Source organism: Grampus griseus, assembly GCF_964374135.1.
Source record: "Grampus griseus genome assembly, chromosome: 6".
NCBI lineage: Eukaryota > Metazoa > Chordata > Mammalia > Artiodactyla > Delphinidae > Grampus > Grampus griseus.
In genome coordinates, this window is record NC_139000.1 from 55,463,169 (window position 1) to 55,585,064 (window position 121,896).

At 40.2% G+C, this 121,896-nt stretch overlaps 1 protein-coding gene and 1 pseudogene across 2 annotated transcripts; one reads left to right on the top strand and one right to left on the bottom strand.

The window, feature by feature from the left end:
• Window positions 1–2,608: 2,608 nt before the first annotated feature.
• LOC309824425 (thyroid transcription factor 1-associated protein 26-like) lies at window positions 2,609–3,736 on the bottom strand (annotated as a pseudogene). Its single transcript has 2 exons — window positions 3,200–3,736; window positions 2,609–2,811 (listed from the first exon to the last, which is right to left on the bottom strand). The product of its transcript is annotated as a thyroid transcription factor 1-associated protein 26-like (transcript).
• A 19,888-nt stretch (window positions 3,737–23,624) lies between these two features.
• Window positions 23,625–102,305, top strand: PDCD1LG2 (programmed cell death 1 ligand 2; the record flags this gene model as incomplete). The annotated part of the gene is made up of 6 exons (XM_082656684.1): window positions 23,625–23,700; window positions 32,496–32,801; window positions 48,772–49,038; window positions 56,583–56,720; window positions 61,318–61,367; window positions 102,165–102,305. The coding sequence occupies exons 1-6, from the start codon at window positions 23,646–23,648 to the stop codon at window positions 102,303–102,305; spliced, it is 957 nt and encodes a 318-aa protein (XP_082512810.1). The 5' UTR covers window positions 23,625–23,645.
• Between the last annotated feature and the right edge of the window lie 19,591 nt (window positions 102,306–121,896).

The window sequence follows — 121,896 nt, forward strand, 5'->3', positions numbered from 1 at the left end:
CCCCCGCCACTTTCACCCCTTGGTGTCCACACGTCATGTATACATCTTGTGTAGACATATATTTTCATCCTCTTGGGTATATACCTAGGAGTAGAATGCTGGGTCATACAGTAAATCTATGTTTAACTTTTGGGGGAACTGCTAGAATCCAGTCCCACTTGAAATTCCAATCATATGTGCTTTTCAAATATCCCCCCCTTCTCCCAGAACAGGCTAAACTGTGGCTCTGTTATCTTGGAGTGGGGGAGGGAAATATTCCCAGGCTCACCCTGGTCAGTCTAATGTCAGTGGTCCTGATAAGGGCCCAGGACTCCTGTGCCCCTGATTTCCCTCCCTCTGTGTCGCCTGAAACCACAATAACTTTTGGGGTGTTCAGAGGTCACTAAAGGCTCAGGGTCCTGGAATGAGGGGTGCCTGAATTTTCTTCATCCCTGAAAACAGCCCTACAGCCCTTCACACCCTCACCCCCCTAAACTCCAGTGAACCTCTCCCTTCAGAAATTTCAGGCAAGAAGCAGGTATTAATCTCTACATAAGGGCACTCTCAAATGTCAAGGATGTGTGTCCCGCATCTCCTTCTTCTCCCCAAGAATGAGAGAAGAAGAGGACAGGACACATTCCTTCCAGGCCTTCCAGAACCTCCTCCTTGTCTTGAATCCCTCTCTTTTATTTTTCATTGTTAAAGGCCAGTGGAGCAGTTCAACTTCTCCCATACCCCTCTCTTCTCCACCCTCATTTCCTGCCCCCACTCCTGCACTTGGGAGATTTACCTGAGGAATTTGACCTTAATGAAACTTGACCTTTGTGACTTTAGTAACTTTTTTCTCAACAAGGAGCCATCTCCCCAGTTATTTCTTCTCCATTCAGTAACATGGGGGTTGCTAGGGCAGGAAAAGTACTTAATCATCAGTTTACATCAAACCATAAAACTCTCTTTTATATGAGTGCCTTTCAGAAAGTGAGCCAAACCTGGACCTCCTTCCTTCTAAAAACAGCCACCTCAGTTGCTCTGGCCAGAATATCCATCCACACTTTCCCTTCCCACACTTTGAGCAAAGGCCTTCTTTGGCAGGTGGAGACCACATGGGATTCCAAGCCAAGTATGTGACTTCTGGTATGATGGCAAGAGACCAACCTCCAGCCCCTGGGTTGACCACAACTCAAGGAAAGCCAGTGTTCAGGGTGGCCCACATGTGGACTCCTCCCTCCTCTATCTGATCCCCTCTGCCCTGACTTTCTCCCCACCTCTGAATCCCCTATCCCCATTTTCAAGACAGGGGGCTAGCCATCATTCCTTTTTGTCACATTCCAGGTAAACTCGTATCAAGAGTTTGTTCCTGACTTTAGGAGGGTTGCTAAGGCTGGTTCTAGGTAAATTGCTGGCTTCTTGTAGTTCTCACCCCTTCCTGAGCTCTTCCTCTTTGCCCATGTCCCAAAAACCCTGGGTTCATTTCTTTCTCACACTTAGGCTGTGTTCTTTTTTTTCTTCCCTGTAAGGCCTAGCAGAGTGGGAAACACTGGACTTTTTTTTTGGACCTGAAATAGCTAACACTGATTTAGCACCTGCTATGTGGCAAACACTGTTCTAGGTACTTTATGTGAGCATTTTTTTTTACTTCCAGTTTTATTGAGACATAATTAACATACCACACTGGATAAGTTTAAGGTGTACAGCATCATGATTTGACTTACATACATCATGAAATGATGACCACAGTAAGTTAGTGATTATTTATCTCTCATATAAATACAAAATTAAAGAAATTTAAAAAAATTTTCCCTTTCTTAGGATTTACCCTGTTAACAACTTTCATATGTAACATACAGCACTGCTCATTATGTTTATCATGTTGTACGTTACATCCCTGGTACTTATTTACCTTATAACTGAAAGCTTGTACATTTTGACTGCCTTCATCCAATTCCCCCTCCACCCACCCCTAACTCTGGTAACCATAAAGCTGATCTTTTTTTTCTATGAGTTTGTTTGCTTTTGAAGGTTAATTGATCTACAACACTATGTTAGTTCCTCGTATACAACATAGTAACTCCATTTTTTTTAACATTTTATTTCATCTGAATTTCATATGGTGCAAAAGTATTATATGCTTGAACCTGTCACTCAAATAGGAGGTTCTTTCAGTTCTCCAGGCCAACCTTCCTTCAGATGCCAATAAATTTTTTTTTTTTTTTTTTTTTTTGCCGTACACGGGCCTCTCACTGTTGTGGCCTCTCCCTTTGCGGAGCACAGGCTCCGGACACGCAGGCTCAGCGGCCATGGCTCAGGGGCCAGCTGCTCCGCGGCATGTGGGATCTTCCCAGACTGGGGCACGAACCCATGTCCCCTGCATCGGCAGGCGGACTCTCAACCACTGCGCCACCAGGGAAGCCCCGCAAATAAATTTTTAAAACAAGAATATTATGTAGAACATACATAGAAAATTTTATCTTACAAAAACAAAAATATTTGGACATTTTAAATTTAGTATAGCTTAGCAGCCCAGTTTCTGCCGATAAATTTAGTTAATTGTTAGGAGGTTTAGTACGTATACAGAGAACTCAGTAAACAGCAGATATTTTAACCCTTGATTAAGGATAACATGTCTGACTTAATTTTGTTCTTGTATTTTTTTAAGAAGCTACTCCATTTGTAAATTCAAGTTTGGTTGGCCTTTTATAGTCTTTTTGCTCAATATTTTGAACACTTTTTCTTCTTATTGTAGAGACTTTGAGCTTCTTCTCTCTCTTGTTTTCTACTCTCAAATTCTTGTTTCTTAGCAACACACTTAGCTTGTACCTGTTCATATTCTTCCTGTGCTTTTTTAAAAATATTTTTAAAATAAATTTATTTATTTTATTTATTTATTTTTGGCTGCATTGGGTCTTCATTGCAGCATGCGGGCTTTCCCCAGTTCCGGCAAGCGAGGGCCACTCTTCGTTGTGGTGTGCGGGCTTCTCATTGCAGTGGCCCCTCTCGTTGTGGAGCACGGGCTCTAGGCATGCAGGCTTCAGTAGTTGTGACATGCGGGCTCAGCATCTGTGGCTCACGGGCTCCAGAGCGCAGACTCGGTAGTTGTGGTGCGTGGGCTTAGCCACTCTGCAGCATGTGGGATCTTAGTTCCCTGACCAGGGATCAAACCCGTGTCCCCTGCATTGGCAGGCAGTTTCCTAACCACCGTGCCACCAGGGAAGTCCCCTTCCTGTGCTTTTTGATTTGATGTTTTCTTTTATTTTTCTTTGGCATAGTAATGAAGTTTACTCTTATGCTACATTATTTCTGGCTGAGGTTGTTCATTGCTACAGTGTTCTTCAGACAATGCCTGGTCAATGTTACATTGCTCTTCTGACAAAGGCTGATTAACTTGTTCTTCTGACAAAGGCCAGTCAACTTGTTCTAACAAAGACTGGTCAACTTTTCTAAGTTGATTCTTGAGTCTTTCCTCTTCATCTAAATAGAGATGTTTCAGATGATCAGGGTACCAATCTGTGAATTGGGACTCCTGTGTGGTTTGAGCCTTTTTTACCTTCCATAGTAATTTCTTGTAATTTTGCTGAATCTTTCGTTTCAAAATGCAGACTTGTCCCTCAAGAACACTCCCCATGAAGGCTTGCAGATGGTTAGATTGCAATATCATCTGTTTCACATTCTTATTCTTGAATCCTACCTGTGAAGCTCCTTCACCACGTGTCCCAAAATTCCCTGTCTGCCACCTTGCTGCCAGCCTCACCAGTGCCATGGCACACCAACCATGTCACCAGAAAACCACGAAGGACCCACTCAATAGTTCTATACATTTTAAAATAATCACCATGATAAGGTCTAGTTACCATCTGTCGCTGCACAAAGATATTTCATAATTATTGACTATATTCCCCATACTGTACATTTTATGTCTGGGACTCATTTATTTTGCAGCTGGAAGTTTGTACCTCTTAATCTCCCTCACATATTTATAATGCATCGCATCATATCACATTGCATTGTATCGCATTACTTTTGGAGGAAAATATTTGGGAGGAAAAACCAGAAATGAACCCTGCCCTGCACTCACAAGGTGATCAGTCCTTGGTTAAGCCACGTAATCTCTCTTCACCTCAACCTTCCCTTCTAGAAAATGAAAAGAGCTTTGTAGACTGATTGTGCACACTAGTGAGATCATTATTATGCAATATTTATGACCTAAATTCCAATTTCCCATTACTAAGTATCAGTGCAACTATGCCAAGTTCTAAAAATGTTTTCTTGTTGCTGTTGTTTAGCAATTTAACTATACTCTCCATTACTGATTTTTAAAAAATTATTTCTGTTTAAAAAGCAATGTGTGTCCATGGCAAGTTATTTAGAAAATAAAATAGAAGGGGAAAAGGAGAAAGTAAAAAAACCTGTGCAAGTCCTCCACCCAGAAACGCCCCTGTTAACACCTTGGTATCTACTGCTCCAGTATTTTTTTGAGGCATATAGATTTATGAGGCAGGAAAATGTACTGAGATATTAGTTTGAGTTTTATTTGGGCCCTGTTGTGAAAACCCCAGGGCTTTCCTTTGTGCTGAGATGAGTCTGTTTTCCCAAGCCTAGGTGTGGAGGAAAAACTGAGCTGCCCAGAGGGAAGGGTGGAGAGACGTAGACTGAGACAGGAGGGAGCCCAGATGAGGTGGAGGAAGGGAAACAATGGGCAAGTGTATCTCCCTTCTAAAGAGGAGCAGGAGCTCTGGTCGGTGGTGTATGGACCCTATAGACACTAAGCTCTTAGAGTCTTGCAGAGGACATATGCCCATTCCTCAGCCAATCACGGTAGCTGAGGAAGGGAGGTCAAGTAAGAGCAGGCAACGCTTATTGAAACCACATGCCTGGAGTTATGGGTGGAGAAGCAGTTCCCCACACAGCCCCATTCTTGGGGCCTAGGCAGCCACTCCCATTTGTAGCTACTACAAATTTCACCCCTTCTTCTTTAAGGTATAAAGTAAAAAGAATGAGAAGGAGGAAACGAGAATGCTGCTTTTTCAGAATAAAAACAATTAGGTTGGGGGAGGATTTAGAGGCAAGGCATGTTAAGAGGACTAGAACACATTAGAGAAATATGGCTTAGAAAACCTACCCTGTCTCTTCTGACCCCACTCTTATGAGCCCAAGAGAAATGAGGAGGTTGGAATTGGATTGATAATCAGGACTGCATGCAAGTTGGCCTTTTCTTGCCATCAGGTTTGAGTCTCACTATTGAAAATATTGAAAAGCCTCGTGGTGTAATGGGGCCGCAGAGGGCTTAGTTCAAGTACAACCATGCAAATGAAGAAAGGCTTCTCGATGTCAACTGTTTCCTCATATGTAAAATGGGTCTAACAGTATCTAGACCACAAGTTGCTCCAAGAATGAAATGAAGTACTGTAGCAGCTTGCATAATGTTTCCTCCAAATTCCATGTCCACCTGGAGCCTCCAAATATGACCTTATTAGGAAGTATTGTGTTTGCAGATGTAATTAGTTAAGATGAGGTCATACTGGAATAGGGTGGGCACTAACCCAATGGCTGGTGTCCTAATAAGAAGAGGAAAGACATGCAATGATATGCACAACGAATAAGATCATGAAAAGATGAAGGCAGAGATTGGAATGACCTGCTGCAGCCAAGATATGCCAAGGATTGAAAGGAGCCCCCGGAAGCTAGGAATAGACAAGGAAGCATTCTTTCCTGGAGCCTTCAGCAGGAGTATGGCCATGTGACACCTTGATCTCAGACTTCTCGTCTCCAGAATTGGGAGAGAACTGTAAGTACAGTGTCTACTGTTTTAAGCCACCCAGTTTGTGCTGAATTGTTATGGCAGCCCCAGAAAACAAATAATGATACCTGTGTAAAGTTCTTGGTACGTAGCTAGAACATGCTGGTATTCTTCTTTCCCTTCCCTTCTCCTACTCCTAAATGTGCACATGTGTGCTTACTTTGGCAGCACGTATACTAAAACTGGAACGATACAGAGAAGATCAGCCTGGCCCCTGCACAAGGATGACATGCAAATTTGTGAAGCGTTCCATATTTTTTCAATCAAGTCCAGGAAATGCAGAGTCCCATACAGGATAAATATAAGGAGAAACATGCCAAAACACGTATAAATCAAGCTATCAAAAATTAAATACAAAGAAAAAGAGAAGGAAAAGACGTACAATAACAAACCCAAAACAATTAAGAAAATGGTGATAGGAACATACATATTGATAACTACCTTAAATGTAAATGGATTAAATGCTTCCACCAAAAGACATAGACTGCCTGAATGGATACAAAAACAAGACCCATATATATGCTGTCTACAAGAGACCCACTTCATACCTAGGTACACATGCAGCCTGAAAGTGAGGGGATGGAAAAAGATATTCCATATAAATGGAAATCAAAAGAAAGATGGAGTAGCAATTCTCATATCAGACAAAATAGACTTTAAAATAAAGACTATTACAAGAGACAAAGAAGAACACTACACAATGATCAAGGGATCAGTCCAAGAAGAAGATATAACAATTGGAAATATTTATGGACCCAACATAGGAGCACCTCAATATATAAGGCAAATGCTAACAGCCATAAAAAGGGAAATTGACAGTACCACAATCATAGTAAGGGACTTTAACACCCCACTTTCGCCAACGGACAGATCAACCAAAATGAAAATAAATAATGAAACATAAGCTTAAATGATACAATAAACAACATGGACTTAAGATACTTATAGGACATTCCATCCAAAAACAACAGAGTACACTTTCTTCTCAAGTGCTCTCCAGGATAGATCATATCTTGAGTCACAAATCAAGCCTTGGTAAATTTAAGAAAATTGAAATCATATCAAGTATCTTTTCTGACCACAACGGTATGAGACTAGATATCAATTACAGGAAAAAATCTGTAAAAACTACAACCACATGGAGGCTAAACAATACACTACTAAATAACCAAGAGATCACTGAAGAAATCAAAGAGGAAATCAAAAAATACCTAGAAACAAATGACAATGAAAACACGATGACCCAAAACCTATGGGATGCAGCAAAAGCAGTTCTAAGAGGGAAGTTTATAGCAATACAGTCCTACCTCAAGAAACAAGAAACATCTCAAATAAACAACCTAACCTTATACCTAAAGCAATTAGAGAAAGAAGAACAAGAAAACCCCAAAGTTGGCAGAAGGAAAGAAATCATAAATTTCAGATCAGAAATAAATGAAAAAGCAATGAAGGAAACAATAGCAAAGATCAATAAAACTAAAAGCTGGTTCTTTGAGAAGATAAACAAAATTGATAAACCATTAGCCAGACTCATCAAGAAAAAAAGGGAGAAGACTCAAATCAAAAGAATTAGAAATGAAAAAGGAGAAGTAACAACTGACACTGCAGAAATACAAAGGATCATGAGAGATTACTACAAGCAACTCTATGCCAATAAAATGGACAACATGGAAGAAATGAACAAATTCTTAGAAATGCACAACCTTCTGAGACTGAATCAGGAAGAAATAGAAAATATAAACAGACCAATCAAAGCATTGAAATTGAGACTGTGATTAAAAATCTTCCAACAAACAAAAGCCCAGGACCAGATGGCTTCACAGGTGAATTCTATCAAACATTTAGAGACGAGCTAACACCTATCCTTCTCAAACTCTTCCAAAATATAGCAGAGAGAGGAACACTCCCAAATTCATTCTACAAGGCCACCATCACCTTGATACCAAAACCAGACAAGGATGTCACAAAGAAAGAAAACTACAGGCCAATATCACTGATGAACATAGACGCAAAAATTCTCAACAAAATACTAGCAAGCAGAATCCAACAGCACGTTAAAAGGATCATACACCATGATCAAGTGGGGTTTATTCCAAGAATGCAAGGATTCTTCAATATACGCAAATCAATCAATGTGATAAACCATATTAACAAATTGAAGGAGAAAAACCATATGATCATCTCAATAGATGCAGAGAAAGCTTTTGACAAAATTCAACACCCTTTTATGATAAAAACCCTGCAGAAAGTAGGCATAGAGGGAACTTTCCTCAACATAATAAAGGCCATATATGACATACCCACAGCCAACATCCTTCTCAATGGTGAAAAACTGAAACCATTTCTTCTGAGATCAGGAACAAGACAAGGTTCTCCACTCTCACCACTATTATTCAACATAGTTGGGGAAGTTTTAGCCACATCAATCAGAGAAGAAAAAAAATAAATGGAATCCAAATCGGTAAAGAAGAAGTAAAGCTTTCACTCTTTGCAGATGACATGATACTATACAAAGAGAATCCCAAGGATGTTGCCAGAAAACTACTAGAACTAATCAATGAATTTGGTAAAGTAGCAGGATACAGAATTAATGCACAGAAATCTCTTGCATTCCTATACACTAATGATGAAAAATCTGAAAGAGAAATTAAGGAAACACTCCCATTTACCATTGCCACATAAAGAATAAAATACCTAGGAATAAACTTACCCAAGGAGATAAAAGACCTGTATGCAGAAACCTATAAGACACTGATGAAAGAAATTAAAGGTGATACAAACAGATGGAAAGATATACCATGTTCTTGGATTGGAAGAATCAACATTGTGAAAATGACTCTACTACCCAAAGCAATCTACAGATTCAGTGCAATCCCTATCAAACTACCAATGGCATTTTTCACAGAACTAGAACAGAAAATTTCACAATTTGTATGGAAACACAAAAGACCCCGAATAGCCAAAGCAATCTTGAGAAAGAGAAACGGAGCTGGAGGAATCAGGCTCCCTGACTTCAGACTATACTACAAAGAAGCTACAGTAATCAAGACAGTATGGTACTGGTACAAAAACATAAATATAGATCAATGGAACAGGATAGAAAGCCCAGAGATAAATCCACTCACATATGGTCACCTTATTTTTGATAAAGGAGGCAAGAATATACAATGGAGAAAAGACAGACTCTTTAATAAGTGGTTCTGGGAACACTGGACAGCTACATGTAAACTAATGAAATTAGAACACTCCCTAACACCATACACAAAGATAAACTCAAAATGGATTGAAGACCCACATGTAAGGCCAGAAACTATCAAACTCTTAGTGGAGAACATAGGCAGAACACTCTGTGACATAAATCACAGCAAAATCCTTTTTGACCCACCTCCTAGAGGAATGGAAATAAAAATAAAAATAAACAAATGGGACCTAATGAAACTTAAAAGCTTTTGCACGGCAAAGGAAACCATAAACAAAACAAATTGGAGAAAATATTTGCCAATGAAGCAACTGAAAAAGATTGATCTCCAAAATTTACAAGCAGCTCATGCAGCTCAATCTCAAAAAAACAAACAACCCAATCCAAAAATGGGCTGAAGACCTAAATAGACATTTCTCCAAAGAAGATATACAGATTGCCAACAAACACATGAAAGGATGCTCAACATCACTAATCATTAGAGAAATGCAAATCAAAATTACCATGAGGTATCCCCTCACGTTAGTCAGAATGGCCATCATCAAAAAATCTACAAACAATAAACGCTGGAGAGGGTGTGGAGAAAAGGGAACCGTCTTGCACTGTTGGTGGGAATGTAAATTGATATAGCCACTATGGAGAACAGTATGGAGGTTCCCTAAAAAACTAAAAATAGAACTACCATATGACCCAGCAATGCCACTGCTGGGTATACACCCTGAGAAAACCATAATTCAATGAGAGTCATGTACTACAATGTTCACTGCAGCTCTATTTACAATAGCCAGGATATGGAAGCAACCTAAGTGTCCATCGACTGATGAATGGATAAAGAAGACGTGGCACATATATACAATGGAATATTACTCAGCCATAAAAAGAAATGAAATTGAGTTATTTGTAGTGAGGTGGATGGACCTAGAGTCTGTCATACAGAGTGAAGTAAGTCAGAAAGAGAAAAACAAATACCGTATGCTAACACGTATACATGGAATCTAAGAAAAAAAAAAAGTCATGAAGAACCTAGGGGTAAGACAGGAATAAAGACACAGACCTACTAGAGAATGGACTTGAGGATATGGGGAGGGGGAAGGGTAAGCTGTGACAAAGCTAGAGAGAGACAGGGACATATATACACTACCAAACGTAAAATAGATAGCTAGTGGGAAGCAGCCACATAGCACAGGGAGATCAGCTCAGTGCTTTGTGACCACCTAGAGGGGTGGGATAGGGAGGGTGGGAGGGAGCCGCAAGAGGGAGGGGATATGAGGATATATGTATATGTACAGCTGATTCAGTTTGTTATAAAGCAAAAACTAACACACCTTTGTGAAGCAATTATACTCCAATAAAGATGTTAAAAAAAATTTTTTTAACCAATAATAAAAGAAAAAAAAAGACACATGCACCCCAGTGTTCATTGCAGCACTATTTACGATAGCCAGACATGGAAACAACCTAAAACAAGTAAATACATAAATAAATACATAAATAAATAAATATGCACACACAGGTCAATGGGTACTTGCATGCAGAGACGTGCCACTGAAAGTAAAACCAAAACTTGCCAGTAGGTTGGGCTTCAGTCAGTTCCTTAGCATCAGTTTTGGTTTGAATTGTACTCATATTAAGAGAAAGCCTGAGTTGGATGGGGATGATATCTTTTCTTGTCTTGCTCAGTGTACCTTATCCCCACAGTTTTCTGTCATCCATCCTCGTGCGTCCCTCTGCCAGCTAAAAAGAACCCTGGGTTGGAGCTACTACTTGTTGCATTGGTCTCAGCAGCAACCTAGGTTTTGTTTTTGTTTTGGCTGTTTGTTTTGTTGGCTTCTATGAGGGAATCTGACAAAGAGCAACTGTTTGTTGTTTTATTTTCTTTTGCGTCTTTGCCTGAGGAGCCGTGCCAAGGCCTGATGTGAGTATCGAGTGGGTTGAGATTTTCTCATACTTTGAGTTGGTGTTGTAGACCATGATGAGCATGCCATAGTTGGGTAAGCATGGGCACATTTTCTCTCCACACCATTGGAGGCAGGGGAAACTGCCTCAGAAATTGTGCTCAGGTACACAAACAAGCTAATTTCCTCCTGTCCTCAAAATAGTAGGATTTCTCTTGCTGGTCCTATGCTTATTATTCTTCTTGAGCAGTTTTATGAGGTGGGTTATTTTGTTTTCTGCACAAAATAAATCTGCACCAAAAAAAATTTACTCCTAAAGTTGTCTCTCTGCTTAGAATTTTGAAGGGTTAATGGAACTTAAAAATTTGGATTTTTACATCTAACACGTGTTTGTGATTATCCCTTTGGCAGGCAGTCAACATTCCAGGCTAGCCTAGCCTGTGTTTACAAGCTATATTCAAGTGTAAGCTGTTAAAAAAAAAAAAAAAAACTATAATTACATTAACTTATAATATAGGCAACCATTATTTAACAAAAGCGTGATTTGGGCCTACTAAATGCTTAATATTCTACATAAAATGATGAAAGAATGTTTAGCAAAATGAAGGAAAACTGCAACTATTGCTATTTATTGGTCACTATCCAGGTGCACATAGTAGAAAAGTGATGACGATGGATTTATGTGAGAAAGGGTTGAAGTGAGGAGGTGAAACTTGAATGAAATTACCTACAAATAAGGTCTTGTGACCCTGAAGTTCTGTGGTTCTGTGGAAGGGAGTGATTAACATACATTGACAAAAATGTACAGTAAGAATATTCAGCGTGAGCAGTAATCAGACAGTTGTAGCAGGAGTCAAATGCCAATTGATCTGGATGTTTTTTAAGCTCCCTTTGAAGCCTAAGATTCTATGAATAGATGAAATCTTATCTCTTGCCACTTGGAACTGGTCTATTTGCCTTTATTACCTGAACTCTCACCATCAGCAGGATGTTCCTTTCCCACTCTTCAAGGTGTCTTCTCAGATTTCTTCTGTGAGCCTTTCCATTAAACTGTAGCTCCTCATAGGCAAAGACCACACCTTTTAGGATCTCTGAATCCCAAGTACCCCTCACAGTGCCTCACAATATGCATGGGTGCTCATTGGGTGCTTGTTGAGTTGTTGAATTAATTGATTTGATGAAGTGGCTGGTGAATCACCAGATGTGGGATATTTGCATAATATACAGCGGACATTGGGGCTGATGGAGGTGATGCAGATTTCTCAGGGACAGTATTAGGGATCATGCTTCAGAGCTGACTTTCTTTAAGATGCATCGGACAGTGATCCATAGGTTGTCGTGTGTAATTTTTATTCCACATGGCAACGTTCAAATATACCACATGACTTAACTGTAGCATACTTGGGTTACCCTGTAATGAGGCAACTGCAGCCTGACCTCCTCATGTCCCACACTGCTCTACTGCTGTGGGGCTCTCTCATGTTGTGTTCCCCTAATCTTCAAATCGACTAACAGAATTCCAGGATAGATAAAGGAATCTGAAAGGTTATCCAGCCCCAATCACCTCAATACCCTCCAGCCCTCCCTAATAACCCTGGGGCTGATTCCCAGTTCCTAGTCTCCCGACCTCTCTATTGTCAACCACTTCTGCTTCTTGGGATTTCCTCCCTCGGCTCTGAGATATTGTGATGGGGAAGCTTTTCACTCTTAGGATCATTTCTTCTCTGCTTTTGTCTCTGATCTCTTACTCCCACTCTCCAAATTCTGGGGCATTCCTCAGAGTTCAGATCTTTTCTTTCTAACCTCTCTTTTTATACTCTCCCCCTCAGAGAGTTAATTCATTCCCCAAAGTCAACTAACATTTTATTACAAATAACTTCTTTATCTTTATCTCTAGTCCCAAATTGTGTTCCACACTCCAGACCTACATTTTTCTTGACTGCCTTGCATTACTTCATGACTCAAACCTAGCTCATCATCTTCCCTTTAAAAATCAGCTCTTGGGCTTCCCTGGTGGCGCAGTGATTGAGAGTCCGCCTGCCGATGCAGGGGACACGGGTTCGTGCCCCGGTCCGGGAATATCCCACATGCCGTGGAGCAGCTGGCCCATGAGCCATGGCTGCTGAGCCTGCGCGCCTGGAGCCTGCGTGCCTGGAGCCTGTGCTCCGCAACAGGAGAGGCCACAACAGTGAGAGGCCCGCGTACCGCAAAAAAAAAAAAAAATCAGCTCTTGATCTTATATTTCCTCCCCCCCACCCCCACCCAATGACATCAATATTGTTTTGATAGTCTGACCTCAAAACCACAGTCAACTTGTTGCTTCTGTTTCTTTCCCATGTGACTAATCACTTGTCAATTGTTTTGTCAGTTGTCCTGTCAATTATCTTATTGACAGGAAGTTTCTCCTTCCTCTCCCTTTCTTCCCTCTTCTGATCCTAAATCAGATGCTTTACCAAACATCTGGATGAACACTGTGACCCCCTAATCAAGTAGCTGGCCTCCAATTCCACTCTCCCTCTATTACATACTGAAAAAAACAAACTCAGATTTAATCTTTTCAAACTTCTTTGTTATTGTCACTCAGTTTTTGAGTGACTGTCACTGTTTTTTATTGGCAGCTCTACCTGGCACTAAGCTCTCAATATTCTTGTCCCAAACTTATTTCCAGCCAGGTTATGCTGTTCATTGTCTTCCTTAACATGCCCTGTGTGTTTGCACCTCTAAAACTTTGCTCCTGACTCATCTGCAGTGCCCTCAAGAGTTGTTCCAACTCTCCAATTTCTACCAGTGCTTCAAAGACTCATTTCAAATCCCATCCGAGAAGTCTCCCTTCTTCCAGTCAGCTTCCAGGGTTTTTGCATCGTCATGCAAAATATTTTACACCACTTCTTAGTATTTTTCATGTGTATGAGTTTTAAACTTCTGACTATGTTATAATGTCTTTAAGGGCAGGAATCCTTTCTTAGATGAATCCTTCTATAGATTCTCCACAGTCTAATGCAAAGACTTGCAAAAAATGGCAGCTCAGTGTTTATTGACTAAAAAGTTGAGATTCAATTTGAATTTAAGTTAAATTGAAGGCTACAGATTGTCTACCTATGTCTAGATGGTTTAGATATTGAATACTGAAAGATTTCTGATCCACCTCTAAAAACAGAGCCACTGTTGTTAAGATTCCCTAAAATCTCAAATGCCTGTAGGAACTGGTAGACAGTAAAATGTGTGATCATACAATAGGGAGTAGCACGGCCTGGGGCAAACTCTGCATTACTTGCCAAAGGCACTCAGATCCAAATTATTTTAAAACATTGCTACTTACAATTCTTGCTTTAGACACTTGGCTTCAAAAACAGTTATTAAGTCAGGTATTTCAGTTCAGTTTGTTGTGTGTTTATCTAGGTCTTCACAGATATCCAGGGCTGTGCTAGACACTTGGGAAGAGGGAGAAGCAAAATGAGTTAAGACTGGCAATGTTCAGCAGAGAATAAAGTGTTATACAAGCATGATCCTTTATGCTGGTTATTATTACACAAAGAAATTATTTGCTAGGATTCTTGAGATATTTCCATAAAGTACCTGTGCCTTGGTTGTTCTAGAGACCAGAGAATTCTGAAAGCTTTGTTTCTGTCTTATTTACCTCTGCATACCAGAGCTTGCCACACAGAAAATATAGAGTAAATGTCTTGAATAAAAGAAAGAAAGAATTAAAACCTCTGTACATAATTTCAGCACCATAAATTTCATTTCATCTATAAATTCACAAATAGCTTTCAGTAGATAGGTGAAATGGCAAGAAACTGGGCCTGAAGCAACCAGAAAGTGAACCTTCTAGCACCTATAGTAATTTTTGGTTCTCTTGCAAATTTTGCTTGGAAAAGTTTTCCTGCTTACATTTTCTGCTTACAAACTTCTCCTCAGAATTTACAGAAATTTTCTTGATTTTTCTGGAAAGATACGACTTCTTAATACAATTGAATAAATTGCTGTTAGTATCTTTTATGGAGAAATAAGCAGAATAAGATCTAAACATCTACTAAGCAGAAAGTTAGACGTAACCTATTAAATACAAGATAGACAAGAAGTACTCTGAAAGGTACAACAGTTCTGTGAACATTTACTTAGGAGGTACAGGGGAGTAGTCGTGAAAGAGGTGGTGCTGAGTGAGTCTTAAAGACTAGCTAGATTTTACCAGGCGAAACCTTCGTGGGTTAGTGAAAGGAGTGGCCATATTAGGAATTCATGGGAATTTTAGACCAAAGATCATCAGTCACCATCCTAAGTAATAATGACAATGAATGTAAAGAACGCTTTGCCATTTACCAAGTATTTTTCACGTACCTTGTCCACAGTCATTTCTGTTTATTGACTGTGGTGTGGTCAAGAGCTTCAGATATTAGAGAACTCGATGATTTCCGATTTCCACCCCTCGCAATCTCACCATGTTAGAAGGACCATTTATGGCTCTTGGACCACAGGAGCATGATCTAATCATTCAGTGAATATTAATGAGGACCCACCATGTATTAGGAGCTGTTTGGGGTGCCAGAGATATAATAAGGAACAAAAACAGACAGAAATTTCTGCCCTTGGGGAGCTTAATCTTCTTGAGCAGGATAGAGAAACAGAGGAAAAAGAGAAGCAGCAGCAGCAGAAGCAAAAGGAGAAGCAGAAGAAGCAGAAGGAGCAGAAGGAGCAGAAGGAGGAAGAAGAAGAGGAGGGGGAGGGAGGAGAATGTCCACTGAAGCAGGAACCTTCCACTTGACGGTATCCATAAACTCTTGAAGATTTCTCCAGGTCCACGTCTCCCTAGATGAGGACACAACTGACCAACCAAACTTTGCATTACTGGTCACTAGCTCTGCCACAACCTAGGCAACAAAGGTTATGCAACTCCCCACATTACTTTATGTTCCTAATAACAAAGTGCCTAAATTATCAAAAGTTTAACTTTATGTCTATGTACACATTCATATATATACACATTTATAAGTTGAAGTTTTTTACTTATCTCCATGATATCATGTTAACTCACTTTGTTAAATGCCTTTTAGAGGGGAGGAATAAAAGACTTCAGCTGGAATAAGGCCATTCTTACATATCTTAACTTTATCTTAAACACTAGTGATCAACTGTTAGTGATAGGCCAATAATACTTGTGGTAGTTAGAAATGAAATCACACTTTAATATCAAAAATATTAAAATGTTCACGGTTCATCAAAAATCTTGATATGTTACACACTTGAGTATTACCTAACATGGCGAAACAAAATGGTAGAGATTGGTTGTTAGTTGCATAGATGGTACGTGGAAGGGACCTTGGAAGTCACCTAGTTCACACCTTCTTTTGTAGAGAGTGGAGAGTGAGTTCCTAAGGCAGCAGGGATAGAGCAAAGACTGGAACTCCTGTCTCCTGATGCCTAGCTCAGAACTGCTGCTTCCACCACACCACCAGAGAAGCAGCTTTTCTAGTGGCCTGGGTGAGAGCCAAGGGGGCAGCAATTTGAGCAGGACTTTGCACAAATCTAAAAAGAGTAGCTTTTGCTTCTTCTCACTCTCAAGCTTGATTATCTCCTTACTGAGGGGGCCCTTCTTGACTCCTGGAGCCACCAGAAAAAGTTCTTGAAGCTTATCCTATGCCATTCTGTTCCATTTTAGATAATGACTTGCCCTCAACTGCAATACTACGACATGTTCATAGGCAGAATTATCAAGAATTACCCATAACTTCATTAAGAATTATCCAGAAATTAAGAAATTCAGCTAAACTGATCATTTGATTAAAAACTACTTTTTTCCATTCACATTCCAAAGTATTCATTAGAGCCCAGCCTGACTGATATAAAGATAGCTACAATGAGCACCCTCTGCTTGATGGAAAAGCTAGCAAAACCAAACATGTACATAAGGAATATACAATTAAGATGAAAATGAACAGCTGACTAGGCATAGACAATAAGATATTTATATCCAAAACAAAGGTGAATTTTAAAAGGGGAGGCTAGAGAGAGATGTGGTTGTTTGAACATGTTCATTGTATCGTGGAGAAGAGTCATCACAATGCTCATTTGGCCAAAGGAGTGCCTTACACATGGATACTCTTTAAATGATGCATTGAGTTAATTAATTTTGGCAATGCACTCCGTAAGTTCTCTAAGTAAATTCTTTCAGGCCTTGCCTGTCTGAGTATGAAAGAGTTCATACTTCCCCAACATTAACGCCTTCAAGAACCTGCTCTTTCAGAAAACGTGGTTCTCCTAAAGAACCCAGAGGGTAGAGGTCTTATCCGGATAGCCTAGTCTTTTGAGAGAGGTTGGTGAGGGGCTTGAGATACCTGTGGAAACATTCTTCTGGGAGATAATCTTGTAAATAATCTTGCTGTTAAAAAGGGATCACCTTCCACCTCTTGTGGAAACTCTTGCTTCAACATGCACCTTTTGCTTAAACAATACCAGGGATGATGCCTCCCCACCCCATTAGTGGCCCATTGTGTTGTGAGTGGCTCCATTCGATGGAAAGTTCTTATTTGTGGCAAAAATAAACAACCAAATTAAGGTTTCTGTTTCTCCGATAGAGTGGAGTCAAGTGGGAGCCAGTGATCTCAGATTCCTGAGTATGATGCTAAATTGTCATGCATGCAAGCACTCATTCACTTGTCCATTCAGCACACAGTTATAAGGACCTAATCAAGTGCAGTCCGCTCTCCGTATCTAAAGGGTTCTGCAACCCTACATATACGGCCGACTATATTATGCCATTTTACATGAGGGACTTGAGCATCTGTGGATTTTGGTATCCACAGAGGATCCTGGAACCAATATCCTGCAGATACCAAGGGATGACTGTACAAAGAGCTCCTATTCTAGCCTAGAAAACAGAAGTGTAATAAATCAGCATACCAGTAATGAGTTAAGTACTTACACTAGAGGTGAGTAGCAGATACAATTGAGGCAGAAGAAATAGACTAAGACAGTTAGGAAAGACTTATCCACTTCTGTTGAATGCATGAAATGTAAGGCCACTTAAGGAGTTATTTATGATGCAATACAATTTTTTAAGCTCATGAAGAAATTGAGATAGAAGAAAAATAAGATTAGAAAAAATAAGATGAGATTAGATGAGAGATTAGACTTCTCAAAGCACCTGTGAGGTCCTAGTCATGGAAAGCACATGTGTTTCTCTGTGGCCAAGGCAGGAGGTGCCAGATCAGGAAAGGTTTTGTAGGCCACACTAAAGGAGAACTTCACCTTGTAAATAGTGGGAGTTGTTGAAGTCTTTTAAGCAGGAGTGACATGGTCAGATTTGATTATTCAGTATTCAAGAGATTGTTCTCCCTGCTAGGTAAAGAGATAGTTCATCCAACAAGTATTAACCAAGTACCTACTTATTGCCAGACTCTGTTCTGGGGCTGAAGGCATAGTAGTAAATAAACAGACAACGATCCCTGTCCTTTGAGTGATTATATTCTAATGGAAGATGACAGGTAATAATATAATAAACAAGTACACTATATGGTAAGTTAGATGGTAATGAAAGTTTTGGAAAAGAAAGACGACAAGGAGAATTGGGAATGCTGGAGGAGTGGTGCTGTTGCAGTTTTTTGCATAAGGCAGACTCACCAGAAAGAGCGAAAAAAGCATCCAGGTGTAGGGACAGGCACACTGGCAGCAGAATCCACACTTGAAGGGATGGATTTGGTGAAGACACTACACAGGCCTGGAAGTGGGCTTAGGGCCATTTGGGCAGTGAATTCCAGCATCCCAAGGACCTAGATTATAATGGGTAGTAGGGGGAGGTCCAGAGGTCCAGATGACACCTCTCAACCCAGCAAACAGCCACACTGCAGGGAGGGGCATGGCTACAGTGCACTCATCTAAAGCATGGCAGGGTGACTCAAGACAGAGGCCCCTATTACCTGGTTATTGGAGAGACTTAGGAGTTTATTCTCAGTGAAATACTGAGCCATCAAAAGGTTTTGAGCAGACCTGCTTTGACTTACATTTTTAAAGAATCACTCTGGCTCCTGTGTTGAGAGTCAACTGTAGGAAGGCAAGGTTAGAATAGCCACAAGACACGATAATGGCTTAGGTTGATATGGAAGCAGTGAGACATGGTCAGATTCTAGATATATTTGAAAGAAGGGCCTATAGGATGTGTTAATGAATCAGATGCTGGTGATAGAAGACAGGAGCCAAGGATGACGTCAAGGTTTGTGACGACAAGAGAAGGATGGAGCAGAAGGAAACAAGACTAGGCGGTAAAAATGGCAGTGAGGAGGCTCTGCTATGGTGTATCCAGGAAGTAGAATTAATAGGACTGGGGGCTGGACTGAATGTGCAAGATAAGCGATGTGTAGATTTAAGATGACACCCCCAGGATTCCGGCTTGAAGTAGGAGTTATTATTATTGGCACTTTAGGGAAATGGGACACAAAACGTTTTCATAAACTGTCTAAGTTCTTAGAGGCTAATACTTTGTAGACTCAGAATCTGAACTCAGATGTGTCTGACGTTAGAACCTGAGCTCTTAACCATTCCATGGGGCACTTTATCCCTAGGAGAAAGAAGCCTGCTAGTTGGAAAGTACCTTTACGACAGTGTCTGTCTCTCAGTTGACTCAAGGAGACAGTGTGCAAGGAAAGTCCCCTTCGATGAGCAGGGAAGAAGGGGAAGTTAAAACGAGTGATGCGTGAACCAGGAGTCCTTTCTGTTGCCAGAACTGCATGTTACATGCTATCCTTTTGTACTCTAGGAAAAAAAAATGCTAGGCAAGTGCTAGACTGTAGGTGCAGCTTAAAATGGTATATTTTCTAGATATATTTGTAGTTTCAGTAAGGAAGAGGGTTTTCAAGTCTAGCTAAGGTGTGTCTTGAGCATTTCCTGGTAGAAAGCACTAGATTCTGTTCCTAGTTGTTATCTGCTGTAATATTTCCCTCCCTAAACTAAAAACAAGAATACAGCCCACTGTGGACCTTGCATTCGCTTGTAGCTACTGCCTCATATCTCTGCGCCCTTTTATAGCACTATTCTCTAACAAGTTGCCTATATTCTGTTGTCTCCACTTCCTTATTTCCTATTTTTATCTGTACCAGATCTACTGATACTGTGTTTATCAGGGTCATCCATGACCTTCATACTCTGCTAAATCCTGTTCTCAGAAACATTTGGCTCAACTGATCACTCCCTCCTTCCAGCACTATGTTTTAAACTCTAGGTTTTATTATTATTTATTACTATTATTTTATTTATTATTATATCTATTATTTAGGCATGGTGAGGCCAACAGATCAGGAGGTGACTGCCTTTGAAAAAATAGTTCGTTATACTCACAGATCCCAAGAGAAAGGGGCATGCCACACCATAGTGCGCCATACAGGCAAATACCAGGATCACACAGGAGGCAGAGGGTGAGGGAGAAAAGTACGCAGGAGCCTCTACTGTGGGTTCCACAGGAAGGAATGGGGCTAGTTTGTATAATTTCAGCAGACTTTGGGGGCATAGGGGTATCTGGTAACTGACCCTAGGGTGATTAGGGCAGATAGATAGTGACCCAGAGAGTGAGAGCCCAATAAAAAGGTGATTGGAGGTAGGGCTCTGGACTGGTTGGTTTGCATATGAAAGGCACACTCAGGGGACAGTTGTTTACTGTCTCTAGGAATTGGCTAATCCTGAGGGGGCAGTCCCTCTAAAGTCAGCAAGATTCCAGATGTCAAAGCATCAGAATACAGAAAATAAAAGAGATGGTTAATTTACCTTTATATCCCTTCTCTCAATCTTCTTTGCTAGTACCTTCCCTCTCAAAGACCCCTAAGTGTTGGAATGCCCCATATCTCAGTCCTTTGACACCTTCTCTTCTCTATCTCTCTTTAGGTGGTACTATGCAGCACCATGGCTTTAAGTAACACTTATGCATTGATGACTCCCAAATTTATATCTCTGCCCCAAACTTTGGATCACCAGTTGTCCAACCACCTACTAAACATCTTTACTTGAGTGTCTAATAGACATCTCAAACCAAACATATTCCAAATACAATTTTTGATTTCTGCTCCCTAATCTGCTTCATTCTTAGTCTTCTCCTTTTTAATAAATAGTATCTCCATTGCCCTAGTGACTCAAACTCCGAACCTAGAAATTTTCCTGGATTTCTTTACTTTTGTCAAACTACATTTCCATCCTGTCAGCAATTCCCATCAAATCTTCTTGAGAATATAGAAGACTTAAATAAATGGAAAGACATGCCCCATTCATGGATTAAAAGACTTAAAATTATAAAGATGGTTATATTCCCCAATGGATCTACAGATTCAGTACAATCCCTTTCAAAATTCCAGCTGCTGCTTTTGTGTGGAAATAGACAAGCTGATCCTAAAATTCACATGGAAATGCAAGGGAGCAAGAATAGCCACACACACACACACACAAACACACACACACACACACACACACACACACACACACAAAGTCTTAAAAAAAAGAAAAGTTAGAAGATTCACATTTCCTGATTTCGAAACTTACCACAAAGCTTCCGTGTAATCAACAGTCTGTGATACTGACATAGGATAGACATATAGTTCAATGGAATAGAATTGAGATTCCAGAACTAAGCCCATACATTTAATGTCAATTGATTTTTGGTGAGGGTGCTATGACAATTCAATGGAGAAAGAATACTCCTTTAAACAAACTATGCAGAGTCAACTGGATGTCCATGTGCAAATCAATGAATCTGGAGCCTTACCTCACACCGTACACAAAAATTAACTCAAACTGGATCAAAGACCTAAATATAAGAACTAAAGCTATAAAATTCTCAAAAGAAAACATAGACGTAAATCTTTGTGACCTTGGATTAAGCAATATTTTCTTAGAGATGACACCTAAAGCACAAGCAATTAGAAGAGAAAACAGATAAACTGGCCTTCATCAAAATTAAATTAATTTGTACTTTACAATTAAAACATTTGTGCTTCAAAGAACACTACCAAGAAACTGAAAAGACAATCACAGAATAGGAGAAATTAATTACAAATCATATATTTGATAAACAGTTTGGCAGTTTATCAAAAAGTTAAATATAGAGTTACCATTTAACTGATCAATTCCACTCCTACATATATAATCAAGTGATTTGGAAACATGTCTACACAGAAACTTGTACATGAATGTCATAATAGCATTACTCATAATAGCCAACAAGTGGAAACAAATGTCCATCAACTGATGAATGGATAAGAAAGATGTGATGTGTTAATACAATGGAATATTATTCAGTCATAGAAAGGAACGAAGTATTGGTAATGTGTTACAGTACAGATGAGTCTTGAAAATAATATGCTCAGTGAAAGAAGCTATACACAAAAGACCACATATTGTATGATTCCATTTATATAAAATATCCAGAATAAGCAAATTGATAGAAACAGAACGGAGATGAGTGAATGCCAGGGACTGGTGGGAGAGGGAAGAAGAATTGGGGAGGTTCTGCTAATGGGTATTGGGTTCCTTTTTGCAGTGATGAAAATGATCCAAAATTAGACAGTGGTATGGGTTGCACAGTTCTGTAGAATATACTAAAAACCACTGAATCATACCACTAAATCATCTGTGTCTTAAATATATATGTATACACACACACACATAATCCTATATTGTATGTCAATTATACTCCAATAAAGATATTAAAAGTTTTAATAAATTTAAGGAACCAATTTTAAAATTTTAATACATTTTTAAAATGTGTAAATATAAAAAACCTTCAACAGACCCCTTCTCACCTCCACTAGCCCCACCACTCTGGTCCAAACTATTATCATCTCTGTGAAAACATTTCTTACTGATCTTTCTGCCTCCAATCTTGCCCATCCCACTCTCCTTCACAACAATAGTCTATTGTCTACACCAAAACTGAATCCTCTTTTAAAAATGTAAATGAGATCGTGTCATTCTCCTGATCCAAATCCTCCACTGGCTTTCCATTGTACTCAGAGCAGCTCTGCTTTTACCTGATTTAGATGTATGGCTTCCCTGGTGGCGCATGGCTAATAAAATTTTGAAAGCCGCTTTGAGGACAAAAAAAGCTGACAGTGGTATACCCTGTCCCTTTTGCCTTCAACCGTGAGAAGTCCTTGGGTGGGAAAGTTTGTGAGCAAAAGTGGAAGCACGAAAGGTGAAGCAGGACTAAGGTTTGGCACCCACTCAAATGGGTTTGCAGTTCTCTGCAATCCCTGTCTGCACCTCTTAGTAACAGGTAGTTCAAGTGATGGGCACACTGGATCACAGCACTTTAAAGAGCTTGACAACTTTACCTGCTCAGTCAACTAGCAAGTATTTATTGAGAATCCAGCTCTGTTCTATTGAGCACTGAGTGTCCAACTCACAGAGTTCCAGTCCAGCTGGAAAAGATGATGTACATTATTCATCTGATGAACAAGACTGGTTTTCAAGGGCCTACACTGAAACTATGGAAGAAACAGAAAGGTACAGATAACCAGCTGTGTGGGTAACTCATGAGCACTGGTTCATATGAGCTTCTAACTTGGATCGATAAAGGGTGCCTCGCTTCTTCTTACCCCATCTCTCCTCTCCTTTAGGCAGTCACCCTTTAACTTCTTTTCCCAGCTCTACTCCACCATGGTCCACTGCCTCCCCAAAAGATTTGTTTACCAGTCATTTCCCTGTTCTGTTTTCAGAAGTGAGCAAATGACCAAATCATGAGACCCAGAAAAACTGCAGAAGGCCCTGAGACTTTCAATTGTCTGTTTCAGATCCGGTACAGAAAATGTTCCTTCTCCTGCTAATTATGAGCCTGGGAATGCCGCTTCATCAGACAGCAGGTAAGAAAGGTCCAAGGGAGGAGCCTGAGAAAGAGGAACAGGTGATGACCCCTAGCTGAAGCCAAGGATGAGAATGTAGTCCTTGAGCTGAAGGCTTTCTTTGAGAGGAAGTGTGATTACCAGCTATTATAAGCACAGCCAAAAGAATGGTGCCCAGGGTGGCATGTGCATACCCATGTCCCTGTCTTACAGAAACAGGGACTAAGAATCCATCTATCCCCACTTTCCAATAAAGGTAGTAACAAGAAGACAGGACCATTCAGGCCATGCACCTCTGAACTGACACAAGAGGGCATGGGTTGAGTGTCCTGAAAGGTGAGCTGCCAAGAAGCTGTCCTTTTTTCTTCTGTCAGGGACAGTGAGGAGACAAAGGTCAGGGGGACACCTCCTCTTTTAAAAACCAACAGTAGGGCTTCCCTGGTGGCTCAGTGGTTGGGAGTCCGCCTGCCGATGCAGGGGACACGGGTTCGTGCCCCGATTCGGGAGGATCCCACGTGCTGCGGAGCGGCTGGGCCCGTGAGCCATGGGCGCTGAGCCTGCGCGTCGTCCGGAGCCTGTGCTCCGCAGCGGGAGGGGCCGCGACGGTGGGAGGCCCGCGTACTGGAAAAAAAAAAAAAAAAAAAAGCAACAGTAGCAGCCATGGGTCATTCACACATTAATGTGGATTACTTGAATTGGAAACTCAGAGTCTTCCTTGCACCTAAATGAATAATGAACCTTAAAGCTATGCCTTTGGATTTTGGAGAAAGATATTCTACTGGAGGGTGTGGGTAGCAAGGAGGAAAGCAGTTTCAGAGTTTTGCTTTCCTGGGGAAGGTAGTTTAGACTATTCACATATGCGGTCAGGACCATGAGTGCATTATAGTGGGTGAACACCATTTAGGTAACAGAGGAGGACAGAGGTGGACAAAGCGGGTTAGGTCCTCTATGATAACAGCCCTGATCCCATGGGAAGTCATCCAACATTCTGCCTTTCATTGAGAAAGAATGGCTTCTTTGGCACTGATAACTTTTTGAAGAGCTTTTCCCTCTATTCCAGGTGATCCCAGTCACGTTTCTCCCCCTCCCTTGGGCTGCTCAGCCTGGTCTGGCATTAGAGACACTGACTTGGGGCCATCCTTGGAGAACACCCCAATATTCTGCTTACTCCAGGCCTGCCCTTGCAGTGGCAGCTAAAGGAACACTTGATATTTCCTTTCTAAGAGACCCTGCCCTGCTGGGATTTTTAGAGACAGGCAAAATTAACTCTTTCCTTACTTGAGTGCTCTGTGGATGCTCTACCATTTTATCTATAAAATAATTTAAAGATTGAAGTGAAAAGCTATTGGAAAATATTTTCATTTCACTTTTTAAATATTTATTTTTAAATTGACATAAAGTAAAATTTTACTCTTTTTTATAAAAGCATCTATGAGTTTTGACAAACGCATAGTCATATAGCCACCACCACAATCAAGATCCCGAGCAGTTCCATCACCAAACAAAAACCCTCCTCCAACTTTTAAGCCCAGGTACTCACCGATCTATTCTCTATCCTGTCATTGTAACTTTTCCAGAATGTCATATAAATGGGATCACTTATTAGATATTCTTTTTGTCTGGCTTCTTTCGCTTAGCATAACGCATTTGAAATTTATCCATGTTGTTATATGAATCAATAGTTCATTCCTTTTTGTTGTTGAGTAGTATTACTCTGTAGGTACACACCACATTTTGTTTATTCATTTCCCACTTGAGGGACTTTTGGGTTGTTTCCTATTTTTGGCAATTATAAGTAAAGTTGCTATAAACATTTGTATATAGGTTTTTGTGGAAGCATAGGTTTTCATTTCACTTAGGTGAATACCTATGAGTGGGATTACTGAGTCATATGGTAAGTACATATTTAACTTTATAAGAAACCATCAAACCGTTCTTAGAATCTGTACTGTTTTTGCATTCCCTCCAGCAAAGTATGAGAGTTCCAATTGTTCCACATCCTTGACAGCCCTTGGTATTGACATTGTTATTTTTCTTTTTTAACTCATTCTAGTAGGTGTGTAGAAGTTTCTCACTGTGGTTTAATTTGTGTTTCCCCAGTACCTAGTGAGGATAAACATATTTTCATGTGCCTATTGCCCATTCATATATCTTCTTAGGTGAAGGGCATATCAAATCATTTGACTGTTTTTAATTGGGTTATTTTCTTATTGTTCAGTTTTGAGAGTTCTTTATATATTCTGGATACAAATTCTTTATCAGATATGTGATATACAAATATTTTCTCCCAGTCTGTAGCTCATCTTCTCATTCTCTTTTTTTTTTTGGCTGTGTTGGGTCTTAGTTGTGGCAGCAGGATCTTTGTTGAGTCATGTGGGATCTTTTGTTGCGGGGAGTGGGCTTCTCTCTAGCTGTGGTATGCGGGCTCTAGGGCGCGTGGGCTCTGTAGTTGGCAGCATGCAGGCTCTTTCATTGAGGCACGCGAGCTCAGTAGTTGTGGTGCGCAGGCTTAGTTGCCCCGAGGCATGTGGGATCTTAGTTTCCCAACCAGGGATCGAACCCTCGTCCCCTGCATTGGAAGATGGGTTCTTTACCACTGGATCACCAGGGAAGTCCCTCTCATTCTCTTAACAGTGTCTTTTGCAGAGGAAAGATTTTAATTTTGGAGATACCTAATTTATCAAATTTTTTCTTTGATGGATTGTCATATCTAAGAACTCTTTCCCTAACCCAAGACCTGAAAGATTTTCTTCTATGTTTTCTTCTAAATACTTTATAGTTGTACATTTTACATTTAGGTTGACCATCCATCTTGAGTTGATTTTAGTATAGTGTGAAGTATAGGTTGGGGCTTTTTTTTTTTTTTTTTTTTGCACGTGGACATCCGGTTGCTCCAGCCCCATTTGTTCATTTACTGAAAAGACTATCCTTTCTCCATTGATTGCCTTTGCACCTTTGTAAAAAATCAATTGTCCATATTTGTGTGGGTCTTTTTCTGGCCCTTCTGTTCTATTGATCTATGTATATATTCTTTCACTTATATCACTCACTCTTTTATTACTGTAGTGTTGTAGTTCAATTTTTTCCTTATATTTTCATTTCAAAACCTAAGGACATCTTGTTACCCAGACACATTTAAGGGGAAATATTTATTTTTGTACTTTGTCATGTCTTGAAGGAAAAAGTAACCCCAGTCTTATGTCTTTCATTGATGTCTCCTTCTTTCTTCATCCACCAGAGAAGAATAAAATCCAGGAAGCCCATGACCAGGGTGATGCTTGAGGTCACTCTAGGGCAGGGACCACACCCTGGGTCACTCCACTTAGCCTATAGCTGACCTCCAAAACTATATCTGCTGACCCCTGAGGTATAGAAAGTAGAAGGATCAGGTTGGGGAAGGGATTTCTAATAGACAAGATGTCTCATGCAGCATTCCTGCTAAGAGGAGTGCATGCGTCAAGTGATCAGAGCAGCATCTATTCTAAACCAGGAACTAGAGCTTTCTGAAGGCTGGCTGTGTAAAGCAGTCCCCCCTCCCCTCACTGCCTACACCCATCCTCACCTTTCAAAATACCTTAAGAAGTCTGTAAACACTTAAGCTTCTGTTGTTAATGGGGAAAAAAGGTATAAAATTAGCTTAAAGAGGAAGCTATCTTGGTAGGTAATGCAAATAAATTGTTTTGTGTTTCCTGGAGATGTGACAGGTCTGACTCCATCGGTGCCCCGACTGCAAATAAAAGGCGAACTTCCCCCAAGAACTTTCAGAAAGGCTCCAGCATTACTCAAGCCAGCTATTTTAATCTGTCTAAAGAACGTGCATTTATTAATTTTTCATGCTCTGGCCAAGTCCTTTGCCCTTTAATTTAGTCAAGATGACCAAATGAATGTTTTACTGGCTTAATTTTCAGTTGTGGAAACTTTCCAGTTTTCTCCTTTGTCTGATGACATCAGGAGTTCAATGCTAGGTTGGAGTTTAATTTAATAACCATGTGACATATGAAATAGAAAACAAATGTCTTTTCCTTATTATAAAGCTGGAAAGTATATCTATTTCATTCATGTATGTAGTATACACATGCCAGTAGATATATAGTCCTATCTGTTAGAAGTACAAGCTTTCAACACACAGAGATATGAATTTGAATTCCAACTCCATGAGCTCCCACTTTTTTACTTTGGGCAGGTTGTATCATTTCTTTAAGCCTCAGTTTCCCCATCTGTAAAATGAGGGTAGTGACTCCTACCTTGCAGAGTTTTGGGAACATGAAATGGTGATGTACAGTTTAGCCCAGTGTCTGCTTCATTGAGTTTAATAAATGTTATCTTTCACTCTACTTCCCAGTCACAGTCCAAATGCAAACCAGTGTTATAACTCTGTTTCTCAGATGTCAATGTGCATGTGAATCACCCCAACCTTGTTAAAATGCAGATTCTGCTTCTCTAGGTCCAGGGCATGGGCTGAGATTCTGCATTCCTAACTAGCTCCCAGGGAAAACTGAGGACAACACTTTGGATGGCAGGATGGTAAAAAATGTTTGCAAGTGCAGGTGTTTTATTTGTCCAGCCAATGGTTTCTCAATGCTCCCTGCACCTTAGAAACTCCTAGGGAATTTTTTTTTTTAATTGATGCTGGCCTCACAAAATAATTAGAATTTAATTTTAGAGGATCCAAAGTGGGGTTTGAGCATTAGTGTGTTTTAAAAGCTTCCCAGGTGATTCTTATGATGCAAGGTTGAGGCCCTCTCATTAGTGATTCTAATGTGCAGCCAAGCTTGAGAAAAACCTCTTCACAGAATTGCTTGCAAGAGTGTTTTGATTTCCTCTGTAGTTTATAATAAGTAAGAATATTTTAGTATTGCATTTCCTAAACTTGTCATTTTGTATCGAGTAATCAAGCTCAAAGCTTTGCATGTCTTACAAGCTTTAGTTGGGGCAAAATAGACCAACTAACAATTAATCTTCTAGTTATTCTGAGCGACTCAGATATGTGATTCATCTTTGCCAATTGCTCTTTCCTCTTGTGAACATTAGATGGAAAATGTCACCTGCCTGAGAGGTAGCATACTTTATGCTTCCAGCCTCTGTATATACACACACACGCTGCACAAGGCAGAGGGGAAAAGCAAGCAGAAAATGGATTTTTTTTTTCAAAGGCCCAGACAGTGAAGAGGGAAGTTCTGCTGAATGCTATGGGGAGTTCCAGAGGAAGTTAGAGGCGTTCCTTCTCTCATGAGAAGAAAGTATAAGTGTGGTAAATAAATCTACTAAATAAATTCAATAGAGACTATACCCAAAGTCCTCTGATTCTTGTTAAATCTCAGGCTCAGCAATTAACCTTCCCTGCAAGCCCCATTTCTCTTCCCTGTTTCTTGTTACATCATGTGTAATAAAATAAGAGAAGGAAGTACCATGAGGAGAGTAAAAGTAGTGTAAATTCCTGAACCTGGTGCATAGAATATGGTTAATACATATTAGATAATGAATAAATAAATATTATTCTCCAGGGTAGAGTGGATTTGGTATCAGGCAGCTCTGTTTTAATTATAAGGGGACTTAATAACTCAAGTATTTGGAGATGATTCTAATCATAAAGGAATCTACTTTAAAGAGTATCCTATTACGGAGACACCAGTGAGAGTTATTACAAGTGTTCAGGGAATTCCACAAAATGGAATCATGCGGGAAATTCAGAAGCATGGCATCTTTTCTCACATGTATCGTCCCAGAGTCTTCTCAACCTGGCCAAGCAAATGCTGAATTGGCATTGTTTTACACAGAAGAACTCACATTGTAGCCTGCCCCCACCCCCATCCTGCACAAAAGAATACCAGGCAGCTGTGAACTCCTTTTTGTATCATAGATCTCTGTCAGAAAGGCACGCTAATGTTCTAGTTGTGGTTAAAACAGGGGTTGGAGGCAATATATAAGCTCGTCATTAATTTTTGATAAAAACTCAAGTGTGTGCACTACACTCTAACCTGTGCTGTATGGTGATTAAGAATGCCAGTTTGGGGCTTCCCTGGTGGCACAGTGGTTGAGAGTGTGCCTGCCAGTGCAGGGCACACGGGTTTGTGCCCCGGTCCGGGAAGATCCCACATGCCGCGGAGCGGCTGGGCCCGGGAGCCATGGCCGCTGAGCCTGCGCGTCCGGAGCCTGTGCTCCGCAACGAGAGAGGCCACAACAGTGAGAGGCCCGCGTACCGCAAAAAAAAAAAAAAAGAATGTCAGTTTGTGCAATTTGGGGCAAGTTGCTGTTTGATGAGAGGAAAGCAAAAGTGAATATGGGGAGGCTCATCCTTTTGTTTCTCCCTCTCCCCGTTTTTGTCATTTTATGTTAAACCCTTAACTGGAATTTAGTATGTGTTAGGCACTGGAGACGCCAAAGCAAATTCAACCTGGTCACTGCCTTCAAAGATTTGCAGGATGGTAGGAGGAAAAACTCCAGTCAGAAGAGAATTATGATGTGAATCACTCAAGCAACAGAAAACCCCCGAACTATTTATACTGTGAAATCTGTTATCCAGGGTGGTCCGAATACCACTTTCTCAAGAATTAAAACATTGTACAAAAGAAAGTTTGCTGACTACCTGCCAAAATAAGGCACTTCATATGTGCCATTTTGTCTAGTTTTCCCCACAATGCTGACAGGTAGATGTTATCTTCGACCTTTACAGATAAAGAGGCTGAGACTCATAGAGTTTAAATGGCATGATCAAGATCAAAGGGCTCATAATCCTGATATAGTCAAAATTTGAACCCAGGTTCATCTGTCACTAAATCCCAAGCTCTTTCCATACCACGTTTTATGTGGAAACAACCACTCAAATAGCATATTCTTAGAAGCCATCCCCAGATATAAGTGGATGTTTTGACTGATTAAATGAATGGATTAATGAAGTAAGCTCTACTGAACATAATTTGATCTAATCTTCTGTCACAATTCAGAAGCTACTTCGAGATCTTACACTCAGTCTTAATGACTAACCACTCATTAATAATGGAAGCAGCATAATTTTGTACAATTTATCACAATTTATTCATGCATACACTACTTTCATTAGTTTTGCCATGTTTGACTACTCTTTGTGCTATTGTTTTTATAGAATTATCTAAATCAACTGAGCTTTTATTTTTTGAACAAAACAATCTACCCTTGTGGTAAATGGAAAACCAGTATCACTGGTACAGGTAAATAGAGGATATGAGCAAAAATAAATGCAATGAAAGTAAAGTGGTGCTATTAAATTCTACCCAGATAATAATATCTGCCTGAGAGCTTCTTGTTTTATTAAAAGGGAAAATAGGGCTTCCCTGGTGGCGCAGTGGTTAAGAATCCACCTGACAAGGCAGGGGACACTGGTTTGAGCCCTGGCCTGGGAAGATCACACATGCTGCGGAGCAACTAAGCCCGTGTGCCACAACTACTGAGCCTGCGCTCTAGAGCCTGCGAGCCACAACTACTGAAGCCCACGCACCTAGAGCCCATGCTCTGCAACTAGAGATGCCACCACAGTGAGCAGCCCATGCACCGCATCGAAGAGTAGCACCTGCTCGCCACAACTAGAGAAAGCCCACGCACAGCAACGAAGACCCAAAGCAGCCAAAAATAAATAAATAAAATAAAATAAAAAGAAAAATAACCATTGTTAGAGACGTGAGAGTCTAGTTGCAAATTATATGTAATTTGAAGGATTGGAATAGAATTGAAGAGGGAATAAATTCCTCTCCGAATAATCCAACTCCCTTTGGGCCTTGATTCTGCCGTATCTAAAATCATTTTGCATACTTCTAGAAGTATGTGCCTCACGTTTTGGGAAATACTGTTTCAAAGACTACAGATTTTGAAGTCAACCATCGGACTAGCTCAGAATTTTAACTTTACTAACTGTACATCCTGGAGCAAACCTCTTTGACCCAGTTTCCTCAACTATAAAACAGTAATGATAATACATGTTTCATGCTTGTATTTTCAGTATTAAATGACATAGGTTTTTTAAAAAACATTTATTTATTTAGCTGCTCCGGGTCTTAGTTGCGGCACTCGGGATCTTCGTTGCTGCATGCGGGATCTTAGTTGAGACATGCAGGGTCGAACCCAGGCCCCCTGCCTTGGGAACGTGGAGTCTTAACCACTGGACCACAAGGGAAGTCCCAATGATATAGTTATAAAGAGCCTAGAACAGTGGCTGGCACATAGTAGGTATACACTAAGTATTAGTTCCATTCTTTCCTCTTATTGACAGAAAAGACGCTTCTACAGTAGACTTGTATGATATGATGGTTAAGAGCGCTTGAACTTAACAATACCTGGGTCTGATCCTGGCTGTGCAATATTAGGCAAGTTGCTTAACCTTTCTGTGTCTCAGTTTCATTTTCTAAAAAGAAGATAGCTCTACGTCACTGGCTTCCTGGGGGGACTAAAAGAGATCATGTGTTAGCAGAGGCCTAACACCTAGTAAGAACTCAATGGGTGGTAGTTATTATTACTATCACTGGTGAGAGGAGGTAGAATTTGGCAGATAATGATGTAATTTGACCCATATGAAGAAAATGAGCCTGGATAATAGGGGGTAGGAAGGCAGTCAGCTGCACAGGTGAGGAGTGTTGAGAGGTGAGAACTACCTCAGAGCAGATCAAGAATTCTACTCTTTCCCAGAATGGATGGGGGCAAAGGAGAGAAAGGAACCTTCACAAATGCCCAGATAATGACAGGTATCTCTTGGGAAATGGGGGTGGGATAGGTCTCCTCAGGTCCCACTCTGTACAGAACTGAAATGTGAAGGCAGACAATCTGAGAATGTCTTATTTTCTGTTCAGCTTTATTCACAGTGACGGTCCCAAAGGAAATGTACACGGTAGACTACGGTGGCAATGTGACCTTGGAGTGTGATTTTGACACCGGAGGTCATGTGGAACTCGGAGATTTAAAAGCCAGTTTGCAAAAGGTGGAAAATGATACAACCTTGCTCAGTGAAAGAGCCATTTTGCTGGAGGAGCAGCTGCCCCTGGGGAAGGCCTTGTTCCACATCCCCCAAGTCCAAGTGAGAGATGCAGGGCAGTACCGCTGCCTGATCATCTATGGGATCGCCTGGGACTACAAGTACCTGACTCTGAAAGTCAAAGGTGAGTAGTTTCAGGGACTAGAATACATGGAGGCATCTCTCCAACACAGGACCTGCATTAGCTGCAAGTAACAAGCTCAAACCAAAACTAGGAGGATGGCTATAAAGAGACAGAGATACCTCAGAGAAAACAAAAGCACCTGCTCAGAAATATTTTTTGATATCTGAGTATAAAGCAGTGGAGGTTAGGGTAAATAGGGGTAGAGGGAATAAAACTGGTCTAGAGGAAGCCAGGAAAATGAGTCCCTGAAAGGTGGGAGAGTACCAAAGTTAAGTTTTGCCTAATTCACAGGAACAATACTGACTTGATATTAAACTACTCTTTCAGAGTCCAGAGTTTTTTAAACCATGATTTGCCACTCATTAACAGATTAAAAAATCAGTTTAATGAGTAGCAACCAGATGGGTGTTTTTTACCAATAAAATGAATGAACCGAATGAATAGAATAGAATATATCAGGGCATCACATAGTAGGGATTAGTGTTGTTTTGTGAAACACAAATTATTTCAGAGGGGTGTGTGTGTGTGTGTGTGCGTGCGCACACGCGTGTGTGTGCATCTTGGCTCATGGTGTGATAATTTTTTTCTCACTCTGGGTCATAGTCTAAAAAGTTTGGAAACTACTCTAGTCCCAGCCTAATCTATTGCACATGAAACAGCTGAAGTCCAGAGAATTGAAATGGGTAGCTTGAGGGAGCCAGTGAATCAATAGCTGTCCCCATTCCTCTGGGTTGAGGGCTCTCTCCACCACAACACGAGCCAAGAACCTAAATCTGAAGAGAATCTTCAAGTTCTTGTTTGTTCTGGGAAAGGTCATTTGAGGAAAGACATATAACAACTGTAGAAGAATAGATTTGGCTCTGTTCATTGGCTTATGTTTTTCAGCCTTCGCTGACTGGTCTGAGTTAAACTATGCCAGTTTTTCTCTGTCCCCTCCCTATTCCACACATTACACTCAGAGGATATGTTCTGTCTTCTGGAGGGTCTGTGGATTTTGGTACCTAAAGACCATTGACCTTGACAGCAGTGGGGTGACTTTATGATCTGGTATAAAGAAGGACAAACTAGAATAATTAGACACGAGGTTGAAGGTTGTTTTCACCTGACCTTGGGCAGGGTATTTCACCTCTCTTAATCTAGCATTTTTCTTATTTGTAAAAGAATAGCAATAGTAGCATCTACCACATAGGATTATTGTAAAAATTAAAAGAGATAATGAACATAAAGAGCTGAGTATGGTGCTTGGCATACGGTGAGTGCCCAGAGGTTTGGATCAAAGACCCTCAATTACTGCAGGGATGGTGCCCTCTTACTTCTCAACTAATAGTGAGTCATCAGGAAAGCCCTTAGCTGGATGTAACTGCCTTCTATCTTTATTGCATTTCCTACAAACAGGCATCAACTGGGAGGAACTTCAGAGCATTGAAGTTAGTCTGAGTTCAGTCAACTGGAAGAAAGAGGGCTCTACATCCTCACAATCCCCTAGTGTACTTGAGTATCTGCACCCCTAAATCACTGCCCCATGTTTGTTGATCTCTATTTGAGTGTTATAATGCACCTAGGGTCTTTGGGCAATTTGGTACCAGTCCCCCTCTTTCTCGCTCGGGCTGAGGGATGTCCCTCATCCATGGGAGGGCACTCTGCCTGCTTCCTCATCTAGACCAGGGATGAATCAGGTGAGGAACAGATTTATTCCTCAAACCTTAATTAATTAATTAGTTAATTAATTCCTTAAACCCTTAATGATCTTCCAGCTAGAGTATATGGGATCACAAAGACTTTCTATGAGATGCATAGCATAGGCGGTTTTAGGAAATTAGTTTCTAGATCTTCATCTTCCCCTAGTACTTGTTCCCCAAATTGAGTGTGCCTGAGAATATGCCTTCCAGGCAAGGCTCTTGGGGTTCTCCTAAAACGCTTCCTCTTTTATTTTTGCTTTACCCACTTCATAAAAAGCCTCCCTTTCACCCATCATGAATACAGTGCATTGCCCTGAGGTATAAAATCCTCCATAGTGATAAACAAAAGAATGATTGGAAATATTGATACCATACCAAATTGTAATGACTAACAAATCCTTCTGCAAACCAGGAGGTATCAAATTCTGTTTTCAACAAAATTGAAGGAGGCCCTAATAGAGTTAACAGCTGATAATAAAAAAATAAAGTAATTTTTTGTCATATAAATCATAAGGCTTTCAAAGAATGAAATGATATTACTATAACCGAACTTCTTCCATTCCCACCTATTTATTCATATGAGCAAGATTCCTTAGCCCTTATAGCTACAAAAAATGAAAAATAGAAATAGAATTGATACTGAACCTTGTCTCATTCCAACCATAAGTCATATGCATCCTCAGATTCATGAACAGATTGAAAAAGAGAGCCCCATCCATCCCATTAAAAGATACATTTCCAGTAAACTTTTTTATGTTTAATAATTATCAATATTCATAATATTTTATGTTTCGATTTTACATGTACTGATAATAATGGAAATTAGATTTCAATGCAGAAGAAAACTTTGAACACTTAAAGCCTCATGGTCACAAGAAAAAAAATTTAATTTCAATAGCTATACATGTTTTGTTGTTGCAAAGAAACAAAAGGATAATCACCAAAAGAGTGTTCAAACATGTTGCATTAGAATAAAATTCTGCAGAAGTGGAATGGGAACTGATATTCGAGGAATAAAAAGAAACAATGTAAAGTTCTGACCATTAGAGAAGAATTTTTATATGTATTTTTCAATGGATGGTGGTGTGTATGAAAGACACCTTCTTTGATTTCTAGGTGACATTGGATGCATTTGTAAAGAGTGAAATAATTGCCTTACTAAAAATATGTGTTTATAACGGTCTAAACATCGTATATTTTTCCAATATAGAAACCTATGATATATTCTAAGAATGAACTTAATAAATGTGTGAGAAGGAGCACACTGCATCACGATTGTTTTAGGAGAAATGCAAACAAACAAACAAAAAAAGATTGAAGACCAGCACATAAGGATATTCTACCCAGATGAGGGGTGTCTGAAGGAAGCAGGGGAGATCTAGGACTCCAGTTAGGGTGCGTTTACATAGAACAAGACTAGAGGAAGGATGTGCTTTGTCCTTAAAATGCCTAAGTTTTGGCATACACCTTGAAAATAGGTTTATAGCATTTTATTTGTTGTCTGGGCAACAGTTCATATTAAATATAGTGAAAAGAGAATTGATTTCATAAGGACAGGGAAAAAATTGCTAGGTAGCATGGCTAGAGAGTCTAGAAGAGACAATAACAGAAGGCTGCAGTTTTTCAAAGGCCAGGTTGCAACCCCAAGGCAATTAGAAATCTGTCGGAAGAAGGCCGGGGAGCACGACTGAAAAAAAGGGTACAGAGGCCCTGAGAAGCCAGGGATTGAGCCCACAGGTTGAGAACTGGCCTGAGCAAGGATCCCAGATAGACACAGAGCAGGTACTAAGAACAGAAGGGCCAAACCAGCCTGAAGGCGTGAGCAGGCTGAGGCTTATAGACGTACTTTAAATCAACAAAAAGGCCCAAGATAGATAGAGTACAACTTCAACAAGTGGAGGAAGGTGGCAGCATAGTTTCTGTTTCCGCAAGAGAAATGGCCTTCACCCTAAAAGGGGAAGTCAGATGGCAGAGGGCATAGGGAGGAGAACAGCCGGAGAGAAGCAACTCGGTAGTGAAATGATGTCTGTACATTTAGCCTCTAGGCCCAGAGAAAGCATTTGCTAAAAAAACTTACTAATGGGGCTAAATCTGCTCTCAGTGTCTTTTCTCCCTTGGGGAAACTGAAGGGAATAAGGAAACCCTGAGTTAAGAAAACAATATCCTGAATTTTGAAGGGAAGAAAGCTCCTGGGAATTACAAACTGTTTAACCTAATGTTCCTCCCCAGGCCATTTAACAGACCAATTGAGAGCCATCCTAAAAGATTTCTTTCAGTGACTACTAGAAACCTGTCAGGATTCTCTAAGATTAATGCATGTAAAACTACATTTTTTCACCTTAGTTAGGGTCATTATGATGATAAAGCAGATGATACTATGTGCAGTAGTAAAGATAATATAGTAGTAAAACATATAGTAAAGATAATAAAGCTTATCTTTATTTCAGAAATGCTAGAGTTGCCAGTAACATTTGAATTATAGAGACAACTGGGATAACAGAAACCATTTAAACCAATGGAAATTGAAACCAGAAAATAGTAATTCTTTTGATGGAACAGACTGAGAAGCCAAATGGGGACTAGGGAGGCAAATCACCAGTTAGCAAAAGCAGGAAGCTGCTACCACACTGCTGGGTTGGAGGAACAGGGGGAAGGCAGGGTTAATGGGCCCAGGGGTGGAACCCAAGTGGGCCTGTCCAGTGGTATCTGGAGCCAGGGAAGAGCTGTGGCTGCTGCTGGAGAGGCCTTATAGCATAGAGTATGGGGGAGAAACACTCATTCTCCTTCCTCCTGCTAACTCTCACATCTTCCCAAATGCCTGCTGTTGGCTGTCACGAGCCTGGGATACACAGCCTGCAGGAGTCAGCCTTCCCGCCGTATAGAGCAGAAACTGAGGGATTGATCTAAGGGCAAACAGGCCCAGGACCCACACAGCACACACCTTGTGCATAAAATGGTAAAACATGGGATGGATAATAGTGTAGTTGACTGGATCTATAACCGACTGAACAAGTAGTCGTTGTTGACTAAGGGGCAACAAAGGTCTTGGGTCAACCTGGAGACCATCTCCAAGTGATAAGGCGTCTGTTATAGCCAACCTAGCTGGGCAGTAGATCACTCAACAAAATCGATCTTATGACCTTAGGCTGCTTTAAAACCCTGTGTTGGGCCTGAAGTGTACTCAGCACATAGGAAATAATTAGTCACGCTACACTTTGTGCTGCTTAGATAATATCTGGAATATAGGTCATGTTACACTGGCAAAAACAAAGTGTATCCGAAGAGTGCTATCTGGAACTGGGGCTGAAAATTATGTCCTGTGAGATATGGTTGAAGGAAGTAGGCATGTTTTACCTAAGAGGTGGAAAGACTATACGGGGTCTTGCCAGTGATCTTCAGATATCTGAAGGGTTTTGTCACATAAAAGAGATAATAATAATTGACAGTACTAACTGACTATTTAATAAGTTCTAGGTACCTAACTCATTTAATCATCCTCACACCCCTGTTAAGGATAAGTATTATCATACCTATTTTACAAATGAGAAAACTGAGGCTTGACAGGTCACGTAACCACCACTTGGCTTAAGCCTAGTCAAACCTTTCCGACTCTGAAGCCCACGTTCTTAACTACTATGCTTACCATATGTTGTTTTGCTAAACGAGGCAAGTACCAATGGGTTGAAGCTACCATGAGGCAAAATTTGACTTGGCGTAAGGATGATCCTCCCAATGAAAGTTTAACTTTCTTATTGTCTAATTGTGGCAATGACTGCTTCTGGAAGTAAGAGTTTCCATTCACAGATGTGTTTAACCAAAAATTAGTTATCTAGCAGGTTACTAATATCAAGAAGAAAAGTATTATTAAAGATAAAAAGGGGCATTTCATAATGATAGAAAAAATCAGTTCAACAGGAAAATGTAACAATCCTAAACGTGTATACATCTAACCATATAGCTTCAAAATATATAAAACAAAAATTGACAGACATAAAAGGAGAAATAAACAAATCCATAATTATATTTGGAGATTTCAACTCATCTCTGTTATAACTGGTAGAACACACAAAAAAGAAAATAGAAGAGTAGAACAACACAATTAGCCATCTTGATCTAATTGACATATATAAAATTTATACCCAACAACTGCAGAATACACATTGTTTCCAAGTGCATGTGAAACATTCATCAAGATAGTTATCTAGCAAAGCTGCTGGAAAAGATACTTCTCGTTGAGCAGGAAGTTGGGCTAATCAAATTTTAAGATCACTTCCACCTCTGAAATTCCAAAATTTACTCATCTTTTCCTAAGAATGTCACCCTCAGTCCAGCTTCCCCACTGTGTATTGCTGATAATGATGTCTTTTCAGCCATTTCCCTAATAAGAAAGAGGCTGTGGAGACATCTTTAATATTACATAAATGTAGGGTGTGTGCTCCTGTCCCTCCCCCAAACCTTGCTCATTCTTTTTTAAAAATTTTATTTTTCAAACTGAAGTATAGTTGATTTACAATGTTGTGTTAGTGTGTACAACAAAGTGTTTCAGATATATATATATGTGTTCTTTTTCATATTCTTTTCCATTATAGGTTATTACAAGATATTGAATATAGTTCCCTGTGCTAAACAGTATATCTTTGTTGTTCATCTGTTTTATATACGGTAGTGTGTATCTGTTAATCCCAGACTCCTAAGTTATCCCTCTCCACCGTTCCCCTTTGGTAACCATAAGTTTGTTTTCTATGTCTATGAGTCTGTTTCTGTTTTGTAAATATGTTCATTTGTATCAGTTTTTTGGATTCCACATATTTGTCTTTCTCTGTCTGACTTACTTCACTTAGTATGATAATCTCTAGGTCCATCCATGTTGCTGCAAATGGTATTATTTCATTCTTTTTAATGGCTGAGTTATATTCCATTGTATGTATGTACCATACAATGGAATCTTCTTTACCAATTCATCTGTCAGTGGACATTTACGTTGCTTCCATGTCTTGGGTATTGTAAATAGTGCTGCTCTGAACATTGGGGTGCATGTATCTTTTCAAATTAGAGTTTTCATCTTTTCTGGATATATGTCCAGGAGTGGGATTGCAGGATCATATGGTAACTCTATTTTTAGTTTTTTAAGGAACCCCCATACTGTTCTCCATAGTGGCTGTACCAATTTACATTCATGCCAGCAGTGTAGGAGGGTTCCCTTTTCTCCACACCCTCTTCAGCATTTATTATTTACAGACTTTTTGATGATGGCCATTCTGACTGGTGTGAGGTGATAATCTCATTATAGTTTTGATTTGCATTTCTCTAATAATTAGCGATGTTGAGTGTATTTTCATGTGCCTGTTGGCCATCTGTATGTCTTCTTTGGAAAAATGTCTATTTAGGTCTTCTGCCCACTTTTTGATTGGGCTGTTTGTTTCTTTGATATTGAGCTCTATGAGCTGTTTGTATATTTTGGAAATCAGTCCCTGTCAGTCGCATTGTTTCTCGCCGATTCTTTTAGTTGAACATCTTTCCCATCTCTTCCCTTATTTATATATCCCAAGTCAAAACCTCAGCCCAGATCCTGATTCATGGCCCTCCTACCTCTGAAATCACCTACCAACTCAGCAACCAAGACCAGCATCTTGTCCTGAGCTACCTTGCTGGAGCAGGCCAAGCCCTCACCTGTAACACACTACTCCTATGAATCCATTTATTCTACTCTATGCCCCTCCAAAGCCCCAGAGCTTACAGAAATAATCTACAACAGAATAGGATTAAATGATTATAAGAGGATATCAAATGAAGGGACAATAAGTGTAGATAAAATAACATAAAATTAGATAAAGTGAGTACTCAAAATGCATGCTTCAGATACTGATGGATTGCTAGAGATAGACCAAAATTGGCTCCAAGGAGACTAATGAGTCTAACTACTTCAAGACCTTCAGTAGGCTGCTTCAGAACCTAATTCTTCTTATCTTCTTCTACTTCTGGGTACTTTGAAGTCCCCCTGGGAAACATATCTCTCTTCTCATGTATGTTGCTTCATCCCTAGACTTTTGTGATTACATAGAGAATCATCCTCTTGTGATGATCCCAGTGCAGAATTCAGAATACTGTACCCATGAAGGACATGAGTTCAAAGCTCCCCAACCACCCCATATTCCAGCTGTTTCCTTATTTATTACTGGAATATGAAATTTTCCTACCTCCTAAGGTCCTTGGGTGGTTTAAGCAAGATAAGGTATATTAAGAGGATGGAGTCAGTAGTTAGAGCTACTCACCCCTGCTCCTCTTTAAGTTCTTGACTAAGTGAGCTGTACCCAGAGGAATCAGTAGCCAAATGGAAATGAACTCCATTTTTTTAAATTAACAACTGGATGAGCACATAATCTTTCCCTTTCCCCTCTCCCCACTTTGGAGATTCTCTGATAATTTGCACTGGAGAACATGACTCAGAATAGGGAATTCTTGTTTCTTGCTCCCTTGTCTTAAACTGAGTCCAGGTTTGCACATCAGTCCCTGAAGTTATCCATCCAAACTCATAGATAAGAAAATCTGCCCCACCCACCCAGTCACAAGCAGAAGCTGTAATACTGTGGGTGGGGGAAGATGTGAGAGATTTTTGAGGCAGGCAGGCCAGCAGGCCAGGGCAACTACTCTTAATGGCATGGAAAGAACTTCAAGAGAAGGCCACAGGTTATAAGCAGCCCTTCAAGACACAGTCACCTTGCTCTCCAGTGACCCGTGACTCAGTGAGTGACTTTGGCTGTAACTAATCAAATTAGCAACTCATAACACAGAGACGCACAAGGGAGGTTCTCAAAAAGCAAAAATTGTAGAGAGGGAAATGAATCTTCCTTTCACCTCCACAGAATGTAAAAGCACAGGGCATGAGCTCAGCACCTAGAAAACACTTAGTAAATCATACATATTTGATATTTTCCACATGGCTATTAGCATTATTTTAATATAAAATCACTTTTCACAGTTTGTGCTCATTTATACTCCTCCCAAAAATTTAACAAAAAAATGTTTCATCATATCCGTGCCATATATACATCTTTACTTCAAAGATTGTATTGAAATTCTTTCTTAAAGAAGTATTTCCTACCTGATGAGAGCTAGTGCTCACTCCCTCTTCCTTTCACCAAAAATCAGCAGGTTACTTTTTACACTCCCTGGTATCTGCGTACGTGGTTAATATTTATTTTTAGCTATCATCTAAGATAACTGGGCAATTTGTCCTTGTGTCTTCCTGGTGCTCTCAATGTCACTTGTGTCTATTTTAGAGCTCAGTTTTCTAGAGGGCAGGGAGACATATCTGATCAATTCATTCAGCATCCACTGCACAGAAGGGTGTGTGTGTGTGTGTGTGTGTGTGTGTGTGTGTGTGTGTGTGTGTTAGGGAGAAGTATAAATATACTCAGTTCTTGACTATTTATAGGCAGAATCTAAGTCTTTAAAAATAATAATAGCATTTATCAAGTGCTTACTGTGTTCCTGCCCTTTTCTGAGCACTTACATGTATTAACTCATTCATCTTCAAAGTGTTGCCAGAGGTGTTCCAGGTCTTTGCTCAAAAGCCATCAACCCCCATCTTTAGCAGGAATGACATATATCTTTAAGTTAAAGTGTCCAGAGATAAGAAAGGAAGCTACAAACAAAAACAAAAAAACCAAACCCAGAGGACCTTCGAGATGGTGGAGGAGTAACATGTGAAGATCACCTTCTCCCAAAAAATATATCTAAAATACATCTACATGTGGAACAACTCCTATAGAACACCTACTGAATGCTGGCAGAAGACCTCAGACTTGCCAAAAGGCAAGAAACTCCCCATGTAACTGGCCGTGTGGCTGACAGGGTCTTGGTGCTCCTACCGACTGTTAGGCTAGAGCCTCTGAGGTGGGAGAGCCGAGTTCAGGACATTGGACCACCAGAGACCTCCCAGCCCCGTGTAATATCAATCAGCGAGAGCTTTCCCAGAGATCTCCATCTCAATGCTAAGACCCAGCTCCACTCAACGACCAGCAAGCTCCAGTGCTGGACACCACAAGCCAAACAACTAGCAAGACAGGGACACAACCCCACCCATTAGCAGAGAGGCTGCCTAAAATCATAATAAGTTCACAGACACCCCAAAACACACCACCAGATGTGGTCCTGCCCACCAGAAAGACAGGATCCAGCCTCATCCACCAGAACACAGGCACCAGTCCCCTCCACCGGGAAGCCTACACAACCCACTGAACCAACCTTACCCACTGGGGGCAGACACCAAAAACAACGGGAACTATGAACTTGCAGCCTGCAAAAAGGAGACCCCAAACACAGTAAGTTAAGCAAAATGAGAAGACAGAGAAATATGCAGCAGATGAAGGAGCAAGGTAAAAACCCACCTGACCAAACAAATGAAGAGGAAATAGGCAGTTTACCGGAAAAAGAATTCAGAGGAATGACAGTAAAGATGATCCAAAATCTTGGAAATAGAATGGAGAAAATAAAATAAACGTTTAACAAGGACCTAGAAGAACTAAAGAGTAAACAAACAATGATGAACAGCACAATAAATGAAATTAAAAACTCTCTAGAGGGACTTCCCTGGTGACGCAGTGGATGAGACTCTATGCTCCCAATGCAGGGTGCCTGCGTTCGATCCCTGGTCAGGGAACTAGATCCCACATGCATGCTGCAACTAAGAGTTCTCATGCCACGACTAAGGAGCCTGCCTGCCGCAACTGGAACCTGGTGCAACCAAATAAATAAATAAATATATTAAAAAATAAAACAACTCTCTAGAAGGAATCAAAAGCAGAATAACTGAGGCAGAAGAATGGATAAGTGACCTGGAAGATAGAAGAGTGGAAATAACTACTGCAGAGCAAAATAAAGAAAAAGGAATGAAAAGAATTGAGGACAGTCTCAGAGACATCCGGGACACAGTAAATGCACCAACATTCAAATTATAGGGATCCCAGGAGAAAAAGAATAAAAGAAAGGGTCTGAGAAAATATGTGAAGAGATTACAGTTGAAAACTTCCCTAACATGGGAGGGGAAATAGTCAGTCAAGTCCAGGAAGTTCAGAGAGTCCCATACAGGATAAATCCAAGGAGAAACACGCCAAGACACATATTACTCAAACGATCAAAAATTAAATACAAAGAAAAAATATTGAAAGTAGCAAGGGAAAAGCAACAAATAACATCCAAGGGAATCCCCATAAGATTAACAGCTAATCTTTCAGCAGAAACTCTGCAAGCCTAAAGGGAGTGGCAGGACATATTTAAAGTGATGAAAAGAAAAAACCTACAACCAAGATTACTCTACCCAGCAAGGATCTCATTCAAATTCGATGGAGAAATTAAAACCTTTACAGACAAGCAAAAGATAAGAAAATTCAGCACCACCAAACCTGCTTTACAACAAATGCTAAAGGAACTTCTCTAGGCAAGAAACACAAGAGAAGGAAAAGACCTACAATAACAAACCCAAAACAATTAAGAAAATGGTAATAGGAACATACATATTGATAACTACCTTAAATGTAAATGGATTAAATGCACCAACCAAAAGACATAGACTGGCTGAATGGTTACAAAAACAAGACCTGTATATATGCTGTCTACAAGAGACCCACTTCAGACCTAGGTACACATACAGATTGAAAGTGAGGGGATGGAAAAAGATATTCCATGAAAGTGGAAATCAAAAGAAAGCTGGTGTAGCAATTCTCATATCAGACAAAATAGTCTTTCAAATAAAGACTATTACAAGAGACAAAGAAGGACACTAGAGAATTATCAAGGGATCAATCCAGGAAGAAGATATAACAATTGTAAATATTTATGCACGCAACATAGGAGCACCTCAGTACATAAGGAAAATGCTCACAACCATAAAGGGGTAAATTGACAGTAACATAATAATAATAGGGGATTTTGGCACCCCACTTTCACCAATGGACAGATCAATCAAAATGAAAATAAATAATGAAACACAAACTTTAAATGATACATTAAACAACATGGACTTAATAGATATTTATAGGACATTCCATCCAAAAAAAACAGAATGCACTATCTTCTCAAGTGCTCCTGGAACATTCTCCAGGATAGATCATATCTTGAGGCACAAATCAAGCCTTGGTACATTTAAGAAAATTGAAATTGTATCAAGTATCTTTTCTGACCACAATGCTATGAGACTAGATATCAATTACAGATAAAGATCTGTAAAAAATACAAACACATGGAGGCTAAACAATACACTACTAAATAACCAAGAGATCACTGAAGAAATCAAAGAGGAAATCAAAAAATACCTAGAAACAAATGACAATGAAAACACGACGACCCAAAACCTGGGATGCAGCAAAAACAGTTCTAAGAGGGAAGATTATAGCAATACAATCTTACTTCAAGAAACAAGAAACATCTCAAATAAACAACCTAACCCTACACCTAAAGCAATTAGAGAAAGAAGAACAAGAAACCTCAAAGTTAGCAGAAGGAAAGAAATCATAAAGATCAGATCAGAAATAAATGAAAAAGAAATGATGAAAATGATAGCAAAAATCAATAAAACTAAAAGGTAGTTCTTTGAGAAGATAAACAAAGTTGATAAACCATTAGCCAGAATCATCAAGAAAAAAAGGGAGAAGACTCAAATCAACAGAATTAGAAATGAAAAAGGAGAAGTAACAACTGACACTGCAGAAATACAAAAGATCATGAGAGATTTCTACAAGCAACTCTATGCCAATAAAATGGACAACCTGGAAGAAATGAACAAGTTCTTGGAAAAGCACAACCTTCCGAGACTGAATCAGGAAGAAATAGAAAATATTAACAGACCCATCACAAGCACTGCAATTGAAACTGTGATTAAAAATCTTCCAACAAACAAAAGCCCAGGACCAGACAGCTTCACAGGCGAATTCTATCAAACATTTAGAGAAGAGCTAACACGTATCCTTCTCAAACTCTTCCAAACTATAGTAGAGGGAGGAACACTCCCAAACTCATTCTACAAGGCCACAATCACCCTGATACCAAAACCAGACAAAGATGTCACACACACAAAAAAAACTACAGGACAGCATCACTGATGAACATAGATGCAAAAATACTCAACAAAATACTAGCAAACAGAATGCAACAGCACATTAAAAGGATCATACACCATGATCAAGTGGGGTTTATCCCAGGAATGCAAGGATTCTTCAATATACATAAATCAATCATTGTGATACACCATATTTACAAATTGAAGGATAAAAATCATATGATCATCTCAATTGATGCAGAAAAAGCTTTTGACAAAATTCAACACCCATTTAAGATAAAAACTCTCCAGAAAGTAGGCATAGAGGGAACCTACCTCAACATAATAAAGGCCATATATGACAAACCCACAGCCAACATAGTTCTCAATGGTGAAAAACTGAAACCATTTCCTCTAAGATCAGGAACAAGACAAGGTTGTCCACTCTCACCACTATTATTCAACATAGTTTTGGAAGTTTTAACCACAGCAATCAGAGAAGAAAAAGAAATAAAAAGAATCCAAATCAGAAAAGAAGAAGTAAAAAAGTCACTGTTTGCAGATGACATGATAGTATACATAGAGAATCCTAAAGATGCTACCAGAAAACTACTAGAGCTAATCAATGAATTTGGTAAAGTAGCAGGATACAAAATTAATGAACAGAAATCTCTTGCATTCCTGTACACTAATGATGGAAAATCTGAAAGAGAAATTAAGGAAACACTCCCATTTACCATTGCAACAAAATGAATAAAATACCTAGGAATAAATCTACCTAAGGAGACAAAAGACCTGTAAGCAGAAAACTGTAAGACACTGATTAAAGAAATTAAAGGTGATACAAACAGATGGAACAATATAGCGTGTTCTTGGATTGGAAGAATCAGCATTGTGAAAATGACTATACTACCCAAAGCAATCTACAGATTCAGTGCAATCCCTATCAAACTACCACTGGCATTTTTCACAGAACTAGAACAAATATTTCACAATTTGTATGGAAACACAAAAGACCCCAAAAAGCAAAAGCAATCTTGAGAAAGAAAAATGGAGCTGGAGGAATCAGGCTCCCTAACTTCAGACTATACTACAAACCTACAGTAATCAAGACAGTATGGTACTGGCACAAAAACAGAAATATAGATCAAAAAACAGGATAGAAAACCCAGAGATAAACCCATGCACCTAGGGTCAACTAATCTATGACAAAGGAGGCAAGGATGTACAATGGAGAAAAGACAGCCTCTTCAATAAGTTGTGCTGGGAAAACTGGACAGCTATATGTAAAAGAATGAAATTAGAACACTCCCTAACACCATACACAAAAATAAGCTCAAAATGGATTAAAGACCTAAATGTAAGGCCAGACACTATAAAACTCCTAGAGGAAAACATAGGAAGAACACTATTTGACATAAATCACAGCAAGATCCTTTTTTGACCCACCTCCTAGAGAAATGGAAATAAAAACAAAAAGAAACAAATGGGACCTAAGGAAACTTAAAAGCTTTTGCACAGAAAAGGAAACCATAAACCAGATGAAAAGACAATCCTCAGAATGGGAGAGAATATTTGCAAACGAAGTAACTGACAAAGGATCAATCTCCAAAATATACAAGCAGCTCATGCAGCTCAATATCAAATAAACAAACAACCCAATCCAAAAATGGGCAGAAGACCTAAATAGACATTTCTCTAAAGAAGATATACAGATTGCCACAAACCCATGAAAGAATGCTCAACATCACTAATCATTAGAGAAATCAAAACTACAATGAGGTATCACCTCACACCAGTCAGAATGGCCATCATCAAAAAATCCAGAAACAATAAATGCTGGAGAGGATGTGGAGAAAAGGGAACCCTCTTGCACTGTTGGTGGTAATGTAAATTGGTACAGGCACTATGGAGAACAGTATGGAGGTTCCTTAAAAAACTAAAAATAGAACTACCATATGACCCAGCAATCCCACTACTGGGCATATACCCTGAGAAAACCATAACTCAAAACGTGTCATGTACCACAACATTCATTGCAGCACTATTTCCAATAGCCAGGACATGGAAGCAACCTAAGTGTCCATCAACAGATGAATGGGTAAAGAAGATGTGGCACATATATACAATGGAATATTACTCAGCCATAATAGGAAACGAAATTGAATTATTTGTAGTGAGGTGGATGGACCTAGAATCTGCCATACAGGGTGAAGTAAGTCAAAAAGAGAAAGACAAATACCGTACGCTAGCACATATATATGGAATCTAAAGAAAAAATTGTTCTGAAGAACCTAGGGACAGGACAGGACTAAAGACACAGATGTAGAGAATGGACTTGAGGACACGGGGAGGGGAAAGGGTAAGCTGGGACGAAGTGAGAGAGTGGCATTGACATATAGCCACTACCAAATGTAAAATAGATAGCTAGGGGGAAGAAGCCACATAGCACAGGGAGACCAGCTAGGTGCTTTTTGTCCACCTAGAGGGGTGGCATAGGGAGGGTGGGAGGGAGATGCAAGAAGGAGGGGATATGGGGTGTAAGTATAGGTAGAGCTGATTCACTTTGTTATACAGCAGAAACTAACACAGCAATGTAAAGCAATTATATTCCAATAAAGGTGTTAAAAAAACGAAAAAACAAACCCAGATGGAACCATCTGGGACCAAGATGGCAATGGATCTGACCTCCAACAGATCTCTAGGTCCTTATTTTTTCTCCTCCTAATCTTAAAGAGGACAGAGGAAAAGAGGACATGGAAAGAAATTTTCTCCTGAAGATGTTAGAAAAAGTACTAAATAAAGTGAGATATGGGGGTTCTCTAGTGATTTAGTTTACCCAGCCTCTCTTTTCTCCAATCCCCAATTGTAAGATAATTTACATTAATACAGGATGCCACAGATTGTGGTAGCGTAAAGCACCATTGAGATTTGGAATCAAACCTCGAGTGTTCATAAATTGGCTCCACCAGTTAAAAGCCCTGTGCCTCTGAGTGAAATCTCGACCTCTCTAGCCTCAATTACCTTCAACAAAAGTTGGGTATATTAACAATGCTGTTTTGATGTATTGTAAAAATTAAATAATTCGATGTATGTAAAATAGCATGATATCTGGGACATAGGAAATGTTTAACAAGTTAAAACTATTAGTACTTAATATTGATAATGATAATTTTACTTCACGTGGCATTGAGTACAGAGATCTACGGGAATCAGAAAAGAGAGACTTATTTCTTTTTCTTCTTCTCTTATCCAGCTTCCTACAAGAAAATAAACACTCGCAACCTTAAGGTCCCAGGGACAGATGAGGTAGAGCTCACCTGCCAGGCTGTAGGCTATCCCCTGGCAGAAGTGTCCTGGCCAAATACCAGTGTTCCCACCAACACCAGCCACACCAAGACCTCTGAAGGCCTCTACCAGGTCACTAGTGTTTTGCGCCTAAAGCCACACCCTGGCAGGAATTTCAGCTGTGTGTTCTGGAATGCCAATATGAAGGAACTCACTTCGGCCATCATTGACCAAGGTAAGAGCTGCCTAGCTTACCAGTCAGGGTTCAGGCAAGAAATGGATGACACATTCAGAATGAGTAATCTGAGGACAGTGTAATAAAGGGACTATTTATGAAGGTGGGATTAGGATTTAGAGAAAGTACTAAAGGTAGTGCAGGACACCTGGGGCTTCAAAGGTCGGGGAGCAATTACCACCCTGGAGAGGCTACTGGAACCTGGAGGAGGGAGCTGTGGCCTCCGGTACAGGGATGCTGCCACCTGCATCAACCCCAAAGAGCAGAAGCTGATGAATGGATACCACAACCTCGTTCTCCTCCCACCCTCCAGTCTCCTGCTGGTGCTTCCCATTAGCAGAGCCCAGGTGGAATTCCACTGACATGTTCATAAAGTCAACCTCTCAGAGCTCAGAACTGAGTGTTGGAGTGGAGAGAATGGATCCAGAGAGGAAACTGAAAACACCCAGCATAAAGGCTCATCATTGTGATTCAGGCACAGTACTACGAGTCAGCAGTATGAATGTTACTTTGCTGACTTTGCTGCCAGCCAAGTGGTTTTAGGGTTTTCCAGGAAAACTGACCTCTTAAAATAATCATTTAGAGGCTTCACTGGCTATGCTGAATCCCATACTTTAGAATTCCGTGCACCAGCAAAATTTCTGACAATTTTGGTAGTCGGACAATTCTTTTATCTGCCAAGAACATTCATTTGCCAAATAAGAGAGTTAACATCTAGTATCATAATCATTTCATAAGAGACAGGTCATTTTATCACCAGAGACATAAGTTTCCTATTGTTCCACAAACATCATGGGCTTAACCTCACTCTTTTTGAGGTCAGAAATCTGAAAACGGCTTCACTGGTCTCAAATCAAGGTGTTGACAGGATTGCACAGGCTCTGAGAATTCATTTTCCTGATTTTTCTGCCTTCTGGAGGCCACCTGTATTCCTTGGCTCGTGGACCTTTCCTACAGCCTTCAACACCAGCAATTGCATTACTCAGATCTCTGCCTCTGTCATCACATCTCTTTCTTTAACTCTCTTGCCTTTTAAGAGCCACCTTTTCCACCTTTTAAGGACCCTGTGATTACATTAGATGCCTCCCCGCAATACATACCTCAACCTGATAATTTAGGATAATTTTCACATTTCAAGGTCCTTAATATAATCACATCTGCAAAATCTTTCTGCTGTGTAGGATAACTCATTCACAGGTTTCAGAACATGGACATGTTTGAGGTGAGTCATTATTCTGCTATCATACCAATAAAGGATATAATCTCCAAGTAAAGAACAGCCCCTAGTTATGATAAATTTGACTTTATAGAAGATTTGCTATGTTGTCATTATATTTCACTATTTGCCCTTTACCTTAGTTAGATAAAACAGAGCCTATGATAAGGACTTGTGCGGCATGCAGGTATTTAGGTGATGACCCCAGGGAGCAGAAGTGAGAGGTTTAGGAAATCAAGACAGGAAAGAAAGAAAAGCAAATAGAAGGGTGCATTACCAAAGTTGTTGGTGTGGACAATAGAAGCTTAAGTACTCAAGGACCACCTGAGAAGTGCATAGATCATCTCCTAAGATGTTTACTCAAAGGGCTTCAGGTGGAAGGACTAATCAATCTGCTTTTACCCCCAGTGGTTAACAGTTGTCCCCAGGAGCGTTAACTGCCTTCTACTGTGAGCTATGCATGCATGTGGGCTGAGTGAGCTCCCCATACCATCTATAGCATCAAAGTCATTCCAGGGCAGAAAGCAATGTATCCACTTGAGGTGAATCACTGACCATGAAGTGAGTCAAGGCCCACCCTGAATTCTACCCAGTCTGTGGCTGAAATCAGGGGTGAAGCTGAGAGGAAATGAGGCAGGACTACAACAGTCTATCCCTTGTGCTGCTCAAATCCCTCCATTCATGCCCTACATTAAGTCCACTGTCTCCGAGGCTTCAGGCAGGGAAGTAGCTACAATCTCTGCACAAGATGCACATACGAGAGTTCATGGAACAAGTTACAGCTTCTGCTGCTGCAACTGATCCCAAGCCGTAAGTGATGTTTGTCATTTCTCTCATCCACCATACATTCTAGATTTCCCTCGCTCAGCATTTCAGATGGAATAGTTTGTTTGCCTGGAAGATGAAGAGAAATAGGGGTTGGGGGTGACTCAGACTTTCAACCCTGAGAGACATGAGCCCGTAGTCACCTTGCCCTTAGCAGACTGAAGTTGTAGCAATTGCCTTTTCATTGTTATTACTGGGTATGGAAGTAACAAGACTCAGAGAATCAGTGGATCCCTGAGTTCCAGACATAGTCTTCCTTGCCTCCATTATGTAGCAGCATTTGAGTTCTTCCTGGTAATCAAGATTGATTACTCTACCAGTGCAATGATTCTTTTCTTTGCCTGCTGATCTGACAGTGGGTAGAGCTCAAGCTGACTAGGCATTATCTAGATGCAATAGAACATATCCCTTGGTACAGCATCCTTTGGGAGAAGCACTTGCCACTAGGAAGCTGGACCTTTAAGTGGAGCCTAAATTTGTAGAGATGAGAAGCAAAAATTCTACAAATGGGTCACTGGAAGTAATGATGAAAGGGACCAACCCTCAGCATTGGGGGAGCCCTGGCATAAAGTAGCACATGGTTGAGGCAAGACTGTCTGGGGGAAGTGAGTTAGAACCTGCACAGAGCCATCCATCATTCAGCCACATTCAGCCATAGCTGAAATCAGGGGTAAGACAGGCAGAATATGAGTTGGGGCACCAGAGATACCTGCCCTGTCTCAAATTAAATTTTATCATGGATTGGCATCAATCCACAGACCAGACTGAGAACTTTCAAGTGACTCAATGCCCATCTCATCATTAATTTCCTAGCATTTCTCTTTTTTACAAGAAAAGAATCCTCCCTGATATAGTTTTCAGAGGCAGCCATCTCCGTTGTCATCTTCAAACCCCCAATTCCCCGCTTCCCCAGCTATCCACACTTGGCTACCCAATTTCAGCGCTAAAGTTAGCCCAGCTTCTTTCTAACTAAGTGATTATGATGAAGTGAGGAAGTAAGGAGAGGATTCATGCTAAGGATTTAGCAACTTACCATTTTTAGGGCCAACTCTGAGTGAAAATAGTGAATTAGGCAAGTTTGGACCTTTCAATATTCTCTACCTCTTTTTTAAATCACAGCTAAGACCACCAGACTTGTCACCTTATAAAAATTGAGCTATAACTAATTCGTACCAGAGGTCTAGAGTCTTATATATTACAATCCCAGGGGAATTATTTTTTTCCAAGAATTGTTTAGTAAACTCTCCTTTGTTATGTGGAATTTTCTGCCTGGTTAATTTTTGGCCAATACTTTGGATGAAATGTGGTTTTCTAGAATGACACATATAAGGAGCTTTGCTGGGAAACAGGGGCCTGGGTAAGATGAATTTGGAAATAACTGGAATCTAGACTTCACATCACTGAGTACATCAGTATTTTTTTTCTTCATGGTAGAGAGGTGGAAGAGCAGACTAACCATTCTTCTGGAAGCCTTGGGGTGGTGAGAAGTTAGGAATGAAGTAAGCTGGCTCTTCTCTCCAAGGGAGCCAACAGAGCTGCTGGAATAGTCAACAATCGTGGGAGAGACCTGTGGGGTCTGCATCAGAGGTTGGGAGCTCCTAGGATACCACTCATGAATGCGGCTGGCAGGGGAATGGAGGAATCTTTGTGTAGTCAGAGATTTTCAACCAGTCTCTAGAGATATGTTGAGAATCCTTCCCAGCTCTATATTCATCCTATCCCCTGACATGGATCCTCTGCTCCAGGCAGCTCCCCTTCCTTTCCCTGTACTCTCTGAACCTCTTGTACCTCTCCAATCACCATGACTTCTCTGCTCAGTAGTTTCTTCCACATAAAATATCATTATTCGCCCTCTTCACCAGTTCTCCATGGCAGCTCAGGTAACTCCAGGGTACAAGGCATCTTTCCTTCATCTTGTGTCCTAAAACCTATTGCCTGTACCATTTCTTTGTTTGCCTGTGACTGTACTTGTCTTTTCTCTTTCATTGGTATTTTATTTTCCATGTATTTTAATTGTTCACATGAGTCTTCTTTATGTCCAAACTAAAGCAAAACCTCAGTGCTCTGCCCATATAGTGCTCAATAAATGTCAGATTAATGGGTTGGAGACTTAGTCTTGGATGACCCCAGTCCCATCATCCCAGCTGCTAGTCTGTGTGGACAGCCAGATCAGAGCAGTCAAATGATCCCCTAGTTTGTGATACAAACACCAACAAAATAGCAACAAAATAACCAAAGTCACACATTCTCCCACAAAGGCATTCTTGCTTCTGTTTCACAAAGGCATTTTTAAATTGTCTTATGACTGTCCCCTTTCTACTCATTCTCATAAGTTGAGCAGCTCACAGCTGACTTCTGTGACCCACAACATGCTTCTCCAGAAGTCAATGAATAAAACAAATATAGCAGTGAGAGTCTGGGGTGGGAGCTGCTCCAGTGGCTCTAGAATAGATGACTGAACATCCTAATTTTCAATCAGAAATGAAGGAGCAATGAGACCATTTTCCCTTTGAAACAGGGTTCCTTCCACTAAGGCAGTGTTGCATTTTCATTAGGAAATATAATGAGATTGGAACACAGGAAATAATTATAACAAGACCCTTGTAGGGCTGGCAGAGAAGTTCTCCCAGGAGACTTGGAAGTGACTCTCTGGCAGTGGTCAGGAGCATGGGCTCTGAAGTCAGATGGACTTGAATTTCAAATCCTCTCTCTGCTACCTACTAGCTCTGAGAACATGAACGTATGACTGTGCCACCCTAGAACTCAGCCTCTCATTTGTAGAATGAGGGTAAATAATGGTAGATATCTAATAGGGTTATTGTGAGGATTAAATGAAATATGTTTGTAAAGTCCTTAGCAGTCAGAAAGGATGAAACAGGAAAAAAAGTATGGTACCTTTAGTGAGAGGCATGACTTCCTTATGAGTGCATGAGGCTGTAGATAGGATAAATCCAATGTTTTTCCCATTGCATCATGACATCATTGTTAAGTAGCATGCAATTACTATAAAACAATCTAAAAGAAGATGTATTAGGATGTAGGCTAAGTAACCTCAAAATACAGTGACTCAAATAAAGCAGGAGTATATTTCTCTCTGATGTCACAGTCAGAGATAGAAGGTGGTTCAGAGCAGGTAAGTCACTATATTCCATAAAGTTATTCAATAATCCAGGTTCTTTCCATCTTGTTGCTCTGGCACTCTCCAGGATGTTACCCCTGCTGAATTGTCAAAGCTGGGTCACTGCCACATTCATGTTTCAGCCTTCAGAAAGGAAAAGAGACACATTCAGTGTTTGAAGGCCAAGACTCAAAAGACCCATTCTCTAGTCCTGAACTTAGTTCACGTGGCTGGCCACACCTAACTGCAGGGGAGGCTTAGAAATGTAGTCTCAGAGAAGGCATGTGTCCACCTAATCCCTAGCTAATACTAGAGAAGAAATGGAGAATGGATTTAAGGGATAAGCAGCAGTCTGCCACAAGGTAACTAAAGACAAGGAAGATTGGGCAAGGTAGACTAGATAGACAGATGGTCAATTCAGCCCAACAGATCCTTATTGACACCTTTCATGTAGCTGGCACCTGGCTCTATAGGGGATTCAGAGATGACTTAGAGAAAATCTTTGCACTTCAGATACTTACAATCTAAGCAGACTGATGTCCTGTTGGATGTTCAATGTTAGAAAGTCTTCAGGAATAAGTAGAGTTTGTGTGTGGAAGGAACTATGAGGGAACCTGCCCAGGACAAGGGTTTGCATAAAGGCACTGAAGTAGGGGCCTCTCCTGTTGTGGGGACAGTGAGAACTCTTTGACTTATGGTGCTACATGTAGCAAGTGCTTAATCAGCATTTCCTAGAAGATATTAATTACTATGGGTTATGTATGGTAAGGGAGGTTAACTAGACGTATTGTGGTGATCAGTCACAGTATATACAAATATCAAATCATTATGTTGTATACCTAAAACTAATATGATGTTATATGACAATTATACCTCAATTAAAATTTTTATATATGGATTATCCAATGTGTAGATGAACCAGACTTCGTAATGCTTTTTATTTTTCTTAATGTTCACCACAAACTTAGGATAGAGACAAATATCTGTGGGGCCTGAGCTTTGGATCAGACAGATCTAGGTTTGCAATCCTGGCTTCGTCACTTACTTAGCAGTGATGACCTTATAGATAATTTAGCATCTCAGAGCCTTACTTCCTCAACTGTAAAACGAAGGCCTCACATCAAATGATATCTGATCCCTCCTCAGCTAAAACTGTCTGTGATTCTCAGACAGCCCTATGATAGGGGAGGGGGAGGGCAGTTGGCAGGACTGAGCCCTTCCTCATGAGCAGTTTTGCCAGGTTTTTCCTGGACCAGGCTGTTATGTTCTTTTTTCTCTTTTGGCCACGCCGCACAGCTTGTGGGATTTTAGCTCCCCAACCAGGGATTGAACCTGGGGCCCTCAGCAGTGAGAGCGCACACTCCTAACCACTGGGCCTCCAGGGAATTCCCTGTTATGTTTATTCTTTATGAGTTACTCCATGAGGCAAAATTCAGCCTTTTGGAAAGGGCACAGTTTACCCTGGATACCCTTCCATCTCCCTACAGTGGACGCCCCTCCAGGCCTGCCCTTTGTCAGTCTGGGGCCCTCATTCTAACCAGAGCTCTCCTTTACAAGTCTTTCCCCCAACCTCCAAAATTACTCTTCTCATCCACCTCTCTACTAGTTCATCTTTTCCTCACTGTCAGACCTTGATTAGCTGAGACAAGGAAAAGGGCTAGTTGTAGTGATTCATGCTAAGGTATGATATTCTAGTTTTTTCAAAAGGATCCTGTTAATCCTGGAGATTGAATAACTGATGGTAAAAATTCTAAGCACCATGAGTGCTTACCAGTGGAGTGAGGAGACATATTCGGGCTGAGGGACTATCCTACTGGGAAAAGAGAGATGATGAAGGAGGAGAGAAGGAGAGAGAGAGAGAAAGAAGGGAAAGAAAGAAGAAAAAAGGAAGGAAGGAAGGAAAGAAGGGAGGAAGGGAGAAAGAAAGAAGGAAGGAAGGAAGAAAGAAAGAAAGGAATGAAAGAAAAAGAAGAAAGAAAGAAGGAAGGAAGACATAATATGATAGGTGTATCAGAATGATGAAAAGCATGGGATCTGGAACCAGGCAGCCTGGATTATATCTCAGCTATGTCACTTACTGTATAACTTTGGGAAAGGCCTCTGTGCCTCACTTCCTTCATCAGTAAAATGAGGGTCATAGTAAAGCCTGTCTCATAGGATGGTTGTGAGGAGTAAAAGAGCGAATACATACAACATTCATATACATACAGCATTCATATATATACAGCATTCATATACATACAGCATTCATAGGACAGTACCTGGCATGGAGTAAATGCTCAGTGCAAGTTGGCCATGTTGGTTATAACCCAGTCATTTGGCCAACTTGTTGGTTTACCTCTAAGCTAACATGTAATGGGATTCTGGTGCTTTTCTTTCCTCCAGGTGATCTGGAATCCCCCGAGATCCGTCCATCTTCACTGCTTCATATTTTCATCCTCTCCTTCATCATTGCTTTAATGTTCATAGCCACAATGATAGTCCTAAGAAAACGGCTCTGCCAAAAGTTTTATTCTGGAAAAGGTAAGTGAGTTTCATTCATGGTAACTGAGTGGACTGGGTATCTGCAGTGTGAGGCTCTGCTTGGCCTCACTGGCCTACAGCTGCCCAGCTTCAAATTCAGTCCACGCAGGGCTTATGAATTGCTTTGGGCTTTTCCTGATGATTTTTCCCCCGGAAAAAAAATGGCTCCAGTCTTCAGTGAGCTGGAATCTTTACACTGAATATTTTTAAAGGAATGTTTTGTTCCTGTGGCCGAAATTGTTTGCTGTGATCTTTGAGCCAAGAAAATGTCATTAGCCTCGTGAGATCAGTGTTATTTTCGCAATACAGATGAGTATGTGGTCAGAGTTCACTCGTGGGAAGATGCCAGGATCCTTTATGAGGATTCCTTTAGTTCTCATTCCTCCTTTCTCCATTCTGGGTCTGAGCTGGGCTGAGCCCTCCTCCTTCCCACAAGAATCTGAATCTTCTGGTTGGGTAAGGAAAGGAAAAAAGTATGAGGCCATCTGGGGGTAGGGAAAGCACATGATTGGTGGTACTCTGAGGTCTTTCAGCAGCTCCCTCCTCACCCTGTCACATGCTTACCAACCCATTCCTATTCTATTGTGACAGCTGGGACAGAGGATGCCTGTGGCCTTTGAGCCCATGCCAGAATACCTGCAGGCCTATCTGGTGCTTTCTAAAACTATTCCTTTGTCAGCACCCAGTGAGCTCCTCCCAAGATCTAAACATGGCCTATAGCAAAGGAAAATGCATCTGGGAGTAATTCAGTAGGAATTTGGAATGGTCGCTATTTGAGAATTGGGGGGCTTTTAGGTGATTGTTATCGTACGTCTACAGTCTAACTTCTATAGTCTCATCTGCCGTGAAATATGGTCATAATTTTTCCTTTGACCTATGTGTGCATTAGCTTGGGTATTAACCACAAAACCCTCTACTATGGAATCCAGCATCCAAGAACTATTGTTAAAAGAAAGAGGGGGGTTGGGGAGGAAGGAAGAAGGGAAGAAGGGAGGGAGGAAAGGAGGAAAAATGGGGTGGGGAGAGAGAGAGAGGGGGGATAGAAGTGGAGGGGAAGGGCAATTCACCATAAAGGAGGAATTACAGGGTCTTGCCCCAAAGAATTTTGACTAAACAGAATCACTTCTGCAAATCTATGACCTCAGAGAGTCATGACAGATGCAGCTCATCAAAATCTTACCTTCTGCATTCTTTCATTACCTCCCTCATACGTACCTCTCACAAACAACTTTATAACCAAGGTCCCAGACCTGGGACCTGAGAGCCCATTAGTCACCTCAGAAATGAGCAGCAGAGTCTTCTGTCCCTACTCTCTTTGGGAAAATGAAATGGAGCAACATTCCTTAAAGATAGAGCAGAAAAAAGAAATCCTCCCCTCATCCCCCATCCCAATCTCAAGAGTAAGTGAAGCTATCAGTAGCTTCAAGCTGGGTGCAAGTCTCAGGCACCAACTGGAGTGGGAGAGATGTGTTACTAATAAGAGGTAAGTGAATACATTTTCAAATGATTCCTTTTCTGTTTTTAATGAACCAGAGTGAAATCACCGTTGCCTATGTAATAACCCCCCTCTCTAACTCTTGTGCTTTGGGATCTGCTTTCTTGCAAGGGAGTAAACAGATACACGTGTGGAAATGCATCTGCCATGTAGACAAACTCATGTCACAGAAGAAGCTTGAGAAGTTCTGGTACTCTGGATAGAGCTTCAAACCAGTGACAGAAGCTAGGTCTGGACCTGGTGCTCCCACATATTGGTTCTATGATCTTGTACGGATCACTCAACTTCTTTGAGGTGTTTTTCCCATCTGATGCAGGAAGCAATATGAGAACAACATTTTCCAGCTTATTGATCCAACCTCACTGCCACGACTGTGGTTCAACCTGGACTAGGGCAGAACCCTCCTACTTGTCTCCCTCCACCCACTCCTGCCTCCAATGTGGTCTATTTTCAATTTAGCTAGAACAGGCATTTAAATTCTCAAATCTACCATGTCTTCTCTGCTCACACCTCTTCCATGGCTTCTCACTGCTCGATGGGTGAAGTCCCAACAAATCCCTGGTCCTATGACTCACATCTCGGCTTTGTACCCTCGTTTTCCAAGCTCTAGCCATACAGAATTGTCTGGTCCACAGAGGTATCTCATTCTTGCAATTCTGAGTTTTCTCATATAATATTCACTGTTTCTAAAATACTTTCTTTTCTTTGTCCACCTGAGTTGGAGTCATCCTTTGAATCTTAGCTAAGCTGTCACTTCATCAAGCCTTCCCTGATTCTACTCCCACCCCTGACTCTACTCCCCACGACACCCATTACTTCAAATCCCCTTGTTAGATATTTCCATAGCACCTACTTCTCATTTCAGTGCACTCAGCACACATTACATACTTATGGCCTGTTTTAATAGCTTGGGCTATAAATGGAATTGCATCCCTTTTAATTTTCCAAATCCTCAAGTACCCACCTGCCTACCTCAGCAAGAAGTCCAGTGTCTCCCTCTTACAGTATGTACTTCCCCACCTCCCACAGACTGTCAGAAGGCTTGCTTAGCCCCCAGGGTCAGTGCTGCTTCAAAACAGGCAGGAAGGCTACTGGGGAGCTAGGTCAGTTCACCAGAGGGCACTGGTTTTGAGCTGCAGCTGTTTCTACTGCCGTGCAACATCTCTGTTCCCTCTGGGTATCTCTGTCCACCACACAAAGGTACCCTTGCCAGTCCAGATCCCCACACAGACCAGAGTGATGTAGGATGGCAACTCTTCTGGCTCCCTTCACACGTTCTGCCATTGCTCCTAAAGCAAGATTCTCATGGGCTGGTGTGGCAGAAGGGGCTTCCTGCCTTAACAGCAGCTGTGCCCAGCCAGCCTCTTCTGTGCTCAGCCTTTGCATTGAGCCTGCGACATCAGTCCTAACTGCCTTATCTTGAGTTCCTCTTGGCGACATTGCTGTCCCAAACTTCTAAATCTATCAGAGTAAAATAAACAGGTCCACCCAGAAGGCTCTTTGGCTCCTAAATAGATTTACCCACCTATGTCTCAGCAACCAGCTCTGCACACCAAGGTGTATAGGGAGGCTGTTGACAGTCCATACAGGGTTCTGTTTACCATCTCCACTTAAGAGGAACCATTCAATAGTTTACGGCTGCAGGGTGACTTGCTGGGTTCCAGAAAAGAAGTTGGCCTTCTATTACAAAAACAATGTCAAGTTCTGCTTCATCTGCTAATCTTTAAATTTCCTGAGTTCAGGGACTGTGTTTCTCTTATTCATCAGTATATGTCCAGTGTCTAAAACATTACCTGGCATATATAGACGTTAAACAAAATTTTAGACATTTAACCTCCCATGTGCAGATATGTATGCTAACCTGCTCTGTACAATGTAGCCATATGTCGTTATTTAAATTAAATAAAAATTCAAGTCCCTGGTCATATTTTAAGTGCTCTCATATTGTAGGTGTTCAATAGCCACATGTGGCTAGTAGCTACTCTGTGGGATAGAGCAGTATTTCCAATTTCTACTGGATTCAATATAATATGATATTTCAATAAATATATATTTCAACAAATATGATCATTAAAAAACAAAACATATTAAAAGAATTTCTATAAAAGTTTCTAAATGTTTATACTTGATTTTTATATCTATCTCATCATAGACTGTTAACAATCAGTTCACCCACTGGTACCAGCCCATGGACCACATTTTGAGTGGCACTGCCCTAAAAGACTGAGCCAGGACTTTGCAGGGATTTAAACCAAAGGCCAAATATGCTGGCTAATGCTTGCATGAGAACCACAGAGAATGGCAGCACTGACCTCAGGCATTAGAGACCTTCACTCAATCTCCAACATTCAAGGGCAATTTCTATAGGCTAACCATTGGGCTCCTTTCAAATACAAACACTCTTGGAGGAGATTGCCGTGTGGGATAGAAGCCCTCTAAGTCCAGGCCAAGGTCAGGATGGTTATGAGGGAGTTACAAAGAATCTGATGTACAGAGCAAAAGCAGAATTAGGGATGGATTGAGTTCAGGAGCCCAGGCAACTGTAGGACATGGGCATCAAGCCCTGGAAGAAAATCAGAGTGGGAGGGAACATGTGAAATCAGCGGTTGAGAAAGAGATGAAACCAGGGAAACAGTGGTCAGCAGCGTCCCATCATGTGAACTTGTGCTTCTGCCCCAGGAATTACTTTGAACAAGTATGTCATTTATACCTTAGAGTAAATTAATTGATCAGACCATCTGCTCTGTTTAGGGAAGACAGGAAGGAAGTGGTATTCAGGACTAAAGCAGAACAGGGAGAGATAATTTCGGAGACATTTCCTGGGCTGAATACCCAAATTAGCAGCCCCTCAGCCTCTGAGTACCTGGGGGCCAGAGGCAGACAACAGAATAGGAAGTAAGTGGGGGCCTTCTTTCTTCACAATTTTCTCCTAAGAGTATGGTTTTTCGTCGTATTCAGCCTGAGGTCTCAAACCACGGTGGACATTTGGACTTCTATATGTGGATTTATTTGAAGTTACTTTTTGTTCTGCCATTGTTTAGCCTATAAACAGAACTATTTCCTCGTTAATCTTAACCCATCCCTGGATTTTTTCTTTTTCAGGCACAACAAAAAGATATGTCACCACGGTAAGGAGGGAAGTGGACAGAGCTGTAAGTAATCATGATTTTTCTTTTCTTTTTCACCCCCTTTCCTCTCCCAGCGTGAATTAAGAAATAACCTCTATTAATGCACCAAGGGCAACTGAATAGTTTAGGCTCGTGCAGAATCTTCCTGTTAAGTGGCATTTTTAGCCCGTTTTTCTTGCAACCCTGTGTTGTTCCATACCTTTCTTGGAGAACAAGATGGTGTCTTGTATAGCCACAGAACAACTCTGTAGCCTTTCGTCTGTCTGTATTCCTAAGCACCCCTAGAAAATAAGGCACAGGACATCTGGGCTCACAAAATTAGATGCATGGTTAAATTTAACAGTAAGGAGAAGATATTCAACTGTGGCACAATCAACAGCTGATGTTTTTGCAACAGTTGTTAAGTACACTGTTGGGGGCTGTATGTCAGGGGCATTGCTGGGGATGTAGAAGTATGTCATGAGGTTGACAGGCATGGAGCTGGACTTTGTGGAAGAGAGAGGATGTGATCTGGAGGTTAGGAGAAGTAGGATTGCTGAAATCATTCAGGCTCATTGGATGAAAAGCTTAGACCCTGGGGAAGTGGTGTGTTGGGGACCAAAAGGCCTGGGTCTCATTGTAAAATGGGTATTTCTGGCTTTCTTGGGAAAGCTGCCTTTCCCTGAAATCTAGGGATCACATGGTGTGACACACAAGTTTATGAGTCACCAAAATAATGATAGGCAATTCATAGAAATTTCTAAATAACTATGTATCGGCTAGTCAGAATATTCAGAACTGTTCATTTTCAAATTCTGTTGAATATATCCCCAAAATTCCAGAGGGACCAATTGTGAAAATAACCCTAGAAAACCTTCAGATACCAGGGTCTGTGTCTGGCTTATGCATCAGACATGGCAGCTTAGAAGCACAAAATGAAACTTAAAAGAATGAAATGAAAAGAGGCTCCTGCACCCTCCCTGTCTCCACCACTTCCCTGAAAGCGATTCTTGAAACTACATCCTGTGACTGTATACGCATCCCTGGGCACAGCACCAGGAAGGAATTGCAGCTTAGGCCGGACTGTTACCCTGAGCTTTTCTGAATCAGCAACAAGATTTTCTTGACTCAGAAAACTTTCAGATCAACACTGGCAGGCCTGATAGAAACATTCATTTCTTGAGAAACAAAAATCCTATATTCCTATAAATTGATCTGCTTGGCCTACATGTGAGTTTCCATGAGAGAGGCCCAAAATTTGTCTGAATTTCACGAGGTCAGAGTGTATAAGCGACTCCTTCAATGGCTCAGCATAAGGAAGAAAGCATAGTGGAAGTCCTGAGCACAGAGGTAATAAACTCAGGTGCCTACTAGGGCCAGGAAGGAGATGAAATGAGTAAACACTGTCTAGTATAACCTGATAGGGAGTGGGGGAGGGATTTCAACAAATTGGAGAGTATATTCCATGTCAATTTAGCACTAGCCTAACATTGCCTGAGAAGATGGAAATCCATATTTTTATATAAAAACAACCTAATTACTAAATGCTGGCTGAAAGTATTTCAAATACCAAACAAACTAAATAAAATGTGCCCGTAGGCTAATTGAGCCTGTCAATGACCAGCTTTCAAGCTCTTTCATAGAGAGAAAATATTGTCAGGAAAGAGCCTAGGATCTGAGTAATGAAGGCAGAAACACCTATTTGGAGAACTGAACACTCAAAGGCTTGCTGCCAACCTAAATGTCTATCCTATGGCCTGCCACATGGTCTGCATGTTGCACTGTTATGAAGTGACTTCTTTGGATTAACAGTGTATCACAGTCATTTTTAACCAGTACAGCTCCTTATAAACAGAAAAATTTCAAACCCTCTTTTAATGGTGTCTGAAATTCAAAATAGAGTAACTATCTTGATCAAAAATCAAGTTAAAGAAATGGGACTAATTCCCTCCTCCCCCTGCCTGGCCCCCCGCCCCTCCACAATTATATATAGTCACAGTCTCTACCTTTTAACCTGGAGGAAGGGAGAGTCAGGGAGGTGAGAGAGTGATGCTTCTCCTCTTTCTCCCTCACCCCTCCTTGGCACTTACCTGAGAATATGTGGTACAGTGTAAATAAGTCAGGACCACTTAGATATACATCATAGAAGACACACATAGGAATGTACACGGTACTATTACTTATAATAGCAACAAATTAGAAATAATCAAATATGAATCAATAGGAGAAAAGATGAATAGGAAGACTAGACAGTAATTAAAATGAAAGCACCAAAACTAGATGTATTTTTGAGATGAATAAATCTGAACAATATAATTTGGAGAGGTAATATGCTTCTCAACCTGAGAAGCATATTACCAATGACAGAGAGTTTAAAAACATGCAAATAGGGCTTCCCTGGTGGCGCAGTGGTTGAGAGTCCGCCTGCCAATGCAGGGGACACGGGTTCGTGCCCCAGTCCAGGAAGATCCCGCATTCTGTGGAGCGGCTGGGCCCGTGAGCCATGGCCGCTGAGCCTGTGCGTCCGGAGCCTGTGCTCTGCAACGGGAGAGGCCACAGCAGTGAGAGGCCCGCGTACCGCAAAAAAACAAACAAACAAACAAAAAAAAACACATGCAAACAACCCCTAAGTAGTGTTTATGGGAAACAGTCATGTGATATAAAAGTACAAAAATAGTATGGAAGTGATAAACATCAAATTTAACCTCAAACTGGGTAGTGGTTATACAGATGTTCGTTACATTATTCTCTATATTTTATGCCTGAAATATTTATTTTTATAAAAAAAGAGGTCACAATTAAAATTCAAGACATTTAGATTTAAGTTTTTCTGTGAGCTAGCTACACAACCTTAGGTAAGATCTGCCCCCTCTCTGTGCTTCAGTTTTGTCAACTGTAAATTGAGAAAGTTGGACCAGATCCAGAAGGGCAAACAGGCCTCATGTCAGGTGCAGGGAATGCCTAGAGTAGAGATAAGGATGGTTTGGGAGACTATTTCTAGATGGAAAGTGTGGTGATTGATGAATGAATAATGTCTGCCTTGGGTGTGGGGTGGGAAAAGTCATGGTCCTTGACAATATATTAAAAAAAAATTATGCATTTATCTGTATTTCCATTCATCTTTGTCATGTACATACATACATGACATTATTTTGTGTTCTACATGTTTTAGTTGCATTCAGAGTTATTTTCAGATTGATCCAAGTCTTTGTAATCATGTTTAGAGCTGCATAAAATGTAGAACTTGACTGATGATCACTAGTGATGAAGTATTAAAGGAACAAATTACTCATTTTTACTTAGCATAATGTTTTATGGTTTTGTCAAGACAAATACCAATGTGTTAGATTTTCAGTAGATGCTTTTTAATTTCCTCCCTAAAAAGTTGTTCATCAGTTATTAACTCTTTATTTAGAATGGATTTAATGCTTTGGATAATATCCCCTGGGAAGAAGAGGGAGCCAGACATGGAGATACTGATTTGAGAAATAGGAAGAGGCTAGGTCTGGGGCCCAGTGTTTGGACAGCCAAGAAAACTTGGTACGTGTTGTTGGGGGTGAGGGGTACTTCAGGCTTCTCCAGAGAAACAGAACACAGAACCGCTAGGAGACCAAAAAGTATGAAATCTGTAGGGCAGGCTGGCAGGCTGGGAACGCAGGTAAAAGCTGAAGGTGCAATGTTGAGTCCCAGATCTATAGGTCAGGCCAGCAGGCTGGGGACTCAGGTAGGATTTCTACATTACAGTATTGAGGCAGAATTCCTTCTTCTCTGAGAAACCTCAGTTGTTGCTCTCAAGGTCTTCAACTGTTTGAATGAGGCTCATCCACATTATGGAAGGTAATCTGCTTTATTTAAAGTCAGTGGACGGTAGGGACTTCCCTGGCGGTCCAAGTGGTTAAAGACTTTGTCTTCCAATGCAGGGGGTGTGGGTTTGATCCCAGGGAGCTAAGGTCCCACATGCCTTAGGGCCAAAAAACCCAAAACATAAAAACAGAAGCAATATTGCAACAAATTCAATAAAGACCTTAAAAATGGTCCACATCAGGGGTTCCCTGGTGGCACAGTGGTTGAGAGTCCGCCTGCCGATGCAGGGGACGTGGGTTCGTGCCCCGGTCCGGGAAGATCCCACATGCCACGGAGCGGCTGGGCCCGTGAGCCGTGGCCACTGAGCCTGCATGTCCGGAGCCTGTGCTCTGCAACGGGAGAGGCCACAACAGTGAGAGGCCCGCGTATCGCAAAAAAAAAAAAAAAAAAAAAAAAAATTGGTCTACATCAAAAAAATCTTAAAAAATAAAAGAAGTCAGTTGACGGTAAATGTTAATCACATCTACAAAACACCTTCACAGCAACATGTAGACTAACATTTCACCAAACTGGGCACATTAGTCTAGGCAAATTGACATATAAAATTAACCATCATGGCATCAGGAGTTGAGGGGAACATTTTGCCTGGAATAAGTCAAGTTATCAGACCTCTCAGAGCCTTTAAAAATAGAAGTATGTGGCCATCTATTTTCTGGTCATTGGAGTTGTCCAAATGACCAGGGCTCTGTCTAATACCTGCTCATCCATGTAGCTGTCACCCCAGATTTTCATGCAGACTATTTAGGGTTTTTTGTATATTTCAGCAGGAGTTTTTTCTCAGCTCACTGCCTCTCAACCTTTCAGCAACAAAAGAACATCTGTGGCATCAGACTCTGCCACTTTATGTATTTTGAAATAAAGAATATCTGAGTAGATCTAGAGGGGGAAAGAAAAACAAACTTGTAGTCAAATGTTACTTGATAAAATCAAACTACAGTTTTTGGAAATTACTTCTCAGTAAAATGAAGAGATTACATGAAATAGATTTGACTTATCTAATATCTTGTTTCCTTACCAACTCCCAGTGAGACATTTTAAAATGTACAGATAGCTTTGGAAAGTCCCCTTGAGTGGAGCTGGCATACTCTGTGAGGTCCGATTCCCCCTACACTGTTTTCATCATCATGCCAGTCTCCTGTCTCTAGACTAGATCTAAACTCCTTTGCATGGCTTTTCAGGGCATCCTTCTCCCTCTCCTGTTCCCATGCCAAGCTCATTCCTACCTCTGTGCCTTTGCTCATGTTGTATCTTCTGCCTGGAATGCCCTCCCCATTCCTTCTTGCTGACCCAAATTCAAACTTCTTGCAGGATCTATCTTAATATAGAATAATAATTAGCATTATTATTGTTATAATGCCAGACCACTGTTCTAAACACTTTAGAGGTACTAACATTTAATCCTCACGGTAGCCCTATGAGGTATATACTTCCCCCCGCCATCTCCAATCTTAGAGATGAGGAGATACTTGTGCAAGGCCATATGGCTAGTAAATACAAGGTCCAGTAAATGGACCCATGTATCCCAGTCCAGAGCCCACGCCTATACACTACACTGTACTCCCTTTCTTAATCTGTAAGACTCTCTCCCCCAACTCACCCATCTTTCTTTTTCCCTCTGCATTGTACACACAGTCTGTACTACTCTTAAGCACATGGTCACAGCATTATTTTCTGGCCGCTTCCAAGTGTACATATTTTATGTCTACTTAGTCAATGCAATGAAGTGAGATATTACTGTTAATGAAAGTATTGGGTATTTGGTGTTTGTTTTATTGTCCATTTGTCAGTACTTCTTTTAGTTTATTCTGTGATAAATTTAAAGAAGGTGACTGATATGGACCAAATTTGGCTCACTAATAAAACATCTTGTTTTAGTTGAGTTTTCCAGCTCAAAAGAGAATAACTTATCATGATTTCTAGAACATCTGTAGTACTTTTAGTAGGCATCTATTAATGAGAATCAACCACAGTTAACACTCTACTATCCTACCTCTTTACCTAGTTTACCTATCTTTTTGTTGTATCAACAAAAAAAAAGGTAGGTAAACTACAGCCAGGGGTCAAATACCCTCTTGTTTTTATAAACAAAATTTTTATTGAATTTTTATTGAAACTTAACCATGCTCATTGTTTTCATATTGTCACCCTCCCCCAAATTTCACACCCCTTCCTCTGCTTCTGATGGCAGAGTTGAATAATTGCAACAGAGACCGTATAGCCCATAAAGTTTAAATTTTTTATAATCTGGCCCTTTACAGAAGACGTTTGCTGACCCCTGACCTAGAGGCTCTTCCAGGCTTTGCACCTCCTCCCACCTCGATGTACTTTTCCTGTACTAAGAGACCTAAGGCCACCCCCACTCTTACCTCAGCTTCATGAAGTCTGAAGACAGAGCCCACCGGGAAGTGCTTAGGCCCAGCCAGTTCGGGGCTGTCACTCTCCCACACGCATTCTCTGTCACCCCAACTCTGCCTCACCCCCAAAACTACCCCTGTGGGGACAGTGTTAGGTTCCAGGCTTTCCAGGAGCCATCCTGGGCCCTCACATTCTTACTCAGCATCACCTCGGGAGATGAAGTCTTGGGACTTGCTCTTGCCCTTTCCATTTGTGGAAGTTCTTCTTGCAGCTAACTTTACTCACGTGATGCTGTTCAGGCCCATGGCTTCTTGCTATTATGCAGGCAACCAAGCTGTCAAGCAGTATAACTTGAGGAGTGGATTCTGATACCATAGATATGTATCATGCTTCCTTTAAAAAAAAAAAAAGAGTTATTCTAGTCATCAAACCATGCTTTCTTAGAGCTTCCAGACCATGTAGCCTGACTTCTCCACTTTAGAGATGGTGAGACTGGGGCTAAGGGATGTTAAGTGACTTTCTTGATGAAGTAATGACAAAAAATAAATAAATAAAAGATCTTGTGATCCCCAGTATAACACTATTTATTCATTCATTCGCTCTAAAACATGTACTGTGTCTGCTATTTGAAAGACTCTGTGTCAGGTAGGCCATGTGAGAATTATAAGGATGAATTAAGCACATGAGTCATCCAAGAGTCTTACAATGAAGTATTGGAGATGAGGTACTCAAAACCCTGTTCTCATTGCCATAGTTTAGGTTAAAATTAAAATAAAAGAGGCCAGCTTTCTATATATTCCCTAGTAATTGATCCAATCTCTACATTTTGTTTTATTTTGTTTTTTTACTTGAGTCTCTTGTCTTCCCCCTAAGAACTTCCACCTGAGAACTGACCACAACCTTGGCATTCCATCATGGCACCATGGATGTGTCTCCTTTCCCCCTTCCTACTCCAGTGGTTCCCAATCTTTTTTTATAAGCCTTTAAAAAGGAGATATTAGAAAGAAAACCTATATATAATGAGTAGGAAAAGTGTGAGTCGTCTTCCTATGTTCCTCCTTTACTCTCACACTACTATCACACTCAAACACATCTGACACCAGATGTGTGGAGGTTTTCCCCACACCAAGCAATTCTCTGCCTCACCAGGTGAGTGTCCTACAATTTAACTCAATTCTAACACTATCTACCTGGCGATGTGAGTGTCCTACAATTTAACTCAATTCTAACACTATCTACCTGGCGATAGCATGAGATCCCACAGGTTAAGGGCTCAGTCCCACAAGACTGCTCCCACCCTACTTCAGATGCCAATCATGAATTCAGGTTGTCACCTGTACTTCTGACCAATCAGCTATAAATCTGAGATTCTCATGCCCTTCTCCTTGGGTTCAACTAATTTGCTAGAGCCATTCACAGAGCTCAGGAAAATAGTATACTTAGGTTTACCAGTTCATTACAAAAGGATATGATAATGCATACAGATGAACATCCAGGCGGAAGAAATGTGTAGGGCAAAGTGCTTGGGAAGGGGCACACACGGCTTCCATGCTCTCTCCATGTGCCACTCGCCCAGCCCCTCCACATGTTCACCAATCCAGAAACTCTTCAAAGCCCTTCCTTTGGGGATTTTTAATGGCATGATGAATCATTAACTCCGTTTTTAGCCCCTCTCCCCTCTCTGCAGAATAGGGGGTGGCGCTGAAAATTCCAAACTTCTAATTATGGCTTGGTCTTTCTGGTGACCAGCACCCATCCAGCAGCCCACCAAGAGTCACCTCACTAGACCAAAAGACACTGCTACCACCCAGGAAAGTCCAAGGGATTTAGGAGGTCTGTATCAGGAACCAGGACCAAATATTAGAAGAAAAGATGCTCTTAGTGCTCTTACCACTTAGGAAATTACAAAGGTTTTAGGAACTCTGTGCCAGGAATTGGGGGCCGAGACCAATATATATATTTTCTATTATCTTACAAAAGTAGATTAAAACAGTGGCAGAATTGGGATAGAGGATATAAAGACCCTTCCATAGGTCCCTGCAAAGACTTCCAAGGTACCTCGTGCTTCTTGGAACATATTTGGAAAATCATGTAATAGAAGTGATCTTCTATGATCACTTTATTCTGAAGCCCATCTTATTTATCTGGCCACAGAATCCCCAGAAATGCCCACCCCACATCATGCTTCCTTTCCACACAGAGCACAGCTGTCCCAGGGAGGGAGAAGGGGCTGGGGGCATCAGGAATGGCCTCACTCACCAGTGCTCATAGATTTTTACTGGTGTGAGAAGTCTCTGTGTTTTTTATGGTTCTCTATGGCTTACAAGAGGTACACATAATGCACAAAAGTTCAGAGATGGGGGGAAGAATATCACTTTGGGCTGGGGATAATCAGGGAGGAGGAAAAGTTTCATGGAGGAGGTGACATTTGAGCCAGGCAGAAACCGAAATAGCAGACTATTCTAGATAGAGGGGACACGGGAGGGAAGGCAGAGAAACCGGAAGACGTGAGGCATCTGAAGGAGAAGGCATGTGATCCTCATTTGGCAAGAGCCAGGTATGGGATAAGGGGAAAGATTGTTGGGGGCCATATCGTGAGTCATGAATTCTGGGCAAAGGAGATTATATTTTACTCACCAGGCGTGGGTGCCTTGGTCAGGTCTCAGCAGGAGACAGAGGGCACATACAGAGGGGTAACTGAAGCAAGTTTACAAGTTTTTACTCTTTACAAAGACATGAGCAGGATGAGGGGAAACCAGTGAGGGATATTAGGCATCCTGAGACTAAAAGAGCAGGGACCAGTGACTGAGCCTCAGCCTGAAGGGGAAAGGGGAGGGAGCAGTTACCAGAACACTGGTGAAAACAGCAACAGGAAAGGGCTGCCCCCTGGAGCTGTGGGCTTTAACGGAGGAATAAAACTGACCTGCAAACTGTCCAGAAGGTGGCTGAGGAAGAGATACTCCAACCTCACCCTCCTATCACCGATGCAATCTCCTTTCTCCCCTGAACTGAGGGAATGGAAACCAGAGGGAAGAAAGGCCAGTGATGCAATCCTGGGGTATGAACAGGACAGAGCAGGGTGGAGAGAGCATCTACATGAACAAACAGGAATATCTGGCACAATCGGAATTCTAAAAGGTCTGAATAGGGAAGCCCCAAGAACTTTGCTCCAGTATTGCTGAGCTGACTACAGGCCAGAGTACGGAGGAGAGAAGCCTCTTGCCACAGGTCTGGAGAGAAAGGCTGAAGATTTGGACTAGGGCAATGATCGAGGGGGTGGAAAGAAAGATTTAAGCCATGCTGCCTTTTGAGCGTTTTTTTCTAACTCCAGTTTTCTCACTCCAATCTGATTTTGAGAGGTTATGTATTTTCTAGTCAGAAAAACGATTTTCCTATTTGTGGACTTTTCTCCCCAGATTTGAATCTGTGGCCTGATGAGCTGGAGTGACCTGATGGGACATCCTCAAGAAACTTCTAGACTCTGAACAAGAATCCCTTGGCCTGCAGAGCTTGTTGTGTGCACTTTTCAAATGCCTTTGTGTGAGCCAGCACTTTAATCTGGAGACTGCAGCAAGACTAGGCAGCACCTGCCAAGGTGTACTTACAGAAGTCAGGCAGCCACCCCTCCACTGATCCGGGCTCTCACTCCTGCAGCCCGTGGCTCCAATCACACACTACTGCAGTTTAGAAAAAGACCACACCGGATGCTGGACCCCAGTGAGTGTCCTCAGGCTCTTTGTTGCTTCCGGACGGGAAACAAAAGGAATTATTTCCCCCTAAGTTTCCAAAGTGATTTCCAGAAGCAGAGACCAGTGGAAATTTCCAGTTACAGAAGTGGACAGATTGCCAGTAGAGATACTTTTATCTGTAGTTTCCTCTGGTTACTGGACAAGCCTATTGAGACTGCGAGCTCACAGACAGGGCTTTATACAAAGTCAAGCCATAATTGACATGTTTTATGACTTACAGGAATCTTGAAAGCATCTGAGTTGTTCTAATGAAGTATTTAAGCATTTAAGTACACAGAGTGGTCAACTACAAATTGTGGAAAAAAGCCATTAAGTATTATTGTGAGGTCTGAATCACAAAGCATTGGTTTAAACCTGTAATGGCACCATATTGAATGGTGCTTTTTTTTTTTAAATTACATCCTTCCTTCAAAAAATTCTGTCTCCTTAACCTCAGAAGCCAATGATACACATTTTAAATTTTGGCATGCTAATATGCTACTTCTGCAAAGATTTCAGATGAGTAGCCATGATGATCAAAGCTCCAGACTAAGTCTCCTTTCCTAGCCCTCTATATGACTTTAAACTTAACCTTTCAGTGGCTCAGTTTCTAGGTCTGTGATATGGTGATACTCACAAGCTGAGGCCTTTGATGTCAGCACTAGAAATCCTGTGAGATCCCATTATGGGTGTGTCAAGGAGGAGGGTAACTGGACATGGTGACATCGGGCTAATCACGTTAAATTTGGTCTTTGTGCTGGGACCACAAAGCTCAGGACATTAATTGACCCCTAAACTATCCAAATGTAAACGTTATCAAGCATAACAGATGGATGAGTGGGCCTGAAGCAAACTCTTTAACTGGTGTACAGACTAATTTTAGGTTTATGGGAATGAAGGGGTGTGAAAGTGAGTAACACACAAATAATATAACATCTCAGTTTCTTCTATAGACATCAAAGAATGCCGTTGAAGAATAAAACTCAATTGTTTATTCTTCAGCGTGTTCTGATGTCCTACTTTTGGCTAAGTGATTTCCTCAGGGCCCATCCAGGTCAGTAGGTTTAATGTTCCGTCAGGCCAGTTGGCTCCCATAGGTTTAATAGCCTTTGAGGCACACTCGGATGCCCTCTTCAGAAGGGCAGGGTCCCATGGTTTGGTCTGGGGTCCCTGCTGGAGAAGCAGCACCTCCTAAGGCTGCAGAGATCAGAGCAGGCAGGCAAGGCCTTCTCCCTGAAGAAGCAAGTCTCTCCATCCTGGGCCCCACCTCCCCACAGATGTGTGGCTGGCATGCTGCATCCTTGGGTGGTAATATTTAACTCTATTAGGAACCCGGTGGCATAATGATTTCTGTCAAAATACCACCATCTTTAGTCCTAGATTGGGGCTATTTTCTAAAATACCAAATAGGGACAGGGCTGCCTACCTCCAATACCCCAAAATTCAGCGTTCTTTGGGGAAGAAGACCATTAGGCATTGTGTCCTAGCAGGAGGAACGTTCTACACTACAGCCTACAGTCATAATGTCTAACATTTACCAAGTACTTACTACATGCCCGATATTGTTTAGCGTTCTATACATGTCATTGGAATGCGTTCTCTCAAAACCCTCTGAAAAAGGCACTATTTATGTCTCCATTTTAAAGATAAGGAAACTGAGGCACAGAGAAGAAATTTGGTTAAGGCTGCCTGTTTAGTTTGGAAGGGATAGAGCTAGGGCAGTGAAACCATATTCATTATACCCCACCATGTGTCCTGATTTCCTACCCGATGGGACTTTAAGGTGGGATTTTACTGGTTACATACACCATGTGGTCTTTTTTTGCTGGCCTAGGATTAATTTCACTCTTACTTTTTCCAAAGAGGCACTACAGGAGGGTGGGTGGAGAAGAGGCTCTGACATGAGAGATTCCAACTCCGACTCAACTATATATGAATCATACAACTTTGCATGTATCATTTGATCTCTCTAACCATCCGTTTCCTTATCTAAAAGATGAATACAGTCGTCCCTTGGTATCTGCAGGGGGTTGGCTCCAGGACCCCCTCAGATACCAAGTCTGTGGATGTTCAAGTCCCTTATATAAAATAGTGCTGTATTTTTGTATAACCTATGCACATCCTCCCACATATTTTAAATCATCTCCAGATTACTTATAATACCCAATGAATGTAAATGCTTAAGTGAATAGCTGTAAATACAAAGTAAATGCTATGTAATAGTTGCTGGTACATGGCAAATTCAAGTTATGCTTTTTGGAACTTCCTTCAATTTTTTTTCTAATATTTTCAGTCCTCAGTTGGTTGACTTCCTAGATGTGGAAGCTGTGGATATGAGGGGCCAGCTGTAATATAAGAAAGGTTGTTAACATCTTCCTTTATCAGGCACTTAGCTTATACAGCACATGGTAAATACCTGTTAAATAACAAGTATCATTGGTAATCCCTGATGTACCAGCCACTATTTCTTGCCAAACAGGCAGTGTCGTGACACTATTAAGCTAATCTGTCTGCAGGATATTTCTCCTGAATCCTAGCCCTAAGGGAGAAGTGAGTTATGCTCCAAGGATTTCCAGCCAAGGGGTTTTTTGTCCCCAGGCTCTTCTGTACGTGCCGAATTCTCCAGCTAAGTCAGAGGGCTCACCAGTTCTCCAGTATGCCTTGTGCTGTCCCCTTCACCTGGAACATCTCCTTTCTGGGACCTCAATTCTCCCTTGCAAAACCCTATCTGTCCGTCAGATGCCAGCTCTGCCAGTGAATATTTTCTGTTTTTCTCCAGTTGAATATGAGCTCTCTTTACTCTGGGCAGAGCAGTGTTTTCTTTGTCCCTCTCTAAAGCAGTTATCTTTTTCAGTTTTGAATCATGAGGATTTGAGCACATTTTATATCTTCCCCTTAGACTATAAGCTCCTGGAGGACAAGGAGAGAGTGAGATTTTGTCATTCCTGCAGCATCTTTTATGTGATAGATGCCTCATGCATGATTGGCTCTGAGACTCATTATAATATTAGAGAAAATGGCTGCACTTAACATTCTTACTTATTATGACCTTACTATGATTGGCTGAAAAGTATATTATGGCAATCCTCAAAACAAAAGAGCTAGATGAGTTCTAAGTCTTTTTTTGAAAAAGTACCTTCTACAAAGAAAGCAAAAATAGCATTTGGGAGAGTTTGAGGAATTGAGAAAGATCAAACAAACAAAAATCACCTATGATCTCATCATCCAAGCACAAGTATTTTCATTTTTGTTGTTGGCATTTGCTCTTTGTCCAGACATGTACATAATTTTGGCTATTGTTGTTAGCATGTCATTTTCTGTCCTTTTTTTCAAATTTGTCGCTGTGTATAAGTTCACAGCTATGTGGCTGACTAGTCTTCCTAATTATTTTTAATGGCTGCATGGCTTACAGATCCATGATGAACTGGAACTGGGCCCAAACTCCACTTATCACCTGATCACTCTAAACCCCTATTTTGACCACTGGACCACAGTGGTATTTGGGATTCCTAAGAATTAGTGTCATTTCAGAGCAGTGTTTTGGAATTCCTGAAAAGTTTGGGTATTTCCATTTCCCCCAGTGCACAGACCCCTTAGTAAATGACTTTACATTCCTTTGGGGATGGCTTGGAGGAGGATCTATGCCAATTATTTGCGACATTGTTGCACAGTCCTTTCTTAAGGGGTCCAATTCTCCTCTTCATCCAGGAGCTTCAGATCTGGCCATCATGAGGTTAATTGTTTATCATTATAGATAACTTTCAAGCCATGTGCCAGACATTGTTCTATTTGCTTTACACGTATCACCTCATTTAAACTTCACAATTCAATGAAATAGAGACAATTAATGTCTCTATTTTACCTGCAAGCAAACTAAAGCCCAGTGAAATTAAACAAATTGCTCATGTCACGTAGCAGAGCAAGATCTTAAAGATTCTGCAAGCCAGCCATGGTCCTAGACCTGTAACACAGTCAAGCTCTCATCGTGTGGTATTTTGTAATTACATATGTGTTTGGTTTTCTCCAAAAGCCTGCATTGTACCTAGGAACAGGAACTGGATTTTTATTCATTTATGTAGTCCCAGAACCCAATACAATAATTGGCACATAGAAGATACTTGACAAATACTGTGGAATTGAATTGAAGGCAAATGCATGGAATCTAGGAAAGAGAGGCCAATGTGGAAAAGTGTGATGGTGAATCCCAAGCACATCCAGCGGAAAGAGGTCCCCGTCCCTCCAGCACATGCATTGCTACCACCTGTCTGGTCTATCCCTCCAGTGGTGATGGATGCATCCGATTCACATAGCTTGATGACATCAGCCATTAAAATCATCCCAGCCACCGTCCCCCCTTCCTACCCCATCCTGATTCTCTGGTTACTGAGCAAACTGATTATAATTTGACTTTTCATATAGATTCTGTATGGGAATAGAATGTTCTGAAGCAATTTCTGATCTGCACATTAGTAGTATTTCTTATTATAGAAAAGTCCTAGGAATTTGGTTAGCATGATCCAGTTTTTTAGTCTGATTCTGAGTGTCCTGACAAAATCAGTTTTCTGGACCTTTAAGGTAAGACCTTGGTGATGCCAATAAGAAATTTTTTTCTGTAAGGATGCTTATGCTGGTCATCAGCTGCATCTTGTCTATAACTGTGTATTCTCAAAAGCAGGCTCCACTTAGGAGAAGAAACTCAAAGACAGCAGCATGTTTTCTGCTCATTTCTGTTTGTTCTATAAAAATAGAATTCCATTTTAAAGCAGAACAGCTGCAAGAAATACAGAGGAAGCAACTAATGCCTGAAATTTTGTGTTGTGCAGATTGAAGTGGAATATAATCAGGCTGCTGGTCAAATCAGGCAACATGCCAGTGTCTCAGTTCTCCTTGCTTTAAAATTCAAAAAATGAAAGGCTCAAACTTACAGGTCATTTAAAATTTAAATCAAAGCAAAACTTAAGTGGGCCTTTTAAATCATTACATTGGCAAAAGCTTTTTAAATTTATAACGCATAATGCTCCAGAACACGTTAAATTCATAGTCTCATAAGTTGTTAGTGGTCATATAAATCAGTACAAATGTTTTTGAAAGGTTATTTGTCTATAGAACAGAGGTCTTACAGTTTGTCATACCATTTGTTCGAGGAATTCTACAGTATGTAAATCTACTCTAATCTGAGAAAATAGCCAAAAAATATAGAAAAAGTTATAGACGTGGAGAGGTTCATTGTAAATATAAATATATATATTTTTTTAAAGCTTTGCCATAACACTGAAAGAAAAAAGAAACATACAAAATTCTATACTTGCTTAGATTACTCTTAAGTTTTAAAAAAATGAACTCAAAAAAAAAAGTGCTTGGATATATAGCAAGAATCATGTCAAGATTCATACTTTTACCCAAAAATACCATTCCAAGGATCTTCTTAAAGGAAATCCATAGACTAAAGTGAAATAGGTATTATATGAAAAAGTACATTACAGTGTTATCTATGGCCCCAAACTGGAACTAATCTGTCAAACAAAACAGAAGTGAATTAGTCATAGTGATTGGTATTTGCATTACAGACTAAATAGTAATCTAGTCATAAAAATGACAGTTATAAAGATTATATAGGAATATGAAATAATTATATATATATATTTTTTTTGGTACGCGGACCTCTCACTGTTGTGGCCTCTCCCGTTGCGGAGCACAGGCTCTGGACGCGCAGGCTCAGCGGCCATGGCTTACAGGCCTAGCCGCTCCGCGGCACGTGGGATCTTTCCGGACCAGGGCACGAACCCGTGTCCTCTGCGTCGGCAGGCGGACTCTCAACCACTGCACCACCAGGGAAGCCCATATGATATAATTTTAAGTAGAAAAATAGTTTCTATACAGTGAGCACTTACCATGAGCCTGTCACTATGTTGCTCATTTTATACACATTATCTCTTTTCGTGCTGACAGAACCTGAAGAGTAGGTAGAGTGCTATCCTCAGCGACAGAAGAAAATTGAGACAAAGTTGCTTAGTAATTTTCCCTAGTTCACAGAGTTCATACAGCAGATATTCAAACCTAAGCTAACTGATATCAAAGCCATTTCTCCTTATCCAACATGCTATAAAAGCCCTAGACACCTGAAGATAATAAGCAAACATTAATATAAAATATATATGGAGAGAGAGAGAAAAAAATCAGAGTGGAGCAATGGTGTGGGTGGTCTTATAATAACTGGTTCCTTTCTATTACAATGTTAAGTCCAAACAAACAAACAAAAAAGTAAATAAATAAAATTTTAAAAGTGAGAATGATACAAAAGGCTGGAAAGAAGTATACTAAAGTATTAATAGGGTTTTGTTAAAGAGCTAGGGTTTGGTGTAATTTCCCCCTTTTCTCTATTTTACAAGATTTTTTGGTAATGTATAGTACTTTTGTAAAATATTTTAAGTGCTCACTTCAGCAGCACATATGCTAAAATTGGAAAGATTCAGAGAAGGTTAGCATGGCCCCTGCACATGGATGACACACAATTTCATGAAACATTTCATATATAGATCGATATCAATATATATCGATATATATCTATATGTCCTCTGTGATATGGAATCCAGAGCTCTGTAAAGCTTATTGATCATTGAAACACTGTGATGTTCAGAAACAGCAGTGGTATTCCTGGCAGTATAAGTGTTATTAGGAATACAGTATATCTGTCATTCCTTTCAAAAATTCTGTGGGTTAATTTCCACAGAATCCTTTTTTATTTTTAAAGGTTTGAGAAGAAAATCTAAAAGCTCATGTTCCTTCCTTCTTTTTCTTCCTTCCTCACCTTTGCTTTCTTCACTGTAAAATTAGTATGGTGATAACAGTAACCTGCTCTGTTGATGTGATGAGTATATGGGCAATTTTTATTTTCATTATATTCTTCCTGTGTTTGAAAGGTTTTGAAAAACATATTTAACAATTTTAACCTAAAAAATAATCTTTAAACTTAATTTTTTAATTATTAAATTTAAATTAAATTCAAAAGATTTTTTAATATTTTGAAATTTTAGAAATTCAGTGTTTATTGAAAATCAAAATGTGGCACAAATACCAAGTATAACGGTATTTTGGGAAAAATTCTTATATGCGCTACTCGTGTTTTTCCTCTTTCTGGTACATGCTTTCACCTGTGTTTTAAAGAGACTCTAAAGAGAAACTAAAAGGAAAGTTTACTAAGTGAAAGTTTGAGCAGGTTCTGGGGTTGCCACCATACCGCCTGCTTCATTGAATGTCACATGGGCCTCTGCACACAATGCATGACTGGGCTGTGACAGAGCACATGACACACATGTGACAGGACGGGCTGCTCACGTCCTTTCCAAATAATGCTCCGGGGAGTAGTCCTCAAGAACCACTCTCCTAAAAACAGAAAATTCAGGGGTGGGGAGCAAGAGGGGTCTTCCCAAAAACACAAAAACTTTTCTGAGTGTTCTAAAAATGAAGAGAAGGAAAGAACAGTGAGTACTAGATGTTAAAATGTGACATTTGAAAGCTGTTAGGAAAAATGCCAGGCTGACAGTCTCCAGCTATATCCCCCAGAGTCAAAATGAAAAGTGCAAACCCAGGCTGACAGAGGCCCTACTTTTCTGAGTGTTCATCGGTGAGATGGGGAATTCATCGGACTACCCGGAAAGCATCTCCTCCCTTTCTGAGCTGCTGAGCATTAAGGTTTAATCCCCAGGATCTATCAGATTCTGTCTTGGAAGTTTGAACCCCAGTCAGCATTGTATGAGATGTTGTGAGAGATACAAAGTCTATATTAGGTATGCTTCACCCTGGGGAATTTATAGGAAGTGGGAGGAATACATCACACACAGGAAAAGTTATGTAAAAAACAAGGCCACGTAAAATTGTCTTTTTAATTTTTAAAAAAATTTTATTGGAGTATAGTTTGCTTTACAATGTTGTATTAGTTTCTGCTGTACGGCAAAGTGAATCAGCTATGTGTATACATATATCCCCTCTTTTTTAGATTTCCTTCCCATTTAGGTCACCACAGAGCACTGAGTAGAGTTCCCTGTGCTATACAGCAAGTTCTCATTAGTTATCTATTTTATACATAGTAGTGTATATATGTCAATTCCAATCTCCCAATTCATCCCACCCCGACTCCCCCCTTGATATCCATAAGTTTGTTCTCTACATCTGTGTCTATTTCTGCTTTGCAGATAAGTTCATCTATACCATTTTTCTAGATTCCACATATAAGCAATATTATATGATATTTGTTTTTCTCTTTCTGACGTACTTCACTCTGTAATGAGTGGAACAGATCATAAGACAAAGGAATTCAGAGTGGGTGTAGGAATTCAGAGCTCCCATGGGAGGGAGAAGAACAAGAGACCGGGGTGGGGGGCGGTGATGAGGAATGCACAGGGCCTGGAGGATTTTCCATGATGGGTAGGGAGTAGCTAAGTCATGGGGGCAGGGATGATATTAAAAAACCACCAACTTGCTCAGCAGTGGCCCTGGCTGATCAGAATGGATACTGGTCCAAATGCTGGAAAACATCCTGGAAGCTCCTTGCTGAGCCAGGAGTTACTTCTGTAGTTGTTAGATTGTGGGAATATCAGGGGGGTCCTGGAGGAGCAAGGAGTCCTGGGACATGGCCAGGGTGGTGCTGGGGCACTCAGGGTGCTTGAGGCAGTGGCTATTTTCTATTCAGTTCTATCCACTACAATCATGCAACCATACCTGTGAGTATCTGCTGAAAATCAGCCTTGAATGAGGGCAAATGGTATAACAAGAACATTTACAACTTGCTTTTGCATATGGTATTTCATTTGATCTACCTATCTCTCAGCCTATCTATCTATCTACCCATCTGTCTAACTAGCCATCTATCTGTGTCTCTCTGTCTGTGAAACCAAACTCAGTGTCCCTGGGTGCTGGACACTTAGCTAGGTACCAAGTTGAGGAGCCTGTCCAGAGTTGCAGTTGTCACATGGGCCTTTCATTTATTTTACCACTGATTTAGTGTAAGCACTGTACTAGGCACTAGGGATACAGAGGTAGTAGAACATCATCCCTGTCCTCAAGGGGCTTGCAGGTCACAGAAACCCCCTTTCGAACCTTTTACACAGGTGATAACGTATGCAAAAAGAAAAGATGTCACAAGATGATTAAAATGGGGAAAGCAGCGTGGATATGTGTGGGTGGAGCAGCCCATGAAGGGCCTTTACCCTGGTGATGATGCCAACCCCTTTAGTCACTAAGGGCAGTGGCCAGAACCTGCTGGTTTGGCCAATGGGGGGCACCAAACCAAGGGAGGGAAAAGTAATTCTATAAGGACTGGAAGGAAGTCAAACACAACCTCTCAGCCAAGTGTTGGGGCCATGAATTTTTGCTGCAAGGTTTTATGTTTTCTGGAGGTCATTTACAGAATTAAGTAGGAGTCACCCTGGGCAATACTGGTAAGGGCGAAGAGCTAGAATTCTCAGAAACTTTCTTTTGGAGCCTGAGACAGAAGAAGGCAGATGAGAGAAATAGCGTGCTGTGGTGGTTCTCAGACTTTTAATCTCAAAACACTGAAGGATAATTCAACACTCTCCATTAGTAACAGCAGCTGACTTGTGCAGACATTCACAACCATTAGGGGTACATGGCAGAATACTGTAGAGAAGTGGGAAATGGGATGTAATTTCATAAAGTTACCTAGTTGAGTCTACATGTCTATATTTACAACCAGCCTTGAGGCTCACAAGTAGAGGCCTGAGTTGAAGGCAGCTCTGCCACTAACCAGCTACATCATCAGAGGCAGTTCACTCTCTCTCAGCCTTAGTTTCCTCATATATAAAATAATGAATCTTAACTGGCAGCATTATTGAAGGGATTCAAGATAATAAACTAGGGACTTCCCTGGTGGTCCAGTGGCTAAGACTCTGCACTCCCAATGCAGGGGACCCAGGTTCGATCCCTGGTCAGGGAACTAGATCCCACATGCTGCAACTAAGAGTTCTCATGCCACAACTAAAGACCCCGCATGCCGCAACGAAGATCCCGCATGCCGCAACTAAGACCCGGTGCAGCCAAATAAATAAATAAATAAACATTAAAAAAAAAATACACTGAAGTTCCTATCACAGTTAGTATATAGCCATAGAGCCAGTGCTTAATGAATGATTAGCTACTAGTATAAGTAATTTGTCTTAAAAGCTGTATTGGGAGATAACAGAGTCTGCTCAGCCAGCCATCATGCAGAAATGAAAATCCTGGGATTTGCAGGAAATACACTCTTAACAGTAAATGCCCTCTGTAATGAGGTATAGCAGCTTAGACTTCAGGGTAAATATTTCATTAAATGTTAATTGCTATAAAGAGAAAGATGGGTGCAGAAATGGGGAGAAGATGCTATTTCAAAGCTAGCAGATTTTTTTTTTAGTTGTTCTAGAAGGAAGATTTTAAATTTGCATTTGAGATTGATTATTTCAGGGTAAAAAGATTAATAATTTTTTTAATCACATAAATGTAAAACCAGTTCCTGATCTGGAACAGGAAGGTTGAGACCATTCATTCCTTTATTCACTCAACAAATATTTATTGAGCACTTGCTACATATATTACAAAAGGTACTGTACATAAAAGGCACTGATTATGCAAAAAGGTTGCCTTTACTGTGAGTAGAATTGCAGCCCTGAACCTGCATTTCCTTGGGGTCTGGGAAGAGGAGTCATGGTTAATGGACTCTTGTCTGTAGGAAACTTGATCCCTCCCACATGGCAGCAGGAAAGGCACTGAGGGAGAGATACCCTTCCTTTGAGATGAGGGGAGGAGATGTTGTGGAGAGCCCAGTCTGATATTTCTTTTTATGCATTGTCTTTTTCTTTCTCCTTCAGTAAAGTTATATTAAATGTTGCAGTCTGTTCTCTGTTGTGGAGGATTATGAGATGGGCTATGCTTGGGGTTCCAGGTGGTTGACTGAAATAAGCATTCTTTGGGAATTCCCAGAAGTGTTGGGGGAGGAGAAGTCAGGGACTGGCTTTCTTGCAGTCACGTGAGAGGTGAAGCTCAGGTATTTGGACATTAATGAGAGGTGTGATTCTTTGAAGGCAGGACACCACTGTTATACATTGGTCCTTGTGGGCAGCTTGAATGATCCTCACAAAGCAACTGGACACATTCCCATGACAGCAAGCCACTGGGCACAGTTTCCAAGAACATCAAGCCAGAGCAACTCACTCTCCACTAACTCACATAACATGAAACATGCAAGTTACTTCACATGCTGGGGTACAAATGTCCTGAGCATGTGGACTAGAGATTGCTCATCCAAAGCTATTTCCTTTTATTCCTCTCTTATTCTTTCTTACCTACCATCCGTGCTTCTCCCAAGCTCCCTCTTGGGCCCTGTTGCCCAAGTGAAAGCAAAGAAGCAATTAACACTTATGGAAATCTGCTATGCTAAACACTGCATGTGCTGTTCTGCATAAACTGTGTCATTTAACCCTTACAACAATTTGGCAAGATAGGTAAGATTATCCCCTTTTTCTGATGAGAAACGGAAGCTGAGAGTCCTATGTCCAAAGTAACACAACCAACAAGTAGGTAAGAGTTCTGGGGTCCAAGTACAGGTTTATGTAACTACAAAGTTCTTTACACCAACCACAAAGGAAAATGTATTTGGGGACGAAACATAATTAAAAAGAAAAATGCATTGGGAGAAATGCTTTCTGCTTCCAAGCAAATGTAAGTAATTGCCCATCAGTGGACATTGACCTCCAGTTGTAACTGAAACCTGAGATGCAGAAGGGCCAGGTTCAGACTCTTCCTCTCCACTTAGAAAACTGTCACAGAGGAAAAAGAAGTGGTGAAAGGCAGTTTCAGACAGATCATGACAAAGTCGACTAAGTTTTCTTGGGTGATAGGAGTAAAGAGGCCATATCTATCTGTCCTGGGGAATCAAACAGTTGCCTAGAACGTTAATACAAATCTGTTGTTTAAAACACAAGTTGTTTTATACATCTGGCCCCAAAATTTAAGCTTAAAAAAATATCCCTCATTCATGCAAAATCATGTTGACATATAAAGGCACATCTGTGGTCTACAGTTTGATCATTCATAGCCCTCTTATAAAGCACTGACCACACAAGCCTTCACAGACCAGTAACAGTTGGTGGGTGGGCACAGATGCACGGATCACACTTTGACAGCACTGATACTTTCACTTTCAGCTACAACAGCCTTACCATGGGTTACTTCTAAGAAAAACCTAACCATTTGAACCTCAACACGGTCTCCGTGTATCAAATAATTGCAAATTACTTCTTTCTTCTTTCTCTTTTTGCCTTTTTTTTTAACTCAAGCAACCCATGGGGCTGCTTAAAGCAGTCTTAAGTTCCTGTAGACTTTCTGAAGGAAATGAGAGGCATTAGGAGGTCTAGATTATATTTTCTTGCCGGTGATTGCTGTATAACTCTGAGTAAGACTGTTATCTTTATCATCTCAGAGATTAAAGTTGCCTCTGGCAGCACAAGGGTAGAATCTCGATGTTTGCATGTTTCTTCCCCTGTTTTTCTCCTCTTCTGAACCTGCACCCACACATAGAGAAAACACATAAGCAAAGCCACTTACTCACGGAAAGCATCTAAACTGGTCTTACAGTCTTATTGTGGAATCTGTTGTAAAAACCAAACCAGACACCACCATACCACCCCCTTTACCTTTCCTTTGTCATCCCTGTTTTGTGGGAACATGGTTTTCTATCACAGAATGATGACACTATTACCTTATGGGGTTTCTATGATGAATTCCCAGAAAGAGTTTGGGGAAGAAGTGTTATTTCTCTTTTGCTTCCCCTACCCCAAAGGTCCCTTCTGTGCACCTCAAACTCTTCAACCTACCCTTCTTTTGAGGGGAAATCAGTCAATGGCTCATAGGGATATACCCCAGCTCTGACCTCAGTGGCTTACCAAAACCAGAGCCAGTCCCTCACTCAGTCAAGTCCAATAATGGTCTTCCACAGATGCTGAAGCCCCACTTGAACCTGGATTTTTTCCCCCCTTAGGGTTCCTCTTGGAGAAAAAGAACCAGGAAAGCCACAGGCAGAGGGTTGAGCAGAGAACAGAAACCCCAGAGCCTTCCAGCTTCAACTGTTCCTACTGTCCTGATGAACCACCTGGGGCTGGAGAGGAAGAAGATCTAGCACAGGGAAGAGTGGCTTTAAGAGGATTGGGGAAGGGGTCTCTTGGGATCTTTCAAGAGATCTGAAAGTGTGTAGAAAGCCCTGCAGTTACCAGGAAAATGCAGTTATCAATGCCTGACAAACAATAGGTGCTCAATGTATACACTAAGTAATTGAATGGTTGAATAAATAAATAGGCGAAAGGAAAGAAGCAGAAGAGAAGAGGTAAAGCAGTGCTTCATAGATGACTTTCACCTGCCTTTCTTCCTGGGCTCTTTTTTACAGTTGTTTTTGTTTTTCCCAGTTGCTCCAGGATGATGCTCAGGCACCACCTCCAGGCTGAAGGCTTCTCCATCATTTCACCTTTCCAACCTTAGTGACTGCTAGACCATGAGTTCCACACCTCCCAAGCAGAGGCTTAAGATAAGCACACCTGGATAGTAAGGAATAAGAGAGGAAAGGGAAGGATCTGCCTTCCCTTCCTTCTGTTTTAATTTGCTGGTGGTTATGAGGTTAACTTCCTTGGGCCTCTGTTTTCCTTAACTCTGAATTATAGGTACTGTCACTGAGACACCCTGAAGGTAGATCTACTGATGGTAGATTTGTGAAAACATAAGGAAAACACCATGTTTGTTAATATCTAGAGAATATGCCTTCGAAGCAAACCCTTAGTTCTCATCAGCTCTCACCTAAACCACTGTTATTCAGACTTTAATGTGCACATGAACCACCTTATTAAATATTAAGCTTATTACCATGCAGGTTCAGATTCAGTAGGTCTTGGTGGGGCCCAAGATTCTGCACTTCTAAAAGTTGCCTGGTAATGCCAAAGCTGCCCTGCAGAGGAGTCTAGAACTTTGAGTAACAAGGACCTAGACAATTACTACAGTGTCATCCGGCTTCAGTTCTTGCCAAATCTCTCCCACACTCATCACCCCACTCGGCACTGTGCCCTCATCAACGACTTGCAGAGCCTCAGGCGCGCCATGCTCTTCAAAGCTGCGTGGCTTTGTACATCTTCCCTCTGCCCTTCACCCCCCTTCACTGGATGAGCTTCTCCGTGTCTCAGCTCACATGTAAGCTCTTCTATGAAAATTCTCCCGCCTCCCCATCCTACCAGATGGCCATGCCCTCTCTCCTCTGTGCTCATCACACTGTACTATAACATGCTGTCTCCACGTCCAGGGCTGTTGCATAGGGTTGCTCAGGTTGAGTCCAGGGACAAGGGCCCCTGGTCAAGGCGGCAAGAGGGGCTTGAAATCCATCCTGTTCTCCACTTGCCCATTGGTGGAGCCCTGGTGCAGAGCTGCCTCCACCAAGAGGGAGGGATGACCTCTTCTATTTCACACGTGGCACCATATGGGCTGATTTTCTGTCTTTTCTACCAGATGTGGGGTCCTTGAGGAAGGAATCAAGTCTCATTCATCTTTATGTTTTTATCTGCTAGCATAGTGCCTGTCACTATTCAGTGTTCAATGAAATGTTTGTTGAATGGATAAATGATGAGAAAAAGAAATGAGCTACTGAAAGCAATGCACAGACAATAATTTCATTCAATTCTAAAGGTAAATTAACTGAATTGTAAGCAAGAAGTCTGGGATTTGCTAATGTGCTGCTAAAAAGGCAAGGTCTCCAAAACCCCATTTTTTTTTTTTTTTTTTTTTTTGCGGTACACGGGCCTCTCACTCTTGTGGCCTCTCCCGTTGCGGAGCACAGGCTCCGGACGCGCAGGCTCCGGAAGTGCAGGCTCAGCGGCCATGGCTCACGGGCCCAGCCGCTCCGCAGCATGTGGGATCCTCCCGGACCGGGGCACAAACCCATGTCCCCTGCATCGGCAGGCGGACTCTCAACCACTGCGCCACCAGGGAAGCCCCTCCAAAACCCCATTTTACTAAAAGGATTATAATAGGTATTAGTGAAAAGATGTAAAGGCTACAGTCAGCACCTTTAGAAGACTCATCAGTACCAGCAAAGACATAGGCTGCCCAGAATCAATACTAAATTGTCATGTCTTTTCAGATCTAGGGGAGGACGAGGGAGATTCTGAGGATATTATTTGGTCATAAGATTTAGAGGCTACTAAAATCAGCAAAAAGGTCCTGAGAACAAGAAGAGGTGATGACAAAACCATGTACTCACATAGAAGGGATGAAGTCAGAAACACAACAGAGAATGTGTTGGATTGTGAAAATGAGGATCCCACAACTGCTAAGGGCCTGGGCTTTGTTGAGAAAGGCACAGCCCAGATGAATAAGCGTCTTGATACAAATCTTTAAAATGGGTTCGTTTGATCTTCTTTGCATGAGTTCCTCAGGTGTTTCCCAAGAGAGTCTCTCTGACAAGACTGTAAGCTCCCAGAAGTTGGGACCAACGCTTAGACACCTTTTATCTTCCTGAGAGTGTGTGATACTCCGTGAAATGAAGTAGGTGCTGAATTTGCAGGGAGTTTACAGCTGTCACTGACGATAAACTAAGCAAGCACAAAGTGCTAATCATCCTCAGCCGAAATAGCCAGAATTTCACCTCAGCACTGAGAAGGAGATTCCTCTGAGAAACGTCCTGATACGCTGCAAAAACCCAACCTGGGCTTTGCCTTCTTACATCATCTTATTCTCATTAAGGCCAATTTCCGAAGTTACAGCTGTGGTTCTGCAGTAAGGGGAACTGAGAATCTTGAATACTGTATGCTACCACATGACTTCAGGATAAAATGTTATTCAAAACAAAACCTCATTTAAACACACACACACACACACACACACACACAAAGTAGGCTAAGATCACCAGACTTCCATTTACCTCTTAACAAAATTTAATCCCAGATCTCCAGCAAACAATTGGGAGGCATTTGAGAGCATTGGGGGCCTTATCTTTTCATCTAAGGGACCAGCATTTGTGATCAGGGTGATAAGGAGTCATTACCAAAAAGAATAGAGATGAGGTCTTTCTGACACATCACCATCATGAGACTTACCACTGATAACTGCCCAGGACCCATGGACTATGCTGGAGTCAAGAATTGGGTAATTGCAAAGATTCCTCTTTTTAGAGCAATAAAAAGTGCTGACTTCATGCCCTTATTCCCTGGGTCAGTTCTAGAAGAAAGGGAAGCTAGTTAATTTATTTTTTTTCATAAGAAAATAGGCCAAATAGCAAATACTCATTTTTAAAAGGCTTTTAATTCTTAAAAAATGCATTCTCATTTTAGAAAAAATTTTAAAGCATAAGAGAAGTCACCCCCGCCCCCAAAAAAGCATCCCTCCAATTGCCACCAACTAGCACAACCTTACCAAAAGCTTACTGTAGCTTTTCAAGCCATAGAGAAAATCAACACATGAAAACTGTGTTCATACGTTCACTTAATGAAGCAAATGCAGGCTATGTTCCTACACTCTGAGAATCAGTGGAATTGTGCAAGTAAAATAATCTGGAAATCTTAATGTCAAATTCAAAAATTAAGAAAATATGTGAATATTGATCACTTCTTTCAATGGATGCGAGTGCAGATTTCCTGATCTGTCACATGGCTTTTTTTTTTTTTAAAACCAAACAGGAAAGGTTTTGACATCCTTGTTTGCTGTTTCTGCATCTCGGAGAAAAGCTAAAAGCACCTTCTCAGATACTGGCTGGCACACAAAAAGAAAACATTCAGGAAAGTTAGAGAAGTCCCAGAATGTTATTTATCAAGCAATTCAGATGTATCCTTCTGAAAAAGATTAACTCTGGAAACTTTATTACTTAGAATGTCACTTAAGATATTACAAGACATTTCTTCTGTGTCCATAACATTTTTTACTTCTTTTTCTTTAACTAGAGTATAATTGCTTTACAATGTTGTGTTAGTTTCTGCTGTACAACGAAGTGAATCAGCTATATGTATACATATATCCCCTCCTCTTGGACCTCCCTCCCACCCCCCCGATCCCACCCATCCAGGCTATCACAGAGCACCGAGCTGAGATTCCTGTGCTATATCACAGGTTCCCACTAGCTATTTCACATGTGGTAGTGTATATTTTTACTTCTTATATAGCTCTTTTTTCTTAGCTCCTTTACCCAGTTCTCAGAAGAAATCTGAAGTGATCTGACTCCTTTGGATACCACATAGTAGGCTGCTAAATTTCTTACTCAATGATATGGAATTGCTTTCAAGCTGAGTCCTGAAGCTGTAAGCTTCAAACTTTGTTTTAAGCACCAAAAGCGTTTGGGTCATTATGTGTGGCTTGGCATATAAAATAACTGCAACAATAACAGTCACAAAGATCTTACCGTGTGTCAGGAAATATTCTTTGTGTTTTACAACTACTACTAACTCATTTAAGCTTCATAATAAAATCCTCACATACATCCTTTGAGCTAGATACTATTATTATTCCCATTTTACATATGAGGAACAGAAAGCGATTTGCCCAGAGTCAAAGAGCTGTTAGGTGGCAAAGCTGTGATGGGAACCTGGCCGTCTGTCTCAGAGTCCACACCTCTAATCCCTATACTTGATTGTCTCAACTAGCAGTCTACTCCCCCCAGTTGAAAAATTACATTGACTCCTTCTAGCCACCCTCCTCCAACATTATACCCACTTGAGTAACGGAACGCCAAGTTCAATAAAGCTGCATTCTCTAACAACCCCCTTTCCCAAGGTCCACGGGAGGAGCTGGCTATTTGCCCGTGAAGCCTGTTCACTCCCAATCTGAAGAGGCTTAATGGAGACTAACTCTGTCTGTGCTACTGGAGGAGAGGAAGATGAGTTTTCTTGTTCATTTAGCATGAAAAGTCTCTTAAATTGAGGCATTTCCTTCCCCTTCCATCTGCTGCTGCCAGCTACAGGTGAGAAGGTCTCCTGGGTATCAGTTTCACATGACCTGCCTCAAATAAAGACAGGTCATCTGCTCCCAAAAAAAGGCAGCAACTTCTCACCTCAGCTTTACTGCTAACTGCAGGTTTCATCTACAGGAAGAGTTTAAGGGAAATGAGCAGGAATTATAAAAACGTTGCTAGTTGGTGACGCAGATAAACCTCATCAGCTTTCATTTTCTCAGCTGGGAGTGCAACCAACATGATTAAAGCCAAGAAAGAAACCCTCAAGTTATCGTATTAACAATTCCATTCTTTAGATGAGACAACATAAAACCTTGGGAGGGTAGAACTAAAGTTCAACATCATTCCCCACATTTTACAGATAAGGGAACTGAGACCCATAGGGGACTCCTGGCGTACTCATGATAACACAACTAATTTGTGATTTAAAAATATGTTACCTTTTTGGATTATTTTCTTTTAAAAAAAAAAGAAAAGAATAGAAATTAATCAGCCTCTCTGGCCTTCTAGAAATGGCTCATAGCATAAGGCTCATGACACAAAGTCAGAATTTTATTGCCTTACACAGAGGAAATTGCAATTACTACCCCCAATCCCCAAAATGGGTCATTCTAGGCCCTAGGGCTTACATATTGGCGTGAAGATGGGGAAGTGTCTGGTCTTTGGTCTCTTAGCTACTGTGCCTCTCACTATCCATTGCTGGCTGGTCCTTTAGCATCTGTTGGGTCTTTTGCCCTTGGCAGGATACAGAGATGCTCCCACAGTGTTTCTCTATTTTGATCACAGGTCTGCTGTAAGGGATTCTTGCCACTGCTCTTGGGGCCAAAGTGCTCAGGGCAGGCTACCACAGGCATCCATCCAAGCTTCCCCCACCAGAGGTCTCATCCTCTGTGGAGTAATGTGCAAAATTGCAATCAGATCCCCAGCTCTTTATAGAGCCTACTGCAAATCTCTTCCTCGCAGTTCCTTATCCATGCCAGTCTCATGCATTCTCCCTTCTCCTAAGGGTCAAGCCACTTCCTTTCCCCTCCTCCTGCAAAACTCCAGTTCTTACCATCCCAGAGGCTTTCTAAAGCAAGGGTTATAATGCATCCCTGAGACTCGGAAGCCCTGACCTCCTAGAATGGAAAGCAAGATCCCTGTCATCGTGAACAAATTATTTGTGTATGTTTAATGTCTGACTCTCTCTCCAGACTATAAATTTCATGAATTAAGGATTAGGATTAGGTTAAAGTTGGAGAGAGATTTAGGATCCTTCTGTCTTGTTCACTTATGCATCCCCTCTGCCAGCTCAAGGCCTGGTAAATAATGGTCATTCAATACATATTTTCAGAGGGAAGAAAGGCAGGGACCAGGGAAGGGAGGGAGAGAAGGGAAGGAGAGAGGGAGAAGGCTGATTACAGCGGCCCACTGAAATAACAAGAGCCTGATTTAAGGTAGTCTCAGAGAACATAGAGAGGAAGGGGTGGGAATGAAGTTGAAAACTATTAAGAAGAAATAATTTACAGGGTTTGATAACAAATTTGCCATGAAATATGTGAAATACAGCAGTCATAGATGATTCTGAGATTTTTTAAATTGACTCACCTAAATGTGCTGTGAGACTGTGGAAGACTGGGTTGGTTTTGTTGGTAAGATTGGAGGTTGGTGGAGGGCTTGTGAACAGTGAGTCTAGTTTGGAAACTGTAAGGTGTTTGGGGAGGATGTCCAGTAGGCAGATAAACCTGTGTGGGTCTCACTGCTTTAAGTACCTGTGAACAGGAAAACCAAAATCAACTTGTGAGGTGGGCAAAGTTATCTTTAGAAAGTCCCTTCTCTTTTAAGACCCATTTCAGGCCCCAAGTTCCCTATTCTTTACCTATCTTTCTTCATCTATGTCTGCTTTTAAGAAGTGATCTGATAATCTCAGATAATCTCAGTTTAGAAGATAAACTATTGATGAGACACAATGAGTTATCCCTCTCACCTTGTACTGGGAGCATTGCCTCAAACCAAAAGAATGATAATAACACCACTAGTAAGAGCCAGTGCTTATGTGGCTCTTAGTATATGCCAGGCACTATACCAAGCACTTCATGCTCTCAGCAACACCATGAGGTAGGAATCATTTTAGAGATGAGAAACTGAGACACCGAGAGGCTAAGTGACTTGTCCAAGGTCGCACAGCCTACTAGTAAGGAAGCAGGAAACATACCCTGGTGCTGTGGCTCTGGAGTCCATTCTTGTATAAGGGTGGAAATTTCAAAGAGTGGAAATGTGCAGTAAATTTTGTGGGGGGGACCCTAGCAAGATTCAGAGCCCATTGTGCAGGTCACTGCAGTTTCACCCTATAAACTGATGACCATGATGACACGGGCTCTGCCAGGAATTAACCTTAGACAATGTACTTAATCTCTTTCAGTTTCATTTTCCTCATGGACAAAATAAGGAGAAATGACCCATGTAAAATGTTATTCCTTATAGCAGCATTTGTAATAGCAGATAACTGTAAACAACCTAAATGTCTATTGAGAGGAGACTGGCTATAAAAAGGATTGTACGCCTATAAAATGGAATATAATGCAGCCATAAAAGAGTGAGGTAGAGCTCTATATGCTGTTTAGAGTGATTTCTAGGATATATTGTTATAGAACTGGGTATAGAGTATGCTACAATTTGAGTAAATAAGAATGATAGGAATATATATACATTCTTTTAAGCTTGTATGTGCATACATACAGGAACCCTATAGAACTGGTTGCTTCAGGAGAACTGGGCAGATGGGGAACAGAGATGTGAGGAGGAAGCCTGTACCAGTTAGGGTACCAGCAGGAGTACACGGCACACTCAAAAGCGTAATTAAAGGGAGTTTATTGAAAGGATGATTTGCAACAGTGTGGACAGGGGTAAGCACCCAGCAAAGGATTGTGATGTGTCCACCGTTGGGCTACAGAGCGGAGTCTGGGCCCGCATTACCATGCCTGGGCCCTATGGGACAAGGGGAATAAGTGGTTTCCTGAACCCAGAGAGAGAACTGTAGGTGTAGAAGGAGCCACTGGACAGCAGACACAGCCTTCCCCAGATGAACCCACAGCCCAGCAGGGAAGGAGCTGGGGTTTAAATAAAGACCCTGACCCCATTCTTCTCCTGCCCTCTGATCTCTTGCCAGTACTGCCCCAGGGAAAACCCTACCAGAAGCCTGAGGGCAGAGGACACTGTAAGTGTACCCTTAGAGAAGAGCCTCTTGGGGCCCAAGGCAGGTGGCAGTGGATCTGGAGAGCAGAGACTATCCACCACAGAAACTGCATGCATAGCCTTTATCTTGTACATTTAGAACTATGTGAATCTATAATTTATTTGAAAAGTAATAAATTTTGCACACACAAAAAATAAATTAAAAATTAAACGTAATATGAGGGACTAGAGCAAATGGTTGCAAAGTCTCTCCCCCTCTCCAAATTCTACCTATTTCTTTGACGTGTGACTTTTTCATCTAATCACAATCCATGGCTCCACCTAGCGTCAAAGCAATGCTTCACTGAGTTCAGAGCACAGACTCATTCAGGAGGAATTCCGGGGCAGACATGCTCTCTGCTCCAAATCACTGGTGTGTGTAAGCAGTTTTCATTGGGAATTATACCCACGTGGCGAATGATCTTGTCCCCTAAAAGTAGAAAATAATTATTTTGAGACACAGAACATTTGTTGTTTTTTCTTTTAAAGAGATAGTGAACCTTGACTTAAATTCAATTTTGAACTAAATAGTTAAGATTTTCCCCCCCATATTTCAAACTATTAAATACACTTAGAGGTAAACAGCATGTGATCTAAGATAGTAAATCTTCCATAGCCCACTTTTGAGCTTATCACTCCTCTGTTCATATGTCCTTAACGCAGCAATTCTCAACCCTGGCTATAGAAAATATCCTTTGGGGAGTTTTAGGAAGCTCCTACTGGAGATTCCAATTTAATTGTCCTGAGGTGGCACTCAGGCATTAATTCTTTTTTTTTTCAAGATCACCAGTGTGTGTCATGGGCCGCCAGGGCTGGGAGTCCCTGATTTAATGATTCAATACTGCCTGTGAGGTGTATTTCCCTCACTACTCAGAATGTGCTCCTTTCACTTTAGACAAATTACGTCACTTGTAAGACAATTTTCCACTCTCCATGCCTTGCTCATGCTACATCCTCTACACTGCTCAGGCCTTGAATATTTTGCTCCTGCCCCCCTGCTCCCGCCGCCTGCATCTCGACTGCCATAGTTTTACCTATTATTCCTGACCCTGCTTAAGGGCTACCTCCTACAAGAATTCCCCTGCCTCTCATTCCCAAACAGATGTTTCTTCCTCTTTTGAATCCCTGAAGATTTTTTAAATAACTTCTATGATACTTTTTTTCCTTAATAGAAAACTAACACATTTATAGAGTATTCTTTTCTCTTATCAAATTGACAATAATCAAAAAGTCTAATACAGGACTTCCCTGGTGGTCCAGTGATTAAGACTCCACGCTTCCAATCTGGGGGGGGGGGGCGGTGGGAAGGGGACAGAGGTGTGCGGGTTTGATCCCTGGTGGGGGAACTAAGATCCCACATGCTGTGCTGTGTGGCCAAAAAAAAATTTTTTTTAATTATTTAAAAATTTTTAAAAAGTCTGATACAGTAGTACCCTCTTATCCATGGTTTCGCTTTCCATGCTTTCAATTACCTGTAGTCAACCACAGTCTGAAAATATTAAATGGAAAAATCCAGAAATAAACAATTGATAAGTTTTAAATTATGCACCCTTCTGAATAGTGTGATGAAACCTTGTAGCACCCTCCCATCCCACCTGGAACATGAATCATCCCTTTGTCCAGCATATCACCCCAAATAAAATGCTAATTTTTAAAAACCCAAGAGTTCATTTTAAAAAGATAAAATGTCGTAAACAATTTGGGTTTATCCAGAAATGCAAGGGTAGTTAAACATTAGAAAATAAACAAATATAATTCACTACATTAACAGATTAAAGGGGAAAGAACATATGATCATCCAAAATATGCAGCAAACAATATTCCTAATGATGAAAAACTGAGAAGCAGACCCTAAAAATTCAGGAACAAGATAAAGAAGTCCATTTACTTCTATTCAGCATTATACTGGATTTCCTAACAAATGCAGTAAGACAAGAAAAAGAAATAACAAACCACAAAGACAGGAGAAGCAGTACCTGGTAGAAGTATTGGAATGGTCTTTTTTCATAAACATATAGTCGTCTACATTCCAATGAATCTACAGGCAAATGATTAGTAATAATAGCAGAGCTCAGCAACATGGCTGAATAGAAGACCAATACACAAAATCAAATATATTTGTAAGCACTGGCAACAAAGTGTTAGAAAATACAATTTTGAAAAACAATGCAGTTTACCATAACAATAAAAAATATATAAGCTACCTAATGAAAGTTGTATAAGGTCTATATGGAATAAATTCCAAAACTCTATTTGATGAACATCAGGGAGGACCTATCACAGAATACATGGTGGAAGATGTTCAATAGGAAGACTCTATTGTAAATTTGCCAGTTCTCCCAATTTGATCTATAGATTCAATATAATCTAATTCCAAATCCCAATGGGATTCCTCCCCCCCGACCAAAAAAAAAAACTGATAAGCTGATTCTAAAATTTGGACAGATAAACAAATTTCAATATGTAACTAAGACTCTTTTGGAGGATAATTAGGTAGGAGGACAATTAGGTAGGAGGACTTGCCCTACCAGGTTTCTAGATTTTAATTATAAAGTTATAAGAATGAAAAGAGTGTGGTACTGACTGATGCTGCAACAGACAATTGGATTAATGGAATAGTGGAGATTCCAGAAACAGATCCACATATTTGTGGACATAATATGTAAGAGAAGTGGTATTGTACGTACCGTGGAAAGGGAGAATTAGTCAATAAGTGGTGCTGGGGAAATACAGGGAAAGAAGCAAAATCAGATTCCTACCCCACAGGTATATTGGAAATCAATTCTAGGTGTTTTAAAGACTAGGATGGGAAAGCTGATATTTTTAAACATCTAAGAGGAAAATATAGAATAGTATCTTTATATCTTTGGGGTAGAGAAGAATTTCTTAAACAAAACACACACAAAATCTTATCCAAAACTGAAAACTGAAAAGATTGACAAACTTGACTCTACTAAAATTAGGGATTTCTGTTCTTCAAAAGACCTCACAAAAGAATTTGCAGACAAGCCACAAACCAAGAGTAGATATTTGCAACATATATAACTAGTGCTGTGCTTGTAAATGTTTTAAAACTAGCTTTCCAAGGGAAAAAGCCATGATTTGTAGGGTTTGATGATTACCATGGAGGAAATAATCCCACCATGGCTTATTTCAAGCTATCAACATGGTGTCATTACACACAGTTTGGAAGAGAAGCACAAAATCACTCTTGTGAGACTGTATAAGCCAGCTCCAGCACACCACAGCATAATTACCCTAAAGGATTTGTTTCCAGAATGTATAAAGAACTCTTTCTGTATATCAATAATTAAACATCAAACAGTGCCATACAAAAATGAGTAAAAAAAAAAAAGATAAACACCATATGCTAACACATATATATGGAATCTAAAAAAAAAAAAAAGTTTCTGAAGAACCAAAGACGCAGACATAGAGAACAGACTTGAGGACACGGGGTGGGGTGTGTGTGTGTGAAGGGTAAGCTAGGACTTAGTGAGAGAGTGGCATGGACTTCTATACACTACCAAATGTAAAATAGATAGCTAGTGGGAAGCAGCCACATAGCACAGGGAGATCAGCTCAGTACTTTGTGACCACCTAGATGGGTGGGATAGGGAGGGTGGGAGGGAGATGCAAGGGGGAGGAGATATGGGGACATATGTATACATATCGCTGATTCACTTTGTTATAAAGCAGAAACTAACACACCACTGTAAAGCGATTATACTCCAATAAAGATGTTAAAAGAAAAAAAAGAAAAATGAGTAAAAGACATGAATAGTTGTTTTACAGAAGAGAAAATGTGGAGAATAGAAATATACAAAGATTCTCCACCTTCATTAGTAATCATATTAAGATTAAACATTAATCTTAATGTTAATTAAGATTTCAATAAGAAACCATATTATACTCTACAGGTGGGTTAAAATTAAGAAGTATAACTCTACTAAGTAATTGCAAAGACTTGGATCAAAAGGAGCTCTTGAACAATGCCGGTGTGAGTATAAACTGGCACAACTACTCAAGAATAAAATTCAGTACTAGCTTATAGGTTGAATATTTGAATACCCTACAATCCAGAAATATGTACTCTTAGGTATCTATTATAGAGGAATTCTTGCACAAGTATACCAGAAAACACAAACATGAATGTTCATAGTGGCATTTTTATAATAGTAAAAAAAAAAAATTTTTTTCAACCCAAATGTATCAGTCAGGATTTGTTCAGAGAAGCAGAACCTCTGTGAGAAATGAACACAATAAAGGATTTATTATAGGGAGTTAACTGTATGCAATTACGGAAGCTGGTTGTACCATCTATGTGAGGCTGCTGTTCCTGTGTCTGATGCTAGAGCTAAAGTGCGCAGGACAGGAAGTCAGGATGTGAAGTGGGGGAAGCAAGGACACACTGGAACCCACAAGGATGGACTGGAATCTGCACTAGTCTCTCCCCACTCCCAAATCCCTGGTGCCATTCACCGTGGGGTTAAACACACACCTTACCCAAGAGTTAGAAAAGCTGAGCAGACAATTTGAAAGGAGTTGGGTGAGCTATAGGTCTGCAGGGACATCCTCAGTGCAAGGAACTAGGGTCATCCCTTCACTGCCACTTCTGTACTGGGCACAAAATGTCTCTTGTCTTTTCACATAAGTCTAAGAGGCCCAGAGAAATGAAGTGACTCCTAACCTAGAAGCCTATTTTTAAGAAATATCCTTATGCATCTGAAACTCTTCTCAAGAGAGCTCATGTCAGTATATTTTGGATCTGAGTACATGCTATTCCTCCTCTCCAAAAGACATTCCTGACGCGTGTACTTGTGCCTGTTGCCTCTCATGATACCATATAAGCAGGTTTAGGTAGCTTTGCAATAACAGATCTATTGATACTTATTAGTCTCCAAAGGAAGTTCCTCATTCCACTGTAAATACACGTCATCTTAGGACTTATTTCCTCCTGAATCTCTTTAACGTAATCTTATCTAAATTTGAGCACTGCATCCAAATGTGCATTTTATTTAAATGTGAATTGCTGACTTTGAGGTAAGGACAAGTTTTCAATCCTCTATCCAAATCTGGTACCAAATTATCCATGGTTACTCTGCAACTACTAATCTAGGGGGAAAAAAAAACACTCTTTGGCAGAAGAGGATAAGTAAGTTCCCAACCTTCATTTCTCTGTTCTTAAAGACTTCCAGAATGAAGTTTAAGCCCATTACCAAAACATAGCATTAGGGACTTCCCTGGTAGTGCAGTGGTTAAGAATCTGCCTGCCAACACAGGAAACACGGATTCGATCCCTGGTCCGGAAAGATCCCACGTGCCCTGCTCGCCACAACTAGAGAAAGCCCGCGTGCAGCAGTGAAGACCCAACGCAGCCAAAAATAAATTAATTAATTAATTTTAAAAAAAAACAACAAAAAAAATAGCATTAGAATTAAAATTATTTAAGGGAGAGAATGATAAGTCTTCGCCAATGCATTTATTTTGAGCAATAATAATACAATAAAGTTGCAGTACTGGGAAAGAATTTGGCTAATCTTAAGAACAATATCACAATATATAACTTGAAGTGACTTTTTCTCCCTCTCTATCTAAAAACATTGGATCAAGAGCAGTTAATTAGAGTTGAATGCAATTTTACATTCGATGTTTTGCTGTGGCTTTAGATTTGGAGTAACAAATACTTTAAATCATTTCAGTGAGTGAAAATCTAGTTTCATAAAATAACAAATTGGAAGCTGGTGATTTAAATTTGCAATTTTTTCTCTGCAAAACTATTCGTCACAAAAATCTCTACATGGTGAGTTCTGCTACTGACTTTAAAACATAATTTAATTCACCAAAATGTGATTCATAGTCCATTTTTTCAGGAATGTATTTTTTTTTTACAAAGTGAGATATATAAGTACTTCTTTCATTTCTAAGTCTCTTTCTCTATTCTTTTTTTGCTAATTTATTTTTACTCTATTTCTAAGACAGTTTACAACAAAATGTCCCCACAACCCACATTTTTATAAATATGGTACTTATTAAGTTATATTTTGATATGGTTATTATTCAGAGACCTCAAAAGAGAGAGACGGGCAAACTTCCTCCTGCAAGGGAGTAATCGATCACTAAAACCACCGATCACCTGAGCATGAGACAGTTCTACATACAGGCAATAAGAGGCTGCTTTGACTTTCTCTTCCTATACTCCTTTGGGTCTAGACTTGAGGAGTTAAGGTGTCTAGATATTTGCACCTGGGCTGTGGGTACCTGCCATGAATTGGGTTCCCAGGGAAGCAGACTCAGACAGAGATTAGGGTACAGGAAGTTTATTAGAAAATGCTTTTGAAACCAAACCAGTCTACTGCCCTGGCTTAGGCCAATGTTAAAGGAGGGAAAAGTGCCCTCCACCCAGGCCAAGGAGAAGATATAAGATCCAGCTATTCCTTTCCATGTGGAGATTCTCTTTCGAGTGTCGACTTTGGAGGATATGTGTTTCCTTTAATTAAAGAGGGCAATATTTTTTATCAAGCGTCTGTAAATATTAGTGGCTAAACATTTTCAAAACTGGAATTTCAATTACAGTCTTTATTATCAATGAGCGATTTAGAAAAACACAGCATTGTACTGAAACAAATTTGCTATATTTTTCAGACACTAAAGAATTGAAAATTTTGGTGTTTTTTGGAAAATATATGTTTTCTTCTCAAAGTTTCCTTTTGTTTTCGTCTTTATGTGACCTCACTCTCCATGCCCTCTGTATCTCTTCCTAAAATCTGTTCTTGCTATCAGGTAGAGATATTTAGCCACAAAGAAAAATCTAAGTAGGACCCACCCAGCTTTTATATCCTGCATGGCTGAACTTTAATGAAAGTTTGAGTTTTTCCAAAAGTCTGGTCTTCACTGACTGGGAGGAAAAACAGTTGGAAAAATATGCCTTGGGCATGTGAACCATGTAATTTCATTTGAACTAAGGAATTCCAAAAATACTTGCTTATTGAAAGGGCAGTTATATTTTTGTGTTGGAACTTGTTAGGAAGAAGGATAAGTACTAGTTCTTTCCTCCTCTACTTTTTCTCATAAACATTAAAAAAAAATTAAAGACTGTCTGAGTGGCTGGGTAGAAAAATAATGTGGAGAGGGTGAGTTGGACCATGTCCTGTCCTGGAACCTATGCCTTCCTTGGGAGATCTATTTTGTGGGATCTATTGAGCCCCACTCAGCTTCAGATAACCCTCTCCCACTCTGATGAGAATTCAGGGCTCCATCTGGCCAGGTCTTCAAGACTAGTTGGATTGAAACACAGAGGTTTTGCCAGTTCTGTTCACTGACACCAGCATAAATGCTGTGCCAATAGCAAGACTGGAATTTTTGGGTTCCTGCTGGGCAAACTGGTCAAGCAGAACATTTTTAGGTCTGGTCTGGTTTAAGGGGATCCAGTGTTAAGAATAATATTAATCACTAGCGTTTTGGGGAGTATGTACCATGTGCCAGTCACAATACTGGGTACTTTTACATGAATTACATTATTTAGTCCCCACAACAATCCTTCGTGGATTTTTGAAGCTTAGTGAGGTTAAGAACCCAGATTTTGAAACCAATCAGTCTGTCTCCAGAGCTTTTGACCTTCTTCACTATTCAGTGAGCCCTGACTTTTGATAATGGGTCTCCGTGTAGTACTAGGTTGGAATCTCAGACACTAGTGTAGCAGGGGCTATTGGTGCACCATGTCTCCCTGGGGCCTTACCACCTGCCAGCAACTGCCCCACCTTTCCATGGCTTTCTCTAGTGGCTAGAGATCCAACCGTGAGCGTGGAGGCTGGGTGTGCGGAGATTTAATGCCTCCCAGGAGCAGCCCTTAACTAATGGTTGGTAAGAGTTGGTGCATAAATCTCCAGCTCCCTTGCTTCTCAGGTGCAATAACTCAGAGGCATGGGTTCTACACTGGTTCCCAAAATTCCCCAGAGGGACTAAGCACTTGTTACCCATACTGCTAATGTGCTTGAAAACACTCCCATTATTGGCTGTCTTCCCTCCCTTGCTTATTTCCCCTGCTGGCATTTCCTGTTACCAACACCCAAATAAACTATTGGCATATGTATTCTTGTTGGCTTCTGGGGGAACAAAACGAAGACAAAGGGTAAAGGAAAGGTGGGTCTACAAAAGAAGGAGAACCCAGGTGGAGGAGGTGCCGCATTGCTGGAAGGAGAGCACGGGATTGCTTCTTTAGGAAGCAGCCTCATAGATGGTTCCCTGTTCTTGAAGGTAACAGTGTCTTTGGGCGACAGGAGAGAAAGGTTTTGAAGGATTGTTGAATATTGACACACTAGATGGTTCTTTTTTTTTTTTTTTTTTTTGCGGTACGCGGGCCTCTCACTGTTGTGGCCTCTCCCTTTGCGGAGCACAGGCTCCAGACGTGCAGGCTCCGCGGCCATGGCTCACGGGCCCAGCCGCTCCGTGGCATGTGGGATCTTCCCGGACCGGGGCACGAACCCGTGTCCCCTGCAGCGGCAGGCGGACTCTCAACCACTGTGCCACCAGGGAAGCCCAGTAGATGGTTCTTTTACTGCTTTGTTGGTGGACCTTTTTTCAGAAGTCTCTTTTGCTCCATTCCTTTTAAATTTATATTTGTCTAAAGTTTTAATAAGAAGAGAACCCAGGAAATGCATGCATTAATAAGTGGAATAGTGAAACAGGTATACATGCAAACATGTTCTCAATAGAACATTGAGGAAGCAGTCATAAGTAAATGAAAGATAAAAATTACATACATAATTTTGGAGGATTTATAGCTTACCCATGGCCTGAATATAATAATGTTACGTACTGTGTTTCAATGTGACAAACTCTTTCACCAACTTGTGACTCTATGGCCTTTTGCTGATTAACTGGACTTCCAGTGGTGTCTAATATGTTTTCAGGGACTAACATGGGCTTTGGGAAACTCTTGCTTGGTTAAGGTTAATAGCATTGTAAAGTGTTAACTATCGTGTTCACACATTTTAATTCCTTGACTGTCTTTGATTTCATATACTCAACTTCATGTCTGCATTAACTGAGCTTTGACATCTTTAAAATTTATTGTATGGTAGTTATATGGTCTGAATAAGTTTGTTTCGGACCTTTTGCTTGGGGGTATTGTTATTAGTGCTTTCAAGGTGAACAAACTTAGAAATGCCCATAGTTGTTATAAAATCTGTAGAGTAAGAGAGGATGATACAAAACTGAGTAGTTTTTTTTTCTAGTGACTACTTTAGCCACAAGAGGGAACTGTATGAGCAATAATAGCATATTTAGGGATAAGCTTTAGAGGATCTCAGCACCCATTTCCCCATTCCTTGAGTCTTGGAGCTTGCCCCATTTTAGACAGACTTTTCACCAGAGATCTGGGTTACAGAGCTGGATAACTCTTTCTACTTTTTAACAGACATTAACAGGTAAACTGTTTTTTATTTCTGTGATCATGGAAGGATGTGGGCTTAATAACAAAGTATATGCAGGCAATGGCCAAGTTCCTTTTCTAATCCACACACTTGGCTGATATAAACCCATGTGTTTCCTTCCACCTGGTCAAGGTAAAAACCTGGAGAGAGCTGTTGCCATCTTTGTCAATTTTTTGTATTTACTGCAGAGGAATTCTGAGACAACCTCTGAGAACAATGTGCTTGCCTGGGGTTGGGTAAGTGCAGGTTGAGGGGAGAAATTGGAACAATATGCTCCCTTTCGCAGGGTCCTACAGAAGATTCCTCTCTATCGGGAAGCCACAGGCAGTGCAGCACACGACAGGAACACAATCAAATCCTAAGGACCTTCAGAGGAAAGAGCCTGCAGTGCATTCCAATGGGCATTTTTAGGAAGTTACTTGGGTAAGGGGAGAGTCTTCCTTTGGTGAATCATGTATTGAACGATGTGGGTGGGTTAATGTTGTTAAACTATTATCCAATTTTTAAAAGACTAATTCCTTGATTCACTTTATAGCCTTCAACATCCTACCTGAGTGATGTGATTTCTTCTTCCCTCTCTTCTGTCCACTGCTAATTTTTAAGAATTCACATGACCTTTTGGATAAATTATCGTTTTCATTTTTGCTGAAGATACAAATGATGTTATTTGCTAGGTGAATGTGAAAATGGCAATTTCATTCATTTTCTTAGCAATTTTTCTGCATGAAGGATTAATAAAAAATATTCTTAGGAATTAAAAAAATAGTTAATAAGTCAGGCTGACATAAAATATGTATATTTAGTTGGTGAGAAAATGAGTTTGTAGAAAGAGACAGTATTGAAGTTGTTAAGTGTTTGGGTTCTGGGTTCAAGTTTTGACTCCACCACTTCTTAACTCTGTGAACCTTGAGTCTTTCTAAGCCTCAGGTTCTTCACCTGTAAAATAAGGATAATAATAGCTACCTCATATGATTGTTAGGACAATAAAAATTAAGTGTTTAGAGCAGTATTTGCACAAAATGAGGGCTGAATAAATACTAGTTGCTGTTGTTATTATTATCATTACTATTATTATTATTCGTGTAATAGCATTAATCATTAGGAAGTTCTTTGTGTCTAATCCAAAATATACTGCTAAGGGCACAGATTACTCTGAGCTCTTGGTTTCCAGCATTATGAAAAAAAAAGAATCTGATAAGATAGTTATTATCATTTCCACTCTACAGATGAGGAACAGTTAAGTGTAGCTCAGAGGGCTAGGAGGGCAAAACAAATATGATGAGCACGGGCCAGGTAGTCCATAAGCATGGGCTCAGCTCACTCATGATGATTGCTATTGAATGACCTAAGGTCACTTCAACAACTTGGTCTCATCTGGTCTCTACAGCAGAGTTGTTACACCCTTTGGATAACTCTTTCATCAGGAAATCAAGAAAATTCGGATTTGCTGGAAGAGGGTTCATGCCCACACTTCCTAGGAATCCAGTGCACCTGGATTCTGACTTGTTTGCATACTGACAGGAGAATTGGAGATTCAGTGCAGAAATTCTAGCCCACATATAGAGTACAAACAAGAGGCACTTTAGCTTTTTAACTTCTAATCAACTCTTTATCAACCTTATTAATATGCATGAGAATCATGAGGGTATTTGTTTAAAATGCTAATTATTGGGCCACACCATCAAGGAATTCTGATTCAAGAAGCCTGGGACTTGGCCAAGGAATCGACATTTTATTTTTGTGTGTGTGGCAGATTCTCTTTTTAATTTTTCTTTGTTTAACTGAAGTATAGTTGATATACAATATTATATGTTGAGGTGTATAATATAGGGATTCACTATTTTTAAAGGTTATACTCCATTTATAGTTATTATAAAATATCAGCTATATTCCCTGTAGCTTATTTTATACATGATAGTTTGTAGATATCTGCATTTTAAATTGTATCTCCAGACAATTCTGATGCAGTGATGAGTGGACCACACTTTGGGAAAACTGATCTCCTCAATAACAAATTAACATATTAAAAAATAGCACTTACTATTTTTCTGATTATAAAAGAAAAAAAAACCCAGAAAGTGCCGAGAATGAAAAAGAAAAGAAAAACCATTCGTAATTATATTTTCTAGAGATGACTGCTGCAAATATTTTGATGGCTGTCCCTTTAGTTTTGTTTTTTTTTTTAAATATGTAGCCACTTTTCTGTATCTCTCAGGTACTTACAATCAAGTGTATTGAGTGTTGTTTCATAGATATGTTCGTTTATATTAATTCTTTAGTGGTTTTATAAATTATTTCTATGTTTTAAATATATGTAAACTTACTCTATGAAATCCATTTATATTCTTATCAGGTCTAGAGATTGGACTGGATACTATTTAAGGCCCATTCTGACTAAGATGTCATACTTGTAAGACTCCTGCAATTCTCTGAATGTAAGGATTAACCACATTCAAACTTGATGGAGAACCTAAAAGACATCCTCCAAAACTTAAGCTCAAAGATTTGCTCTTGAGTTTTGTCTTTCTGTGCAGACCTGCTGATGTGACATTGTATCAAAGGTAATAATAACATTTCTTCAAAGATGATATACAAATGTCCAACAAGTATATAAAAAGCTGTTCAACATCACTAATCATCAGAGAAATTCAAATCAAAACCCAAAGTGAGATATCGTCTCACATCCATGAAGTTGGCTACTATTAAAAAAAACCCAGAAAATAGCAAGTGTTGGTGAGAATGTGGAGAAATTGGAACCCTTGTGCACTGTTGCTGGGATTGCAAAATGATGCAACCTCTATGAAAAACAGTATTGGATGTTCCTCAAAAAATTAAAAATAGAACTGCCATATGATCTAATCATCCCACTTCTGGGTACATTTCCAAAGGAATTGAAAGCAGGGACTTGAACAGATGTTTGTACACCAAAATTCTCAGCAGCTTTATTCACAGTAGCCAAAATGTGGAAGCAACCCAAGTGTCCATCAATGGATGAATGCATAAACAAAGTGTGTTATATATATACAATGGGATATTATTCAGCCTTAAAAAGGAAGGAAATACTATCACAGTCTACAACATGGATGAACCTTGAGGACATTACGCTAAGTGAAATAAGCCAGTCACAAAAAAGACAAACATTGTATGATTCCACTTTCATGAGGTGGAAACTAAACTAGTCAAACTCACAGAAACAGGAAGTAGAATGGTGGTTATCAGGGGCTGGGAGGCAGGGGAAGAGAGAAGTTATTGTTTAATAGATATAGAGTTTCAGTTTTGCAAAATGAAAAATTTCTGTTGATCTGTTTCACAATAGGGTGAATATACTTAGGCTACTGAACTGTTCACTTAAAAATAGTTAAGATGGTAAATTTTATGTTATATGTTTACCACAACACAACAGCTAAACCATTAAAAAAGGTAATAAAAAAAGAGTGTTGCCCTTTTATAACATTTTGAACTGTTACAAAACATAAGTTATACAGTTAATATTAAGGTTTGGTTTGATAAAAATTTTTCATGTAAACTGTTAAGTTTCTAGAATTGTACTCACTTGGGATTTGTAATTCTCAAAGTTGTCAGATTAAACCTAGTGGAAAACCTAAGACTAATGGATGAGAATAGCGCAGAAGACAAAACTATTATATACCAGAATGGTTTGTTACACCTGGGCACTAAACATGACTCTAAGCTTACTGGTAAATACAGGCAATAAAAAAGATAATGCAATGAATATGAATTTTTCTCCAAATTAATGAAGGGAAATTTCTCTGAATATAGAGGGAAAAGAAGGAGGAAGAGATGGAGGAAGAAGGGGGGAATGAAGAAAGGGAGGTGTCATTAGAATTATGGTGAACTCTGTTGTCTCACATTATGGGGTTAAACAATTTCTCATTCGAACTCCTCTTGCTATTTTAATAAAGAATACACACAGAAAATTCAGGTTGGCATTTTTTATACTGGAAAACTGGATGAGACATGGTCAAACATAACGATTGTTATTGTTTGCTATTTGAATGGAATCAGGTCTGTTTCCAACGATTTTTTAAAAATTTCTAAAAAGAGCAAAGTGAAGGGAAAGAATAGTGACTCTTTTCCCATTTTGCTTTATTAGGAACAGCAGACTTCCTCACTTTATTTTCTAGTTTGTGTTCAAGTGCCAGCCTTGAGTCTCATTTGCATCAATTAAGGCTTATTAATAATAAGCCATTCTGCCTTTATGGTTAATTAAATGATTCTAAGTAAAATTTAACACTATTTACCATGAGGATTGTGGACAAGGTAGACTGGTTAATCACACATGATGGAGTTCCTGATTTGTTTAAAATTTAAATGTTTATACTTTTTTAGTGGAAATTTCAACCATATGGAATAACAAGATGAGTTCCCAAGTTCCCATCATTTAGCTTCCTAGATTATCAACTCACGGTCAACCTTGTTTCATATATATTTCCACCTTCTCCACTCACCCCCGGATTACCTTGAAGCAAAACACAGACATTGTATCATTTCAGCTGAGATATTATCAATCTTCAGGAGGGGATGAATAATAATCAAGAATCTATCCCAGAAGCAAATACATCAGTTGCACATAACAGAAGTGTCATAAAGTTGAATGTTAAAGGCATATTAGGGACTTCCCTGGTGGTCCAGTGGTTAAGAATCCGCCTTCCAATGCAGGAGATGCGGGTTCGATCCCTGGTTAGGCAACTAAGATCCCACATGCCGTGGAGCAACTAAGCCCGAGAGCTGCAACTACTGAGCCTGCATGCCATAACTAGAGAACCCACGCACTTTGGAGCCCGGTGCCCACCCCCTTGTGCCACAACTAGAGAGAAGCCTGCGTGCCGTAGGAAAGATCCCACGTGCCATCAACTAAGACCCAACGCAGACAAAAATAAATAAGTATTTTTTAAAAAAGCATATTAAACAGTCAAAAACTAAAGCAGTATCACTTTCGGTGAATACTGTGATAGGTTATTATAGAGCTCCCCCCATATTGGGAGCGGTGTGTGAAGGATCAAATTCCAGTCCAACTGTGTACTGTTATAAGAAGTCTGTGAATGTCCGAAGGGCAAAGAGCCTACTTTCAGTCTGATGACTCAGGGTGCTTTTCCTCCTAATCCTCCTCTCACCAGTCTTGGGACAGTGCCTGAAGCTCCACGTTACTACATTCCACCCTGATTTGCCAGCACTGCAGGCCCCACTTAAAGCAGGCAAGTGGGTCATTATCAGTCATGAGCAATTTAACTTTGTTTTACGTAATTGTTTTTCATTACAGAAGTAACATGTGTTCGTTATAGACAATTTGGAAAATACAGAAAAGCCCCCAAAAGAACATAAAAAGCACCATAGTCAGGGTAAATACCAGAATTTTAGTGCATTTTCTTCCTTTTTTTTCTCTAGGCCTTTTTATACTTTTTTTTTTCATGAACATGGGATACTGCCTTTTTCCTGCTTTCATTACTTCATAATAGTGAATATACTTCTATATGATTACATATTCTTCCCCAACATAATTTTTTATTTTTGCAAGATATTCCATTGTAAGGAAGGACTATAATTAATGTCTTTTGGGGGACATTTGGATTACTTGCTCTTAGCTACACCTTTGTGGGGTACATTCTTAAAGCTAAACTCTGTACATATTGGTGTTCATTTCTTAGAAAATAATCATAGGAAAAGAAATAGTTGGGGCCAAAGGTGTGCATATCTTTACGATCTCTCTTTCTTAAATGTAATGCCAACTACTCCTTAGAAAAACTGCACCAAATTATACTTCCACCAACCGTTTATAAATGTACCTCTGTTTCTGTGTACGAATATTTTTTCTAATTAAAAAAACCTGTTAATTTGATACATGAAAACACATACCTATTAATGTTCACTTACACCTGAGTCTTAGAATAGAGTTCATTAAGTTTGACTTGAGAGTGACGGTGGTGGTGTAGGGAAAGGAAGAGAAGGAACATTCAGGGCACAGGAATTGCTAGTGTATTTAGAGTAACATTACACTGATATTTGAAAGCTGGAAAGTCCAGTTCATAAGGTTTCTATCATAATGGGGGAACTCTTAAGTAAGGGATTGTGGAGAGTCAGATATTTCACTTTTCCCCCCACAGGGCGAAAGGCCTACAGGGTGTCACTGCCTGGAGCAGCTACGACAGTTCAGTTCAATCCAAAGATCACTAGGTCTGTAGAAGGAAGGCCAGTTTTCTTCAGGCCATGTGACTTTAGGCATGTTCACCACTCTGGTCCTGTTTCCTCATTAAGAAAGTGAGAATAACATCACACCAGTATTACCTACCTTGAAGATTTACTGTGGAACAAAATCAAGTCATGCATTTGAAAATATTCTGCAAACCTTAAATACTACAAAGGAATGTGGCAGGGAAATTAGATTCTAAAGCCAGCAAGTAAAGTTAAAACTGAGAGCAATGAAAATTACTTAGAAGTTCCTTAAAATGTGCTTGAGTGCAGTTAAATGCTAACATTTAGGAAGCACGTGAGAACAGAGAACCTCTGAAGGAGAGCTGGGACGAATACACTCTCAGGAAATTTTGCCAGTGGAATTGGTGCCCTGTAACTTATTTTAATTTCCTCTCTCTTTCTGCCAAGTGCATAACTGAATCTGAGAATGTTAGATGACAGTATGATGCCACTGTTATTCTTCTACAATTTTATATTGGCAAGTCAAGAAACCACTCTGGGCCTCTTTATTTGTCTAATGGTACAGTTCAGCTGGATCACGGTTTCATCCAAAGTTTCCTTTGACAAATACTTTGAGTTTACTATTCTTACTACGTTCCAGGCTGCTTTGCTGTTTGTCAGAAAAAAACACCAGGAAGGAGACACGGTCTGACCACAAGAGGCTGGTGAGCGGTGAGGCAATTTCAACTTTGATTTGAGGAATCCTGGGTTCTTTGATCGCCTTCTGGGGAATGCACTGAATGTTTAGGAAAATTATGGAAAGTTACATATTTTGTTATGAATACCAGCTACAATACGACATCTGATACGGATTAAGTTACTTTGTTTCCTCTTTTGCTGTTTATCTTGCTACTTTTTCATGTGAGCTAACTTTTTTTTTAAAACCTGGGCTAACTTAAAAATCCTTTAATTGAAAAAGTAATAGAAACACGTGGAAAAATTCAGACGGTACAAAAAAGTAGATAATGAGAAGCAAGTCTTTTAATCCAGACCCCCCCCCTTCCCCTACTCCGCATTCCCTCGCCACTCCTGCCATCCTATTCAGAGGTAGAGTCAACACTTAAGAAAACCCTCATTGTTAAGGTGATCCCTGGGTCCAAAAAGTTAAACATTGAACTACAGAATCTCTAAAGTCTGTTCCAGCTCTAAAATTAAATCCTATACCCTACTGAGAGTGCAAAAGAGAAAGCCTCGCCTTGTTTAACATTATGGTTGGTAAAGGGACAGAAAAATGCAAACTGAATTCAAAAATATACACTACATTTAGAATTCCTGAAGGACAGAGAACAGGATTCAGGCACTTCCATGGTGGTTTATTTACGAATTGAAATAAAGGGCTCCTCTAGGGTGTAAACTCCATGAGGGCAGGAAGTTCACCAGCAGGTTTCACCGCAGACCTTGTCACACAAGAAAGGCTCACTGGGCGAGGGACACGACAACCCAGCACAGAGATCACGGCCCAGAAGCCAGGACCGGAACTAGAGCACGGAGCGTCACGTGACTCGTCCTCCTCTGCAATTTCCCCCACCCCCACCCCCGCTCGGCGATGCAGCTCCGGGACCGCCTCCATCAGAGGCCGCACCAATCCGCGAGGGAAGTCAAATTTGGCTAGGCCAGGCAACGGGCGGCTCCAGCTCGTAGTCGCCTTGTAGCTGCGTCTCGCTGGCTCGGCCCACTTGTCGCCGAGTCTCAGGCGGTAGTCCCGCCTTCCAGCCCAGACTACACGCTCTACATTGCAAGTGGGAGGTGCAAAGGAGCAAGGGGCGGGGGGGGGGGGCAAGGCGCATGCGTGTTGAAGTGAAGCCCAAGGCGAAGCTTCAGAAAGCAGAGGGAGGGGGAGGGGAGAAGTCTCCAGTACGCGCGCGTGCTCAGCAGCCCTCCCTGGCCAGACACACGCGGCGCGGCGTGGTGACGCCAGGGCGGCCCGAGGAAGGGGCGGGGCCGGGGCGGGCCTTCCCAGCTTTTCCAGCTCCTCCAGCTCCTCCCGCCCCCTCCCGGCCCCGACTCGCTCTCCCCCTCCCTACCCTACACTGGGCCCCGTCTGCGCCGGGGTGCCTTAGTCGCTTAGCTTCGCGTCGGCCCGGCCCGGCCCGGCCAACGGGCAAATGCCCTGAGCTGCCACCCCCGCCGCCGCCGACTCGGCCGGTGGCGGTGTGGGAGACGGGCGTCCGGCCCCGGGCCGCTGAGTGTGACGGACGGGGCCGGGGGCCGCCGGGCGCCGCGGCGTCGGCGGCTCCGCGCGGACCATGTATTTCCTGAGCGGCTGGCCCAAGAGGCTGCTCTGCCCTTTGGGGAGCCCGGCCGAGGCGCCTTTCCACGTTCAGTCCGACCCCCAGAGGACTTTCTTCGCCGTGCTGGCCCCGGCCCGCCTCAGCATCTGGTACAGCCGAGTAAGTAGAGCCGCCCGCCGTCTCTCGCCTCTCCCTCCCCGGCGTCCCGGCACCGTCTCGCCCCCAACTTCCCCCCAGAGTCTGGGACCCCTGCCCCTTCGCGCCGGACCCACTCGTCTTCGCCGTCGGCGTCCTTGTTCCACCTACTCGGCCACACGAACCCCCGGGTCCTAACACGTCCTCCGGCCAGGGCTCCAGGGTGGATGTCGTCGCTGCTGCCCCAAATCCCAGCGCCTCCCTGCGTTGGACCGACTGCCGCGCACAGTGCGGACCCCAAGCGCTCCGTCGGCAGAGCCCAGACTTTCCCTCCTCTCCTTTCCCCCATTCGCTGAGGAACAAATTTGTTTAAACTTTCCACAGTTAGGAATCTGGCCGCTGTTTTGTTCCTAGCCCTTTCTTGCCCTAAAGGCCATTGTTTTGAAGTTAGGGAAAGCCTGTTGGGCTTTACCCAGTGTCAGACTTTACATGCTGTGATAACTTATTTCTGGCAACTACAACCAGAGTTATTTTTTTACTAAAGTTTTGATAATCCAACTCCTCGCCTCACCCCAACATCTCCTTTTCACTTTCAGGCCAGTTCTTTTTTCTGCTGCTCTTGGACTCTTCTGTAGAGAATTCTAGGGGGTTAGTAGGAGCGGAAGTAGAGCTCAAATCTGTTCGCGCTGCTCCTGGTATTCACACCTGGAAGTAATAAGATTTGGGAAGAGCGTGAACCGGTGTTCTGTTTTTGCTTTCTGTGAATCTTGCTTTTTTATTTCTTGTATCTAATTACAGAGTAGATAACTTCAAAAATAAGTGGTGGATAGGATACTCCTTATTTTCCGTAACGGTTCTGTTTATAAAAGCAACAAAATAGAGTATAAAAATGCCCCCCCCGAAGGCCGTACTAATCGATGTCAGAGTAAAGTCGTTCTCTTTTCAAAGCTAATTTTACCAAGTGGAAATAGGTCGTCACCTTAGCTTTGTTAGATCTGTGTGAAATACTGGCTTTAGTTAAATTAGCTAAAACTGTCACATCTGTGTATCTGACCATTTGAATGCCTGTGAGGCCCTTGACTACCCTCACACACAGCCCTGGTAAAAGTGATGATGAGATTTAGATATTTCTGGTATCTCTTTTATATGACTATCATAGTTAGTGTTTAAATCAGACTATTTGCCGTTAAGTTTTAGCTGATTTAATTTTTATATATCAGAACAAAATAGGCTGTTATAAAACAACAGTGTGACTCTTCTGTCTGGTGCTTGATGGCATTTTTTGAATATATGTATTGCATATCATTTGGTTCTTAAATGAGATACTAATTCATTTACAGCGTGTATGCCAATTGAATAATATTTTATTTGGTTGTATATAACTATTATACTTAAAGCATATAAAGAAAAAAATAATTAGAACTTGAATTTTAAATTGCCTTCTGAATTTAGTACATAATTTCACTCTAATTTAACAAATTGTTCGTAAAGCCTAAAATTTAACTTTCCTTATCTCTATAAAGGGCAGACCTGACTTAATTTTAGGCGGAACTAAACTTAATTTGTAGGAGGAAGAGACCAGAAGCCTGTAGGCTACTATTCCTCTGTAGAAGAAACAAAAATGCACCTTGACAGGGATATTGTGACTATTAAGAATATCAGTTTTTTTTTGCTTTTGGACTTAGATACGAAGTAAATCAAAGGCAGTCCTGGAATGTAAAACTACTCATACTTCTTTCCTTCAGATTCCTACCGTGCACACAGATAGCTACTTCCTACAGAAGTGCTGGGGACACTACCATTAAGATCCACTGTGCAAAAAGTTAGTTTGTACAGAATCTGTGGGCTCAGAAGTATGTGAAATGAGATGCAGGAAAACCTTAGAGGAGGCTCCATGGTACTGTAGGTTTACGAATGGTTAACTTTGATCTCTGGCATCACTGTCACTTTAAAGATCAAGTATTGGACCAGGTGAATTTAAGGTCTATAACTGGGTGAATGGGGGAACAGGTGCCAGACCCCAGTTTCTATTTTGATTTTTTAATTTCTAAACTTAAATTTATTTTAACTTACATAATTTAGGTCAACAGACTTCTTTTAGAAGTGAAAACACCTCTAGCTAAATTGAGTAGCTATCAGTTATTTCTATATAATTTAGAGTGAATTGGTTTAAAATGTTTGCGTGAGAACATGAAAGCTTTGATTTTGGAGACATTGTATATGCAAGTAATTTTACAGAATAAAGTGAATTTTGAAGATCTGAAGAAGGGTTTTATGGAGTTTGAGGTCTTAAAAGCAGCTTGAGGGCATTTGGAGACAGGGAGAAACATGCTCAAAGAGATGAGAGGATATAACACGATTGGCTTACTTGAAATTTTGTTAGGGCTCTCTTAGTAAGTTAAACTCACTTAGGAGGAATGCATTTTTAAAAAGAAAAAAACTAGCCTTGTGGGAGGATCGCGCATTTGATAGTCTAGCTGTTTTTTGTTTTTTAATGTCTAAAAGAATTGCTGTCTGGAAAATGTTGATTAGACATGAGACAATGGAAACATTAAAATAAAATCTCTAAGGATAACTTGGGTACATTTTATTGGTCTTCTAGTGAGCTTATATGTATCAATGCCTCTTATAGCTACTATTATAAACTCTAAGTAGCTATTTGGAATCCCAGTGTTATAGAATCGTATCTCTTCAAAATTCTTTCCTGACTCCAAGTTTGAGAAATGTAGTATAGTGCTTTTCAGATGTGTTAATAAACAAAAGAGTTTCTGTAGATACTCACTTTGCTTTTTGATTTCATTTTTAGTGTGAGGATGTGACTTGTTTTCATTGTAACATGTTGATGTAAATTGCTTTCTCTACTTTGTGATTCTACTTAGGAGTTTTAAAAACTACTTGAGCTTACAACAGGGATCATCCATATATTTTGGAACCCAAAAAAGGTTTGGTATGTATGTTAGATTGGGATGCTAGAGGTGGGACTTACTTGATGGAGCAGTTGCTGATGTATTTCTGCCAAGGGTATTGTAAAAGGACTAGTTTCAGCTTTGAGGATGAAGCTGCTGTTTAAGGCACATTATGATTTATGATTAACATGTGTGTTGTGTGAGATGAATTGTGTTTTGTATTGTATCAGAGAGCCTAGAATTATTCCTTTAATATACTGCTTAACTGTGAGTACAAAAAGTCTACATATGTGAACCACAAAATGATACCTTAGAATGCTCTAATTCTAAATTAGTCTTATCTCAGTTTTCAGGTCATTGATTATTTCAAATACATGAACACCTCCTGTGAAAAAGGTAGTATAAATAGGCAGTATATGAAAGGGATTAAGAGGCACATTGTATGAAAAAAACATTCTATCCAAAGATATTAGTGTGTTAATATAAATGAAAATTTTGTGAGTTATCACTACTAATAAAAAGCTGAAATAGATAAATAATTACTGGCCTTATGAAATAAATTGTCTTTGAGTAACCCTGAATAGAAACTTATCCTCTTGTTGCTGTATACTAATAATGGAAAACAATGAGATAGACGTTCAAAGAATCAGGTGTATGGTTAAATGTGTGACCTTAGGAAAGTAACTTAATTTGGATGGTACCTGTATTTTTCCAGCTCTCCCATTTCTCACCTTTTAAACCCTATTCTGTTAATGCCTCCAAAGAGCCTTCCTTATAAACTCACTGGTTGGAAGTCATTTAGGGTTCACTGTTGGTTAAAGAATGAAGTTCAAACTCCTTAGTTTGATAACAGAGACACTCCCCACTTGGAATGCTCTCTTGCCCCATCTCTGCCTATCAGAATATTATTCAAACTTTAGCTACTGTTGAAATCCTGCTCTGAGTCATTCTTTATTTACTGTAATTAGAAGTGTTCGTTTTTTTGATGAACTACTGTTTGTACTGTAGTTTTGCACACATGCTTTATTTCTCCAACTAGATTGTAAGTTTCTGGAGTGCAGAAGTGGTCTTATTTATTTATTTAATTGAAGTGTAATTGAGTTACAACATTGTGTTATTTTAGAAGTGATCTTATTTTGTATTATCCATAACACTTTGCACAAAGCACATGCTTAATAAGTATTTAAAATAAATTAATGAATTTAGGGTATCTGTCCTATGCGTAGCACAGAATTTTTTCAAGTTTTAATAATTGGAAGATTTTTAAATGTTGACATGTAACTTAAAAAATGTGGTAATACTAAATTACAACTTAAAATCAGAAAAATTTGATTAGGGAGGGTTATATAAGTGAAGGTGAATTAAATACTTTTTTATTACACACAGTCCAAATTATATTAGAAAAGTGGTACATGTTATTCACAATAGCCAAGATGTGGAAGTAACCTAAGTATCTGTCAATGCATGAATGGATAAAGGAGATGTGGTACATATACACAGTGGAATATTATTCAGCCATGAGAAGGAAGGACATCTTAAACCATTTGCGGCGACATGGCAGGACCTTGAGGGCATTATGCTAAGTGGAATAAGTCAGAGACAATTCATGTATGATATCATTTACATATATGGAATCTGAAAAAGCTGAATGCATAGAAACATTCTAGAATGGTGGATACGAGGGGCTGGGAAGGGTGGAAAAAGGGAGATGTTGGTCCAAGAGCATAGACTTCCAGCTGTAAGATGAGTAAATTCATGTACAGCATGGTGATTATAGTTGATAATACTGTATTATATACTTGAAAGTTGCTTAGATGAGAGTAGATTTTCAATGTGTTCACGACAAAAAAGAAATGGTAATTATGTGACATGATGCAAGTGTTAGCTAAGACTATGGTGGTAATCATTTTGCAATATATAAGTGTATCAAATCAACATGTACATCTTATACAGTGTTATATGTCAGTCATATCTCATTAAAGCTGTGGGAAAAAGTGGTACGTGATAAAGGGTCCTTCTTTAATTATTAGATAATCTGCTGTTTGCCAAAACTTAAACTACTGTGTAGTATTACAGCTAGTTGAAATCCTGGTTCCTAGTATGTGTTTATATTGATGTGATCTATGGAAAAAGAAGGTCACACACACAAAAGAAGCAGAATAAGAACGTTAAAGACATTTTGCTTATCTTCAGGTGCTTGTGAATTATCGAAGTGATCCATTTTACTCATGAACATTCATTCTGAGTTTACTGCGGACTGTGTGCTTTACAACATGGGAATCAAAGTTTCCTGAATTTAGGTTCTTAACATACCTCACTCATGATTTTTGCTCTGTCCTCATAGTACCTATCCAGTCTAACTTTTAGACTTGAAGTTCTCTTTCAAAATAAATTTATATCTTTATTACAAATGGAAAACTATCACCACTTGTATGAATAGAGGGTTACTGCATGAGGGAATACAATGAAAAGAATGTTATGAAAATCTAGTTTCCTGCCAAAGGCTGTTACCTTTTTCTTTAAAAGGGCAGTTTGCAGATTACATGAGAGGTATTTAGAAGTAAACTAGCCCCTCATGCAGATTTCCTCTGTACCTAAATCAAAAGGATTGAAGAATTGAAAAAAATTATTTTCTCACATATGATTAAATATTTAATACAGAGTTTATATGTTACCTAAAATAGTATAGAAAATATTGCCTTAAAGCATTCTGTTTACTGCTAAATAAAGCATTTATTATGCAGTTTCAGGTTAGAAAAGATAAATTTACAATTTAAGCATTTAGAAATGTTCTAGAATTCAGACTTGCTACAGAGTGAGACAATTGCTTAATTTTCTTGTTTTTTTAAAAAACTGACCAGCAAACATCAATTGTTTGAAATCAAGGTATCTTACTTTTCTTTTAAGTTCATTATAATTGCTTTGCTTTGAGTTGCTATCACAAACCTGTCTCCCCAAGTGATTGCCTTATTTCAATCATAAATCATACCTAAATTTTCATACGAAATTTTGGATATTATTGTAAATATACAGTAGAATTTGCTGTGGTTTAATTTTCAAACAGCTTTATTGAGGTGTATAAAATACATCTATTGTAAGTGTATAGTGATTTTTAGTAAATTAATAGCATTGTGAAGTCATCATTACAGTCTAGTTTTAGAACATTGATAGCAACCTCAAAAGTATTATGCCCATTTGCAGTCAACCTCTGCTCCCACTCCGGCCCCAGGAAATCATTGGCTGGCTTTTTGTCCCTTTGGATTTGGCGGTACTCCTTTTTATTGCTGAATATTATTCCATTATATGGATATACCATATATTTTTTTTAGTCCATTCACCAGTTGATGGGTATTTCGATTGTTTCTAATTTCGGACCATTATGAATAATGCTACTGTAGACATCTGTGTATACTTTTTTGTGTGTGAGATTATATATTATCATTTCTCTTGGGGAGATACCTAAGAATGGAAGTGCTAGGTAGTATGGTAAGTTTGTTTTTAGCTTTTTAGGAAACTGCCAAAATGTTCAAAGTAGCTGTCACATTTTGCATCCGCACCAGCAGTGTATGAAGGTTTCTGTTTCTCCACATCCTGTTAACACTTGTTGTTGTCAAGCTTCTGTCAATCTTCTTTATTATAACCATTTAGTGGGTTTTTAGTGGTATCTGATTGTAGCTTTAATTTGTATATTCCTAATGACTAAACATGTTTAACATCTTTTCATGTGCTTATTAGCCATTTGTGTACCTTATTTGGTGAAATATCTATTCAAACCTTTGCCCCCTTTTTTTTTAAAATTGGAGTGTTTGTCTCATTGAGTTGTAAGAGTTCTTTATATATTCTAGATACAAATTCTTTATCAGATATATGACTTGCATATATTTTATCAGTCTTTGGTTTGTCTTTTCAGTTTCTTAATGTGACCTTTTGAAGAACAAAAGTTTAGTTTTGATGAAGTCTGGATTATCATTTCTTTCTTTTATGAATCATGCTTTTTGGGTCTTATCTAAGGAACCTTTGGCTGGTCCAAGGTCACAGACATGTTCTGTATTTTCTTTTGTAAGTTTTATCATCTGAACTCTTATACATAGGTCTGTCACATGTTTTGAGTTGATTTTTATGCATGGTTTGAGGTAAAGGTCTAAGTTCGGTTTGTTTTTTACATATAGATCCAGTTGTTTTAGCATTATTTGTTGGAAAGACTCTTTTCACTATTGAATTGCATTGGCACCTTTGTCAAAAATCAGTTGACCATAAATGTAAGGGTTTATTTCTGTATTTTCTATTCTGTTCTGTTAATCAATATGTCTATCATCAGGCAGACATCACACTATAGCTTTTATGGCAAGGTGGTGAAACTCCTACTTTTTGATTTCAAAATTATTTTGCTATTCTAGATCCTTTGCATTTCTATATCAATTTTTAAGATCATCTTGTCAATTTCTACCAAAAAGAAAAAAGAAAAAAAAAAAAAAACCTTGCTGGTATTTTCAGGAAATGGCACTAAATCAGACACACATAAACATGAGTGTTTCTCCTTTTATTTAGACTGTAAAAAGTTTCTGTTGTTAATCGGCTATACTTCAGTATAAAATAAACAAAACCAAAGTTTCTGTTGACAGTATTTTTTCGTTTTCAGTGTACAGGTCTCTCACTTTTGTTAAACTTATTTCTAAGTATCTTATTTATCTTTTATGATGCTGTTTTGAATGTAATTTCATTTTCAGATTGTTACTGGTATATAGATATAAAATTGATTTTTGTATATTGTTCTGCAACCTTGCCAAAGCTTGTTTACTTCACTAGTTTTTTTTGTAGTTAGAACTAATAAATTCAGCAAAATTACAGGACATAAAATCAAGACGCAAAATTCGGTTGCATTTTTATACAAAAACTATGAGCATCCAGAAATGAAATTAAGAAAAAAGTTCCATTTACAGTAACATCAAAAAGAATAAAATACAGGCTGTGGGGGGAGTTTGAGGTTAACATATACACACTACTATGTATAAAGTAGATAAAAAACAAGGATCTACTCTGTAGCAAAGGGAACTATATTCAATGTCTTGTAATAACCTATAATGGAAAAGAATCTGAAAAAAAAGTGTGTGTGTGTATCTGATGTAACTGAGTCACTTTTCTGTATACCTGAAGCTAACACAACATTGTCAATTAACTAAAAATGGTTAATTTAAAAAATGGTTGTTGGGGAAAAAAAGAGTAAAATACTTAGGATTAAACTTAACTAAGGAGGCGAAAGACATAGTCTAACAACTACAAAACATTGCTGAAAGAAAGAAGATGGAAATAAGTGGAAAGACATCTCATCTTTGCGGGTTGGAAAACAATATTGTTAAGATGCCAGTAGTACACAAAGCAGTCTACAGATTCAGTGCAATCCCAACAGTGTTTTTTTGAAGAAATACGAAAATCACTCTAAAATTGATACGGAATCACAAGGGACTCCCCACATCAGTCTAGCTAAAATTTTATCAATTTTTTAGATCTTTACAGAGAACCAGCGTTTGGATTTACTGATCTTAGTCTATTAATTTTGTTTTCTATTTTATTGATTTCTGCATTGAATTTTCTTAAAAAATTATTTTCTTCAGCTTGCTTTGGGTTTAATTGTATAAAGCAAATTAAAAGTAAAGTAGGGCTTCCCTGGTGGTGCAGTGGTTGAGAGTCCGCCTGCCGATGCAGGGGACACGTGTTCGTGCCCCGGACCGGGAAGATCCCACATGCCGCAGAGCGGCTAGGCCCGTGAGCCATGGCCACTGAGCCTGCGCGTCCGGAGCCTGTGCTCCGCAACGGGAGAGGCCATAACAGTGAGAGGCCCGCGTACCACACACACACACACACACACACACACGTAAAGTAAATTTTGCTAGGTTGAAAACAGGTTATTAATTAGAGGCATTTCTTTTTTTAAAATAGGCATTTTAAGCTCTAAGTTTTCTTCTAAGTACTGTATTAGCTGTATTCCATAACTTTTTTCTTGTTTTTGAGCAGTTTCAGGTTTACAGTAAAATTGAGAGGAAGGTACATAGATTTCCCATATCCCCCATCTTTACACATGCACAGCCTCCCCCATTATCAACATCAGTCATCAGAATGGTACATTTTTTTTTAAACCAAGGATAAACCTACAATGACACATCGTGCTTACCCAAAGTTCATAGTTTACCTAAGAGTTTACTCTTGGTATGTGTGTTCATTTTGGTTGGACAGATGTCTGATGACATATCCATCGTTGTAATATCATACAGAGTATTTTTCCCTCCCTAAAAATTCTGTGTTCTGCCCATTCATCGCCTGCCCCACCATAACTTTGATACGTTCCAATTTTGTTTTCATTTAGTTCAGTTTTAAAAATTTAACCAATTTCTGTGAATCATGGATTATTTAGAAGTGTTGTGGTTTAATTTCTAAATATTTGAGGATTTCCCAAATTCTTTCTGTTATGATTTCTAACGTAATTCCATTGTGGTTGGGGAATATATATTTTGGGTGATTTTATTCTTTTAAGGTTATTAAGACTTGTTTTATGGGTTAACATATGGTTTGTGTAAGTGAATGTTCAGTGTGCACTTGTAAAGAATGTGTTCTGCTGTTGGCAGAGTGTTCTCTAAATATTAGGTTAAATTGGTTGACATGGTTGTTAAGTGTTCTGTAGCCTTGCTAATGTTAAGTCTAGTTCTGTCAGTTATTGAAAGTGAAGATTGAAGGCTCCAGCTCTGTTGTTGAATTGCCGGTTTCTTCTTTGAGTTCTGTCAGTTTTTGCTTCATGTGTTTTTGGGCTGTGTTGTTAGATTTGTATACATTTATAATTGTTTTATCTTCCCTTTGTATTAACTGATTTATCATTATGAAATTCCTTCTCTCTACTAATGTTCCCTTTCTTGAAGTGTATTTTGTTTTGCCTTAACATTGCCACTACAGTTCTCTTAATATTACCACTTGTGTGACATATCTTTTTCCACCCTTTTACTTTCAAACTGCTTATGTCCTTCAGTCTGAACGGTGTCTTGTATAGGTATCACATACTTAGATCTTGCTTTTTTGCTATTGTTTCAAAAATCCAGTCTGATAATTCCTGCATTTTGATTGGACTGTTCAGTCCGTTCACATATAATGTGATTACTGATGTGGTTGGATTTACATTACCTATTTTGCTATTGCTTTTCTACACCTCACATGTTTTTTGTTTACCCGTTATTCCTTTAATTGCTTTGATTTCTTAATCATATTTTCTGAGTTATATTATTAATGGTTGCTCTAGCAATTAAAAAATGAATCTTATTACAGTATACTTCAAGTTAATACTGAATTAATTCCAGTAAAATATAGCAAATTTTTCATCCCTTCTTTTTACTTTTATGTTTTTAAAGTGATGAAATGCACATAAAATTTACCGTTTTAATAATTTTTAAATATACAGTTTTGTGACGTTAAGTGCGTTCACATTTGTGCAGCCATCACCACCATCCATTTTCAGAACTTTTTTCATCTTCGCATATTGAAACTCCCTTCCTGGTAAACAGTAACTCCCCATTTCCCCTCCTCCCAGCCCCTGACAACCACTACTTTACTTTCTTTCCTTATGAATTTCCACTAGTGTGGAAACACAATATTTGATCTTAAGTGATAGACTTAATTCACTTAGAATGTCTTCAGGGTTCTTCCATGTTATAGCATGTACCAAAATTTGCTTTTTAAGGCTGAATAATATTTCATTGTAGGTGTATATTATAGTTTGTTTATCCATTCATATGTTCGTGGACACTTGGGTTGCATCCACTCTTTGGGTTGCTTTCACTTACTGTGAATGGTCCTGCTGTGAACATTAGTGTGCAAATATCTGTTTGTGTCCCTACTTTTGATTCTTTTGCATATATACCCCAAAGTGGAGTCGCTGGATCATATGGTAGTTCTGTGTTTAATATTTTGAGAAATTGCTTTTTTTTTGATTGCTGTACTGTTTTTCACAGTAGCTGCACCATTTTACATTCCCATCAGCAATGTACAGGGATTTCGATTTTCCCACATCTGTGCCAACACTTTCTTTTTTTTGTTTGTTTTTTGATTATAGCCATCCTGAAACGTGCAAAGTGGTATCTCGTGGTGTTTTTTTTTTAACATCTTTATTGGAGTATAATTGCTTTACAGTGTTGTGTTTCTGCTGTATAACTAAGTGAATCAGCTATATGCATACGTATATGCCCATATCCCCTCCCTCTTGCATCTCCATCCCACCCTCCTTATCCCAGTCCTCTAAGTGGTTGCAAGGCACCCACCTGATCTCCCTGTTCCAAGCAGCTGCTTCCCTCTAGCTATCTGTTTTACATTTGGTAGTGTATATATGTCAGTGTTACTCTCTCACTTCGTCCCAGCTTACCCTTCCCCCTCCCCGTGTACTCAAGTCCATTCTCCATATCTTTGTCTTTACTCCTGTCCAGCGCCTAGGTTCATCAGGACCTTTTTTTTTTTTTTTGATTCCATATATATGTGTTAGCATACAGTATTTGGTTTTCTC